The sequence below is a fragment of the Oreochromis aureus genome, linkage group 20, assembly GCF_013358895.1.
Source record: "Oreochromis aureus strain Israel breed Guangdong linkage group 20, ZZ_aureus, whole genome shotgun sequence".
NCBI classification, from domain to species: Eukaryota; Metazoa; Chordata; class Actinopteri; order Cichliformes; family Cichlidae; genus Oreochromis; species Oreochromis aureus.
The window spans coordinates 5,088,638-5,231,887 of record NC_052961.1 but is presented as its reverse complement, the minus strand read 5'-3'; the positions used below and the strand labels follow the sequence as shown (position 1 = coordinate 5,231,887).

General features: G+C 42.1%; 7 protein-coding genes across 16 annotated transcripts in view; 3 read left to right on the top strand and 4 right to left on the bottom strand.

Annotated features, from left to right (window-relative positions):
- LOC116335419 (XK-related protein 7) overlaps positions 1-9,956 on the bottom strand; it is a 107,437-nt gene extending 97,481 nt beyond the window's left edge. Inside the window, exon 1 of the mRNA XM_039603911.1 lies at positions 9,329-9,956. Within this exon, the coding sequence (XP_039459845.1) occupies positions 9,329-9,927 (599 nt within the window). The 5' untranslated portion in view covers positions 9,928-9,956. The remainder of the gene's footprint in view (positions 1-9,328) is intronic.
- Positions 9,957-54,763: 44,807 nt separating this feature from the next.
- On the bottom strand, positions 54,764-70,643 carry cdk16 (cyclin-dependent kinase 16). 8 transcript variants are annotated; one of them, XM_031759120.2, is made up of 17 exons: positions 70,402-70,641; positions 69,245-69,439; positions 66,900-67,052; positions 64,872-64,990; positions 63,143-63,271; positions 61,810-61,866; positions 61,397-61,511; positions 61,174-61,268; positions 61,035-61,097; positions 60,644-60,767; positions 59,324-59,444; positions 59,048-59,145; positions 58,730-58,835; positions 58,448-58,490; positions 58,211-58,301; positions 58,044-58,124; positions 54,764-57,947 (listed from the first exon to the last, which is right to left on the bottom strand). In XM_031759120.2, the coding sequence occupies exons 2-17, from the start codon at positions 69,366-69,368 to the stop codon at positions 57,910-57,912; spliced, it is 1,557 nt and encodes a 518-aa protein (XP_031614980.1). In that variant the 5' UTR covers positions 69,369-69,439; positions 70,402-70,641; the 3' UTR covers positions 54,764-57,909. The 8 variants fall into 8 exon arrangements, with proteins under 8 accessions (XP_031614980.1, XP_039460651.1, XP_039460650.1 ...); XM_039604717.1 differs by lacking the exon at positions 70,402-70,641 and adding an exon at positions 70,344-70,365; XM_039604716.1 differs by lacking the exon at positions 70,402-70,641 and adding an exon at positions 70,082-70,294.
- An 884-nt stretch (positions 70,644-71,527) lies between these two features.
- Positions 71,528-75,065, bottom strand: abt1 (activator of basal transcription 1). Its single transcript, XM_031759195.2, has 5 exons — positions 75,042-75,065; positions 74,512-74,874; positions 72,757-72,932; positions 72,452-72,637; positions 71,528-72,361 (listed from the first exon to the last, which is right to left on the bottom strand). Exons 2-5 carry the CDS (start codon positions 74,870-74,872, stop codon positions 72,179-72,181), a joined length of 906 nt encoding a protein of 301 aa, XP_031615055.1. The 5' UTR covers positions 74,873-74,874; positions 75,042-75,065; the 3' UTR covers positions 71,528-72,178.
- Positions 75,066-75,931: 866 nt separating this feature from the next.
- On the top strand, positions 75,932-79,992 carry rad51c (RAD51 paralog C). The gene is made up of 4 exons (XM_031759103.2): positions 75,932-76,113; positions 76,494-76,734; positions 76,877-77,093; positions 77,182-79,992. The coding sequence occupies exons 1-4, from the start codon at positions 75,996-75,998 to the stop codon at positions 77,680-77,682; spliced, it is 1,077 nt and encodes a 358-aa protein (XP_031614963.1). The 5' UTR covers positions 75,932-75,995; the 3' UTR covers positions 77,683-79,992.
- A 401-nt stretch (positions 79,993-80,393) lies between these two features.
- grm6a (glutamate receptor, metabotropic 6a) lies at positions 80,394-107,008 on the top strand. Its single transcript, XM_031759136.2, has 16 exons — positions 80,394-80,526; positions 82,642-83,271; positions 87,673-87,889; positions 87,968-88,103; positions 89,420-89,574; positions 89,696-89,836; positions 89,920-90,120; positions 96,906-97,045; positions 97,145-97,267; positions 97,420-97,684; positions 97,780-98,015; positions 98,106-98,267; positions 98,373-98,522; positions 102,589-102,729; positions 102,816-102,931; positions 106,914-107,008. Exons 2-15 carry the CDS (start codon positions 82,687-82,689, stop codon positions 102,903-102,905), a joined length of 2,742 nt encoding a protein of 913 aa, XP_031614996.1. The 5' UTR covers positions 80,394-80,526; positions 82,642-82,686; the 3' UTR covers positions 102,906-102,931; positions 106,914-107,008.
- Positions 107,009-119,464: 12,456 nt separating this feature from the next.
- Positions 119,465-124,699, top strand: tsr2 (TSR2 ribosome maturation factor). Of its 2 annotated transcripts, XM_031759150.2 has the most exons (5): positions 119,474-119,630; positions 121,049-121,139; positions 122,006-122,097; positions 123,354-123,512; positions 124,332-124,699. In XM_031759150.2, exons 1-5 carry the CDS (start codon positions 119,553-119,555, stop codon positions 124,443-124,445), a joined length of 534 nt encoding a protein of 177 aa, XP_031615010.1. In that variant the 5' UTR covers positions 119,474-119,552; the 3' UTR covers positions 124,446-124,699. The 2 variants fall into 2 exon arrangements, with proteins under 2 accessions (XP_039459887.1, XP_031615010.1); XM_039603953.1 differs by lacking the exon at positions 123,354-123,512 and having other exon boundaries at positions 119,465-119,630.
- Positions 124,700-126,093: 1,394 nt separating this feature from the next.
- On the bottom strand, positions 126,094-141,833 carry srpk3 (SRSF protein kinase 3). Of its 2 annotated transcripts, none has more exons than XM_031759158.2 (17): positions 141,352-141,833; positions 140,264-140,360; positions 134,578-135,770; positions 134,352-134,460; positions 134,176-134,263; positions 133,994-134,081; positions 133,353-133,459; positions 133,101-133,266; positions 132,695-132,720; positions 130,791-130,883; positions 130,649-130,700; positions 130,351-130,569; positions 129,288-129,385; positions 129,078-129,185; positions 128,364-128,433; positions 128,133-128,225; positions 126,094-127,960 (listed from the first exon to the last, which is right to left on the bottom strand). In XM_031759158.2, the coding sequence occupies exons 1-17, from the start codon at positions 141,359-141,361 to the stop codon at positions 127,776-127,778; spliced, it is 2,802 nt and encodes a 933-aa protein (XP_031615018.1). In that variant the 5' UTR covers positions 141,362-141,833; the 3' UTR covers positions 126,094-127,775. The 2 variants fall into 2 exon arrangements, with proteins under 2 accessions (XP_031615018.1, XP_031615019.1); XM_031759159.2 differs by having other exon boundaries at positions 140,264-140,357.
- Positions 141,834-143,250: the final 1,417 nt, after the last annotated feature.

Genomic DNA, 143,250 nt, shown 5'->3' with positions numbered 1-143,250 from the left:
AGTTAGTCACTCGGGCTGATTATCAGCCGTGTTCGTCCAGCCGTGGCCAACAGTCACCTGAGCTGAGTGTCCATTTGGAACTGATTCAGTCACTTCTCTCTAGGATTGATTGATCCGGTCTGGCACAGACAGGAACCGATTGGATCGTCCTAAAAAACTGCAAGGCTTGCTGACCACTGAAATCAAAGCTGGACCGGAGCTGATGCTTCGTCAGTCTGTCCACAAATGTCGAGGCTCTTCATGGCTGATGGTACCTTTTGAAACCGTCAACACTTAAAACATGTCCTGCACTTTTCTTGATGACAGGTGCATAAGATCAGAAAGAAAATCGCAAATTCCCTTTGAGGACAAAACATTAAGGACCTCAGACATTCAACAAGCAAACTGCATATGAACAAACAGCAAATAACACTCATCACATATTTATATATCTGTCATCTGCAGCTGTCCAGCTAAATTCGATCAGGAGACGTTAGAAACATCTCCTAATATGCATAAAAACTCATAATGACACTGGGTTCCTACAGTGCAACAAGACTTGAAACTCTCATGTTTGTCAACATAATATAAAGATAGTTTCTAATGTACAACAGACACATGTGACATAATATAGCCCATAACTGAATATAAATGAGCAACCTCTGGGACTGAAAGTGTCAATAACTGCAATTTCTTGAATGGCCACTTGGGGCAGGCTCCCCGAGGGAGTCGATCTGTTTAACTTGTTTAAAAACATCTGGAACTAATTTTCATCTTCATGGCAACTGTGAATGTGTTTGTTTTACAGCTCAATCACTTCTGTTATATAAAAGCTTAAATATATCCAAAGGGGTGTTTGGGGTTTTCAGCCCTGCATCTTGAGTTTTGGACTTTCTACATCTATTTGTTGTTGAATCTTTATTTTTGGTTGTGTTATTGTTTATAGTATTTGGACTTTGTTTCCTTGCTGGTACTCTCTTGTTACTTTCTCTATGTTTCTCAATTGTTCTTAGTTTTAGTTTCGCCTTCCTGCAGTCTTGTTTCTCTTCGTTCCGTATTTTGGAGTTTCAGCGTATCCCGGCCTTCCCTGTGTCTCCCGTTAACTCTCTGTCCCTGTTTCAGGCGTTCTTTTGTAAGTTACTTCCTGTTTTCTTTTTGTAGTTCTGGTCGCCTGTGCCCTATATTGAGTTTAACTTGTCTCATTACCCCTGATTTGTACTCTGTGTGTTTCCCACCTGTTTTCCTGGCCTCGCTGCCTTGTGTATTTATTGTCAGCGTCTCTCTTTGCCATGTGATCCCACTTTGCTGTGTGCTCCCCTGCTCTGTGTTCCTTGAATCCATGATTCCTAGTATTTGGTTTTCCTGGTCTCATTCCCGTGTGGGGGGGGGGTTTGGACAGCAATGAAGCTGCATTTTGAGTTTATGCCGTCTGCACGCTGCCTGCCACACAGCCCTCTGAGGGACAGGCAGCTACTTTTTCATCAGTCTTCAGGCATTGTGAAATCTACCAAAAGGAGTCAGATGTTAGGTTTTAGCAGGAAGTACCACTGACTGCAGTTATCAGGAAGATGACCGTTTCAATCCTCTCGTAGTGTTCATGATCAACTCCAAACATAAACATACAAAATCCGAGTAAATTGTTGCAAAAGTGTTTCATGTCTTTCCAGCTTCAGTAGGAAATCCCCTGCAGTTCTCAGGAAGCCTTTTTAACAAACCCCCAGATAAAGAAATGTGACCTTGCTGCCTTCATCTGGATTTTAAATGTAGATGAGGGGAAAAGATAAACAGCCGAGTCTCCACTTTAGAAAAGGTGAGTCGACCTTGATTCCAAACCTGACGTGTCTTTCTACTGAAAGGCATTGTGGGTTCTGGTCCGGCACTTGTAGCTGTCAATAGCGGTCGGTATCTCTTAAGAAGGATTTTCCCCCACACAGTTGTTGAACACCACGGGTAAATGACAGCCTGACCTACACCTCATGTTTTAGGTCAATAAAAGCCTCTGCTTTCACTGTGCTGCTGCAAACATCTGCACAGTGAGATCAGGGACATTCAGGAAGATGTCTAAAACTGGCTTCTGTCTTTCTATCGGTGTTTACGCACATTTACATGGATTCATCCTCTAATGACTGACAGTTAAACACAAAATGATACCAGTAAAGATAAAGGTCAGCAAAGCTGGGGATTGTTCTTTGATTGGGCTTCATAAAATAAAATCATAAGAACCAGGTAGATGTTTGCTCATAACTTCTCACAGAAGTTTCACTAAACGGCAGTTAAAATTAAATTAAACCAACTTGTGCAAAGAGTCCATACGGCGCTCGCTATCAACAGGCAGAATTTAAAACTATACACAGAAGCACACCTCAAAGTGTTGAGGGTTAAATAGAGATTAGTGATGCATTTGATACTTCTGACCGTCTGTCAACTTTACTAAATCTAATTTACGCAGCAGGGACTGACAAAAGCTTTGGTACCAAGATAATGATGAACTCTTGGATGGCTGTGATTGTTAGGGCAGCTTTTCCTCGAGACATGGAGCAGGTTTTCCACTAATTGGGATGTCGGCTGTTCGATTTGCAGCTCCTGCAGGCAAAGTGACTTTGGGGAAGATACTGAACCCCCCCCAAAAAACCCTGGGGTGTTGAGCACGTGTGAAATTTAACGTGCTACGACAAAAAGTGCTCATAGTAGTCGTATAATGACATAAATACACCATTTTTATCTGACAGTTTCTCAACCACTAGTTTGTTTAGCCTTTAATGGGACCCTGTTATCTTTATCCTTATATGCTGTCATTGTGATGTGTAGTGAGAGTAGGGACCAGGAACAAGAGAGCCTGGAGAGGTGGAGGTGTGGACTGGAAAAAAGAGGAAGGGTGTTAACAAGGCCCGCTGTGACGTACGGGTCAGAGAAGGTGGTGCTTAAAAAAAGACCGCATTCAGGACTGACAGTGTTAAGATTTTCACTCAGAGTGATGAAGATAGAGAAGATTACAGATGATTATATAACAGAGTATGGAGACAGTTAGAAAACCAATAATCAAACTGAGATGGTTTGGACACATGCAGAGGAGAGATGGATGATATATTGGGAAAAGGATGTTGAATATGGAGCTCCCTGGCAGGAGGAAAAGAGGAAGATCACAGGGAAGAGGATGCTGGGATAGCATGAGATGGTCTACTGTGGCAAGCCCTAAAGAGAGCAGCCAGAAAATATATATGTGCATGTGGACACACCCTTTGGTGTCATCAATTATATATGTGCCACATAATCAAGCAGTTTCCTAGTGATGTCCCCCTTAAACTGCTAATGCTGTGTTCCAGTGTGCTGCACACTCAGTAACTTGCCTTTCCAGAGATTTGTATAAGTGGTCTAAAATGGGCAAATGTACAGACTGTCATCAAGGTTATGAGTGTAGCTAACAGGATGTCAGACACTTTGCACATTCAGCCATCCAAACAAACCTACTCTAACATCTTTTTTCCGAGACTGCTACAATAATATCACAACAATATCACGATCCATTAAAACCTGACCATGACTATGAAAACAATAAACAAATATTTTTCACCTGAGTGTTTTTTTAATCTTTTGTTTTCACAGAAAGAGATAAAAGTTTCAATTCTGCAGTGAAGGAAATCATAATGAGCAGTGAAAAGGCAAACTGGTGTAAATGTCCCAAATACCTGCGAGCTCCTGTGTGTTGTTTGGACAGTGAATGTTACTTGCGGCCTGTTATATGCTGCCAAAGCCAAACTTCAGCCTGCCTCTGTAATTTCATCAGTTTCCCCCCAGAATGCCTGCGATGTTGACTTTCATTCTATCAAAATGCATTTCGCAGGCGTACATTAGGTTTCATACTGCAATAATCAAATCCTAATAATCACACTGGAGGGAAAACATCTTGAATTCACTTCCGCCTTAGCTGAGAAATCTCAGCTTCTCAAATGTAAACCTGCAGTCGAGTCATCGACACTCTGAGCCCAGCCCGACTCTCCCGGCAGCAACTACCCCATTAAAACCAACTCATTCTCATTCTCCAGCTCTCAGCATCTTATTGTTGTTCATTAATGCAGTTCATTACGGAGTCTGCATGTAATTATACTCATATGAATTCCCGCATGCTTTTGTTTTTTTCCTGAATTAGTTGATGAGGAGGAACAATGCGGTTTTCGTCCTGGTCGCGGAACACTGGACCAGCTCTTTATCCTCTTTATCCTCTCTTTATCCTCTTTATCCTCTCGAGGATACTTGAGGGTGCATGGGAGTTTGCCCAACCAGTCTACATGTGTTTTGTGGACTTGGAGAAGGCATTCGACCGTGTCCCTCGGGGTGTCCTGTGGGAGGTGTTGCGGGAGTATGGGGTGTCTGGCCCACTGTTACGGGCCATTCGATCCCTATACAACCGTTGCAAGAGTTTGGTTCGCATTGCCGGCATTAAGTCGGACTTGTTTCCGGTGGGTGATGGGCTCCGCCAGGGCTGCCCTTTGTCACCGATTCTGTTCATAATTTTTATGGACAGGATTTCTAGGCGCAGCCAAGTGGCGGAGGGCTTTCACTTCGGTGGCCTCAGAATCTCGTCTCTGCTTTTTGCGGATGATGTGGTTCTGATGGCTTCATCGGTGTGGGGGCCTCCAGCTCGCACTGGAACGGTTCGCAGCCGAGTGTGAAGCAGCGGGAATGAGGATCAGCACCTCCAAATCTGAGGCCATGGTTCTCAGCCGGAAAAGGGTGGAGTGCCCACTCCGGGTCGGGGATGAGTTCCTGCCCCAAGTGGAGGAGTTCAAGTATCTCGGGGTCTTGTTCGCGAGTGATGGGAGAAGGGAGCCGAGATCGACAGGCGGATTGGTGCTGCGGCTGCAGTGATGCGGACGCTGCACCGGTCCGTCGTGGTGAAGAGGGAGCTGAGTGTAAAAGCGAAGCTCTCAATTTACCGGTCGATCTACGTCCCCGACCCTCACCTATGGCCACGAGCTGTGGGTAGTGACCGAAAGAACGAGATCGCGGGTACAAGCGGCAGAAATGAGCTTCCTCCGAAGGTGGCTGGCCTCTCCCTTAGAGATAGGGTGAGAAGTTCGGCCATCCGGGAGGGGCTCAGAGTAGAGCCGCTGCTCCTCCACATCGAAAGGAGCCAGTTGAGGTGGTTCGGGCATCTGACAAGGATGCCCCTGGGCGCCTCCTGGGTGAGGTGTTCGGGCATGTCCCACCGGGAGGAGGCCCAGGGCAGACCCAGGACGCTGGAGAGATTATATCTCTCGGCTGGCCTGGGAACGCCTTGGTGTTCCCCGGATGAGCTGGAGGAGGTGGCTGGGGAGAGGGAGGTCTGGGCTTCTCTGCTTAGGCTGCTGCCCCCGCGACCCGACTTCGGATAAAGCGGATGAGGATGGATGGATGGATGGATAGTTGATGTTCTGTGAATCTTCATTTAATCTCGTGTTTTTCCGTGTTTGTCTACGGAGGTTCGGAGGCGAGCTGCCGCCCCGCGCCCTCGCCTAAAGGATGATTCAGTCGGCCCGTCTGAGTTAGCGGACCTGTCTGCTCAGTGAAAATCTAAGAAGCTATTTTCGATCTTTTTGGAACTTATACAGTCACAATAAAATGTGTCTTTGAATAAGACACTGGTCCGGTTCTTCAAAGCGTCAGATTTTTGTTATATGGGAGTAAATCAAAGGCACAGACCGCTCGTCGTGTACAAATTTCAGTTTGTTTTCCTGAAAGCTGAAATAAATTATGCAACAAGAACAAGCGAAAAGTTGCTCTGTTGAACTGGCAGCCTTATTGTTGCTGGAAAATATCATTTTTCATTGTTGCACAACTGAGACGTTTTTCTGTAGAACAATGCAGCGAGTGTTTGTGCGCTTCTTTTAAATCTTTCTTTGTTACAGACAAATGTTTTTTGCTTTTTTTACTACACTATTCAAGTCTTGGGTCTGACTTCAGGATATTTTTTCTATCATCTCAGTCACGTCTCGATCCAGCTGGTGTTTTGACTGTAACTTGCTTCACCCTCAGGTCTTTGCTTTCGCTTCAGTCTCTCCTTTTTTTTCGCCTTGATTTATCTGGCCAGCGTTACTTACTGCTCTTGGAACAGATGATACGAGTTGCTCTGCAGTCAGTAAACAGGTTCTACTATAAAAAAAAAAAAGATCCCACTGGTAACCGGTTAAGCGGGTTATTATAACCCATAATTACTTCCTAGTGTGACTGGCGTCTCTAATGGCTGCAGTAATTATGAGGGAAGCATGCGGGTTAGGACTGCTGGTATTTCAAGGCAATTTCTGCAGGATTTTTGTTTCACTTTGCCAGTTTAGTGCACTTCCTTCTTAAGAATTAACGTGGTAAACAATTAACTTGTGATAATGGTGCTGGCTTCATGTTTTTGTGTTGACCTGGAGCTGAGAGTTGTACACTGATACGGGCTTACTGCTCAGACGGACCCTCAAAGCACTGAGAATAATTGTGCTGCATGCTCACATAGCTCTGGGTCTGTTGGTCTGACAGTGGAAACATATATTTTAAAAAAAAAAACAGAAGGAGAGCAATTCAGAAACCTCTATGATGAGTAAAATTACAAAGGGACCAAGGTACCAGGAGAGGTTTACCGAGGTAGCCACGCCTGGGGGGAGGTGTTTGAGGGAGAGTGCCTGGTAGCCGGGGCTTAGCACGTGGGGTCCAGCCGGGCACAGCCCAAAAAAGCAACATGGGCTCTCCCTCCTGTGGGCGCACTACCTGCAGGAGGCACCGTAGAGCTTCAGAGCCATATGGATTTGGTGGTGGAGCAGATGCCCTGGTGGTCTGACCACTATAAAAGAACTGACTTCAGGGAGATTTCTTTGGCTCCTGTATTTTATACTTAGATACTTTTGTGTTTTGTGGTGTGCTGCATTGAGTAAAGGATTATGCTATATTTAAAAAGCTGTTTGAGAGTCATGCACCTCAAATGAGACACACGGTAAATGGACTGGAGCTTATCTACTGCTTTTCTACTCTACTTGAGCACTCAAAGTACTTTTAGCAGCATGTCTCATTCACACAAGTGCTTTTTCACAACAGCCACACACATTCACACTCCAGCGATCGCATCTAAAGGAACCTGGGTTCAGTATCTTGCCCAGGGACCTTACAATACCTTACCTTACAAAATGCAGTGCCTGGAGGTGACTGCGATTACATAAGTGTAGTCGAATTGAATTCAATTGAACTGAATTAAAATGTTATAGTAAAAAAGTTCCTTCTACTTTACCAACTGGTAATGTTTGAGCAGGTTGTGGCAGAGCTACAGGAAGGTGCTTTAGTCCAGTTATCACCAGCTTAGAGGTTTGAAGCGTCCAGAGTTTAATCTGTGATGTTTTATGATTATCTGTAAAACAGTAAAGAAGGAAAATGTATTTTTTGTTGTTTTTTCAGACTTTTCTCTACACATTTATTTGTAATTCTAATTGTTTTTTGCATTTTCGTCTGTTTGTCACTGTTTTTATTTATTGTACTTTGTCTCCATTGCAAAATTGGTCCCGTGTGTACTTTGCCTGACTTGATAAATATGTGGTAATACAACTGGGTTACTTGATTACAGCACTTTGTAATTGTCACCATACATAAATTTGTAAACACCTAAATGTCTTATGTTGTAATTAGAATTTATTTTATTTATTTAAAAGCTCATTTGAGATATTTTGTTTGTTTTTTCACATTTGAAATGAACACACAACTTCATCTGTGTGAGTCTGATGTATTATATACAAAGTGCTTCACGTCGTCTAACAAAAAAAAGTCTTTAATTTCTAGAGATTTCGGTTATGTGAAACTTCCATATTCGAGTCAACCCTTTTGCACCCAGCAAAAACTTCTTGAAAAGACGACTTTGTCAGATGTCTCGAGTACGTCGACATTTGAAGAGCGAGAGGTGAAAAGACGTCTTTTCGGGTCCGTGAAAAGAAACGCCTTCACTTCTAAATTTAGTTAAAAGTGAAAAGACATCTCTTCTTTCTCAACACATCAGCAGACTCCTCAGCCAACCATCAGACTGTAACCCGGAGCGTCCTGTGAGGCAGTGTGACTCCATGTTTCAGGTTTTGACTGTCCACAGGCACGTGCAAATAAGCTCACCATTCAAAGAGACGCAACCCCATAAGATACTTGATTTACATGCAGATATATGAACATTTATAAATACATTTTTTTAGAGTTTAAAAAATGCTGCTTTGTAAAACTAGTCTGTGTAGCCACAGTGAAAAAAACTGTAGCTGTCTGATTGGTCGAAAAAAGGAGTTTACAAAGAAGGCAACTCGACGACTTTAGGTTTGGTGAAGGTGTTTAACCTCCCATCCAAGAGGCGTCTTCAGTTGTAAAACTAATAACATGCAGACTCCCAGGTATTTAAACCCTGGTGGATGCTGTGCCAACTATTAAAGCTCCAAAGCTAATAAGACTACCATGGGCTGGATGACTGAGAAGCTACACAGTCAATCAAATGTTGTGTTTAAAATATATAAATTCTACAACAAGGCTGGATGTGATGTGTACTGAACATTCATCTTTTTAGACTTCTTTCTGGTGTAATATCTATGTTTCATCTTTCACTTTTACTTTCAAACTTCTTTTGACTGGTTAACCAGATTTTTCAACATAAATGGACTTTTGGTGCATGATGGGTAAAGTCTAACAGAGTTAATGTAACAGGAAAGGAAATCAGTTTGAAATGTGTTGTGGGAATGCTCGTTTAAAGATTCAGCCCGTACATTTTAACCATCCCAAACTACTCTGCTTGTAAAAGAAGGGGAAAAAATCCAGTGTGGAAATCACTAACATGACAAGCAGCCAGAGGAGAGCAGCAGCGAGGTCTAAACCACAGCGCCTTGATAATGTTCCTGTCAACATATCAGGACCATGACAGACGGAGGTATCGGGGGGGCAGAAACTACATGTTGGAGCTGTATGCAGCCGTGCAGCTGCTGTCACAGGCGGGACTGGAGTGGCAGGTGGACCAAAAGGTTCAGTTCAGGGGAGCTCTTCGCATTTTTACGACTGTTTAAAGTTGTGCGTGGACGTGGATACTACACGGCAGCTTTAGAGGAAGGAGACGCGCTGTCTTCGTTTATTTCTGCACATGGAAGAGAGAGGGAACATTTCGGACACATGCACATGCGATGACGCGCGCGCACACACATCTAGAGCCTAAACACACAGACACACTTTCTGGCACACACGGAGATCTCCGTGCAGGATAGCGTTGAGAACGCATTGCCAGCGCACATATTACGCACACAGAAGTGCGCTTTGCACACACACGCGCGCGCACATGCACGCAAGCACGCCCCTCTCGCTCCCCACGCCACTCCAGCGGTCCTACCTCCACACTTGCCCCAGGTGCAGGACGTGAAGCACGGTCTGAAAGACCCACATGCAGACGGTGCAGCACCTCCGGGGCGTCCCGACTCTCCCCGCCGTCGCTGGCGGGGCAGAGGACGCGTACACCGGGGTAACATTCGCGGCGTTCACTGCCACCGCGCTCCCGCCGCGCTGGTCGCTGTCCTTGGTGCTTAGAGTGCCGTCTCCCGCCGCGGCTGCTCCGCCTGCCGCTGCTCCGCTCCCGCTGCAGCTCGCTGCTCCTCCTTCCCCGCCGCTCAGCTCCGCGTAGTCGTACACGAACCACCTGAAACTCAGCACCTGCACGACAGCCGAGGGCACCACGACAAAGACGAGCGTCAAGCCGAACCACCAGTTTTCGCCTCTCAGGTAGTAGTCGGCAGCCAGCCACAGGTCGGTCGCGCCGTCGGAGAAAAAGACGAGCAGGGCGCAGAGCACCCAGCAGCAGTCCAGCAGGGTGTAGGGCTTCCCGCCGGCGGCGGTGCAGCGGGGCCGGGCGGTGGGGTTCCCCGGCTCCGAGAGGCTCCTGGGCGTGTTGTCATCTTCCACAGACACCGCTGCTCCATCCGACTTAGCGGCCATGTTGGTTAGGATAGGAGAGAAAGACAGAGAAAGAGGTGGGGAAACGGGAGAGAGAGTGAGAGAAAGCCAGGGAGAGGGAGAAGGGAGGGGGCTGGCTGTTTGCAGGAGAGAGTGTGAGAGATTACATCATAACTAGCCTCATCATCAGCCAATTAATTGCGAGGCATCATTACTAAGAGCGCTTTTAACACCGTGACACCAGCGCGATGTTTTCGGGACATCCAGCGTGCAGGCAGACAGTCCCGCAAATAATTACGACCTGCGGGGTTGTGCTTTTAAACCTATTATCGAATCTGCCCTACCTTCTGCCCTACCTCCGCAGCACCAGCGCACATGTTACACTCACATTAAGGTAATTTTGCATGCACCATATGAGTTAACGACTTAGCTGGCTACTGTCAGTGAAGGACTCGGCGTTTTTATGCACATTCAATCTGCCTTCAGGCAGTAAATGTTAAATGTCCTGTGCTTTCACTCAAAAACCACGACCCCATGATCATTAAGACACTGGGTGGCTTCGCATTCAGCGGTCTTTACGGCAGTAGTTCGACTGACATCATTTGGGTTTATCATCGAGAGAAAGCAGAGCAGAGGAAGCTGCTTCACATTCAGACAGATGTATAGGAGCTCTTAAGTAAAACTACAGTCTTGGCACAGTCTGGGACGGAAAGGTTAAAGGGTTACGCTCAGTTTTTTAAATCATTTTTGTCTGGGTTCTTCTCTGCATACACTCAGCAGCAGTTTCACAGGCTCGTTTTATCCTTTCAGAGTAACAAGCCACAGTCTGCATGATGATTTTTATTTGTATGAGGGACACAGTGAAACACGTGTCATGACAATATGACAGACAATAGCAAGACGTGTTTTTGATCCCTTTAAAATAAGGTATCAGTGTAACTAATTGTGCATTTGCTGGCTGAAAACTTGATTTTGGTACAAGAGTTGTTGATATTATACATAAAAACACAGAAGCATGGTGGACTAAAGGAAATAGCCAAGGTTGGATTCAGTGCCTTCATTGCATGTGTTACATCTAATCTGTAATATGGTAATTAGGCTGCTGTCAACATAGAAGAACCATAGACTGTATATAAAAGATGCACCTGTTTGGCTCGCAACAACTCAGTGCATTTATGTACGCAGACACGGCTGACCTGCTGACGTTCAAACTGAGCATCAGTGACTTTGAACGTGATGTGGTCGTTGGTGCCAGACGGGCTGGTCTGAGTATTTCAGAAACTGCTGATCTGCTGGGATTTTCTCACACAAGGATCTCTAAGGTTTACAGAGAACTGTCCAGAAAAGAGAAAAATATCCAGTGAGCAGCAGTTCGTTGGGTGAAAATGCCTTATTAATGCCAGAGATCAGAGGAGAAGGGCTAGACTGCTTTGAGCTGATAGAAAGGGTAACAGTGAATCATTACAGCCAACGTATGCAGCAGAGCATCTCTGGACACACAACATGTTGAACCTCAAAGCAGATGGGTTACAGCAACAGAGCACCGCACTGGGTCCCACTCCTGTCTCCTCCTTCAGCTCACACACGCTCAACAAAACGGGAAATAGAAGATAAAAATGTTGCCTGGTCGGATGAGTCTCAATTTCTACTACAGCATTTGGATGATAGGGTCAGAATTTGGTGTAAACATGAAAGCATGAATCTATCTTGCTTTGTATCAACGGTTCAGGCTGCTGGTGGTGGAGTGGGATATCTTCCTGACACACTTAAGTGCCACAGCCTACCCGAGTACTGTTGCTGCACATGTTATGATCAGAGTGTCTGCAGGTAAATCGTGTCCAACCAGGTACTAGCAAGCTTTGATCTATTGCTACAGATCATGTGAGTGTTCATCCTGATTAACTTTTGTGATTATTTTCATGTTTCAAATCTTACTGAATACAACATGCTCTTTATTTTGTAAGTTATGGTTCTAGTTAGAGTCAAAAGGGAGAATAAACCTAGCGTGCTGCAGGGTGGGCTTACTGCAGCCGTATGGATGTGCAATCAGTCGCAGCATGTCCATCTTTGAAACACAGATACGTCAGTGGCGAAAAAGTCTTATTTGGTTTTGTTTGCAGACTATGAAATTAAAAAGAAGACTCGGGCAGCAGAGTATTAGCTACGCCAGCTATGTCAGCTTTAAACTGCACACCGACGAGCAGCCAGAAAGGGTGCACTACTTTGTATCTTTACATGCAAGGGAAATGGAGCGTCTTCACCTTTTCTGGACCAGTGAGCCCGCTCGTTCCTACTGAAGAAGCCAGTGTAATCCAATTTTTAATGTTTCTAATATATGAAATATGTGTTAGATTGTAGAAAGTGTGCCTGTTTTAGTATTGTTTCTGATTTTAGCTGCTTGTAAAGAATCAGAGTAAAAAGAAGCTGTGTGTGTGATGTGTGATCAAATCAAAATACAAGATATTGACGGGTAATGAAAGAACGTGTCACCTGCTGCAACGACGTCTCCGTGATATGTGATGTTGATGGGTTTTTGGACAACAATGGAGCTCTAGGGCACAGTGCAATGACACATATCGGGATTTGGATATGCTGACAGTATGAGTCGGTGGGATTAACTCACTTTTGGTTTTCTAATTGGATTTTTTGGCACCAAGAAAGGAAATGGAAAAAAACGTGAGACTCATCCCAGAAGATTTCATTATCATCAGTTGTTGAAGGAGGTGTATTTATTTGGCAGCAATTCAGCCGTATCCATTTCCTAATATCCTCAGCTGGTCCCGGAGCAGCCACTCTCCAACCTCACAGGCAGCCTCTGTTTTAGCATCAGGGTCTTTAAAGTGCATTTGTCTGATTGTAATGAGGCAGTGATGCATAGAGCTGACAAGACACAGAGCAACTGGTCTGTTTACAGCAGTGACCATACTAATTGAAAAGATCCCATAAACTCTGAGCAGAATAGGCAATAAAACTCTTTGGTGAATTACTTCTCTGTGCTTCACTGCCCTCAATAAACTAATCAGCTGCCATGTTTCCACATCAGGGCAGAGGAGGACTTAAAGAGCCAAATTCAATCCAAAATGTCTGCAAATCCAGTCAAGTTCATTTGAAGCTTCCTTTCTGCAAATGCACTGCCTCTGTTTTCTTTTCTTTTTTTAAAGATTCATTCAGACTCCAAACTCAGCTCATAAGGATGACTGTCACAACCACACAGCAGAAGATTCACACAGTTCACACTATAATTCATCATGTTGATGGCTGAGGAACTAAAACGTCTGACAGATCACACTGGACCTCCTACTTTCACCCTGGGACTTTCACCTGGGGATTCAGTTATGAGGACTATTTTTTCACGTAGCTGAGTTGTTCGAATTTTTTGTGTCAATATTTTAGTTCCAGTTACTCTTTGCTTGGTTTTAGGGAACTAAACTACTTGGACAGGCTTAGGCATGATTGGTTTTTTATCTTGGGTTTTGGAAAAAGTCCAAATTTAGGCTGAAACACACCCGTTTACCACCTTTTGGTAACTCCATATGTGCCATATAGAGTGGAGGTGTCCCAGGTACTGGTCCAGATAGGGACTGACTGACTCAGTCAAGACTGATCTCAAGACTGCACCGTAGCCCAGATTCTACAGTCTTCTATAGGTAAAACAGAAGCTTCTCCCAGCTGTCATAGTGCGAGAGGTAAAGCAGACCCTGGACAGGTCAATGGTCCACTGCCGGGATCACACGGTGAGTGAGACGACCACACAATCACCAGTTAACTTAACATAAATGCTTATGGATTTTCAGTCCTAGACGACACCCACGCAGGCACTACGAGGACACGCAAACTCACCACAGAAAGGCCCCAGCTGACCACTGCACCACTGTGCCATCATTTACCTTAAGACAGGGGTCTCAAACTCCAGGCCTCGAGGGCCGGTGTCCTGCAGGTTTTAGAGCTCACCCTGGGTCAACACACCTGAATCACATGATTAGTTCATTACCAGCCCTCTGGAGAAGACATGTTGAGGAGGTCATTTAGCCATTTAAATCAGCTGTGATGGATCAAGGACACATCTAAAACCTGCAGGACACCGGCCCTCGAGGCCTTGAGTTTGACACCCCTGCCTTAAGAAAGAAATGGATGCAGACGTTCCCTTGTTTCATGGTTGACTCATAAATTCCCAGATCCACCACAAGTTATTACATGCCAATGAAAAGATCCAAAGAAGGTCCAACAATTGTCAAACTAAGACAGTCATTGAGGATGTAGAGAAAAAGAAACGTGTTTTATTTGTCAATCTCAGTTTTGAGGGAAGAAAACACTGAAAAAAAACTCTCAGCTTGGAATTTCAGAGAAAGGCAAAACACAAGTTCACACAAGGACATCAGACGATTTGGCGAGACTTTTTATTATAGCACAGAAAAAATCATCATCATCATCAATTTGCTTATTTAACTTACTCATGGTTGAAAATATGAATGCGAGCCACATATCTTCCTTTGTAAATGTCAGTTTTTGTGTGGGGAAAGACATACACAGCTGGTATTTGGTGTTTAAGAACTTCTAGAAGTTTAAAGATGATGCTGTAGCTGTTGCCAGTGGCGCAGAGATAATCCGCAGAATCCAAACTATTTCAAAAATGTTCTAATTAAGTAGCCTCAATTTATTAGAAAATGTCCTTAAATGTTCTGTAAGCCCACATATTTCACACATTTAAATACTCGGATCAACAGAGAATAAAAAAGATTTCCTAAATGAAGTTTCACAATCCCAAATGGTTTTTAATGGCTCGGTGCTGTATAATTCAAAGCTCGGAGTGTTCTGGTTTTTGTTTCACAGCATATTAGACATACACAGATTTGTCTGAATATTTTTTTTGATAAATGATGCCCATTATGAGTTTGAGACTAAGGGGAGCTAATTAGAGATCCCAGATCATCACAGCTAGTCTCTGACAGCCTTTAAAATACAGCTTCTGAGTTTCTGCAGTGAGGACAAAACTCTCATCATACTTTCTTATCACAATTAACATAAATAAAAGTTGTGTGCAAAGTTTTCCACAAAATGTAAAACACAGAGAAATGGAATATTTTAGTCTGGTCTGACTTTAAGAGCGAATAAAAAGAAGGTGGACACCCGCTTTCATTTTTGACCTTTAGTAGTGTAATTATAGCAGTTTAATGAAAGGTCAGGTTTCCAGATGTGATGTCTCGTAGGTCTGACTGAGAAGTAACTGCAGTGAAAAGACAAAGCCTGCTTTACTTTTTTAAAATTTAGATAGACTGTATATAAAAGATGGGTGTGGTCAGTGACTTCACCCATTAGTTAGTGAATCCCCACTGTGAAGTCTAAAGATGAGCATTTTCTTCTTTTTTTTTCTTCTTTTTTTTTTTGTTCCAACCAACAACATCGCAGCTGTTTTATTTTCTGAGGGAAACGAGACACCAGTGGAACATGTCCATATAACCATAGAGGAAGGATTTCTACTGTGAAGGACACATTGTTCATTCAAAAAACACTTCTACTGTGAAGAACAAACTGTTCCCCAAGGGTTATATGTGATGACATCACCTCATTATAAGGCCACTGAAATACAAGCGCCTATGCATGTGTGGAAATATGCAAACACAGGTTAACAAAACACAACGATCTTGTCACTGTCTGTCTCTGCTCTGTCCATCTCTCCCTTACATTCTCACATAGTAAAGATGAGCATTTTCACTGTCGCCTGTTTAACCCTTTAAGACCTACCATAGAACCAAGTCCGCCAGAGCTTATCTTTATATTTTTACTTGCTGTAGTCTCATTTTTGAGAGCATTTATATTTATATAGCCCAAATTTTAATAATATGTATGCATTAAGTCCATAGTAACTACATAAATTGCAAAAAAGTGCAATAAACTACAAAAAAAATTGAAAATCGTTTTTGGTTTTTTTTACATATATTTCTTGTTAGAGAAATTTAAGAGGTTTATCCCTCAAAACTTTAAATACAAAAAAGTTGCACAAAATAGTTTCCAACCACAAGAAATTTATTTTGAGTGTCTTTATAGTTTTATTTTTGAGATACGCTCATTTTTATGTACTGCAGGAAAGGCGAAAATAAATATTATAATGCAAATTTGCCAAAAAAAAAAAACAGCATGTGCATCAAAATAAACTATTTCCAGCAGCGCAATTTGAGTTCCAAGCATCCCAGAAACTATACAGAAAAGCATAAAGTTGAACATGACTTTTATCAAACTTACTAAATATCATGTTGTGTTGAACAGCCCAACAAACTGATCAGGAAACTGTTTGATTACGGGAGTCAACCAGGAGTTGTCCACCTGCACCAGCTTCACTTTTCAGGCCCAGAAGCTCCAATCAAGTCAAGTCAAGTCAAGTGGCACAGTGAAGCAAGACAATGTTCCTCCAAGACCATGGTGCTGCATATAACACGCAACTGACAATCTACACACAACTACATAAAGTGCAAGTGTGCAAAAGTTGCACAACAAAAAAAAACAAAGACAGAACAGAATGATACAGACCCAAATCAGTGCAATAGAAAAGTGCAACAATGACAGTGGGTTGTGCAAAGATTGAGCATTGTGCAAAACTTGAATCAACTTTTATGTACCATTTTCTGACCTTTGCTGGAAGTCTACAGTGGCACGTGAGGTAACAGTCCTAGAAATCCACAAACCTCAAATCAGAATTGCTTCAGCTAAGCAACAAATAGTTTGATTACAATATTAAAACAGTACAGAAAAGGAAAGCACTGATCCCAGCAACTAAACAATACAGTGGCCAAATGGCAAAGAAGCCATTAGCTGAGGCATTCAGGTGCAGTAGACCTGAAGAGCAAAGAGGTCATGTTCTTTTAACTAGAGGCCAAAAGGTGAGCAGTTGTAACACACCTCCTATGGGATAGACCTGTTTGAATGGAAAAAATGAATTTGCAAGTGGGAGCTGGTCAAATTTCTTAAAAAATGTGCAATAATAAATCGTGAAAAACCAAACGACACAGTAAATCTTCTGTGATCTTTTGGGTTCGGAGGCCCCCCGGACCCTTTTTATCCTGATTAAAATCCAGCTTTGACGGACATGGTCAATAATAGATAGTGTGCAGCCTTCCAGACGTGATTCATTGTTATTAGAGGATCAGAGTTTGCCAAGAAAATATTTCCACATCATACATTATCAGCTGCAGCCCAGACTGTTGACACAAGACAGTTTGAAACCATTAATTTGTGCTTCGGTCACCAAATTCTGAGGCTAACGTCTGCAGCCTCGGCACAAATTGGAAATAATCTGACCAGGATACAATATTTAGTTTCTGCACCTACTGCAGCTACAGATTTCTGCTCCTGGCTGTCAGGAGTGGAACCAAAGGTGGTCTTATAGGTGCTCTGCCTCAAGGTTGGACATGTTGTGAATCCTGAGAAGCCTTTCTGATCACTTTTAAAGACTGGTTCTCTGAGTCGCCACAGCCTTTCTGTCAGCTCTAACCTCTGTAGTCTCTTCAATTTGGCATTTCCATCTTGAGAACTCCCGCTCACTTGATATTTATTTTTAATGCACCAGTGTGTGTAAGCCGGACAGACTGTCGTGGTGAAAAGCTCGGGAAACCAGCTGGTCTGGCACCAACAGTCATGCTACCGTCAAACTCACTGATACGGATATTTCCAACATGAGGAAAAAAACAAAAATCGTTTAAACTGCCTCTTCGTACATCACCATCAATAAAGCCGGTGTGAGCCGCGTCTCCAAACCAGCAGCAGACTATCCAGAATGAATTGTAATAAAACAAACAAATTATCATAAACAATTACCAGTGCATACATGGCTGAGGAGGCAAAGCAGATGGTCTATTAGTCACAGGTGGTTGATCCTCAGCTTCTCCTGCACGCATGACAAAGTGTCCATGGGCAGGACCTCCAAACTGACGGATTGATGGATTGCATCTTGCATGGCAGGTGTCACTTAGCTGCCCGTGAAATGGTGAGTGAGAGTGAAACAGCAAAGCATGCTTTGGATACAAATGCATGCATTTACCATTCACCCCCAGCAAAGACCATTTACAGACAGAGGACAGGAGACATTAACCAAACAATCATCCTATATGCAAAATAATTTACTCGTGAAGGTGGAACCCGTCAGATTTGTCTCATGCAAAATAATATTCATTTAGTGCTTAGAGTTATGCAAAGCGTTTACCATATGGCTTATCTATTATCCCCACATGGGATAAAGCTTTCATGTACCTTAAACTTGTGCTTCACAGCATGTGCAATTCCAGCACTGCTGCAAACATCTCTGCTTTTATTCAGTCGTTCAGTTCTTTCTGTGATAATCGGCATTTTTTAAAGATGAATATGGCAGCTCCAGCTACTTCTCGCTGTTTGTATTTCTGTAGTTGAGGCACATTTCACACAAACATTTTAGAACATCAACACGATGCAAAGTCTTTTTCTTTTTTCATAAACATTCTTTATTTTCCAAAAAAAAAAGTCTTTTTCAGGTTTCCTTAATTTGCAAACAATACTCGCTTTCTCTCTTCCTGCTCAGCTCCATCCACCAGTTATCTGGATGATTATCTGAACATTTCTTTTATGCAAGATACAGGAAGTGAAAGAAACCATCAGTGGAGTAAAAGGAAGGTGACATGGCTCTGGAAATCTGCAACAACAAGGTTCTGTTCTTGAAAGTATTGTTTACCGGAGAACCCATGCAGACACAGGGAGAACATGCCAATGGATTCAAACCCAGAACCTTTTTGCTAAATGTGAGCATGTGCTGGTCTGTGTCTGTGTTATTCTTGCCATAGACTGGTGGCCTGCTCACCAGACTAATAATACTTTATTAATCCCTAAGGAAATTATGTTATTATTGCAATTATTGTTGCCTACTTTTTAATACTCTATAATGATTTTACTCAACAGTAACATAAAACATAAAGTCTATCTTGTCAGTACCTTAAAATAAAACCTTCCAATGCAAAAGATATTGTTTTCTAGAAAAATAGAAAATGTATTAAAATTATAGAAGTCAAATTTGGTAAATGCCTTTTATGTGAGGGGAAAAGTGTATTCCTGCAAACTTTAAAAAAAAAACTAGTGCTGTGTCATGGCTAAAAACTGTAATATTTTTAAAAATACAGTAGATGAAGCTTCAGTTCTGAAATGCAAAGCAAGAGCAGTTTGCTTTAAAGCTACATTCTTCCTAACGGCCAGCAGGGGGAGACTGTTCTGGATGAAAAAAGACGTGTAGTTATGTAGACGTCATGTGGTGTGTTTACAGCAAACTTAAAGTGAAGTTTCTCCTTGTGCTACTCATATTAATGCATTCACTCCACAAATATTTACCTTCAGAAGCTAACAGGAGAAGAAGTACAACCACCATAAACAGCTGGAATCAAATAGCGATCCAGTTTCACCTCTGCTCGTGACGCCCATTTAAAGTCACATCAGTGTGTTTCTTTGAGCCTTCAGCTGCCTTGTCTCTGATCTCAGCAAACACTTACTGAACTCTTAACTCTTGCTGAATATGACATAATGTTTATTTTATACGTTAAAAGTCCCTTCATAGTCAAAAAAGGATGCTAAAGGAGGCCATGCCTTTGGTACAGCCTTGGTTTCTCATTCAGTCACCCTAAAATCTAGTTTTAAAAGACCAAAATCAAAATAGTGACAGTGGAAACACCCGGCTTGAGGCTTCATAATGGGTTTTCACTAACGAGTGGGTGGCTAGCATCCATTTTTCATATACAGGCCACTCCAGTTGCTCCTCAGTAAGACCTGTCTGAGATATCATGTCCAAATTAAATTTTGATCTTTTCAGTGTAAAAGGGAGAGTGCGGGCATCAAAATGCTCCCCTTCAGAGTCTGCTTCACCTTAAATCACATTCTGCCCGTGCATCACTCACAAGCTGCGCATTTCCTGACAAATGAGGGTCATTATGAGTTTGAGAGCGCAGGGAGCTAATTAGAGGTCTCAGATCAGTGGTGCCACTGCTGTGATACACTTTGGTGAATGCACACAGACTTCAAGCTTCAGAGGGACTTTTAAAACATCTGTGCCAGTCCACTGTTTTTAGGATAATGATTTTTTACATTTCAGATTGCTTGTCAGTGAAGAGTGACAGGAAGGATGGAAGCGAGATAATGAAGGAAAGCAAACAACCTAATTCTCCCATTGTCCTCTATGCCTGGTGATGCTAATGGCAGATATAATGTATTAGACAGAGAGTTTGACCAAGATTATTTTAACTATAAAAGCAATGTGTGGGTGTTATCTATCAGTTTTTACCATTTGAATTAGTTTGCAGATGCAAAGTGAACATTATGAGAATCTGCTCGGCTCTTAACATCGGACAAGTCCCTGGCAACCTGTTAAGGTCAAGGCTAGAGCTCAGTTAACATTTACCCTCTTTGTGGAATTGTTGTCTATTTGGCATAGCCAGATGGAAAAGTTTGTGACGGAAAAACTACACATTTAGGACTTCATTTGGAAAGAAAAAAAAACTAGAGTCTCTGAAAATGTGCTTGTTTAGCAACACAAACGAAGCCCTAACCCTAAATGGGTCATCGGGGGGCGGCTTTGTAACAAGAACTGGCAAAGTTAACAAAAAGAAAGCAGAACACAGACGAGGCTCTGGGGTTTTTGACGGAGTTGAAGAATGTGCCAGGTGTTTCTCAAAGAGTCGTGAGTAAGGAAAGTGATAGCAGAGAGGAAGAGGTTTTTTTTGAGTGACTGAACAAGTAGGTTGTGTTTGGCTGGAGAATCTGGAGTGCACAAAGAATTGCAGGTTAGTAGAAGGAATACCAACGAGGGCCAAAGCCAGAAACCATCAGCAGGGCCTGAATGTTGCTACCACAACTGTTGCTGTGACAATCTGTCAGAGAGTTGGTAAAAAAGAGCCAGTCTTAGTGCAGGTGCCTGATTAAAAGATGATGTCTGAGTGTGCCGGCTAGGTGTCTAGCGGGAAGACAAGAAGCTACGCCTGTGAAGTGACACAGAAACACGGAAATATAAATACACAGGGAGGAAAGAAAGTGAGAAAAAGAAAAGCCTGCAAGCTGGTGCTGGAGGCTATGCCCTGCACTGCTCACGCGTGATTAGGCGATTGGATAATCACGTAAATAAGCAGGTGCACAGGTGTTTCAAATACAGCTTGGCAAAAACACTCGTTCTCATTTAGCACAGCAGCCGAATTGCCAACAGATGAGTTTCTGAGGTCAGATGAGCATGCCGTAGAGCGTGCACAACTCACTTTCAACATCAGTCAGAGGATTAAGACAAAATAGAAAGTGCCTCAGAGTCATTAAAGGAAAGGACGTCCACAAAACTCACTTCTTCAAAGTGATTTATTACATGGAGAATTACATGAAGCCTGCAGAGTATTCACTGATCTGAGAAATCCTCCAATACCCCAAAATGTCAAGCTTTTCACAAAAATCACTTCATTTTATATTTTAAACCACGGATGTTAAAAATCCCATCATCAGTTTGGTGTGTTTAAATGCCTGTAGGGTCTGTGGGAACCATTTCAAACCAATCGCATCAAATCAAATCACGCTTTAAAGGAATGAGAGAGAAAACATCGCTGAATTGTCTGGAGGCACATGCAGATTTCCTGAGATTTTCCAGATAAGCACTGACGGTGAAGTTACCCGTGTGTCCTTTTACACTTCATGGTTGTACTGTGATGGGACAGATCAGCCTCTACTGCCTTTTTTCAAGTATAGAAGAAGTCGCTTCTCAGCTGGTGAGAGATAGAAACCTCTCACTAGCCGATGCTTCTCCCACTAATAATCATCTCCAGCTTCAAGAGGCATAAGCTGAGGTGAGCAGATGCAGATCCTGGTTCATTGTTTTATTAATATTAATACATTCATTGTTGTTTCAGTTCAGTAAATAATTAACAGGTTAATAGTGCCACACACACTGCAGAGAACTTGTAACGCCTGTATGCTAAAGATCACCTGTGTTGACACTGGAAACACTGACCACAGAGAGATAATGGGCACCTATTTGGAGGCACAACACTGTATACCCACAATATTAGGCACGGCTGCGTCTTACTCTAGTATGATTATCCCCACTTCCTGCGCTCACCTGCGCTTACGCTGACATTAACCATCCAGGTCTCAGTGGGCGTCAGTATCTCAAATCTCCTCTCTCGTCTTTGTTCGCTCTCTTTGAGGCATTTTTATGCAGTGAATTTTGTTGTTTGGAGACGGAGTTTATAGCTTTCAGGTTGGGGATTTCTTCACTTTTGTAATCATAGAACACTTATGGTTTAAGGATTATGTTTTTGTGTTTCTTTGTGCTTTAGCCTCAGTTTGATTCCCCATTATTTCCTGTTTTCATGCTCATACCACAGTTTTAAGTCTCTTTGAGTATGTGGCAGGGACTAAACACGATCACAGACTTTAGAGGGAAAACCAGCACACCGCAGACCACGGCCTCTCTGTGTGAGGATCTAAACGTATTCTACGCTAGATTCAACACAGCGAACACCATGAGACCGACAGTGTGCGCACCGCTGGATGACGCCAGTGCGCACACTGTGTCTGAGGAGGATGTGCGGAGGTACTTCAGGAGAGTGAACCCACGCAAAGCTACTGGTCTGGACGGGATTCCCGGCCGCGTCCTCAAGTCATGCGCGGCTCAGCTGGCTGGAGTGTTTACACACATCTTCAACCTTTCCTCTCTCTGTCTGTAGTCCCAGCCTGCTTCAAAATGGCCACCATCGTCCCTGTACCCAAATCCTCCACCATCTCCTCATTGAACGACTGGCGACCTGTAGCCCTGACCCCATCGTGAGCAAATGCTTGAGAAGCTGGTCAGGGACTTCATCTGCTCCGCACTACCCGACTCACTGGACCCTCTACAGTTCGCATACCGTCACAACAGGTCCACTGATGATGCCATAGCCCTGACACTCCATGCTGCCCTGTCACACCTGGAGAAGAGAGACACGTATGTGAGAATGCTGTTTGTAGATTACAGCTCAGCATTCAACACCATCGTTCCCTCAAAACTGGACAGGAAACTGCAGGATCTAGGACTGAGCAGCTCCCTCTGCAGCTGGATCCTTAACTTCCTGTCTGACAGACGCCAAGTGGTCAGACTGGGCAGCATCACCTCATCCCCCATCACACTGAACACTGGTGCTCCACAGGGGTGTGTACTGAGCCCTCTCCTGTACTCACTCTACACCTACGACTGCACGGCCACTAACAACTCCAACATCATTGTGAAGTTTGCGGACGACACTACAGTGGTGGGTCTTATCACCAACGGTGATGAGACGCCTACAGGGAGGAGGTCAGCGCCTGACCCACTGGTGTCAAGACAACCATCTCACCCTCAACGTCGCAAAGACAAAGGAGCTGATAGTGGACTTCCGGAGGTGCAGAGGAGTACACACCCCATCACCATCAACGGCGCCGCTGTGGAGAGAGTGAGCAGCTTCCGCTTCCTTGGTGTACATCTGGCTGAGGATCTTACGTGGTCAGTACACATAAACAAGACAGTGAAGAAGGCGCAGCAGCGCCTCTTCTTTCTCAGGAGACTGAAAAGATTCGGCATGAGCCCCGCATCCTCAGGACCTTCTATCGCTGTGCCATTGAGAGCATCCTCACTGGATGCATCACCACCTGGTACGGCAACACCACCGCTTACAACCGCAAAGCTCTCCAGAGAGTAGTGCGGTGTGCTGAACGGATAATTGGAGGTGAGCTTCCCTCCTCCAAGACATCTCCAGGAAGCGGTGCCTGAGGAAAGCGGGAGGATCATCAAGGACTCCAGTCACCCCAGCCATAAACTCTTCAGACTACTTCCATCAGGAAGGAGGTTCTGCAGCATCCGGTCCCGAACCAGCAGACTGAGAGACAGCTTTTTCCACCAGGCCATCAGACTGCTGAACACGTCCATAGACACCTCACCCTCACTACTGGAACTTCAACATTATGCACTCCATACTGTACATTAATGCCACTGTTTTGCACATACCTACCTCTGTATATTTTATATTTTATATATCTTATTTTATTGTTTACTCTATTTCATTTGTAAAACATGTATATACACACTCACACACACACACACACACGTAGAAAACATATTTAGTACACACATTCAGTAATGTATATACCTTTATATATGGTACATATATTTATTACTTTTAGATTAGCCATTTTATATTTTGCTTGTTGCACGTTATTGTATTTTGCACAACTCTGTTGCTTGTGAAGCTTGCACACAAGAATTTCACTCGCATGTACTGTACCAGTGTACCTGCACATGTGACGTGACAATAAAGGTGATTTGATTTGATTTTTAATATGATCTTTAATTTATTAAATAATTATTATTTCTTGTTAGTTTCATTCTCTCTATGTTCTCACTTTATTCTTTAATGATCTTTAGTCTTAGTTATTGCAGTTGTGAAATCTAATTTCTCTGTGTTTTTTTTCTATATATCTGATTCCTTGTATTTTGCTTTATTTTACTATCCTCGCAGTATGGCTCCATGTCAGGTGTGTTAGTACTTTGCTTCTGTGGGGTTTTTTGGTCTGTTTTACTTTATTTTATGACTCTTGTGTCTTTCCTTCAGTTTTACGTCTTGTGTGTCATTACCCTGATTGTGTTCAGCCATGCCTTGTTTCCCTCCTGTTTCCACTTTCCCTGATTACCTCGGGTGTATAAATAGTCCTGTCTTCCTTGTAGTCTTTGTCCTCCTTGTGTGCTACCTGCCTGCTGTTTGTGGTTTCCCTGTGGAGTTTGTACACTACACTTTTTTGCTTGACCTGAATAAAAATATGTTATTTATTTTTCAGGACTGTCTCTGAGTCCTGCATCTAGGTCTGCTCTCTGCTGAACATGGATCTGCAGATAAATGCGCTCCAGAAAAACATTCCTGCAGAGCACAAGTAACATGATTCTAAGTATTTTGCGATCTAGCTAGGGAAGCGTTGACACACTATCATCTTAGATATTTAATTGAGAAGACTTTTTGCTCAGGCAGTGTTGAGGAAGCATTGGACACCCATGGGGGTTAGAGTGCATGTACACAGTATACAGAGACCACATAACAAATAAACTGGACTTTATGGTTAAGTGCACTCAGGCACAGCGTGGACAGCCTAGTGTGAATCCACCCTTAAAGATTTGCAGGTCTGCAGTCAGGAAACGGTGGCTTGTGGCACATTTGGACTTTTTTTACAGACAGGTTTATATTTATATTTTTTTTGTTACTTTTGCTTTTTCGTTAGGTCAATAAAAACTACTTACAGACAGGAAAATATTGTGGTTTTGGAAGTATGCTAACAAATATAAAACCCTGCCTTCAACAGGAGCTATTAAACACAACTGACTACAGTGAAGAAACAAAGTAACAATGAGTTCACTTTAAATAGTCTAAACTCTACATAGGCCCTGGGTGAATGTGGGGCACAGAGTGAGGCTGAACGTTAGCTGTCCATTTACAGATTCCTGGTGGTTTTTTGAGTGTTGTATTATTTGAACTACTTGTTAGATCACCAACTACATACCAAGTCTGTTCTGAGGATTAAGTCAGTGGTAATTGGCCTGCATATATTAAACCTAACTTTTTTTCCTTCTTCTCTACTGGTTGCTATTTTGTGCAGCGCTGCTCCTGAGTGTGAATATCACAGGTAACCATTGGCAACACTGGGAGGCACAGCTGAACATAGTAGAACTAACTTTCAAAGTAAAACTAGAAGTAACTCTGGAAGTAAGACATTTTAAACTGAACCACATCTATAGTTTACTGTAAACACTGAAATGCTGGTGAACTGATGTGAAGATTCATGCACGCACAGGCTGATGATGTACACATCTGGTAGTTCTGTTTTTTGTTTTCTAAAAAATGATTGTAGAAGATAAATCCTCTATATTAACTCATGACATAATTTGGTTCTTTAATTTTGGGGATAAAAAAAGGGTTGAATCTTTACTGTAGTAATAAGGAAACGATGCTATTTCATGCAAAGCCAGCAGCAACAACCAGTTTTAGAGCTGCATGATGTCCAGCTAGCAGCAGTCTGTGAATGGTGTATAAACTGCTGAGTGGAGAGCTGTCCATTAACTTGGCCCCATCAGCTTGCTTAGCTCTTTCGCTCTCATAAATCCTTTGCTTGGACTTTTCTGCCTCCTCATCAGTGAGCATCCAGTCTGAGAGAGCTGATGGCTTCAGGCTCCTCTACTTAAACACAGATGCCTATTTATTATTCTCATAATATTAGCTTTTGTCTGACAAACACAACAGGTACTCACTTGTAGAATTCTTGCTGCTAAGAATAATGTCCCGTTTGGTTAATTTACTTCTTTCCTTTCTTTCCGAGTATCTTTTATGTTCGTAGGTAGATGGAAAAAAGTAGCTTTTTTTCCCAATTTGTAGATTCTCAAGTAGATTGAATTTTTTGTTATGTAATTAAAATCTCAATTAAGAAACTCCTGGATAAAGAAATGGTCTCTTGTTGCAAATTACATAAAACCTGTTACATTTTTGCCAAGAGTAAACACACTGTGGAGCAATTGAATAAAATAAACTGGGTTTGGAGTCAAACTGAGAAAAATAATGAAGCCTATTTGTAGCAGCCAATGTTTACCAACACTAAACCATAACCTTTGCATTGGATGTGAATAGTCTATATTATATAGTCTGTGTTCTACTACTTGTTTCCTGTCACTTTATTATGAAGGACTGCTTACATAGCACCTTTCTACTCAGTTTGGCCACTCAAGGAATGTGTCTGTGATTTTCCCAGTCACATACACATTCATGCTGTACCTTTACCTATACATAAGCATTTTTTTTCAATCTAATATTCACACACATCGAGAGACTCACACTCCCAAGGATTCATCAGGGGCAACTCAGCGTTGAGTATTTTGTGGTCTCTGGCACAAGGATCGACCGACGTTCTGACTTTTAGACGACACAATGACATCTACCACCTGAGCCACAGCTGCTGGTTAATCTGGAAAATGTGGGAATTATAAAATGTTAGAATTGGCTACACCTACTTTTTTGCTCAGGTAGACTGGCTATTTTAAATCTGACTTTTTACTTTTTACTGCATGTAACACAGCAAAAAGAAGTTGCAGAGATACAGCAGCATCCCATTTCCCTGACTGCTGTATCTCACATCCAGACATGAAGGTTCTGATTTTGATTGATGTTTAGAAATCATTGCAATTTGTTTCATTTTAGTAAAAGAGTGTGTGGGGAAAACCAAACCAGTTAAAAACTGTAACAATAATAAATCTGTACTACATATTAGCTAGACAGAAACTGTGTTAATTAAATGAATGTTTCTAAGTTTTGAATGCACACAACTGCAACTTTTAGATCGCGCAAGGAAAAGTACAACTACACTGCTTTCATCTGAGTATAAACAGCTTTTAAAGGCTGTGAAAATTATACTGTAAATACTGATGCATAATTTAAATAAATTCTACATATCATGTCTACTGGGACCCACACTGAGGGTTAACCTCTGTGACTTAATGTGACTGGAAAAACAATCACTATTGTACTTGACTCGACTGTCCAAGAGGCAATGCTGTTTAATTTTTAACAGATTTATAAATATGATTTCTCACAGCAGAGGGCCGTAGGTGGATGAAACAACACAGGAAGATAGCAAACAACAGAGTGTGAAGACTGTCTGCAAGACTCGGAGGACAACTAGAAGATGGATGGAGGGAGGGAGGGATGGATGGAGGGAGGGAGGGAGGGAGGGATGGAGGGATGGATGTGTGTAAATCTGTGATTGATTTCTCTGAAACTGGGGGATTCAGATGGATTTCAGAAATCTGTTCACTCCCCACAAATGAATGTTCTTTCCCTCCTGTCACTGGTAAATACTCAATTCCAGCAGAACAGAATCCATTCAGCAAAATGAAAACTGAGAGTCCTGCTGCTTACTGCTTTTTCTGTCTTGTTATTGTACAGTTTCAGCGATAAGGTGGAAAAAACAGAACTACAGAGGATTCTTTGGCTCACCTATCACTCCTAAATATAATTCATACAATATATATGTAGCAAGTAACTTTTATAAATCATGCTGGGAAAATAGGAAGTTACTTAAGCTGACTGTATAAGAAATATGGCCATTTTTCATGGCTATGGGGGAGTTCTTCATCAGCAGGAAACCCAATAAACTTTAAAAAATTACAGTTAAGTTCAAAAATGTAACATTTTCCAAAGTCATCCAGTCTTTGGAGTCTTTGCTGGGGCGATACTGGGCCACGGGCCTTATGTTTACCACCCCTAGTCATAGGCCTGCTTTGTGTCTTACCATCCATCCATTCTCCTGTATCATTAAACATCATCTAATAATTTTTAATGCTGTGGAGCTTGCTGTTAAACAAAAGTAAAATAATAGCAGAACACGAACACTAATAAAAAAAATTAAGCCCGGACTTTCAATACTGTGTCATGCTTAACGACAGTGTTGCATTTTAATGCTGTGTTAATGTATTGTTCCCCCATACAGCTGTTATGATAAGGTAAAGCAGATATAGAGAACAAAGCCCTGTTTGCACAAGGCTGTAAATGTATTTCATTGGATTCACTTGATTTTGGAGCCAGCCTCAAGTGGCCCTTTAAGGACCTGCAGATTCTCAAACTTCTGCATTGACTACATTAAATGCTGGATGATGAGGAAACAATTAAATCTAAGTTCAGATGGCAAAGTGTTGGGCTATGGTCAGGGAACTAAAGTGAGTAAAGTTAAAACAGCAACTTATTAATGTTAGTAGACCTCGGTCATCACTGTTATTAAGCAGCTGCGGTCATGCTAAAAGCCTGTCATGGTTTATTGACCCCATTCATTCACTCCATGCTCTTCACTTCATATTCCTTGATTACTACAGCTGCTAGAGAACTTAAGTATATGATTCTGAGGCACTGGCTAAAACCACCAATACTGTTTTACTTCCTGTGTCTCACTTTTTCCCACTAATATTTTTTTACTGTGTTTATTACATCTAGAAATTGCAAAAATTTCCCTTGATAGAAAAATCAGCCCACTGAAAATAATCTCTGTGTTTGTTCACCGTTTACCTCAGATGGGATTCTTCTTTCACCACAAAGTTACTTTTCAATAAAATCACGGCTGTGAAGATATTCGTCACCATAACAGGGAGGATGCCTGGAGCAGGGATGGCACTCTACATTTCTGTTTTCTGTGAAGTGACAGCTGCAGTCTTTCAATGCTCATTATGGTCGGCTGGAGATGGAAGGAGAACCGAAAGCCTGGTAAAGCAGTGTTTATGTTAAGGTTAGAGGAGCTGAATGTACAGCATGGGCGTGTCCTCACAAGGATGCATTTTGCTCTAAGGGCAGAATGATTGTTGGTTATGGGTAATCAAACCAGCTGAGACGTACCAAATCTTAACAAACAGCTGACTGGTTGATTCAGCTCCTGTTACGCTGAATGTCTGAACAATTAAAACATGAGTAAAAGTGTGACATATAAGTATAGAGGAAACAACCATGTGACGATGGCGCAACGCTTTTAGATGGCGTTGTGGGAGGCTTCCTGTTCATTGACGTCACCTGGATTATTGTACTTAAGGACCGGCTATGGCAATGCTTCTCTGCCTGATCTTCCTATTTACTTGCTAACCTGGGTTGTCAGAGCTATATGTCAACATACTTACCTGCCATCCTGCCTGGAGTGCAAGAGCCACTGCTGGATCAATGTTGGGATCATTACTCAAGAAAAATAATAAAGGTGTGTTGCAATACTTATATTATTTTCTGTAAGTAATATGGCCTCAAACACATTGTCACATAATGACAACCTACCAGTATAAACCTATAGTCCCACAAAACCAGCCCAGAGAGACTTTGAAGCAATGGCCACAGTGATTTTACTTTAGTAACATGAAAAGGTAGAAACGGAGGTTGTAGCCTGACTGCTCATCACCACCTTTGTGGGATTCACTCAGCTTCAAAATCACTTTGGGGTTTCCGCCTCTTTCTACATTTCCTCGCATCAGTTCTGAAAAAGTAGCTTGAAATGCACAGGAGCTAACAGTGACAATACTGAACAGGCCCCTTGCAATAGCTGTGGCTCCATCGATGCCACGTGTTGTTCCGTTTCTTGGGAGTTACCCGTCAGGTTGCACCGTATGTTATCCTGAAGAGTTTCAGGGAAGTTTATGGTTGTAGATTTCCAGCTGAAGCATAACTCCACAAATCGTGACAGAACATTTTAGAATAATTTTCATTCACACACCTCTTTGTACACTAGATTTAGTCAAGTCCACTGCAAACCAGTTTGTCGACAAGTTTTTGCCTGGATTTTGTTGGTTTTTTGCTAATGTGACAGCCTGGCTCATCTAAAATTTAACTAGGTAGACATGCATTCGCTAAACAGGCAGAGATTCTCCCTCACACACATCTGCAAATATTCAACTGCAGACTGCTGATTGGTGGCCAATTTTAACATATTACAGAGGTGTGGTAGTGATAGTGATGGTCTGCTGGAGATGCAAATTTTTCTGATTTAAAATCTGAACAGTACCTCGCTCCCATATTGGCAGAACCCATCCAGAAAAATCACTTAGAACTGCTTTGATAGATCTGTTGGTAAAATGTTTTTATGGTCCTGGCTCTGTTTACAGAGTGAGTTTGATTTTTTTCTATTTAAATCTGTGGTTCTTGCTTTGCTTAGTGTTTATATCCTGATCTTCAACAGGTAACAAAAGAAGTAATGAGCAGTGACATTGAAGTCTCTTTGTGTTTTTGGCTTTGTGTTCAAACTTAAACAGTAAAAGAAGCTCATCAACCAACTAATCTTATAAACAGAACTAAGCTAACTAAGCTAGCCTGCTAGCAAAGGTTTGGGGTTTTTTTGTTTCTTTGTTTTTTTGCTCAAGTAATTTATATTTATACATATTTATCTAAAAAATGTAAATATAAAGTGGACCTATTCTTATTTTCTGCTCTGAATTTGTATCCTTGGACTTTGCTAGAGTAGCTTTGCATGATTCACAGTTCAAAATAATCCTTACCTTAGACTGGGCCTTGGTGCAGCTCGAACTGAGCCATTTAGGACCCTTCTATCTAACCTGCTCTATTCTCAGTGGCACCCCATCTGTAGGCGGGGCTTCTGTGCTTGCAGGTATTGCTGTCCTGAGATGACCATATTAGAGCCAAGAGACCTCACTATTTGAACCTTCTTTAAATATAAACATCCAATCTACATGAGAGAAAATATAAAACGCATAAGAGGTCCACTTCAAGGCCATTTAACAGTTTTGCACGATTCATGTCCGGAGCAATTAGTTAATTATAAAAATCCATTGCGACCATTTTACTATCAGTCCACTCACTGATTATTTGACCTGTCATTTGAGAACTTGTAATAGTTACATTCATCTTAAGGGTAATGGGGCCGGGGCTGTATTATGTCAGAGACGGTCCTCACAATATTAGAAGTACACGCATGCGAGAGTGTTTGTGTATGGTTCGTCTAAGGAGTGGGAGTTTGTGCAGCATGGCAGCTGCCATGTTCACTTTCTGTTGTTTAGTCGCATGCTGCTCCGAGTGCGTGCGTACGCACGCACGCACGCACGCACGCACGCACGCACGCACGGCACACACACACACACACACACACACACACACACACACACACACACACACACACACACACACACAATAAGCTCTTCAGCAGCACATACAATCACAGCGAACGCAGAGAGAAACGTTCAAATACGATCACCTACTGTACAATCTGTACGTGCACTGTCTGGTAAAGGCATGCACACACACACACACGTGTATATATATTTAAATACATCGTCTAGCTGACTGGCCCTCAAGAGCTCAATGTCTCAGCAACAGCGTGAAATAAGCCCAAAAACGAGATAAAGTGAGGTAGAGAAGACATGCAAGGACAGAGAGAGAGAGAGAGAGACTTCCAGGGCAAGCTACAACTCTGAGTCCAGAGGGGGAGAAATGAAGGGAGGATGTGGGATCATTTTAATCTCATTATAACATTTATATTAAGAGGAGTAATTACTCAACCCTTCATTAGGATTTTTTTCTTCCTGAAACTCGCTGGAGGGCTGAGAGGACTAAAGAGCACAGCCACCGAGAGCCACTGAGAGGCTACAGCGATCCACTCAGACGAAACAACGCCTGTGTTTACACACTCAGGGAATTATAGATTTCTAAGCCTGGGTTTGTTTTACATTACACAGCTTGGGCTCAGTGGTATTAATGCAAATGCTATACATTGTGCATGAAAACAAGTAATTCCACAGCAAAGAGGGGATTAGGGGGAAGAGACAAAGAAACTGGCAGCCTCATTACGATACATAATCACGTTTTTCCTCATTGCTGCATGTCCCTGTGTTACCAACAACACATGACGTCTAAAGTCACACTGGACCATTGGATTGACCATTTGCACTGTTGTTACTCACAGTGACCATGAACACAGACTCCTGGTCTGTTGAAAGCTCCATTAAAAACACATTTGATATTATAAGAGAGAGACGTGGCACTCAAAAGAGTAGATAAACATTAATTCAGCACAACTGGTCAGAAACTTTTATTTCTTTTAAATAAGGTGTAATTCTACACATACAATTCTTATATCTTAATGGCAACTAAAGTTAATTTAGATACGACTTATAAGTGTCCAGAAACATTACACGATGTCTTTGGAGTGCAAATAAATCCATCTAATATGGAAACCAGATTGATGATTATTCTGCAACTAATCAGGTAAAGTGGAGTCCCCACCGCCACCGCAACTGCATTAACTTATTATCAGCTCATGAAGTATGAAAGCAAGGGGTCTTGGATTGTTCAAGCATGTAAAATGTTTAACTTTCAATGTCACACTGTAATAGTAAAAATGTAGTGGCTCATTTGCAGTGGACCCTTCTGTTTAATGGGGCCTCAGGTGAGGTCAGACTTTCTGCTAGCCATCTTCAGCGCTGTCTGCGCGTTTGTTTGCTAGTATGGGAGATTTTTAAGCTCAGTATGAGAGGAAAGAGTAAATGTAAAAAGAGGTATAAAGAAAACCCTCATACATCCTGTGAGTCGTGCTCGTACTTGATATCAAGTGTTTTTATATCCATGTTATATAACATTCTCACAATAATTCATCTTTATGTACTTCACATCTCGTGTCTTGTGAAAGAAGTTTTCATGCATGAGGAAAACCTGGTCTCATAAAATTTCCATAACGCATAACAGTCTTAAAATTCCATCTTTAGTGACATACCTGAGGTCCTCGGGTGTTTCAGGCACTAAGGGCATGCAGGTGAGTCACGCTTGCCCCAGATTTGCTGGGACAAGTAGAATGTCACAGACTGCTTAGACCAAGACCTTGATCCTCAGGGGTTGACTGAAGAAATCACTCTGTGTAAAATGAAAGGATTACTTGCGGTGTTGCTTATATTTTACAGTCTTTCTGTTCATTGTTTCAGCTGCTGAGCTCACAGAATCATTTTCAGACTCCATATGTCGAATGAAAAACTATTGTTTTTGCAAACAATCAAAATGATCTAACAAGTCAGAAATTCTAACTTTACTGCTGAATACTTCCTGCAAACAAACATCTGACCTCACAGATGAAGCATCATTTAAACACTCTGAAAATGCTTAATCTTACATTAAAACCTCACTGCTCACATTTATATATGTCTGACAAGCTGACTAAGACCAGACATTCAGAGACTGATTGTTCATTACAAACAGAGAACAATGCTCAATGTTCAATCTGAGCTATAATAACAATGAATATTTAAATTATATTTAGTTATTAAACATAATACTGTTTTATAAACCACATCAACACTAAATGCTGATGTTGTCTTATTTCTATTTTCTATCTGTGACACCTGAGCAGCTTTCTAACTCGTCTCTAAGCTGTGACCATGTAGAAAACAAATCTATAAACACGACATTGCATTTGTTTACTAATTTGTAATTATGTGAGTTATCTCTGGCTTCTGATCTGCTCATTTATTGGTTACTAATGATGAATGCTAGAAATCATTGCATTGCAGTGCTCGGAGACTACAACTTAAACTCATATTTGTCTTTTTAAACTGTGTCTTGCCGCTCGTTGTTTACCATACAGTGTGGGGAATAAATATTTGATGCTGAATTTGAAAGTTTGCTCACTTACAAAGAAACAAACAGTCTCTAATTGTTATGGTAGTTTTATTTTAATGGAGAGCTACAGAAAATAAACCCAAAATCCAGAAAAAAAAAACAAATTTGATAACATTGTGTAAGTTATAAGTCACTGAGTTAAAAATTTGGTCCCCAAGCAAAACATGTGGAGACCCTTGTTAGCAAGCCCAGTGCTAAGATGTTTCCTGTAGCTGGTCACACCTCAGGAGGGATTTTAGCCCTCTCCTCTTTACCTAAACTTTCTAAATCCTTTAGATTTCTTGGCTGCAACTTGGCAACTCAACATTTTCTATTTATTTTCCATTTTCTATAGGATTGAAGTCTGGACACTGGCAAGGCCACTCCATAACCTTAATGTGCTTCTTCTTTAGCCATCCCTTTGTTACCTTGGTGGTTTTGGGTCACTGCCATGCTGAAAGACTCATCCGTGACTCATCTTTAGTGTTCTGGCTGAAGGAAAGAGGTTCTCTCAATAGATTTTATGTTACATCCCCCTGTGCATTGGCCACTCAATGTGGTGAAGCCATCGTGTGAGCTTGTCACAAGCCGTGTGGTGTGTGGAAATTAGGACCCAAGATGCAAGCACGGCTGAGATGTGACTGAGCTTTATTTAAGGTTGGTGAAACAAGCAGCAATGGAGATGGCAACCGGAACTAAGCAAAAACCTAAACTGGGAAAACTAACAGCACAGAACTGAAACTGGAATACACAGGAAGGCACGAAGGAAGCACAGGGTGATGCAGGGAGGTAACACAGACGGACCGACAACGAGCACAGGTAAGCACACACTATATATACATACGGAGGGAAAGCAAGGAATGCAAAACAGGAGGGAGGCACAGCTGATTCCAATTGACATGACGAGACAAGGGACACGGACCTTCAAAGTAAAACAGGAAACATAGAAAACAGGGGAGCCACATAACAAAACCTAGAACTAGAACTCAAGAAATACTAAAAGACTAAGGAACTAGACACCGTGAGAAAGAAACCAAAACACTGGGTCACTGACCCAAGACCATGACAAACCTTAGCTGAAAAAAGGCCAAAGAGCATAATGTTTCCACCTCAGTGCTTCACAGTAGAGATGGTCTTCTCTTTCTTCAAACATGGCAGGTCAAGTTGATGCCATAGAGCTCAGTTTGGGTTTCATGACCACAGCACTTTCCCCCAAACTTTCTCTGAATCATTCAGATGTTCTCTGACAAACACTGAACAGCACATGTGCCTTTTTGAGCAGGGGGGCCTTGCAGCCATTCCAAGACCATCATGGCGTAGTGTGTTATCAATGGTGTACTCTGTGAATGTGGTCCCAATTGCCTTCAGATTATTAACAAACTCTTTCTGTGAAGGGCTGTTCCGCCTCACTCCGTGAGGAGCGCCACACCAGGGGCAACTGATGGTTATTTTATATTTCTTCCATTTCCAAATAATCACAGCAACAATTGTCACCTTCTTACTAACCTTCATGCTGATGGTCTTTCAGCCTTGTGCAGGTCCACAGTTTCTGACGTCTTTGACAGCTCTTTGGTCTTGGCCATGGTATTGGAAAGGGTGAAATGGAAGAAACGGAATATGTGAACAGGTGTGTAAATGGGATCCACTGTGTGTGAGAAGTTACACAACACAGCATTATGTGTGGATCTGCACAGATGATTTACAGGAAAGTCTTCTTTCTTCTTGGGATGAGGAGAAATCAGGGTTGAGAGAGGCAGCAGGGATGTAGAAGAGAAACTAAGCAGGGGAATAGTTGTACCCGTCAAAGACAAGATTAACTCACATTGTTCATAATGTTTTAAACTGAAACAAAAGAAGATCAAATCTAGAGTGTTTTTCTCACCTTGGTTTACATTCATGCTCTCACACATTCAAACTTAGAAGCCTCCCATAACAATGCTTGATATCACACCTGACTTGCCAAAATATCTGTAGGTATGCATAGATGTAGGTGTCAATACAAGATGATATCAGATAAAACTGGAAGGAACACATTGCTTTTTAATTAATAGCAAGACTTATTTGATCGATTTTAAGCAACGATTAGAATTATTTAACAATGCAGGGAATAAAATCTTTGAACCTTTTTTATTGTATGCCTAAATCTTTGACCCACCTGTGAAAGCCACTCTAATAAATCATAGTCTGTTCAAAATGATAGCCCCAAAAACCAGTGAGTGGCAGCACGGGGGATATGTCTACTTCTTTTATACTGTCTGCGACCAAGACCAATATTCTGTGTGATACCTTCATTCAGCTGAAGTGAAATGAGAGATTTGGGCATATATTCCCCAAACTTTTTGTCATAGCATCAATAAATCAAGGCCTGACTTGTCTGTCTAAACAGTCTAAGCTCTGAGTAAATCCATCATTCACTGTCTAAAGGCTGATTGATGTTTCCACCGGGGAACAATGTGATTGAGAGCCACCACTGGCTCACAGCACTGATCCCATATTAAGCTCTGCAGACTAGTTGTACTGCACCATAAATAATTTAAGTCCTGCTCCTTTATCTGCAGCACTTTGTTACCCCTTAAAATGAAATGAGATGTACGAAAAGATAGAGAATGATGAGACGGGCCAAAACACAACACTGATATAAACATGAGAGGCTTCTTAGTTGAAGCCAACATGAGGGTCCTTTGTGGACCTGCCAAGCACAAAATAGTCATCAAAATCAGGGAAAACAGGCTAAATCTGTACTGATTATTTCCTCTTTTAGGCATTGTGGATACGGTTGGTACTAGTTTGGCTGACTGGCTCGTGGCAGCGTCTAACACAGTGAGATAGAGAGCAGACGACAGCAGCAAAAAGCATTAGAGGTTCGCATCATTAGGGTGGGCTCAACATCAATTGACTCGTGGTATATCTTAGTCTTTGCCAATGTATTTTACAATGCTAGTGTCATTGTCACTGTTTTGACAGACCAACTGTGGTTTATGTGCTAGCCTTTTTGTGTTTGGCATGTTGTTTAGCTCTTTTTACACTTACTGATTGCTCATTATTTATAATTTTATTTCATGGTGAGGTTTAAGCACTAAAACTACTTGATTACAACCAGGAAAAAGTTGTATTGGTTATTCTGATTCAGTAAAAGGACTAGATGGTACAATCCCTGATAATCCATTGCTTTAAATGGAGAGAATCTTGACGGATGGCTGTTATGAGGAAAGGCAGCCCAGAAACTACCAGCGGCACACTTCGTTGTGTGCCTCAACTTTCGGTCTTTTACCCAAGCTAATCTGCCATTTTTTTCTTCCTTTATTAGGTTTAGGGATTAGAGATAAAACACACCGCAAAGGTGATTCTGCTTATTGCACAAGACAAATGCTATAACCCAGTGCATCAGGGCCAGACAGCAACATAAGAATAAAAGAACATGCCAGTATTTCTGGTTCTAAATTAAGTGAGAAGCGAGCCATAGGCCATGTCCACACTAACACGTTTTTGTTTGAAAACGCATCCTTTTCTCTCCGTTTTGGCTTTCCGTCCACACTAAGACGGCGTTTTTGGTCAAGGAAAACTGAGCTTTTTTAAAACGATCTCCAAAATGGATACATTCGAAAAATCTGTTTTCGCGTTGTAGTGTAAAATGCGTAAATGGAGGCTTTCAGAAAACGATGTTCCATTTTAGTCATATGATGCAGTCATGTGACCAATTAATTGGAGATTATGTATTGAAATTTCAGGAGCGGGACCACGCCTCCAAACACTCTCCTTCCGGCTCTCATCTATATAAGTTCCCCCAGTTCTGCAAGCTGTCATTCTCATTTACGTGCCCCACCGTCCCTCCCCTTTTCAATCCTTTAACTTCTTCACTTCTATTTAGTACATGGGGATCTGCCAGGCCCGGGAGCCGTCGCCAGTCTCCTTCGAGGCCTTCCCCAAACCGCAGCTCAATTCATGTCCAAGCCATTCACCTTTACCTACTAAAACACTGTCAAGCCTAAAATGAGGACGTGGGCCCAGCTAGTGAAACTAAGATGGCAGAGGGCATTGTATGGCAGTTGCTTTGTTTGCTCTCAATTTTGACAGCCCTATTAAAGATTAATATCAGTTTGTACGTGCTTCAGATAGCTTTACTTCAAATTCTTTTGCAACTTTGTACTCTTGTGTTACTTGCAGCAACAACTCCACCTTATTGTCAGTCCATTTAAAAAAAGTCGGTGCTTTTCCTCAACGTTTGGCCACGACGTTTCAAAGAGCCGGAAATTAAATAAACGGCAGACAGAAATGAGGCATTTTGAATCGTCCTACGTTTCACGCATGCGCAGTACTGGAAGCCTTTTCAGTTGTTTCAGTGTGGATGAACAACTGTTCGGAAACGATTGAAAACGATAGTGTGGACATGGAGCGTTTTTAGAGGAAAACGCTGTTTTCAAATTTATCGGGATTATTGTAGACGTAACTATAGTTGCTATGCCTCATTGTTTTGGTTTGGGATGCTGGTGCTCTTGTGTGACGTGTTGAATTTTGCACCTTCAAGGTAAGAATTGCATTTTGATTACATGGTTGGTTTTCTAAACCACAGATTTCCCTTGTTTCCTGTGTTACTGAACATCGCCTCATTCTAGAGCATCAAAAACTGTCATCCTATCAGATGATCCTGGCAAAAGATAAACACAATTGTCAGTGTTTTGGTGCTTTGACACATCGGCCAGAGATCTAAAAATGGAAGGAACACGTTGCTGACATGTCAGTCGTCTTTGTGTTTTGTGTTATGCATTCTGTCCTGCTTTGTTTTTACTCACTGATCAGTTCACTTTAGTTTTACTCACTTTTTATTTTCACTTTTACTGGTTAGTTGAGGCACCTGTAGTGCTCACAGATCATCATCTCTCTTTTCAACCTAGCCTAGCTTCAAAAACTCTTTCCCATTTCTTTATGTTATCCCTCATCAGCTTTATCCCTCTAATGTTAAAGTCAATAAAGGGCCCACAACACTGGACACTATAGGCAAGAATAGCAAACCAAAAGGTCTTTTTAATTTCAATTAAATTTGCAATTAAATGGTGCTGGGTGCAAAACACCAGGGGACTGGAGAATCAAGGACAAAAAAAGTAATCAAGGGTCCCAAAAAGAAAATCTCAAAAGTACAAAGAGGACACAGTGAGGGTTTAGGCCAAGCACACAGGGAATCAGGCAAGTAAAAGGACAAACCAACAATTAACAAAGGGCACACACTGTAGATGCATTTGGACTGTTATACCTTGCACAAAAGGTGCAACCAGTGAGGGTGGGGCAGACCATCAGGATGGAGGGAAACAGACAAAGGCACGATGTAAAACCAGCCAAAACACCCAGAGAAAGTGACTACATTAATAAAACAGCAAATGCCTAAAACAGAGACATGAACACAAACATGGAGAAACTGGGAAATGATAGGCGCAAAAAGAAAACTGTACAGAGAACAAGCTCGGAGTTCTACCAAGACAAAACCTTAGCTAGCCACTGGTTAACTCTTTGATGTCTCTTTAGTGTTATCGGCCTGATTAATTTCTAAATACTCAGATTGGATACTGAGCACTGATTCAGTTCAGGAGCACAAGCGATTGGATTTACAATGATCTTCCTTTAAGTAGATCATCTCCACACCATGTGGAAGACCGCTGCAGGGTAAACACAGGTATCACGTGCACGTCACTTGTGATTAACTGCCAAGTGGATTTTATCAAGCCTTTTCTAAGAAATGCATTTATTCTAAACCTTTGATCTTTCTCAGTAGCTGAATCTTCTTCCTTTAGTCTTCCGTTTATATTTTAAGGATTAACTGACATCTATATTGCACTGCAGAGTAAAATTTGATCACCTTATCATCATTTCAACCTGGATATGAACACAATAACCATGTTGAAGTCTGTAACTGCTGTGATTAGTTTTCAATGGATTGCACCGTTCTTTATTCCGTATAACTCCCTTCCAAACCTTTAGCAGTTATTGTTCATTTTGTGAAACTCCTCACACACGGGCTAAAACTTTGGCTACTAACAGATTGTGATTCAAAAATAAGTGTCTGTGATGAATAACAATGACTTTACTCACCAAACTTCAGTAGCCTCTATCTCCCAAAGCCTTAGCTGCTTCAATTATTTAGCTTCAGCAATGAGGATGAATTACTTTTCCGATCTCGCTCTCCAAAAATGGCAACAGTCTCATTAGGATTTTAATGGGCCCCCTACAAGAAGGATGGGAGAAGAGAGGCAGATGATCGAGAGCTGGATGGGTGGAAGGCAATTTTTACTGCCACACATTCTTCGCTATTTTAGGTGGAAGATATTTTTAGGTCTTTGGAGGATTTCTCATCAGTAGTTTTCTTTAAATTCACAGCGTTTTAAGTATTTAAGGAAAAAATTTGCATTTAATTTTTTTTCAAATACAACCAGGAGTTTTATTTTTCAGGTGTCAGGTTCCAAGTGAACCATGATATTTTAGTGTTGGTTTTACTTGTTACAGGTCTGCTGCTGCTGAGCCCACAGTAAAAAAAAAAGAGAGAGAGAGAGAGAATAACACTGTGTTATGGCATTAACTGGAACAACTGGGGAAATTCTGTGTGATGATAATGTGACGTCAGTTCAAATGTTATTTCTTGATTTTTATTTATTAGTTATGTAAAATATATTCTCTGGCTGCAATGAAGCTATCTTGGAATTATTCAGCTGATTCTACATGATTAATTATCGGGGCCATCAGTTGTTAATTTGTGTGTACCATGTTGTAAAAAGTTAGTCACTGATTACCACAAAGCCAGGATACAAAGCAGCTACACCCACCTTTACTCCCGGCTTCTTTCTGTCTGTATGTTTGCTCTCACTGCTCTACCTTTCCTTGTATCCTTTCCTCTGCATTGGTCAGTGCTCTCTTCCTCCCTAGAAGGTTGGCTTTACATTTGCACCCTGGCTAACACACCTACTGCCTTATTTCTTTTTAAGTTTTGAATACTTACCTTCTCACTCTCAAGCACCGATCACTCTGAAATCTCTGACTTCTCTTTTACTGTTTTTTTCACAACCACAGGGTAATTACATATATTTTGCACTAGCACAACTATAAATGACAGCAACAACGTCAACCGCTTACGTCGTAGGCTCTACAGAGATTCCCTGTTGAACTCTAAATCAGGCCTTAGCAAGGCTGTCCGCTTGGTGGTGGTCCTGAGGGTCACTGATCCACTACTGATCATGTGAGTGAGTCACATGGGGAGGAGCTGCTTGCCACCAAGTGGGGCAGGCAACTGCTTGGTGTCCAGAGTGGGGTCTCAACGCGCACTGACAACTTTAAACTACAGCTGTGGCAATGTGTAAAAACAGAAGAAAAAAGAGGAAGAGGGGGAAAAGGTAGACAGTCATGAGTAGATAATAATAACTGTGGGGGATCACATTGTTTCTTTTGTTTACACACGGACACCTGGAGACCCAGTGGTTGAGTAGTCAGTCCTGTTATACCTTGTCAGCTCTAAGTTTGCTGTGGTATGTGTAGTCATTTGGACCAGAGCAGACCTTGGCAGACTCATGGATGCAGAAAGTATAACTGAGGCTTAGGTCAACTTAATTGGCTGTGCTGGTCATTATGACACTTGATCAAATGTGCACGGCCAAGAGTCAGACTCATGAACGTGAGGCCCCAAAGGACTCTAGAATCACTACTGATCACATGGACCAAGGTGTGAAAGAAACTTTGGGTTATCATCATCACAGGAGCCAAGCTGTGAATCCTCTGTGAGACCACCTGTCATCATGTGAGCTATTGAGTTCACATGGGTCAAGGCGGGAGCTGAATTGCCTGGGAAAGGATATCAAGCCTGCAGTGTAAGTGACTGAAAGCCGATGTCATCTGTCCTCTCAGTCAAAAAAGTGAGCATCCTCAAAAGAGTGTCCTTTTTGCTTTAAGTGCAGATGCATCTACACTCACCTTGATGTATCACTCGCTTAGCTAACCAACTCATTCATTTCACCCCCATCTTACAATGTTCTACTAATAACAATGTATTTCTGCATGATTGGCGCTCTTGAAAACACTGGAATTCCTGAGGAGGAAAATTAAAGTTACGGTAGCTTGTTTTAGGTATCACATTGTCTTTTGTTATTTGGGGTTTTTTGTGAAAACAGCCTGATTTTGAGGGTTCTAGATCTTAAAAAGATTATTCGAGTAGTATTAAATCAAAAAAAGAAATTCTTAAAAAAAAACTGTGGTGCATTTTAAACAAGGCTTTGGCCTGAGCATCACTGGCTATGAAAAGGGTTTCCTAACACTGTCATTTTCTGAATTTGTGGGGTCAGAAGTGCTGCTCAGCCAGCGTCGGTTTAAAAACTCCTGACGACGTCTTTCCTCCTGCCAGCGCTCTGCCTGATAGTTTAATATCACTTACAGTTGTTTATTTACGATCCAGATCCCCATCTGTGTTCTTAGCTTAATTACTTCAGGGTTATGTGTAATCACTGATGGAAGGTCTGGAGACAGAGGGGGGAGATGAAGTGAGAGAAAATTAAGGTGAAGGAGAAAAGAAACTGGGAATAAATGTGAGAGGTGCATCTGGGTGGGTGAGAAGGAAATGAAGGAGAGACATAAATGTACATGAGGGTGAAAGAAACTCTGATTCAGCTATAAGAAGAACAAAAATGAAGTGCAGAGGAAAATGAAGAGGTATTAAAAGGCTTTTTTTAAGTGCAGCACAATCACATGGTCAGTGGATTATGATCATCATAATCACAGCATCATAACTGACACAATGATTTAAAAATAGTGGTGGATTTGAGACTGTACAGCTGGTAGACAAGCATGATACTAACACTGGGTGTTTGATTAGGTTTCTTTGTGATACTGTGCAAGCTGTTTGTCTTCTTCAGATGGCCTAGAAAGGATTCATCATCATACATTTAAAATAACATTTTTATAACAAAAATCTCCCATTTGAAATGAACTGGAATGTAATGCTAACTTTGTAGCAGTCCATGCATTTTCCCATTTATTTTTATTCCCATTTATAGGGAGTGAAATACTAGTATTTACCGTATTTTTCGGACCATAAGGCGCACCAGATTATAAAGCGCATTAAGCGAAACAAAACAGTCAAATAAGTCAAACTTTATTCAACTCATTCTTCTTGCTTCCTCCACTTCCGTACCATTGATTCATTAATGCTGTATTCTATCACAGCTGCTCTATTCCCATGTTGTTGCAGTATATCCCTTTAAGACCTACCATAGAACCAAGTCCGCCAGAGCTTATATTATATTTTTATATGCTGTAGTGCCAATTTTGGGAGCATTTCAAGTTGCTATACATCAATACAACCATTATAGCCCACATTTTAATAATATGTATGCATTAAGTGCATTGTAATTACATAAATTGCAAAAAAGTGCAATAAACTACAAAAAAATTGAAAATCGTTTTTGTTTTTTTAACATATATTTCTAGTTAGAGAAATTTAAGAGGCTTATCCCTCAAAACTGTAAATACAAAAAAGTTGCACAAAATAGTTTCCCACCACAGGAAATTTATTTTGAGTGTCTTCATAGTTTTATTTTTGAAATACACCAATTTTTATATACTGCAGAAAAAACGAAAATAAATATTATAATGCAAATTTGCAAAAAAGCAGCATATGCATCAAAATAAACTATTTCCAGCAGTGCACTTTGAGTTCTAAGCATCCCAGAAACGACAGAGAAAGTCATAAAGTCAAAGATAACTTTTAAAAACACCAGTATAGGCTCATGAGGTCCTGATAGTAAAAAAACTACATTTCCGCGAAAATGACATCACTTCCGGTTTCTGGCAGGTAATGGCGGACATGCGAAAGTTCGCGCTGATGTCTATTCCAAGGTAGGAAGTGTTTTGCGAACAGCTGATCGGATCGGCAAAGCGTGTTTCTGGAATATTATGTTTTTGTTGCTGCAAGCGCTTTTTATGCAGTTTTTGCAAAGCTATTTGTGGAAGGAAACCGTGACCTAGGACAAGCTAATGGCACAAGATGTAAGTACAACTCCTCCAGTTTCATAAGCAAAAAAAATTATTGCTCTAGCTTGCGTGGTTGCAGAGCTACCGGGATTTAAAAATAGTTACGCAAAACTGAGCGTGCCCGCTCCGACCGGTTTTAAAGGGATATTAATGACTAACCTCGTATTGTGGATGGATTATCTCAGTTGTTCTCCTGACTGAAGTTTGGTCCGTTTACAGCATCCTGCCATGCAATTGCATTTGTCCCTAACCATCGGGAACCCTCACGTTAACTTTTATTGAGTGAAAAAAAGTTAGCGTTCATCCTCCAGCTTCACTGTGTTTATGTTATGCTAACATAGCTGCGTTGCTAGCGATCACACAACACATCATTATATACCAGCTAGCCCAACTTCGGTAACCCTACAAACATCACTGCTGTTTAATTTTCTGTCTTCATTTATGTTGAAGTGATAGCAGAGCTGTATGTTTTAATTTTTCAGAAATCTTTCAGTCAGAACATGGCATATCATGTTTAGGTGGAAGCTAGCAAGCTAACTTCCTGCTAACTTCTAACTCCGTTAAATTTAATAAATTCTGTTTTCATGGATGCCTGGATGTTAAACTTAATTGTTAGACCTGGTAAAGCAGCAACGCTGATCATTTTATTAAAGATGAAACAATTTGGACAGTTTTTAACTCTCAGTGATGCCGCAGTGTTCGTTTGACTTTGGGACCTGAAACAGACAGAGTTTAGGACCCAGATTACTCTGCGAGGCTCCTGACTACCGTAGCTGTAATGCTCCGCCAATCCATTAAGCAGTGCAGCTTCGTAACTTACCAAAGTCATACTAAAACATTTTTTGACAGATTTTTGAGCACCGTGTACCACATAAAATCGGTTCAAGCACAACCAGAATTCATACATAAGGCGCACCGGATTATAAGGCGCACTGTCAATTTTTGAGAAAACTACAGGATTTTAAGTGCGCCTTATAGTCCGAAAGATACAGTGCAGCATTAATTAGCAGTGCCTGTATCTATGCAAAGCACTCATGCAATCTAGCTTGGCTAGCATTAGCAGATAACTTAGCACTCCACCCTCCTATCCCAATTTGGTCACTTCTGGTTCTAAAAACGAAGCTATCAGGGGTGGGAACACTAATGTAAAGGCTTCTAAATGCAAACTCTGGAAATCAACATATGGTGGCTCCATCTATCTTGTAAACAAAGCGAAATTAAGGCAACCTTCCACTGTGCTGCTACAAGTGGAAGGTTTTTCTTTTTTCAAGCAGAGCCTGTGGCTACAACAGACAGCGGCCATTCAGAGCGAGAGGACAGAGTGTTATGGTTTCCCTGTTCAGGCATTGTTTTCAGCTTTGACCTAAACTGGGTTCAGTGGTGTCTTACAGAAATACAGATGGCTGTGTACCTCTGGTGCAGAAGCAGCTTGGACCTCCATACTCCAGCAATAAGCAGGTGCCGCTTCATCCCACCAAAGCAATAAGCTAAACGCATCTCCCCTCAGAGCCTCATGCCTTAAAAGCAATAAACCAAAAGCAAAGCATAATGAAATGGGTGATTCAGGGATAGCATAAGCCAGCGTCCACAATCAATACAGAGGAGAGATGGTTTTTCTCCTGACTTAAGTATTTGAAGTCAGGGACTCTAAACTTTGGAAGAGCCTTTAAGAGGAAAAGTGACTGGGAAGAAGTGCACCTGCTTTTATAACTGCTTTTATTTGCATTTAAAGTAGTACTGTCACTTCTTGGTGATATTTTTCATTTTGTTTGCAGTTTTGCCACAGTGAGGGGGGGGTGGGGTTGTGAGATGGGGTGCTTCCAGTCATTGCTTCTTCTGCACTGAACCCTCTGGGGAATATTTCGCATACTGTGGCTACGTCTCATGTCTTTTTTCTTTTGGCTTTTCAGACGATGTAGTTTTTGGTTAAGTAATTTGAGGGGGTTTTTCTACAGTATGTTTTTTTTTAGGGCCTTACATGGAGAACTTGCACTATCATAGAATTTAACCCTTTGAGGTCTAAATCATCATCTGTGAGGATCCTATTCTATCAGAATATGTCATTTTTGTTCTTTTTAAAAATGTTCTCGCAAGTCTATTCTGATTGGCAAAATCTGTTAACTTTTTCTCTTTTTTTAACGAAAAAGTACTACAGCTGGACACCAATGACAACTAAGACCTCAGTGTAGTAGTAGCTTTTTTAAAAGTCTGACAAATAATTCAGTGTAATTTAAAACACAAATAAGCACAAAAGTGTGAAACATGAGTTGGTATACAATACAAATATCTTACTGTAGCTTTAAATTTGTCTCAAAACTATGGATGAATTAATTTTCTCTGTTGTTATTATACAAACAAATTGTGAAGAACAGGTCACTCAAGAGCTCAGTGAATTCCAGTCTGGTGCCAACAAGTCCAGTCATGAAATACTAAATACTCCACAGTCAGCTGTTAGCAGTATAATAACAGTGGAAGCAGTTAGAAACGACAGTAACTCAGACAGAATGAAATATGGGGATAAGAAATGAGAAACTTTCACTTCTGCAATTGAGTATTTTTGCATTGTGTTAAAGTAAAGTTATTCAGTAAATAACCCGAATACTTAATTCGCAGCTGGATGTCGGTGATCTGCCAAATTAAATCTAGCCTTAAAACAGCTTGGTAGGTTATGTTTTTAGGCTAAATATTTTCTTTTATTACACTACAAAATGAAACCTGTTCTGTGGATTATAGTGCAGAAACATCAGCATTACACACACACTAAAATGTGCAAATAAAACACAATGAGGCAGAGAGATTAAACCTTCAGGTGGCCCGACAGTCATCCAACATCAGGTAGACTCTTTTTATCCAACTGTCTGAGTGAGAGCGAACATACAAACAGGCACACAGCTGAACTGCACGAGCACGATACTTACTATTATGTTCAGCTGCATGAAGTCAGTCATAGAGACGATGAAAGTGCAATGATGCTGAAAGAGGTATCTCTAATTCCCAACGGCAGGTTTCTTTGTTATTTTCTGTTTATATAAGATTTCTTTTTTAAAATACCATTAGCAACAAGTTGGACTGTGTTTAGATAGACAGTCTCTGCTGAAAACACAACTACAGGGAGCTGGATCCCCCAAACCCCCTCCAATAAAACACCACACACACGTTTTCATCACCATTATGTTCAGAGCATTCTCATTCCCAACGCGTAACATACCCACGATTTGTCATGGCCTGAGGCGTCTCATAAGGAAGCGAAAGGTACCCTTCAACGTCCTTATCAGACACTCCGGGTTTTCAGTTGAATGCAACAGAATTCACATGCGTCGGTATGTTACGCGTTGGGATTAGAACGTGTTGTTATGTTATAAATAATCAGACACCAACAACACCAGTCCTATAAAAAGAACCATAAAACATGACTCTAGAAATGGCAGAAATCATGTGTATTTTGTTAGCCAAGACTATGTTGACTGTAACTAGCTTACTTTAATACAGCTAGCTACTCTAACAAGCTAACGGCTAGTGACATGACTCAAACTCAAACTCCCAGGTGTGCAAAGTCGACTCATGATGCAGAGATGGACAGACATGTCTTTACTTCTAGCTAAGCTAACTCAGCTAACTTCCACAAACTAAGCTAACTAATGTCAAAGTAAACAAATGAAATAATAGCTGTGTCCCAATTCCTAGGCCACATCCTTCAAAGGACCCGGCCTTCGCGCTCTACGTGGGGCGGGTCCTCTGAAGACAGAGAAGAGGCTGTGGAATGGGACGGTCTAGGCTTCAGATTTGCGTCACCAGCTGTCTGTGTGGAATTTAATAAACGCAGCCGTCTGCTCCTTACTACCTAATATATAACAGGACATTGGAGTAAATTCTACCATCTCACACTTGACGTTTATTCAGCTGTGTGAAAACTATAACCTTAATCTCAGCCAAACCGATTTACTCAGGAACAAATAATACTGATAAAGCCAAACAATAACATTTTTAAGTTATCTAAGTGACTTATTTATCATATTTAAGTAGCGAAAGACCGCGGAGGGTCTGAAAATGATGTGCCGGGAGTTCGCTGTCCTTGCCGGATCTAGTGAGCCTTGAACCCGGGCTAGCTATCGAGCTGGGGGTAACACATGTCTCCGAAAACGTCGCAGCACTTTTGCAAATATGTGATGTCTTGATAAACCGAGCAGATATTTGAAGTTTACACAGCTACATTCTTAGCTGAAAATATGTTAAACGTTTATTTTGTGACCCAGAAAGAGTAATAAGAGTAATATTAAAACTAACTAGCTTCTGCCATTGTTGGAAACTGAAATTGGCTGGGCCACGCTATGAATTCTGGGATAGGTTGGGCCACGATGGATGCACCCGACCCATCCCGCATTTGTCGGCCGCATTTGGAGCAGCCTTCAAATTGGGACAGCCTTCGTCGCCTGACTGTGATGTAATAGGCCTTCAAATGCGGCCTTGGAATTGGGACACTGCTAATTTGTTGCTAGTGGAAGTTAGCCAAGCTAACTTAGCTAACTTCTACTAGTTCAGCTAACTAATATCAAAGTAAACAAATGAAATAATTTGTTGCTGGTGGAAGTTGCCTCATTCACGTGTCTTCCCCCACATTCACAGCTAGACTAGCAACATTTAATTATATATAATTACATTTACTTGTTATTATCTCCTCCAGTCACCACTGTCATTCTTTTTCTTTCCTCTTTTTTGTTTTTTCTTTTTTGTCATTCTTAGAAAGATGACTTCTCTTTGATTTATGTTTTATCATCATTGATTTTGATGTTCACTTAATACAAGGCTTATTTTATCTTGTTCCGCCTGCTTGATGTCCTGCATTTGAGTCCAGACGTAAGATTTCCTCTCTGCACATCATAACAATTTGTCAGATATCTGTATGCCAGTATAAGTGTGCTGTGGATGAGCAGGATACCATTGTACCAGGCCCCACTCCTCTTCTAAACCTACCTATGAAACAAACTGATGTGCAAAACACCGATTCTGAAGCCAACCACAGTTTCCTGGCTGACAAACATGCAATTTATGTCAACATCACTGCTCCAGTAACCACCTAATGTGAACTTTGTAGATCTCTAAAAGTAGAACGTTATATCCAGGCAGCCACTCTGTCAGGGCGCTGATGCCACAGCGGGAAGATGCAGAAAGCATCTGACAAAGCAGTTGCACTTGATGCCTTGGGAAAGGAACAAGTTGTGTTGTTTTGAATAGTAGGCTATCCATTCAAGATGACACTGTCAGTGGTGAAGACTATTAGTTCAATTGTCTTTCCCAGTTTCCATGGCGGACCCCTGAGCTGAAATGAAAAGGAAGACTTTTCTTGTCCGTGCGCGTGTGTTTGCGTGTGTACAAATGCTGCATTTATCTAAATATAAACAGGCTTTAAAGCACAGATTTGAAAATATATCAGAGTCTCTGCTGCAGGACTGTAACCAATGGAAGAGAGAAACGAATAAAAAGACGACAGGCAGAGGAAGAAAAGAAGACAGATGAAGGAGATGCAGAGGAGAGTACAGGGAGGAAACAGAGGGAAAAGACGACAGCGTCTGAGGGAGAGGGAGAGAGATGCAGTGACATCACAGCAGAACAGTGAGGTAACGTCTGTGACACAGAAGCTGAACCCATAGAGCAGACTGTCATTTTTCACATCGATTAGAGCTGTTGATGCTGCAGCTCATGAATACTTAAAATGTTTTTATAAATATATTTAAAAATCTGACACTGGAATAAATTTTTTAAAGGAGCTGTTTACCAACTGAGAGTACTAGACTGTAATTTTGCAAGCCTGGGTTTTTCAAGGTCGATGCACTTTAAGGCTGCAGTAAGTAGAAGGGAATGAGGAGGAGGCAGAGGAAGTCACATACCGGGACATTTTTTCAAACACCTAAGATCTGAGTAAGAAGGTTAGAAGTGTTGTTGCTAGTTTGCTAGACAGTGTTGCTTGACCTGTGGTTTTCAGTCAGCCTCAGTGATACAGCTGAGCTGTGCATGCTCCTAAGAAGCAACCTAAAACACAGATTGTGTGTCATGTTGTGTAATGTGCAGGAAATCTTGGACGGAAATCATTCTGACACACTTCTGAACTTTTAAGGTGGAGACAGTAGCCTGAAAACACAAATTTAAAAGCTTATACCCTAACTCTTATGTCTGCACCCAGGCACAAAAGGACAGCAGAGTAGTCACTTTTGCACGAATAGTATGACTTCTGTCTTTGTTTGTATCTAAAAACAGCCTCCCTTTCAGTTGGCACAACACACAGAGTGTGGAATATCACAACCCCACATGTCATCCCATACACTGTATCTCAGTCCCACCTTCAGGGAACAGAAGTTATAGACATAACTGTTTGCCTTATATTGTTCTTTCGGTTAGCTCTAATGTTGCATGTACTTTTAGTTAACTGTAATAACCTCGTACCAGCCTCACTTTCTGAAACATTTTCTTTGTGAGATACCTCTCTGCTCTCTCGTTATCCTTAAACGTGTCGCATAAACACAGAACTTCAAATGTCTTCACAGTCCCTGCTTCACTTTTTAACCCAGCCATCCTCTGCCTTCCACATCTGATACCAAGCTTCTGGCACAATCTTTGTCCCTGTCACTCCATCAGGATAGAAAAGCCTCTTAACAGCTTTGACACAGAAGCTGTGTTCACAGCCCGCGTTTGGAAGAAACCATCTGAAAGCAGAGAGGGTTATGCTGACAGCTATAGTGTTAAAGTAATGTACTGGTGTGTCGGATCTATCAGCTTTACTTCTGTGTTCAGGGTGCCTACGCTGGCTTGATGGGAGACTGATGCTGTCTTGCTGCCATCTGCTGATTACAGTCTGTAATGACATCACGATCAGAGAAGATGAACCGATGCACTGAAAATCTAAAAAAAGATCAACTGTAACTGTATCAAACTCATCTTCTTTAACAGTAACTAATAATAGTTACTGTTACTTAATTAGTATTAATTAGTGACTGCACTGGCTAATTATTATTAACCACTGATTGCTCATATTTGCTCAGATGTTGCAAGTTACAATGTTTCAAAATCATAGAGCTAAACTTTCTGAAAGAGAATATGTATAATATAACATATAATTTAAAATACCACCAAATATTACACATGAGAATCCACTATTGTGAAAAAGTACATATATATATGAAAGAAAATAAAGGAAGGTGTAATAGGTCCACTCTAACTTTGCTCTGCCCCTCTCTGCCTGCCTGTGTCTGTCAACTCTGAATTAGGACTAATATAGTCCTAGCATAGAGGCAATTTAAGATCCATCCATCCATCCATCCATCCATCCATCCATCCATCCATCCATCCACTTATCCATCCTTTTCCACTTATCCACTTCAGGGAACCTGTCCCAGCAGTCACAGGACAAAGAGCAGGGTACACCCTGGACAGGTTGCCAGTTTTGCCCGGTTAACATAGAAAGACTGACCACCTCGTACAGTCACATTCACACCTGTGACCAATTAAGAATTTCTAATTAGCCTAACCCCTGGGTACTCGAGAAAACTCATGCAAGCATAGGAAGACATCTATGCTCACAGTTTACGAGAGACCCTGAGCTCTCACAGAAAAAGACTTCAGCAGGTCATTCTGAAGTGTTTATCAAGGATGATGGTTTTCTTCCTTCTTCTTCTGCTTGTCCATGCAATAACAAACTCACAGCCAGACAACATAAATCAAAACCTGCACCAGATCAACTGGAAAACTTTCACAGACACACAAAAAATAGTTTTGAGAGGATTTTTTAAAGGAAAACAAAAACCTAAAAAAACAAAAAAAAAAATATAAATCTGTGTTCAAAAAGAATAAAAATGTGAAACGGCCAAACTAAAACAAAGAACTTTATAAATTAGGCAGGAAAACCATAAAAATACAATCTTCAAATGAAGGTAAGTCAGGCTGAACTTTTGCCTGCACTGAATCAGGAAGCCGCGGGTTTAATGTGAATTTGTTGAATCCCAAACCGACTTCGTCAGAAACACTAAAAGAAAGAAAAGAAGACTAAGCACTCTCCACCAGCCTATAAAAACAAAATCACTTTAGAAAAGAAGAGTGTGCTCAGACAGATAGCGCTGAATGTTCAGTCTCTCACATCGGCAGCCCGCTCTTACACGTTTTATGTTTATGGAGAGAGAAGCTCAAATCTGCGGCAGCTTTTTGACTCCATTCTGGCAAAAAGCACCAATATCTTCATTTGTCTCTGCACAAAATTAATTCTGACATATCAGCCCATTGTATGCAGTTTATCGGTTATCACTCTCACAAATGTTGCCTGTAGGAAGCCTCAACATGCAGACTCAGCAGGCTCAGAAAGACAGACAGGGGAAATGAAGAGGACGTGGAGATAAAGAACGAGTGCAGTGGGCGGAAAAATGGCAAAGATAAGAACTATATAACTTGTAAATGACTTTAGTTTGATATGCTGAGGGATGTCCTAGTTTCCTGTGGTTAGTATTCCACACCTAAGTTAGTAAAAGTGACTGACGCAGTATCTGTCTTTAAAATCATTCTCTAATTACATGTATCGATTACACCGACTTTACTGTGGAGTAAATTTGTACATTAAACAAATCGATACTGTATGTAAGCGCTGTGTGAAGTTTCCTCACAAGTCAGATTCACTTATCTTCCATCCATCCTTCTAACAGCCGATCTGCCTGAGACTCACCTGGCAGCTGAAGCCTATCCCAGCTGTCACACAGTAAGGTCCAGCCTGTACATGTCAGACAGGGTCTATACTTTTTATAACTGCCTTTATTCTCAGTTTCATTTGGTTTACAGATTAGGTTTGCTTGAGTCACTGCAGTCTTTACTGTTTAAGAATATTTCATTGAACAAATCTGCCAAAGTTGTCTTTTTGTGACAGGCTTTTTTTTTGTACAAGGTCATTTAAGTTACTTTTCTTTCCGTTTTAGTTTTAGTTGCATTTTTATTTTTTCAAACTTACCCCTCTCTGTCTGCACCTTATCCACGATTTCCACTTTACTCAGTCCTCCAAACAAACCTGTTTTAGCAGTTACTCTATATTTCCAAAGGATGTGCTTCTCTGCCTTCACACACATATGAACTTATCTCATTGTTAATCCACAGGTCTAATATTACGGCGGTCCATCCTTTGGGGCTATAACTGCTTCAGCCTTCCTGGGAAGACTTCCCACAAGGTTTAGCAGTTGTTTATGGGAATTTTTCCAGAAGCACATTTGTGAGGTCACACACTGATGTTGGTCAAGGAGGCCTGGCTCGCGGTCTCCACTCTAACTGATCCCAAAGGTGCTTTATCGGGCTCGAAGTCTGGACTCTGTGCAGGCCAAACTCACTCATCCATGTCTTTATGGACTATCAGGTTGGAACCAGAAGGGCCCATCCCCAAACTGTTCCCACAAAGTTGGGAACATGGAATTGTCCAAAATGTCTTGGTGTGCTGAAGCATTAAGAGTTTCTTTTACCTGAACTAAGGGGACAACACCACACCATAATCCGCCCTCCGGCACAATGCAGTCAGACATGTACTGTTGTCCTGGCAACACGGCCATGGAAGTGATGGAAACACCAGAATTCAATGATTTGGATGGACGAGTGAATACTACAGTACAGCGTACCTGTTATTGTAAGGTTAACATCGAAGTAGAAACACTAATAAACTCTAATAAACAAACAGCCAACACTGATAATAAATAAAGAATTTTAATATTTATGTACTTTAAATATATCCAGAATACATGAAGTAAACATAATTGTACACAATAACAGGATATACTTTCTTTTTCATACTTGGACTCATATTTCAAGTATGCAGATCCATTATAGCATCAGATATGTCGCAGTGCTTTCTTGGCAAATGGAAGATTATTCAAATGAACAGCATAGAAGTTATCTGGAAGAATCCCATCATGCAGTGCAGTATATTGCAGATAACTTTGGTATGGTGTCGACCAAAACAAAGCATGTTAGTTCATTTACAAAAGCAGAGAAAACAGCATTTGCATCTATGTGGACCAGAAACATGCATGTTTCTCCATAGGTCGCTAAAATGTTCCTAAACGTGACAAACATACCAGACATGAACCCTGCTGCTGCCTCACTTTGCATGATTTTGAATGATTCTTGTTTTGTGTCCTGTTTTGTTTAGTAATTCATGTAAAAGCAAAATGTCCAAATCTGATAAAAGGTGTTAATACAACAACAAAAATCCCCTTAGCAACAGCGGATTTGAAGTTTAGCATCAGGACATCAGGACATCAACTTCCCTCTAAAAGGCATCAAGAGTGTTTTTGTTGTATGAAATAGAGGCAAACTGAAGATTTCATACACCAGGATGTACTGCTCCCATCACAGAGCCGTGCAAACTGGATCTAAGCAAGAGGACACATATGTACAAGTACAGTCTCCCTACTTCCACAAAGCAGCGCAATATGGGCACATTTAACAAAGCTGCCAGTTCAGGGTCTGTGAAACGTTTGGTTTGTGGTGGGAGCATTACACACCGATGCATGAAATGATGATCCAGCTTTGGATTTTAATGACGTCTTTTTGTTGTTATAAATGGAGGCTATTTAAAGAAGGGAAACTAATGGTTTGATACATCACAATGTACTGTTCCCTTCCCTGAGCTTCATAAACTGGATATTATTAGAATGGAAAAGAGAGAGAAGACAAGTACGTGTGAAAATACAGCGTTTTTAGTTTGAGAACCAGCCCAGTCTGGCTTACGTGCACCTTTTAATAAAGTAGTACACACCATTGTATGATGATCTGTTAACTTTGCATTAGGCAACACATTGTATGTGGAAAACTCAAGTGATGAATGCTGAAAACGGACCTGTAAAATCCTGTCCTGAAGGATTTCTGACCATTTTGCTTTAATCTGACATTAAAACAAAAAGCTTTTCTTTCAACGACTGGGACGTAGTGTGCTCCTGAAATGTTTTACATTATTTCATATTCCTAAAACCAAAAATGCAGATCAATCAGTGACCTCTGAAGAAACATGCGCTCTGAACTTTCACATCTATATGCAGTTTCCTGTGCAATTGAGCAGCAGCTGAGGAACAACAACACTGCAGCGTGCAGATTAAAACCTGTGATTATCTCTAATAATCAGTAACTCTGTACACATTATTACTGTAAACCCAGTCAACATTAAACTACTGACCACATCAACAGTTTAGAGTTACATTCAACAGTCATTTGTTTTAACCCAGCATTAGCACGGCTGACAGAAGCTTCACTTTTAGTCTGACTCCCCGCAGTCACATCACTTTGAACACATTTAAGTCCTAAAAGAAAAACACACAGGTTGCAGTCAAATAGTCGGTTTTCCTCAGGAAAGGTAAGCAGCTAATACCCATCCCTAATTTGCAACAATTATATGTAATTAGGTCAAATAAAACAGCCACAGGGAAGGTTGTAGTATACCTCAGTTTGCATGGATATGTTCTCTTTTTGTGCATTGCTGTGTTGCCAGCTTTGAGGATTATTACTTTTCCTTCAGTCACAGATACTGAAAGCGTTAGACAAAGGTTGGTGAGGAAGTCTGTATTTATACTCTTCCTGAAACAGTTATTTTGTCCCATGTGTTCTAAGACGAGATTTTTGCATCACTGGAGACAGAAACACCAAAGCATCTGCTGCCAGTTTAGTGTGTGAGCAGTCTGACTCTGAGCACTGTGGCTCTCTTTGAAGTCCTTATAAATCATCCTTTTGTAACATGTTTCATATAAGTTAAAGAAAAGTGATTAGAAAATTACACAGGTGAGTGTTTTTTTTGACCATTTGACTGCAGCCAGTGTCCAATTTTATTCACAGGAACACAGTAAACACCCTCATTACTACCTATAACGCCAACTCACCTCCACAATGTTTTATTGTTTCATTTGAATGATTCATGCGGAGAAAAAGTCTGAATATTTTCAGTCTGATATCCTTTTCTGGTATTTAAAAAAAATGTACACCTTTAGAATCCATTCTAACTTTTAAGACTTCAGACTTCTGCTGCCGTTCAATAAAACAATAAAACATAAACGAGGTGTGTTTGTTTACCTCCCACAAACATACAGTTGTATGCGACATTTTTACAGCAGATTGAAAAGTCAGCTTCCTCTGAGTCAAACACCTTGTTCAATGGTTATTATTGTCTTATTATTTCTCTATTGCTAAGATTTCTTCACAGCTAAAAAATAAAGATTCACATCAAGAACAGCTTATCTCTTAAAAATATGAACACTCTTAAAACTGATAAAAATACAAAAAAATGAAATTAAAATAAAAACTGGCTTTTTGAAATTACATCTGTTTTTGAAGGGATGAAATCTGAAAACTACCTGAAGGTTATTTGAATCCCATCCAGCCACACCTGGACTCTGTGCAGGGGAAGATTAGCTCTTAAAAAGGATGTGAATCTCTTTAAAATGTTCTTTTGCAGTCTGTTTCCACACAGGCTAAAAACTACCAGCTGCAAAAAGTTCTTTATGAAAGAGAACGAGATGTCGCGTTTGCCATCAAAAATCGGGAATTTCCTATGAAATGCACAACAGACAGTGAGCTGACTGCTGGTTGAGTCTGTGCAGAAACAGACTTGTTTGCTGATGTTTAAACAGAATTAGCCAATCAGAGCCCTGCATTTTCCTCTGACATGTCATGGGGTCCAATGAGGCAAAGGCATCACACTTTCCAACAGTCTCAATGACAAAAAAAGAAAAAAAGAAAAAAAAAAAAAACCTACTTACTGATCTCCAATAAACACAAAAAAGCAATAAATAAAACTCCAGTTGAAATAAATTCTCTGTGATAAGCTATATACGGCAGATTTATGGTGTTACCGTCTCTTAGTATTAATATATATATTAACAGTATTACAGTATAAAGTTCGAGTGTACGACACACACATGCAGAACAGCAGAAATCAGGTTCACCCTTTCAAAATAAAAGCAAAGGTTTAAATTTCCACAGATGTGTGTTTGGCTTCTCCTGCAGGCTGTTTAATAGTAACACTGAAGTGTAAAATGTAATACTGTAAACCGAAACACAATCGGCAGCTCGACACAGATAAGGACAGCGCTGAAGTCTGAAGAGCGGCGGTTTTAAAACAGAGAACATTCGTGAAAACAGCGCCTGACCTCTCCTCTCGCTGCAGGGTCGACGTTACTCTGACGGTTTCATCTCATGTTTGGGAACACGTTAAAAAAAATATTAAAATAAATCAAGCTGCAATTTAGGGAAAACTTTGGAGTCAAAATTACTGAATGTTCATTTTTTATGTGTTTAACAAACTGAATTTTTATTCTGTGTTTCATCAGGTGTTATTAAAGTTTTAAACAGGTGTACAGTTCAGCACGCTGGGACTGGATCGTGGCTTCAGTTTAACGCTGACTTTGCTGCCGCAGATGTTCACACGGGTGATATGACGTATACGGCTGTTTCCAGGGGTTTCCATGACAGCAGAGCTGAATTCCAGGTTTTCCAGGACTTTCACAAACTTGATATTTATGCGTTTAATCTGTGCAGTGAAAATGGAAGACAGAACCTCCTGGAGAAGCTTTTACTACTATTCACCCGTTCATCTCTCCGTGTACCGAGGTGAAGCTCTGAGGCCCGTTTCCGTTAGTCACAATATCCTGTGCTGTGATTGGTCGGGTAGCTGCAGCGAATCATAATTTTCTGTCAGTGTAAACAACGGGCTTCATCTTCTCATCATAAATAATAGTGACTTCTGTTTTCTTCTACTCTACTGACTAACAGCAAGTGCACCAAAGTAACTTGCAGTAAATCCTCTAGGAAAAAAGCATCATCATCACTTCCTGTCCTGTCAGTTTCCCTTTGTTTGTCCAGCAGCAGACTCCGCCTCTCCGCGATGTCAGAAAAGCATACTCCGCCTCCTGTTTGGACTGTTTGCTGGACAGAACGACAAAAGCAGACAACGTCAGTGTCAGACTAACCCAGCAGGGAGCCACGCGGGCTCTGCCTCCTTCCCCACACACACACTGTTACCTGGATCAGGTGCTGCTGCTGCTGTTGGTCTCATCGTTTCCTTTTCCAGCTGAATCTCTGGCAGGGTGAAGATGGACGTCGCTGAAACAAAAACAACCACAGCGCCTCTGTGACGTTACCGTAACGACAGGGACCAAGGATGGGACCGGTGTGAACTTTAAACTTACTGTCAGGAAGTAGCTTCACTCTCTTTCCAAGGTTACTGAAGTAAGCGTGGTTCATCGACTCGTCTGCAGAGATCCTCTTCTTCCCCTCAAACTAAAATTTAAATAAAGTTTAAACTTAAAATTTTAATTTTCCCCATCATATAAATGAACACCAAAAAAACCCAACCAAAATGTTATTTATTCGTTATGATTCAGAAAGAAAAGGAGACGCAGAAACACTGTGAGACGTTAACTGACCTGTAGGAATTCTGACAACAGCTCCACTCCTTCAGTGCTGAGCCTGAACAAAAAACACAAACTTCATTATCTGGTGCACTGAGCCTTTAAGATTAATGCACATCTGTGTGCAGCTGCAGATCTGGTGACTTAAAGTAAAAGTAAAGAGGAAGCTCTCTGAATCACATGGATCCTGGTGGGTCAGCAGCCACAGGCGGGACACACGGATGAGGAGGCTTAGTGTTTGAACCTCCGGCTACAAAACCGTGTGTAGTTACAGTGTACATGTGTGCAGCTGTGCACCTGGGAGTGTGGTTACTCAGTCTCTCTGCTCTGTATTGAGGATAGTTAAACGCCACAAACTCCTCATTAGAAGTGATCCCAGGCCAGGTCTGCTCTGTGGGAGTACCTGCACACAGAATACATATAACAAGGCTTTTTATAAATATAAAGTCAAAAGCTTAACAGCTACTATTTTTTTGAAACATACATTTAAAAAACAGCAGCATGACGAGGTCTGGTGACAAGTCCCTCCCACGTCCAACCTAAGGCATGCTTTTAATCAACACAGGTCGATGGTGTCCTCAAAAGATTATGAAATAGAAGACGATTGGTTCTCACCCAGCAATTTAAAGATAAAGTGAAGCTCCTCCTCGACTGTGGAACCAGGAAACAGAGGTCGGCCTGTCGCCATCTCGTAAAAAATGCAGCCAACACCCCTAAAAACAGACAAGCACAAAGAGACACACAGACGCACGAAAAGAGGTTCGTCTGATCAGATGGTTTAACCGTAGTTGATCATTTCACCACAGAAGAATCGATTTTTTAAAATGTAATTTATCAAATTTTCTAGTAGCAGTACGACTATATAGTAGTACAGTGTACTGCATCACTGACCACATGTCGATGTGAGTGGAGTAGTCGGTGCTGCCCAGCAGGATGTCAGGTGGTCGGTACCACAGCGTCACCACCTCGTTGGAGTACGTCTTTGTTGGGATCGACTTTGCTCGAGCCAAACCTGAAACACACACACACACACGTCATTAAAGCCTCATCATCACTGTCTTTACATTACACCGATTCAGATTACATTTGTATCCTAACAGCTAAAATAAATGTGTTCATCCTCCATAAGGACCACGACTCACACTGCCTCAAAAGGCACTTTAAATACTTTCTGCGTGTTGCATCACAAAGAGTTTGTTTTTACGATAAGCTCAGAAACTGTATTTAAGGGGGGAGAGGATGGGATGATGTGACTCTGCTGTCCTGAATTCACTGAGGAGGTCATTCTGTCTCTGGTTGTGGAGGTCAGACGTGTGTCTGTAATCCTCCTCTGCCAAACAGCACAGAGCAAATCCATGTCTCTGGCTCATCGTCAAAGTCCAGGCATAAAAAGGAATCGGTCGCCCTCTGTGTCTTTAACCGCACGGCCTGAAGCAGTTTTAATATCCAATTCTCACAGGAACCAAAAATCGACTCTCTTCCAATAAAACTGTCTCCACAGGTAATGCAGGAAGAACGGCTCTCTGCGATGCTGATGTGTTGCTGTGGGTCATAAATGAAGTGAAGGTCTGAGAGAGGTCCCTGAAGAACTTCATATCTTCATCACTAACATGACATAACTGCCAGCTGGTTGGAATGACAACAACAACAAGATGAAGAAAATCACGAGGTTTAGTGATAATCGTGGAGCTGGAAAGGCAGGGACTCAGCCGGGGGCTCCCACTGGCCAAGGGTTTGGTCTGCAATTTAATAAGTAGCACTTGTTGTGTGTGTGTGTGTGTCACAGATGGGCTTGGCAACAGCTGGGCAGCTCTTCACACACACAGTTGATTTGGTCTTTTACTTTCTTGTAATCCTCTTCCAGTGTCTTAATTTTCTCTCTACACAGCTTCTCTATGCGTGGAAGTTGAGAATAAATATAAGAGAAAATTTAATATTTTGCTTAGACAAACGAGATGTTCCAGTTCCTCCAACCAATAAATAATGGACTTGACTGTCGGTCCATTTCTTCATGTTTTGTTCCCCCTTCAGAGCCAATATTAAGTTTGTTTTTCCTTCGTTTTAGCGTGACAGGTGCCGGTACCTTACACTTACATCATCACACATTTACATCACTCAAAGGTGCGTTTTGCATAAGAGAAACCTCAGACACTAAGATTTAAATAGGTCCTAACTTTACAAAAAAAAAAAAAGACTGTCTGCAGGACTCACCAAAGTCTGCTAGCTTGAGCTCTCCTCGCTCATTGATCAGCAGATTTTGTGGTTTTAGGTCTCGATGAAGAACTTTCCTCCGGTGGCAGTACGACAAACCTCGCAGCAGCTGGAAAAGGAAGAGCTGAGGACAGAAACGCCACTGCAGTTACAGGAAAAGTCGATGAGCACAATACAAACAAAGAAAACCCTCAAAAACAGGGAAACAAAAGAAGAAGAATTCCTTCTGCTTTTTTTAAATTGATTTTTTATCATTATCATTGTTTAAAAATCAACCAAAATTACATCAGTTTGTGCTAGTCTCACACACACACACACACACACACACACACACAGTAAAATGTCATTTAATTTCATTATACTAAGATTAAAACATACAAACGTTTCTCACTTTGACGTTGTGAACATGAATGACATTTCCACAGTCGTCCAGATACTGCTTCAGATCTTTGTCCTGAAACACATGAACACACGCATTAAAACACACCAAAGAGGAAGAAGAAGAGGAGGAGTTTGTGTGCATGTCCTACCAGGTACTCAAACACCAGTGTGAGGGATTTCTGTGTGTGGATGATGTCATGAAGCGTGACGATGTTGGCGTGTTTCAAATCCTTCAACAGAGACACTGAGGAGTAAAAAGTACAAACATGCTGTCATTAGTACTTCTACTACTGTAGTACCAATAATACTTCTGGTGGTTCAGTGTCAGTGATGTGCCTCAGCACCTGTCAAACAGTATTAGTACTGCAGTACCTTCTCTGATTGCAGTACACGGAGCTCCTTCTTCATGTTCCAGTCTAATTTCCTTCAGAGCCACGAGGTTTTCAGTCAGTTTACTCCGACCTTTATACACTGTGGCATAGGTCCCCTACACACAGGTGAGACACAGACAGGAGAGAGGCGGGGCATTTGGGCCATCGGAATCTTATTTATTGATTTCTGGAGCCAAAACCAAACATACAACAAAAAGAGTGGACTGCCAGGTAAAGCTTTTTACATTTAATTTGTAGAAAAGGTCAGAAAACTTTACATGTAGTTAGTAAGTCTGTAATGACACCTTTAAGCAGTGTCACAGTGCAGCACGGAGCACTTAGATGCTGTTTGTGTTCTTTATTAAACAAATACCTTCTGACATCAACAGATAGAAGGAGATAATGTGGCCTCACCTCTCCCAGTTTGTCCAGCTTGATGTAAGTCTCCAGCTTCCCAAAACCAATCTCTGACTGCAGGCAAAGAGGCAGACAGGAGAGGGTTAAAATAACCTGCGCTGGTGCACAAGAGAAACAACACAACAAACATCCTGCATTACTCGAAACAACAAAATCAGAAACCGGTTTCACACTTGCATCCCCCCCTGCAGACACGCAGTCTGCAGCCCAGGGTATCAGACCGATTCTCCCAAAGCTGGGGCTGCCACGATTACGTCGACTATCAAAATCGTCAACGACTAATTTAATAGTCGACGCTTCATTTGAAGCTTTGTAAGGTCCCAAAAGATGCAGGAATAAGCAGCAGGATTTAAGAGTGTAATAACGGACTGAAACAGAAGATGGCAGCACTGCATGTACAAGGATGCCAGCTGCTGTTAAACGCCAAAGAAGAAGAAGAAGCAGTCGCCGGTGTCATAGCTGTGTCCAGATTCAGGGGCCGCATTTGTAGGCCGATTACGTTACAGCGACGCGACGAAGGCTTTCCAAATTCGAAGACTCCTCCAAACGCGGCAGACAAATGCATCCTTCATTTCCCCAGATTTGAAGGATGGGTCGGGGGTATCCTTCATGGCCCAACCTATCCCAGAATTCATAGCGTGCCCCAGCCAATTCCAGTTTCCAACAATGGCGGCAGCTACTTAGCTTTAATATTACTCTTATTATTCTTTCTGGGTCACAAAATAAACGTTTAACATATTTTCAGGCGAGAATGTAGCTGTGTAAACTTCAAATATCTGCTCAGTTTATCAAGACATCACATATTTGTAAAAGCGCTCCGACGTTTTCGGAGACGTCTGTTACCCACTAGCTCGATAGCTAGCCGGGGTTCAAGGCTCACTAGAGCCAGCGTGAACAGTGAACTCCCGGCACATCGTTTTCAACCCCTCCGCGGTCTTTCACACAGCTGAATAAACATCACACAGAAAACTGATTAAACAGAAGTGTGAGATGGTAGAATTTACTCCAATGTCCTGATATATTTTAGATAGCAAGGAGCAGATGCTGAGTTTATTAAACTTCACTGAGACAATCTGCAAATTTCATTAAAAGTTTAATAAATTATCATCTTGTCTTTATTTTTAGTTAGAAATGATAGTTATATAAGAGCAGACGCATGCTGGTCCAATAAGCTGTACTTTTCACATCCAATGGATGCATGATCTGATTAGTCGACTAATCACAAAAATAATCGGTGACTAGTCGACTATCAAAATCATCGTTTGTGGCAGGCCAACCCAAAACTGTCCCAAACACCTGCGTGAAAATGAAAAGAAGCAGTTAAACATACCAGAGACACTCTACGCAGCCGCCTGCTGATTGGCTGCTCGAACAGAGCTGGACCAATCACATTAAACTTCTCCAGGTAATCGTCTGGAAGACGGATGTCAGCCGGTAACGACAGACGTTTGTTGATGTCCTGAAACAGAGAAGAAACACTGCGGTCACAACAGAGTTCACATGAACGTTCACCTTCATCCTCCGCAGCACCTGACAGTTTATTTTCGTCACCTTTTACCGCTGCCGGTAAATGTTCAGTCATCGTGAAAGAAACCGTTTCATTTTAAGATGAAATGTCTGCATTTGATCTGAAGTAGCACTAAAAACAAAAAAGGGCAGACAGCACTGGAAATGCAGGCCCTGAATGCAACCTGTGACCACTGCAGCAAACGGTGATCCCACCTGATTCCTCTTAAAGATGGCTGCCTGAGCGAGATTAGAAAAAGAACCCACGAACTCCACAGCTGCTCGTTTGGCTCTCGGTCTCAGGGTGAGACCAACATGGTGAGGAATCCACCTGCACCTGTGCTTTAATGCAGCAGCAGAGGTTGGGATCTACACGAGGAGCCAAAAGAAAATACAGGTCTGATGGACCTGATCTGCCCCAGCGGTGGCTGCAGAGCCAGACACATGGAGGTGCCTCGGGGGAGAAGGCCTTTACAGACTAATGGAAGAACAATGTGAAATTATGAGCTGGATAAAATCTGTCCCCTGACCTGAATCCATCAGAACACCTTTGGAGGATTTTAAAACAGAAGGCAGAGAAACAAAACCTCCGGCCAGGAGTCAGAACATCTGTCCACAGATGTGTGACAGACTGGCATCACCCATTAGCCGCGGGGGGGTGATCACATCTGTCTGCAAAAACAAAAGCCCACATAGAAAATAAAAAGCTCACAGATGACAGAGGCCTCACTGTAAGCGCTCTCTAACCGGTTTGCTTTTAATGAGACAGCAGCTCAATCAGCCCACAGCTCAGCCCGACAGTTATTGTAGCCTGTCGGGTCATTTACAGCTTTACCAGCACTGCACAGGTAAACCCAGCTTTGTTAAGCACCAGTTCGAGTCTGGCGCTGAAACAAACACATTTTGCTCACTCGTTCCTTAAAAGCAGGACCTGGACCAGCCTGCATCACAGCTGTGCATCTGTACCCGGAGACAAGCCGAGTCTTTGAGTCGTGAAAAAGATGAAGACAAGCTCGCTGACATATTTGGGAAGCTGCAGGCTAAAGCACTCCAACGCATCTTTGCATCTGATAAATATTAATGTTAGAGAAACACACGGCACCAACTCAGTCAGAGCGGTGTGAAGGGCCTCCATCAGCAGCTACAACGCTCTGGACTGGAGGCAGCAAGAAATCTCAAACCAGACTTAGCTCTATAACACATTTGGCTGAAGATGGATGGAATGTAAGCCTGCAGAGCGTGCAAGCTGAAACACCCACATCCAAACAACTAAACAGCCAGAAAACAACGAGCAGCTGGAGAAGAAAATATCAAAAACAAAACCAACCAAGGAGGCGAAAAGCTGCACCAAACCGCTAAAAGGTCCTAAAGGCTTTGCAGAAAACAAATAGTGAGTGCTCTTTAAAAACCAGCGAATATCCCAACATCTCTGCTTTACTCTAGTAAGCTCACCGTGTGTGTGTGTGTGTGTGTGTGTGTGGGGTGTGTGTGTGTGTGTGTGTGTGTGTGTGTGTGTGTGTGTGTGTGTGTGTGTGTGTGTGTGTTTCGTGTACCTCAGTAGAGATCTTCTTATTCCTCATTCTGACTTTAACTGGACTCTGAACATCATCTGAAGAAGAAGCTGGATCACTTTCTCCATCTGAGCTCATTTTCACATCTTCATGGACGATCTCTGAAAATACACACACGAATAACAGTCACACGCATACAAAGAGTAGTCAGGCCTTAAATTCCCCATATCACCAAATGCACCAAAACAAGTGCAATCTACAGAGGCTCCTCCCTACAACTCATCTCAGAAATCCCGTGTCCAGGCAGGTCAGAGTTGTTTTGGTGGCATGACTCACAACTAATCCTCCTCTGCAGCAGCGTCAAAAACAGGAATATCCTGCCTGAGAGTGATGCTGAAAACCCACTCCGCTGTATCTGTCACTTCCAGGCTGGACTACTGTATTTCATTTTTATCAGGATGTACTCAAAGCTCTCTAAAAAGCCTCCAGCTGATAAAGAAATGCTGTAGTAAGAGTACTAACGAGGACTAGAGAAAGAGCTATTTCTCCCATATTAATTCTCTCATATTAACTTCCCTTCATTGGCCCCTTGTGAACTCTGGTATAGAGCTTAAAATCATTTTCATCACATACAAAGTCCTGAATGATCAGAGTCCATCATATCTTAAAGACGTAATAGTATTGCATCACCCCAGCAGAGCACTTCGCTCTCACAGTGCAGGCTTATTGTGGTTCCTGGAGACTGAGAGGCAGAGCCACGCTGATCTTTTCTATGGCACGCCATTATTTCCTGCGACACTCCATAGAATTGGAGGCAGAGCCTTGAGCTATCAGACGTCTCTCCTGTGGAACCAGCTCCCAGTCTGGGTTCGGGAGTCAGACACTCTCCCTGATTTTAAGCTTTTCTTTTTGAAAACACTTACAGTTAGGCCTGGATCAGGTGACTCAAACGCTTCTTGGTCATATTACACAACTTCTCATATTACGCACCTCTCCTCTGCTCTCTTTCACTTTTTATATGCTGTGATTGCATGCATTAGTTTTGTGTCGTCTATCTCCCCATACTCTCTGCTCTGCCTGTAACTGTTCTGCAGGCCAACCTGCTCAGTATTTAATCTTATATTCTTTCTATTTCTACATCACTCTGCTTTTTCCTGTCACGGCGACCGGTTGCAGCAGATGGCTGTTTAAGCCTGGGTCAGCCGGAGGCAAATTCTTATTTCTCAGTTCAGAGAGCCGATATGCAGCCTAATGCAACTATGCAGCCTAATGCAACTATGCAGCCTAATGCAACTATGCAGCCTAATGCAACTATGCAGCGCATGTTCTGCACAGTCACACTCTGCAAAAATTTGGGAAAGAAATCATCAGTTTATGGACAAAAGGCAGCGCTGTTTGTATGATGTGGCTAAGAAAACATCCACAGACTTTGTAAATTTACAAGGTGACAGAGAGCTGGCACTGAAAAACAGGCATTTCCTGCATATATGCAGTTAAAAAAAAGAAAGAAATGCAAACACCATTTCTGTGTAAAATGATCGTGCACGCGGGGTGTAAAACAGAAAGTATTTTGACTGGTGTGTTTTTATATTTATGGAGTGGATCTCTGCAGCACGTACACTCTCAAGCCCAGAGGAGCCACTTTCATTGATTAGAGCAGAAGTGTAACGTTGCAGCATTCACCCTGCCAACACATTAAGTGAAGCCACAGCGTCCGTCGGACTGTCGTTTTCTGGTGGTGCTGTACTGAATTTAAATCGAGGGAAATGCCTCTTTTACTGCTCCAGCATTCAGATTTAAACTCATCAATCATGAGTTAATTCCTGTTTCACAGCCAGCAACTGATCTATGTTTTCACTTCACAAGAGAAATTAAATTTAGTTAGTCGTTAAAATAAAACATCACCAGTTAAACTCCCCCACCTACATTTTCAAGCATACAGCAAATTCTACTTCTGTTTTTATGTGGATAGATGCGCAGTACATGATTATACTGTATATATTCAGCACGTGTATGTGTGTAGTAGTGGTACAGTACTTGTGCATGTACATGTATTCGCGGCATTAGTACCCAGTCTGGTGGCGTGGTTCAGGTAGGAGCTCAGGCTGCGTCCGAGGCCTCTGGGTTTCCTCAGTGAGGTGCTGTACGACTGAAGTAAAGACTGAACTGAAGAGGATGAAGATCGAACCTTCAAACCTCCAGAGGAACGAAGAGACACCACCTCTGAGGGGAGAGATGAAGGGGCGAAGGGAGGGAAGGATGTCGGGAGGAAAGGAGGTAACAGAAGGGCGATGGAGGGATGGGGGAGGTGTAGGAGGAGGTGAGGGGAGGAGGCGGGTAACGGTTGGTTGATTTAGAAAGGAAAAAAAAGAAGAAAGTGGGGTTAAAGGAGAAAAAAATAAATTCAAATTAAACAAGTGTTTGATTATTGATTAATTGATTGATTGACAGGTCCAAAAGGCAACCAATCAAATCACAGATCCAACCAACCAGTCAGATCAGAGGAGGGAATCAGGCAGGAAGTGTCAGGAATTAAACCAGCAAGTTTCCAGTTACTGGTCTGCTGTGTGAGCGGCAGACCAGATTATAAAACTGGTTAACAGCTGGTTAGTTCTTGACTGTTTTAACTGGGACTGATTTTAATTAGTTAGCTACATATTTAAAAAAAAAAAAAAGAGGGGAAAAATAAAATGAATAAATATATTTTATTCATGTTATTTACATAATAAAGCCTTCAGCCAATCAGGACAAAGTTCTGTCATCACAGAGGTGGTTCCCTATTGGTGAGGCCAGAGGAAAAAGTCTGCAGCTAACTGCAGTCGCCAAGCTCACGGCAGGTTATGTCACCATGTGACACAGTGACACTCTGCAGCACCAGTGGACGTCAGACAAATCTTTAACCAGCATGCATCACGGCAAGCCAGCGCTGCACAGCCGGCCATGTGGTCGCCCGGACTACAACACATGTCCAACATGCCCAGAATATCTTTGCCTTATAGGGCTTCACTTTCTCTGACATCCAGTCAGACTGAACAGTCGCACAAAGGTGGCCATCAACTCGATAAGCTTTCATTCAAGTTACCAGTGAGTTCACACGAGCTGTGACAATCTGCAGCATCATGTGACCAATTGGAAAAACACGAAGCTATAACAAACACTATACAGATGCTGTGGTTCAAATGGAAGCGTGTGATAGGAAAAGCACTGGATAAACAGCATATAAATCCAGGAACTAACAGTGGGGGCGGGATCTGTGTAATTAAAGCTGCTTTTCCTTATTTTCTGTACTATATACATACAATGTTAAAGCAGTCGATGCTAGGGCTGGGAAATTTATCAGGTGTGTAGTGGCAACATCACCGTCTTTGGAGCAAAAGGTCTGCAGTTCAAATCCCGGGTAGAGCATCCAGGCAATCCAAGCCTACCTTGGAACATGAGCGAGGTAAGCATGGAAGCAGTCCCAGCTTAACAAGCTCTGTGTCAGGTGTTGCCAGCACATACTGATGGGAAGTGGGTTACTCTTTGCACTGTGTGACATCAGAAAGCGAGGATAACCCCAACATGGTCACCAAGGAGGATAAACACATAAGCCCCAAACAAATCAGTAGCTAAACTACTGCAGTAGAACGAGAGATTAAAAACAAAATGAGCACAAGTCTCCTTTAATAGACTTGTCATGGCAGCACGAGCGGATACGACTATAATTACAACTGTGTATTGCATTAAATGAACGCGTTGCTTCGCTGTATTCTTATGATGTGTAAAACAGCATTAGCATTATTGTTTCCCTGAGGCTTTCTGACTGTCTGAGAACAAATGAAAACATAATTCTAAATGGTAAGTAGGCTGCTTTGCAAATTTCATATAACATATAAAGCATTTAACCCTAGAACACTAACGTCAGGTGATGTTCACCCACACGGTGAATAAATATCACTTGGAGGTAATTTCCAAGGGAATTTATACAGTTAGCTGGTCATTTTTCTCTCTCTCACAGATGTCAGTAATGTAGGGAAACTGGACAAAGCTCACATGTCCCAGGAACGGGTGCACCAAACAAGTTCCCACTTTCATTATTTATTTTTTTAGGACTTTTTTCGTTCCACATGTTACCTTTTTTCCTCTTTATGAGATGTCATATAGGGGGAAAAATAAGAGTACTTTAATTTCCCATTTATTGTTGTACTTTTTTATATATATCTATAGGTCTCTGTTCATCAAAGTTCACGACATCTTCTAGCAATGGTGACACTATATCCAGTGGACAGCAATTTTCTGTGCTGATCTATCATCTGGAGCACAACCTGCACCTGAGCAGCCAGGTGTGTGGCATTAATTAAAACCGCCATCATAAAAACTGAAAACCCAGCCCTATAATCTTGGGACAGGCCTCTGCTCACACCTGACAGGATTACCTGAGTCGCTGTGTGACGTTGCTTCCTGAGTGATGGTGTCACTCAGCGTCCTATCCCCTCCCCCTGACCCGCCCCTCCCCAGAGTGAGTGACAGCTGCCGTTTGATCTTCCTCATCCTCTCCATTAGCGGGGGCCGGGGGGGGAGAGGGGGACGTGACGCCAAGGGGGGCGGGGCTGCCAGCCTGGAGACCACACCTGGACAGGTAAAAATAAAAGGACAAGAATGTAATTACGCAAACAGCAGGAAACACCTGAACGCCTCAACAGCTGACTCATCATGCCTGAATTAGTAGTTATGCATATTCATCTACCATTCATTCACCTAACACATCATCACCTGCCAAACAGGTCGACCTCACAAGAATCACTCGTCTCACCTGAACATCATCACCACCTGTATTCAAGTCACCTGTAGATTCAGCTCACCTGTACATTAACCACCTGTAGTCATGTCACCTGTAGATTCAGTTTACCTGCATAGCACAGCTAAATTGGTCTACCTCAGGAGAAGGACTCTTCTCACCTGAAGATTCAGTTTACCTGACACATCATCTTCTTTATGCTCATCTCACATTGAAATCACTACATGCACTCTCATCTCGCCTGCACGTCATCACGTGACACTAAAACTAATCCCCTGAAAATGCAGACGGACACGAGTTTCCACAGGTGAATCTGACGCACACAGGTGAGTGTGATGTTACCCAGTATTGATGAAAAGACTCGGGGTCTCGGATTTGTGTAGCAGGAAGTACCTGCGCTCACTAATGAACCCAAACAGCCACTTAGATCCGCTTCATGTCACGTGCACACCTGGCTGAGTGACAGGTCATGTACCTGACAGATGCGTTACGTCATTGCCCGTGGATCTGACGGCACGGAACGGGAACTGAAGCTACGTGTGTGTCCCCGTGGCAGCTGTTGTTTGTGTTCTGCCGCTTCGGGTGTCGTGTCTCCGTGGACCTGCCTACGCCTGTGTGTTTCTGAGCTGGAGAGCCGAGGACGGGAGCCGTGTATTTCCTGCAGTAAACCGTCCTCCTCACTGTTATAAATAGCAGCGGAGGCGGAGCGGCCGCTGCTCCCTCAACGACTCACTCACCATTTGAAAAAGACGGTTTTCCGGTTACACGCGAGGCCCGGGGGTGACCGTTACTCACCGGGAGGGTTTATCCCGGTCTGTCCCGGGTTATCCGTGGCTCGGTTCAGTCTGACGGCTTCTCGGATCTTCCTGGCTCCCAGTAATCTGCAGCCATGTTGCTGCTCTGCTCAGCTCCGCTCCGCCGGTGCGTCCTGACGGAGACTCTCACGGCACCGTCGGTGACGTAACAACCCGGCACGTGTCCCCGCCCCTTTTCATTTCTTTATATATATATTTTATTAAATAATATGTAAACATGTTGATTATACAAACAGAGCTGCTAAAAGCAACAAAAAGTCTGTTCCAAAATGAAGCCTGTCATTTGTTTGCTATACAAACAATTTAGTTAATAATAAACTTGGATATGAGGTGGAATATTTTATACTTTTACTAAATAAAAAGTTAAATAATCACTTTGTTAGCAGCTTGTCACAAACACATAACTTGTTTGTTAATTTCTTTTCAATCTGTAAAAAATTACCAAACTGTTTGAGTGTTAGACCAGTTAGCTGATTCGCTGTTATAGCCATATCTTGACATAATGTGAAGAGTAACTGGACAAGTGGAGTAATGTCCAGAAACAGGAGGGGGGGGGGGAATCCAGGAAAGTCCTGACACAGGCCCTGAGACATGTCTGGGCTTTGAGTTGATCCACTGAAGCCTCATCACAAATGGTATCAGTGGAAGGAACTCGACTCAAAAATCCTGCAGCAGGTTGTACAGAGTTTGGTTTAAGTAGCCATCAATACGTATGGAGGAGGTCAGGAGAGACTTACATTAGTGAAACTAGTAAAACACGGTGGAGGCTCTGTCATCATTTGGCTTTGTATTTCAGTGTTATTGGAGATTTTGTCAAAATGGATGGAATTATGAATGCAGAAAAAGTAAAGGCGTCATATCAAATATCGAATTTCACGCTCGTTACATTTGTATAAACTCATGAACCCGTTTCCCAATTTCCTAACAAAAGAAACCAGGAATTTGTCCCCAGTGATTTTCTTCTCTCAGAAATGACCCCAGCTTCTGTCCTCAAGCCTGACGATATGTGAGCTGATCCCGAAAAGATACCCAAGCAAAACTGTCTGCTCACAAACATTAACACAAAATAACACGTAAAGAGAAAACATCCCCAGAACACAAGCTCATTGAATCTTTCCAAAATCTTTTAATATAATCCAGAACTCCCACTCCAGGTTCACAGTGGACACTCACAGGGTAGTGTGGAACATATGAGGCCCTGTGGATCTTCGACTGCAGTCAAATATCTTTCTGAAGGTTTAAGAGACTTTGCATTCTGCTTAACATCATCCAAACTTTTGATTTAGTTGTGAAGTGAGTATCAGAGAATTTCTGTCAGCAGCCCGGATCCACACATGGAAACTTCCTGCTGTGGTTTAACTAAGCTTGTAACGCCTGTTGTAGTCATCACTGGGAAACGTGGCTTTGAGGTGACAGACCAATCAGCATGTTTTAGCAGAATGCTAGCATCTTATGAGCAAATGCAACTTTGCTTTAAGAAAAACTAAATATAAATGTTGTGTATTTCAATTCAGACGTGTTAGCGGCACTGCCATTAGCTTCACTGGGCACCCACCTCTGTACCTGTAAGTTAATCACAACAATTTCTATACAATGAGCTGAAAAGGAAGTGGAATGGCTCCTCCATATTGGCTCTCCTCCACTCCCTTTGCTCCGCCCTCTCCCCTGCCAAAACTGGCCTTTGATTGGCTGGGGAAAGGAATCTACACTTTCAATGGAAACATTTGTCCAAGAGTTCATGAAGCATCTCTCTGTTGTCATTGTGACGGTTTGGAGTTGAAAATTTTGGCCAGAAGCGAGACGTTCGATTGGCTCTTCTGTTCCATGAGGCGGGCTTTGTCCAGGTGCTTCTGGGAAACAGAGTCTTTCTTCTTCTTCTTCTTCATCTGGATCTCCTCCTCCGTCTGGCGCTGAGTGAAGTCCCACGTCTTCTCTTCCACCTGACGATGACAAACAGTTTTAGAGCGAACGTGCGTCTCCGCCTGAACAGAGTTGACATTCATCGCTTCAGCTCGTCCTTCAGCGTTTACCTGCTCTCCGTCTCGCTGCCTCTTCTTTCTCAGCTTGTCCAGGCGAGCGCTCTTCTCCACGTTGTTCAGGTAGAAGTTTGTTTCTCTCTTCGCCTGCGAAACTTCAGTCCTGAGCCTCTGGTTTAGGACCGTCTGCTCGTAGGCCAGCCGCTCACTCAGGTGAATCCACTGGAACCTGTGCAGGTACTGCGGACACACAGGTAAGCAGTAGGGACAAATTATTTGACACTATGAGGACATTAAACAACTGTCTGTCTGCAGTTTCAGCGTATTCCGTGTGCATTAATAGGGAAGAAGAGACCTACCTTCATGCACCACAGGTCAGAGGAGAAGCGCTGGCGTTTCCTGGTTCCCATCGGCGTGTTGTGGAGTGACGCCGCCACCTTCTTAGCCACACGTTTATCTCTGAACTCCACCCATCCTTCTGTGAAGTCACACCTCCGCAGCCCAGCCTTCTTCTTGCGTTTCCTCACCTGTCTGTCTGCAAGATGAGCGCATCGAACATTAACAGGTGATAAATATCTGAGGGGCTATGGTGAAAGCTGCACTTTTCCTCACTTGCTGTTCATGCAGTGCTGCTGACGTGTGAGATTAAAGTAAGTGTTTAACATGGTTGAAACGTACCATCACAGGATCAGGTTAACCTCTCAGAACTTTACCTGTCTCCAAGAGGACAGCTGGACCCACAAAACTGGTAGCCAAGTTCTGCCACTGATTCAGCCTCAAAGCAGGCGACACGTATTCAGGTTTTTTCCTTTAATTTGTCACTCATTTGATCTTTACCTGTACATTTTCCCAACACAGATTAGGTCCCTTAAACGTTTTTGGTGATAAATTTAGAATATTTATCGTAAAAATTTTAAACATGTTATGTTTCCTATATTTCAATAAAAACAAACCTTTTTGAAAGCAGCTGGCTCACAGTCTTATAGACATCCAAGGTCTCAATAAATACATCCATTAAGAGCCTCATGAGGCAATGTTTAATAAAGATGTCACCAAACAGACTAGAAGTAAGGATATTTCCTCTACTTATTTTATTTCAGTTAGCTTCCCAAGGCCCTAGCATCTTTGCTAGTTAAAAAATTTTTTAGTGTTGTGTTGGGATGATCGGGTCAGTGGTAAATCAGCACACTGGAGTCGAGTTATAGAGCAGTACAGACCCGTTGCAGTTCGGGACATCTTGACATAACGTTGCCTCTTATTGATTTCTGGAGGAGTTGTTCTGTTTTCCTTTTAGGATGTTGTGGGCTGAAGTGAGATGGTCTGAAGTCTGACTCCTGCCCACATGTGACATAAAACCATTGACTGTAAAATTACAGCTTGAGTGTGTTTCGTGGAGTGTTTTATTTCAAATAAAATAACCCCTCAAGGAGAAATAGAACCAAAAAACAAGCAGAATGCAGACACTTGCTGAAAAATTCTGCTTTAAACATTTAGTATCGCTCCATAACAAAGGTGTCCACACAAGGCTTAAGACTGAGTTCAGAGCACTGCCTGTCTGTAGGATATACGGCCATAAGACTGTAAGGTGGGTTTTCCATATTTGTTGCACTCAGTTTACTCTGCAGTCTGCAGACACGATGAAGTGAGATTAATAAAAAGGAGAAACTAGAGGTAAAGTAGTATTTGAAAAGTGAAAATTCCTCATTTGGTTAGAAAATGGTGCTTTCTGACTGATGATTGTAATAAAATGTCGAGTCCACTGAAGAATAAGTTAATCAAAAAAAGGCTTTTTTGGACTGGACCCTCTCGAATTTTAATATCCAGGAGAAGCTTTTAATTGTGTATTTTTTCTCAGGACATAAACTGTGAAAAATGAAACGGTGACCCTTGTTTCATTTTTTAAATTCCATCACTCCCAGAAATTTCTGGAAACACCCGGAAAGCACAGAGAGCTGGTACTCTCGATTACACACAAAAATGAGCTGATCCTGGTACAGTTTGTTTTCGTTCATTCGTTAGTGTTGTGTGTCCATCGAAGGAGTATATCTGCACCACATACTGTCTGTGTTATACTGTGGTAGTAATATCTGTGTGTATTCTGGTAGTACTTGTACCTTCAGGCTGTAGAAATATGCGTCCGATCTCTCCGTACACTGACAGCAGGTTCCTCAGGTGTTTGGGGCGGAACCTCGGAGGAATATGACCCAGGTAGATGATTCCAGGGACGCACTTCCTGTCTTGAAAGACGTTCTTTATCTTCTTCTTCTTCTCTTTTACCTCAGCAGCGTCTTTGTCACTAACATCTTTATCCTCATCATCTCTTTTATCTGCAGCAGCTCCCTCCTCCTCCTCCTCCTCCTCCTCATCATCATCACCATCTTCCCGCTTCTCCTCCTCGTCGTCGTAGTCTTGTTCTTCCTGATCTTCACTCTGAGCAATCGCCTTCGTGTCCTCGTCTTCCTCTCTTCTCTCCATCTCTATAAAACAAAACGTGTCTGCACGTGACTCAGACTGAAGAGATAATCGCGAGAGCAGCTAAACTGGACACAGAATAACTTCCGCGTGCAAATTTTTTCACATTAAAACATTTAAAACTCACAATAAACGCTTACTTTGAGATTTCTTTAACTTCTGTCACAATTACCTTTCACGTGTGCAAACCGTCGCATGTGAATGACGAAACAGCGCGGCGCACTAACAAAGATCAGCTGACAGTCAACTTCCGGTTATGCCTTCAAAAATAAAATATTAGGTGGGAGTTGTATAATCTTTTTTCATAAAGGAACAATTTTTGCTTTCCCCAGCAGTTTATTTGTTGAAACTATTTTTTTAATACATTTTTTTATTAATTTATTTTTTGTGTAAAATGACGGCAAAGCTGGGAGAGGTGGCAAAATGTACTTTAAACTCCATAGCATTTATATTAAAGCTTTAGGTATTACTTGTTATTCTGTTACTACATTCTGCTGTATTATTATAGCCATACCTGACAGTATAGAAAAAATGAAAAACGTCTCAATGTACCATGGATATGATTCTGAATAATGAGTTATAAAGTATTTTCACGTGCTGAACTCCATGTACTGTTACTTCTGTAGATTATAATATTTACTTAAATAAAGAGCCTGAAAACGTCTTTCTTGACTTTGTACAAATTAAAAATAAAATGATGTTTGAATTCTAGTGCAGCTCCACGTTTCATTTAATTACATGTGCACATCTGGAGGACACGGGCGGTTCAAGAGTCTAAAAATCCTGCACAGTGTTTTTCTCTGCAAATTTTAATCTAAGCTGTATTTCTTCTACCTTGTTTTTTAAGTTTTATGAATCCTAGGACCGATGTTTGGCACTCAGTCATCGAACCTTCAGGAAACTTGGCGAGAAATGCTGCAACAAAGATGATCTCAGATTCAGGACCAACATTAGATGTGTTTTTCGAAAAGTGAAACAAGTGGCTTTAAAACAGCTCAAGTAAGTCAAACAGCTCTTATTTTGAAATATGAAACCGGATGTACGCTTTTGTGTTTGCGTGTAAAACCCACGCCGTGATATCGGTGACGGCGCGTTGCTTTGAAGCTGTTAGCGTTTAGCAGCGGAGATGCAGAGACCGGTGTCCAGTTTGCCTCTGAGCCAGGCTGTGAGGCTGAAACTGGGCAGTGCTGGTTTCCAGCTCACCTCGGACCTACAGGACTTCAAACCGGACAAGCTTAGCAAAGGTACCGCTACATTTCCCACCACAGTTCCCAAAACCTCCAGTCAAAATGTGTCACATTTTAGCTCGTCTGTCTTCTAAAGCCCTGCAGCAGTAAAAATCACAGCTAAAACAGTTTTACAGCGTCCTGGTAACTCATGGTTTTCTCATAGTCTTAGAAGAAGAAAGTCTTGCCATTTATAATAAGTAGCAGGGACGGCTCGAAGATCCTCCCATGCTCGACTGTTTACCTTTTATATTCCGCAGGAATGCAGACTTATGGACAGGAAGGTGCTCTAAACACTGACACTGAATTGAGTCACGTTCTTCATGACAGTAAACATCAAGCTGCTTTTTATGTGGAAGAAAACAAGGCACAAGATTTATTGAGGAGTTTCATTTCAGAGACCGGCCTGAGCGAAGAGGAGGCTGTGGAGGTGCTGAAGGCTGTGAAAGGTGGAGGAGGAGGAGGAAGTGGTGACTTCTCAGCATCTCTGACTGCTCTGGAGCTCCTGCAGAAGGAGGAGGAGTTAAGGAGCATCGTGACATTCTCCTCTCAGCTGGACGAATCTCTCGGAGGAGGAATTCCTGTTGGGAAAATAACGGAAGTCTGTGGAGTTCCAGGAATCGGAAAAACGCAGCTGTGGTAAGAAACACACACACACACACCATTATCAATAACCTTACAGATGCTTTGGAGCTGTGATGACGGAGTGAGGAAAACAGTCGAGGAATATTAGTCATCATGATGTGGATCAGTGAAGTGAGTGATGATGTCGCCCTTTCAGTCTGCAGCTGGCGGTGGATGTTCAGGTGCCTCAGTGCTTCGGGGGGGTCGAAGGTCAGGTGATGTTCATCGACACAGAGGGCAGCTTCCTGCTTCAGAGGGTAACTGATATCGCAGCAGCCGCCGTTAGACACTGCTCCTTATTGGCTGAGGACGATGAGCAACGAGCCGCCACGGAGACCTTCACCGTGGAGACCGTCCTGTCCAACATCTTCCTGGTAATGGTCTACTAGATGATGTATGCAGTGATGTCACTATGCTTCTGCAAATTTCTAAAATTCTGCCTCTCTATCTCGCCTTGCTCAGGTGCGTTGCCATGACCACGTGGAGCTGCTAGCCGAGCTCCATCTACTTCCTGACTTCCTGTCGCAGCATCCAAAGATCCGCCTTCTGGTGATCGACAGTGTGGCATTTCCTTTCCGCCTCCTCTTTGACGAACTTTCACAGAGGACACGCCTCCTTAATGGTGTCGGCCAGCAGCTAATCACCATGGCAATAAACTATAACATTGCAGTAGTAATCACCAACCAGATGACGACCCGGATCCGGGACGGCCAATCGCACATTGTCCCTGCCCTTGGGGAGTGTTGGGGCCATGCCCCTACGATCAGGCTCCTCCTACAGTGGGAGGGGTCGCGGCGTCTGGCGACCATCTTTAAATCTCCATGTCACATGGAAACCATGGTGCAATACCAGATCACCCCCGAAGGCTTCAGAGATGCCGATCAATCAGAAATGCCACAGAGTAAACAGCCTCGAATGGACACTGACCAATCAGCTGCTGATCCAAAAGAAACAAGCAGCTGATTGGTTGGAAACTGTCCGGTAAGAAGAGGCTGATTGAACGTTTACCTTATGTGGATTTAATGACACTGCTGTGTTCACACAGGAGGTTCCTGTTTAAATAAAGTTCAGTTTGAGTCCAGCAGGTGGAGACACAGAACAGGTCATCAGTCAGTGGCTCTTCCTGTCTGCGCCGTTCATCCCTGACTTTCCCGAGTAGATGCAGAATGTTTCTGCATTTAGAGAAGATGCTCTGCAGAAGAGCAGGGGTCAGAGGTTAGATGGTGGCCCTCTTGTTTGCAGATTCTTCATATTTATATATGTTGATATTTATAGAGGGATATTGGAACTACAGACACATCTGGATTCATTTAGTTTATTAAAACATCATTTCTGTTGTTTCTACTGAGACGATCTTGTCTTACCCTCAGGTGCAACACACATTACTGTTGTGTTCTAGCTTTTCTTTAAGATTGTTTCTTCTGCTGGAACTAGGCAGAAACACTGGCTCATTTGCAGTCCACCCTCACAGTCCATGAGTGTGATTCTGTTTAGAGTGCTTAGGGGTCGCGTAAATAAGGGGTGAGGTAGAAATACAGTGGCGAGCTTTAGGATGTCCTCGCTTTTCTCTGATGGAAAACAGGAGGATTGAAGTGTTTAAGCTTCTTACTGACTGATGACTATAAGCACCAAGCCACCATGGAGACCTTCATGACTGCTTGTAGAAATCGTGTCAGCAATTTTCACCTGTTGAGTTTAAATTTCATTTAGGTGAAATAAAATGGATTTATTCGTTTCTTTTATTATTGTGATTTATGACAACAACAATTAAAATAATGAACTTCATTGACCAAAGAAGCAGAATATGGTCAGATCCAGCCATTTTTGGACAGAAATGTTGTGGCCAGGGGCGCCACCAAGGGGGGGGGCAGGGCGGCCACTGGCCACCCCCAAAAATGTACAAGACTGTCCAATGTTGGTTATTATTTTAAAAATGAGCACAAGAGACAGGAAGACACCCCACAGTGAGTTGAAATATTGTATATAATGTTATAATAATTGTTTACAATTTTTTTTTTTGTCATTTTTATTCTGTCACTTTGTACGTCCTTCACGATTTCCCGTCGTCACCCCCTCCCTTCATTGCGTCCCTGCCCTGTTCTGTTTTTGGTGCGCCATCTCGATATTTTTAGTGGCCCCCATATGGCCACCCCTGTGAAAAAAATTCTGGAGGCACTCCTGGTTATGGCTTCAATATCCAGACGCCAACAGCAATGCCCTGTGTCCATCTTTTATATACAGTCTGTGTGTGGACTCTCCCATGAGAAAGACAAAGCCCGTTGGGGTTACTTCAGGGAGGATGTCTGACATAAATAAAAATCTGGCAAATTAAAACATGTCAAGCTGCCTGCTGTGCTGTTCTGAATAAGGGAGCAGCTGAAAAAAGCTTCTTCTGTGTGTGGAGAATCCACACAGAAGTAATGAGAGAAAGGGCCGATAATGAATACACAACATCTCCCATGATGCACTTCTGCTCACATGATTGGCAGCTGCAGAAATAAACTGAAATAATTTCACAGAAGTTTTTGTCATTCCGAACTTTTTTTTTTTATTATTGTTTTTGACACTGAATATTTACAGGCAGATGTTCCCTAGCAACAGATGTTGTTATCGCTACACACAGGAAGATCAAAGTGGGTTTAAACATCAGGAGGTAAACACTGAACACCTGTCCGACACCTGAGCAGGTAAACACGCTCAGAAGTGACAGAAGCCAGCAGTAGTGGCTGCCGGTAAACAAAGGGTCAGCTTGGTACATTTTGGGCACTTTTCAGGGCATTTCTTATCACTGCTGCCCTGAGATGTTTCTGAGTTACAGAAATTGCATATGCATAGGCTCTATTAAAAGTTGGGTGGTTACTGTTTTCTCCAGCTTAGTGAAGACAAAACAGAAGTCCTTCAGCACAGATTTGTGCCTAAGCTAAAGGAAACTCCAGGTCCTTTTCAGAAACCTCGGCTTTCACTACAGATGTTCACTCACTTAAAAAATGTTAATGTTTTGTTATTAATGCTTTTATTTCATCACCCCCGGATTGCTGTTATTCATTGTTCATTTGTCTTCATAAAACCTCCCTGGGACATCTTTCAGTGATGAATGAGTGCACTACCTCCTCATTAACTTCAGAGTCCACTTTAAGAATCTAGTTTTTACTCGTAGAGCTCCGTATGGACGGTGAATCATCCCCCATCTCTCAGCCTGAGATCTGTGGATTCAGTCTGTTTATAAAAATTACTAAAATTCATCCTTTTAAACTTGTTTATGGGTAACTTCTTTGTTGTGAAGCATTTTATATTTACCTTGAAATGTCCTATATAAATAAAATTTTACTGTTTGTCACACCTGACCTTCTCTGACAGAGGTCGACTCTAAAATAATCACTGGGCTAAATTAAAAGCCTAATAATAAAGTAAAAACATGTTCACATGTTCTCGCTGTGTGCTCGCAAACACCCTCATCAACATGATTCAACCTGATTTGCAGAAACCTTCAAACAGCAGCGACCAAAACGTGGTCCTCGCACTGCAGGAAAGTCCTCAGCCCAGTCCTCATAAGGATAGTAAAACCAGTGCACGCCGAGCGTTAGTGTGCATGTGTTAATTAGACAGACAGACAGGCAGGCGGAGAGACAGACGGGATATTCAGTCCGCTGATTGGAGGAGCAGCAGGAGGTGAACCGGAGTTTGACTCAGTCGCCGGGACCAGCGGAGAGTTTACCGGAGAGGAGCAGCGGCTGTCTGCGGACCTGCAGGCGGAGCGGAGCGGGTTCGGGACTGAGCTCGGACCGCGAGGAGAGGGATCCCGCTGCGGTGAGTGCAGAACCTGGTGAAGGAAAACCAGTCAGAGAAAGTGATTCCAGCAGAACCAGTGAATGAAACCAGTCCACGATACAGCAGGACTATCAGGCGAACACGGAAAACAAGCTGCTTTTATGTAATGGTCAACTGTGAGAGTTATTTTTTTAAACCCAGATAACTGTTTAACCTCCGGGGAGGGGTGAATGTGATGTGCAGCATGCTGTGTAAACATGCAATGAGCTAAACTCGTCTGATCAATATATTTGTGACTTAACTGATCAATAAATAGATACATGAAAGTGATTAATGTCTATGTTCTGATGTTCGCTCTATTATTGGTAAACTTTAGATTGCTTCTTTCAATAGTATTGAATTTTTGGAGGCTGTTGAGCTGAGAGATGCTTCTTGCCTCACACACTGCAGATCATTTTTTCAGGACTTCCATCTTCCTCTTTGAAGACTCATTCTGTTGAAAGCCCCTCTGGCTCACTGATAACGGGCTCTCGCTGCTCTTCAGTAACCACCAGGCTCACTGGATGATCCCGTTAATAAAATCTTAATTTAAGATTAAAATATGACACATATCAAACTGACTTTCTACTTCAAGAACACACTGAGCTGCTGATGGATCCAACATCCTTAATTAAAATCAGCACAGACAGAAGTTTTTGACTTTCACTCAAAAGTAAAAAGGCTAAATCTGCATTTTTTTCAGCACTCGGAAACAAATTATTTTCATGAATATAGACTTAATGCTTTAACAGAGAGTGCTTAGTGAGAATACATCATCTGATTGTTACTAGACTACTAATCTAATCAGTAAGTGTTCCTCTGGGACATTGAAGAAGGAAAGAGGAGGAAAACATCTGAGTGAAGCTGGAGTCTCGTTAACATGGCTTTTGTTTAGTTTGTGTAAAAAGCAGTTTTCCCTTTTTATGGTGAGTTTGAAACATGCAGTTAAGCTTATCTTTGGTCTTCTCTGGTGCTTTCATCTGTCACATAGATGTGTCAAACTGCTGAAGAAGCAAAAAATGAAGAGTACAGTAGAGCTTAGAGATTTGGAGCATTTTATCTGATTCAACTTTAAATTGATTAGGAATGTTTTAAATGGGAGTGATTATCATTCATCATTAGATTATTATTTCTAACGGAGGTTTGGAGACTGTGACACTGACAAAGGGATAAGAGGTGGTGCAAGGTGCAAAAGACAGCTCAGAGGGACAGGTTTGGAGGCAAAGTTAGAGACGTGAGGTTGAAAGGTTTTGGATGTGTGCAGAGGAGCAGATATATTGGATAAAGGATGCTGAATATGAAGCTGCCGGGCAGGGGGGAAAGGAGGAGCACAGAAAAGATTCATGGATGCAGTGAAAGAGGACATGCAGAGTGTTGAGGATGGTTTAACGGGTGCAGTGGAGGTAGATGATCTGCTGTGGTGACCCCAAAAGAGAGCAGGTGAAAGAAGAAGAACAGAGGCAGCTTTTCCTCTCTTCCACTGGAACATTGTGATTGCTAATAAAGTTTATCCCTTTAAAATGTTAGCACAGCTGAAAACTGCTGTGATCATCAAAGAGGAAGTAATAAATCCGGCAAACTGAATGTGTGAAGCAACTGTGGGTTTGACTGTAGCCTCAAAATGCCCCTAAAAGCTAAACTGTGTACTTGTCCTTTCACAACCTCGCACACGGTGACCATTTAATGAAGCAGCCATTTCAGGACCTGTGCCAATTTCTGTTTTTATTTTGCTTATCGCGTTTTTGTGGTGATATGTGATGGAACAGCAAACAGAAATTGTATCAAATTTATTTTATTTTGTTAATTTCCATCATGGAGGTGAAATAAAGTTCACGCCATGCTTTTGGCCGTTATCAAACCCACACAAGCTGATTCGTCTGACTCTGAACTAGACACATTTATTCCTAATGTAGTGAAATATGGAGAGTTTGCCTCTGTATGCCTTTACAGAGAATCCAGTCTAATCAATAGTGAGTTATGATTATTATGCAACAGTTCTGATCATTTTCAGGTTATATTAGATCAACACAGATCTTATTTTCTTCGCAAAAACCAGGACAACCTTTGAATCGTAGTGGAGTTACTGACACCACTGATTGTTTGTTGTCTCCTTAGGTTTCCACAGCAGGATGAAAGCTCAGTTCTGAACATCACCTCAGTATGACATCATCAGGCCCTGCCCTATCCTCTCTCCCCCTCCACCATCATCATCATCCTTATTACCTTCATATCTTCTTCTGCACTTTCTACCAACACCATCTGTGGCCCCGCCTCCTGCTATCTCTCTGCCTCTGGACTGGTGGGCAAGTGGTCCAGGTGAGCGCTTCTCACCAGCACTTCCACCCCCACTCCATAAAGATACCAGGTGACATCACTCTGGGCGGGCTGTTCCCCATCCATGCCCGCGGACCCCACGGTGTAAACTGCGGGGAGCTGAAGAAGGAAAAGGGGATCCACCGCATGGAGGCCATGCTGTACGCTCTGGACCAGATTAACAGCGACCCTGAGCTGCTGCCAAATATCACACTTGGGGCCCGGATCCTGGACACCTGCTCCAGAGACACCTACGCTCTGGAACAGTCACTCACCTTTGTTCAGGCTCTTATCCAGAAAGACACATCCGACATTCGCTGCTCCAATGGCGAGCCGCCCATCATCCGTAAGCCGGAGAGGGTGGTGGGAGTGATCGGAGCATCAGCCAGCTCTGTGTCGATCATGGTGGCCAACATCCTGCGGCTTTTTGAGGTAATACTACACCTGTCTTCATACAGCACGAATATAGAGATTATAGCGAGTTAGGCCTAAAGATGGTTAAAATAACTGCAGGTAGTGAAGTATTAAACTAAAACACTGAGAGATTACTCAGTATTTAGCCCACACAGAGCAAAATACATCAAATGTCTTGTTTTAGATTACATGGGGTTGCAAAAAGACTTCATAAACATACACTGGTGTTGGAGACTGGTGCACATATGGAGTTGCATCCCTTTAATGAACAAGAAATAGAGTGGCTGTTGGAGTATATGTATCACTGGCATCGTTTGGATGTTAAAAAGCTTCTTAAACTTGGTGGATTTTCTTGAGCAGTTTGAATTTATAGAAAATAATTTTTGAAACGCAACTGTGGAGGGGAAGGAGTTCAAACAATAAAGCTGGGCAAAATCCCAACATTGTTGGTCAGATTAAACCTGGTAAATCCAAAAATGGAGACCTTATTGTTCGTTAGATTACAATCACAAAACAGTAAGTATAATTTTCCAGTCAGATTAGACTCTGCACAGTTAACAAAGGGATATTGCCATTGCATAATGAAACAAGAACAGCAGTGTGAGTTAAATCAGGTGTAGAATGAAGGTCAGTTTATTTTATAAAAATTGTTTAGAAAGTTGAGAATTTGTTAGGTTTTTTTTATTTTACTTTATGTTATTTTATTTCTTTCATTTTTGAACGACATAAATTCTTTATGTAAATGAAATTAAAATGTTTGTTCATTCGTATGGTAGTCTGAAAAACACATACAGAAATAGATTTGTTTTTTTCAAGTTCATCTTTATTTATTATTTATACAGCACTGATCCATTCAAAGCAGTTTCTATTTCAAGATAAAAACCCTGGAACTATATAGAGAGAAAGCCAACTGTTCTCCTATTAGCAACATGAGGGAGAATAAAACACCCTTTTAACAGGAAGCTGCCTCGAGCACACTTAGAAAAGATCATAGGGAGACAACAAACAACAAACAAAATAATAATAACACACAGTTCTGATTTAGCCCAGGAGCCGATGATACCAGTACAAGGAGCGTAAGAATAGCAGTGACAAAGCACAAACTACAGGAGACGAAAAACACAAAGTTAGTGATATATAATAGTTATTAATAACACATAAATGCAGGGAGAGCAAAAGACAGCAGAGTTGAGGTGAGGTAGTTAGTGCATTATAAGAAGTCCCCCAGCAGCCTGGGCAATATTGAAGCATAACCTTATGGATGGATCTTAGTAACCTCATTCAGCCCTGACGATAAGCTTTATCAGAAAGAGAAGTTTCTGAACCCAGACTGTGACCCGTAAAGTTTAAAGTACCGACTCTATCGCAGAGCCCTGTTTGGATCATTCTTCATTAACATGAACTAAATGCAGGACTGAGATCCAGCAGGACAAATATGGAGACAAGTCCATGTGTGAGTCTTTGAGGAGATTGTTAAAGGCTTTCACCGTTAGAGGTTGGATATCAGCAAAGAGGCTCAAAGTTAAAGGTTTATATATGTAGCCCAGTGGTCCCCAACCTTTTTTGCGCCACGGACCGGTTTAATGTCAGACACGATTTTCACCACCGGCCTTTAAGGTGTTGTGGATAAATACAACAAAATAAAATGATACGACCAAGACAAAAACTGGTATTTTTTAAATATAATAATAAACACGAATTCTCTTTGTAATTGTGTAACTTTATTAGCAGCGTCCTCCTGAAATGCACCAACAACACTGAGAGTAACATCCTCCTCTCTGCCCCTTAGTGCTCTCTGGTCGCTATGGTAATGCGTAAATATTTCTTTCAAAATAAGACACAACTACAACAGGGGAAAAGACCCAGGGAAACTGAGTTAATGACAAAACCCCTCAAAACCATAAATTTCACACCCGAGCCTGGTTTGGATGGATTACTGAGGTTGGTTTAGAAGCAAGCATCTGTGCTTGGTGATGTATCTGCAGGAAGCAGCTGAAGATCAAAAATCTAACCACAGCCTTTATTTATATAGAACTTCATGAAGTATTTAATTCTGAGAACTAAAGGAATACAAGGCTCAACAGAGCTGTGACCCTTTCGTGTTTAAAAAGAAGCCTGAAGTTGTTCTTGGTTTCTTTAATGATGAATACGAGTATACCTGCCACCACCACAACTTCTACAGATTTGCATTTGTGACTTGAACAATTTCTGTGAGTTGTTTCCTTCGCTTTGCTGCATCAATGTAATCGACTTATGTAGCAGTACACTTTAGATAGCCGCTCTCTGTCATATATCAAGAGTGACTGTGTTATAATAATTAAATGTGGTGTCTGGCTTTCATTTTCAGTATCTATAGTTCAGGTTTCCCAGTTTGGGTGTGAGGCTAAGAGTAGTCAAGTGTAGGGTGATTGTACATGTGTGTTGTAGTGGTGCTTTTTGCAGATGCCCCAGACAAATTTCACCTATAGACCCATGCATTTACAATATGTACGTATCTTCTAGGTGTGGAAGGTGAAGCCACCACTATCTTAAAACTGTCCTCCTTCTAAGAGCTTTGTGGCCAGCAGGTGGTGGCTCTTGTTAGAAAAACATGTCTAAAGGAAAGGGCATTGGGTTCAAAGGTTAGTGCAAGGGTGAGAGCTAATATTGGGGCTTGGAGGAAAAGGTTTGGTGAGGATGTTGAAGGTCACACATTCTCTTTTAGAAATAGTTTTAACTCTTCTTCAGTTGGCAGTAGACTTCTGCAGGGTCTCACGGTATTAGGGCCTTTATGTTGGATGAAGCCAAGAACTTTCATTCAACCAGCGCACAAAGAACGACGGCTAGAAGAACGAACACGGTGAGGGTTAGGAACAGGGTTCGTTTTTAATCCTTTCACACTAGAAAAGAGCATACCATAGATAGAAACTGACTTTGGAGTTTTCATTTGGAGTAAAATGGATCATAAACAAGGTTTGTCATTGAAGAGTTGCTTTCAAATGGTTGTGCAGTATTGTTTGGTTTCTCAGTCAGATCCGCCCCTCTGTCATAATGACCAAGACAGCAACGGCGTTGATTTTACAACCTAGTAGTAGGTGACGTCACGATGACCACGCCCATGTTTTATATACAATCCATAGCTTCTTATGGATTGTGTATATCTAGAAGGATGGCTAATCTGGTTTAACATACACTCATAGAGACAGACAGGTACAGTAGGGCAGACAGTGAATGGATGAAGCAGTCTGGTTGGTGGATTAATGTTTTAAACAGACACTTTGTGTCTGGATGACTGACTGACTCTAATGAAAGCTTTTAATGACTCTGTTACGGTTGCTCTCTGTGTGCGTTTTTGTGAAGATGTGTGTCCTCAAATTAGGTCAGATTTTTAAAGGGTTTTTGAGAGTTCAGAGCCGCGTTTGAAGGTTCAGCCTAGAACCAGGTTTACACTCCTGACTGAGTGTCCGTGAACCACACACATGTGTCTCGGGTATATTTTCAGCAGCTGAATTTTAAAGCAAACCCCAGCAGAATACACATAATCACACATTACAAACTTCAGCTTCTGGCACATATGGAGCCCCATCTGTATTAAATAATGACTGTTATGTTTTGACTGATGAATGGAAAAGTGCACTAAAAGCCATTTTCTCCATTTACATACTTTAAGCTTATTCCTCACATGATGGATGCATTGGGGGTAATTTGGGATCGGTGTCTTGCTCAGAGACACTACTGCATGTATACTAGAACAGAAAAATGTCAAACCACCAACCTTACAGTTATAACAACCCAATTGATCTCATGAACCATAGCTACCAAATTTAGCAAACTTTAGATTAGCTGTAAGCAGTGTTTTCTGCATTAGCGCCTTCTTTTATAGAGAACCGAAAGCTGAGAGGACCCGATCACCTGCTGAGTACAGACCTGCACACCTGCTAGGTGATGTCACAGAGAGTTGGTGGGGGGTTGATGGTGCCATGCCGCGTTCCTAGGTGCTCGCTGTTGACATAAATTAAGTGCAGAGGTAAAAGTGAAGGCTGTAAAGTGAGACTCAGTTCATGTCTGTTTCGCTCCACTGAGGATTCTCCCTGATGATGATGATGGCTGTCATAACGAGGTCTGCTCTCATTAATGTGGAGACCTTCATTATTCTGCACACACACACACACATGCACACACGCACAGTGTTGTGCATTAATGTGATTGTTATTCCGTTTATTGAGGCTCTGACACACATTCTGCTCAGCTGTTACACAACATTAATCCTCTATGTGCGTGCGTGTGTGCGTATTGTGTTCCTGGCCTGTTAAACTCCAGCAGTGTCTCCAGTCTGACCAGTGTGTTTAATTTAACCTGAGCGCTCACTTTTAGGATAAAGGACGTGTCTTTGGTCAGATTCTGTTTAAACCTCTCACCTGTTGGATGATTGTCTCTCAGATCCCTCAGGTGAGCTATGCATCCACAGCTCCAGAGCTCAGTGATAACAACCGGTACGACTACTTCTCCAGGGTGGTTCCTCCGGACTCGTACCAGGCTCAGGCCATGCTGGACATCGTCAAAGCCCTGGGCTGGAACTACGTGTCCACCCTTGCCTCAGAGGGTAACTATGGAGAGAGCGGAGTTGACGCCTTCATGCAGATCTCCAGAGAGGCTGGTACACAGAGCTTTCTTTTAACTTGTGTGTTTTTCCTGATCTGTCCATCTCTTGGTAACCTCTTTCTTTTTATGTCAGGTGGGGTGTGTATCGCTCAGTCGGTGAAGATTCCTCGCGAGCCAACAGCTGGAGAGTTTGACAAGATCATCAAACGTCTGATGGAGACGAGTAATGCCAGAGGCGTGATCATTTTTGCCAATGAGGATGACATCAAGTAAACACACAAACATCACTTTGTAGAAATTCCCTTTTATTGATGTAGCAACAGTTCACAACAAGGTCCATTTCACACCTGCCTCACTGTATGGTAAAGACCATGAAATATTAAAGAGAGAACTACAATTACACAATCCCCAGTGAGAAAGCATTTGGCAACAGTGGGAAGGAAGAACTCCTTTGTAACACGAAGAGATCTCCAACAGACCAAGGGCAGCCATTTCTGGTGACATTATAGGAAGTCGTTCAACAATCCTATAGGAGCTTAAATAAGGGATGCTTCAGGATCAGCTGATTCAGCACTTACTTTAACCTTTATTAAAACCCAAACTGGGAGCTGGCTCCACTGGAGCCTGATAGCTGAAGGCTCTGCCTCCCATTCTCCTTATTGAAACTCTAAAGAACCATAAGTAAGCCTGCAGTCTAAAATCGAAGCCTTCTTTTGGTGTAATATGATACTTTGAAGACTTTGACATACAATGGGGCCTGATCATTAAACTTTGTATGTGAGGAAAATGATTTAACAGGGAGCCAATGAACAGAAGCCAATATGGGACACATATGTTCTCCATTTCTAGTCCCTTTCAGTAATCACTGCAGCTTTTTGTATCCACTGAAGGCTTTTCAGGGAGCTTTTAGAGCAACCGGATAATAAAGACTTACAAAAGTCCAGCTTAGAAACAAATGCATGAACTAGTTTTTCAGCAGCACTTTGAGACCAGATGTTGCTCATTTTGGCAATATTGCACAGATGAAAGTGGGCAGGCCTAGAAGTTTGTTTAACAACAAACCCAACCTGACCACAAATAAGTCCATTAATCCTTTTACGTTCAGTCCAGATCAGGCGTTTTGACCAGCAGTGCAGGTGATTAGACACTATGAAAAACCCGTGACCTCCAGAAACCACCAGCAGATATTTTACAACATTGTCATAATATGCAGAACTTATTGGAACTTTTCTCAGATTTAACTGATTTTTTTTTACCTCTCAACCTTTTAAGGTTGATGGAATTTGAAGTTTTAGTGAAAATCTTGTTAATGTGATAACTCAAGAAGGAAGTCAGAATTTTCAAATTAATACCATAGTTGAATCTATTAAAAACTCAGACGAGTTCCAATCTCTTTGACCTTGACCTCAAGGTCAGAGGGCAAGTTTTCTGGAGAATGAGGCAACTTTGAAATTGATACCATATGTGTGTCTGCTCAGAGGCTGAGGAGTAGCAATGGCAGCCACCAGTATTTGTTTTGTACGGACTAATCCTCATGTGTTGTCACATCACTTACTGTCTGATTCTTTCTGTCTCTTTCTGGTAGGCGTGTCCTTGAGGCAGCAAAACGTGCTAACCTGACGGGCCACTTCCTGTTTGTGGGGTCAGACAGCTGGGGTGCGAAAAGCTCACCGGTCACTGAGCTGGAGGATGTTGCCGAGGGTGCAGTCACCATCCTGCCAAAGCGGGCTTCAATTGACGGTAAAACCAAGAAAACAAAAACGCAACAGACTGGAATCCCAAAAAGTTGATTCATCTGGACGTAGCGTTTTCAGACTCTGTGCTGTTTGTGTTTTATGCGTGTTATACTTTTGTTGTGCAGGGTTTGATCAGTACTTCATGACTCGCTCCCTGGAGAACAACCGCAGGAACATCTGGTTTGCTGAGTTCTGGGAAGACGATTTCAGGTGTAAACTGACCCGGCCTGGAATCAAACTGGACCCCGATAAGAAGAAATGTACAGGTGTGGCTACACCTGAAGGGACCAGCTGTGAGTCATCTTATCGAGTAGTTTCCCATTATATGACACAGTGTGTGTTCCTGCAGGTGACGAGAGGATCGGACGGGACTCGCTCTACGAGCAGGAAGGAAAGGTTCAGTTTGTAATCGATGCGGTCTACGCCATGGCTCACGCTCTGCACAACATGCACCAGGATCTGTGTCCCGGCAGCTCCGGAGTCTGCAACAACATGGACCCTGTGGAGGGACAAGTGCTGCTCAACTACATCAGAACCGTCAACTTCAATGGTAAGAAGACACACAGACAAAACATTACACTGTTTTACGGTAACAGTGCTTTACCTGAAGTAAGGATACAAATGTGTCCCCATACTCAGACCTGGTCTTGACCCTTGACTCATGAGGCTTTGTGGTTGCTAGAGGAATGGGCAGAGAGCTTGGTTTGGTTGCTATTGTAAAACTGGTTCCATGGACATCATCTCTCTGGGGAAAAAAAGTGATGCCATCTGGGTGTAATTCGTCTCTGCACTCTGGAAACAAACTCTTGGAGAGCAGCTGGACTGCCTTTCTGGAGATATCAAGGTTAGGATTTAAGTCACACTGCATGGCAGTAGTAAGAAAAACAAGTGGCCTGAGGGGAGGATGCTGTCATATGTGGGTGGTAAACATTAAATTGGCATTTTTGAAGCACCAAAACACCTGAGGATCAGGATGTGGTCAGGTGTACATCTTGGACACTGAGGTTAAGAGGGGAGCAGAGCTTGAGGGGAGAATCAGTCCTGGCTGTTTTGAGTGAGAAGGTGATTTGCATGCACTGACCAGGCAGTGGAAAGAATCCTTTGAGGAACTCCTGAAAGTGAAGGATCTGTCCTTAATAGAGAAGATTAAGCTGGAAGACTTATAGAAAAGCTCACACAAATTCATGTAAGAGTGTGCTGATGTGAGTCTGCAGTGGATGCAGGTGTGAACAAGATTCTTCTCAAAATGCTGAAGGCTCGGGACCTGACTGTGAAGCATCACGGCAGAGAGGGAGACACAGGGAGGAGGCTCATGAATCATTTATTTTAACTAAGAACTTAACAAATGGACGATACAATGAATGTGGCAGTCAAAGGTGGGCCGTGTGGTGAAACGATGTTGGATTTCATAAATCAAACATATGCAGGGGGAGAAGAGCTACACTCAGGCTGAGGAAGAGTGAGAATTTATAGCAGGGAATGGGCTTTTCCTCCAGCTGTTGGGTCTTTAATGGACTCTTAAAGAAATTAACTAAAAGGTAGTAAAGTGAATACATATATAAACACGTCCAGGTTGTCTGTGTGTACTGCTTGTAGACTTTGTACTGCAGGATTGTGTAGTTTGCCCTCAGTGCAACACGAGGGGAAGAAGAAGCTGCACAGCTCACATTTAGCAAGCAGTAACCTCGAGGGCTGAGGTTTTTTTTAAAAAGCAACGTTATTATGCAATCTATCATGTTTAAACAGACACAACAAAAACTGAAGCTCCTGCCAAGTAACCTTCAGTGATGCCACCAAATCCCAGGAACACACCCAATTTGACCACAGAAGGACAAAAGAGTAGAAAAAATAAAAGCACAACATGAACATGAGACAGATGAATAATCTTCTGACTGAAATATTTACCGTATGACTGCAGTGTAGCCTATTTACTCTTTTAATTCATAATCAAATATGTTTCAGCCAATTCAATGAACTTTTTTCTGTTTTTTGACATCAAACATTTTGACGTTGATTAACCGTCAGCTGCTGTTCTTCTCATGACGTCCAATCATAGTTGGACTTTACCATGATGTCGGCTTGAGTTGCATCTTTGTTTCATTAGTTTCTAATAAGAATGATTCCTTATTCTAGAATTACTTTCTACAATCTCTGCATCGAATAAAATGTCAAATAAAATGATGTAAACAAATTTTTAAGCAAGTTGTTTGATAGAAAGAATAACAAGAAAAAAAATCAGCTAAAGGGTGACTCAAACTGTCAGTGCTTTCTTTTAAATCCTCCATGTTTCCTACTGGAATAATTGACTTGACATTAATCAAGGAGCATTCCTGAGTCTGTAAGTTCACCGTGCCACAAATGAAACAGAATTGAAATTTAAATAACTTACAAGTGTTGCAGCCTGTGCACGTCTGTTCAGTCATGCTGCTGTTAGTTGTCTTTAAAAAAAAAACCGATAAATGTGTTTCATTCTGATCTCTGTTTCTAACTTTGTAAGAGACGGTTTGATCTTCGATCTGTAAAGATCTCTAATCTTTGTGGATCAGTATCAACATTCACACGTCTACAGTTCAGTTTTTGTGACCAGTTTTGACCAGCGAGAAGCTACAAAAACCTCTTTCTATTATCAGAATCAGAATAATTTATTAATCCCTAAGGAAATTATGTGGTTACAGTTCCTCCAAGACAATAAGAACAGCAACAGACCGAACTAAATTAAATGATACAGTATATTACAAAGTTACTGAAAAAAGAAACAGCTCTGATACTTACAAATAGCTCAATTAAAAGTATCCATAATATTACAGAGATTAAATACATATGATTGACATTTTAATCTATTAAAATGCTGCATAAATGTATTGACGGCAACTTTAGTTAAATTTTCAAGAGGAGTTTCACATTTTTCACCGTTAGCGTTTCATAGATATTAGAGACACCACCCGGGTGGTCTGCAGGATTTCACTGTCTCAGTGAAGGAGTCTCTGTGAACCAACATCCATCCATCCATCCATCTATCCATCCATCCATCCATCCATCCATCCATCCATCCATCCAACATCCATTCTCTTCCATGGGTCGTAGAGGGGCTGGAGTCTATCCCAGCTACCACAGGGTAAGGGTACACCCTGGACAGGTCACCAATATGACGCAAGGCTCTCACTCACATTCACACCTGTAGGCAACTTAGAGTAAATCAACCAATTAATCTAACCCCATCAATTGGTTTTTTTAAAAAAAGTTTAGCATCTCTCTACATCTACACAAACTCCTCAGGACCAGGTTTTAGATTTTTTTTTCAAGCAACTGAACAAACTGTTCCTGTTAGACATCAAATCCATATTTTATAAAGATGTGAAACTGCAGCAGCTGGAAGACCGAGAGGATTTAATCTGTAACCACCGGAGCTGCATGCCACAAAGCACGCAGCTCTCTCATTCCTTCATCTCCCTCTACATAAACTTCATCTTCTTCAAATCATCAATATTTTATCATTTTTATACAACTGTGTTCTTATTTATGGTCTTTTTGATTTTTAGGAGATTGAACTTTAAGAAAGGTTGATTTTTGGTTCTGTGAGACTAGACACAAACCTGAACAGGTACAACACGACCAAAGGTGAATCCTGCAGACAGACACCTGGTGGTCAGGTGATCTCTGAGGCCCTCTCATACTAATAATTGGATTTCTCTCTATATTGAAAATATTGCGTCATAAAGAGCAACAGAATAGGAGGAGCAGTGTTTTGAGTTCATGTTCTCCCCATTTAGACTAAAAGTTGCTTTTAAAGGAGAGCCTGGTGATATATCCGGTTATTACTGTAACCTCGGTGTTATGGGCAGCCACTGCTAAAGGGAGATTGTTTGCTCTGATTTTTCAAGTTTTATTTATATAACAAAATACAAAGTGCCTTGAAATCATAATAATTCTGATTTTTAACAATAATAATCACAAAGGTACAAAATTGAGTCTTTATAACATTATCGTGAACTACACAATGATCAACAATCCCATTTGAGTAATACTTGGTAACACTAGGGAGGATAATATTATTGCATTGAAATGTATGTAGCTTTGTAACAATAGGCAAGAAACTGGGGATAATAATGTTGTAATAAATGAATGCCTTTGAAGCTAAACCTGTTTTTAATAGGACAGAAATATATTTGTAGCAATATGATAACCTGCTAGCAATAAAATGACAATATCTTTGCATAATGTGCAAATTTTTATAAAGTGACTCGTGACACTAACCTCACAAGTATAGGGTAATATTGGTAGATCCTTTCACATAATAATGTTGAAATATCCTGCATTATGTCCTCAGCATTCTTCTTTGTTTGAAGGTTACAGTACAATGTAAATATTATGGTTAATGTGCTTATTACCTGGAAACATGTCTTAGTTTTTGTGTAATAACCAGGAATCAGGACTGCAAAATGCAAAATTTCACATTTATATCTAATTCCATGTTAATAACCTATTACAGAAAACTTCAAGAAGAATGATGATTACCTGGAAACGCATGTGGTAGTTTATTTATAATCACCTGGAGTCAGGCCTATACAATGCAAAACTTCACATTTCTCCTACATTTCATATGTGGCTGGGCGATAATGCCTCAAACCCATATTACAATATTTTAAGAAAATTTGTGATCCTCATTTCTGATTATTACACAGAAACTAAACTGCTACATTATTCCAGTTAATCATCATTCTTCTTGAAATGTGTTGTAATCGGTTATTAATGTGGAATTAGACAGAAACAGGACCCCCATGCATGTTAAACACATTATTTATAATGTTAATTTCGTTTTCAATATTTTTATTGCTTTTTGCAACAGCATACAAAGGTTTGTTTTCCCCGTAATATGCTGCAGTAATAGAAACCCTTTCCCCCACCCTCACCTCCCACCCTGCTCTCTACCAAACCTACAACAAACAAAAAAAAAACAATAAAAGAAAAAACAAAACACATAGAATATATATACATTTGTACAATATGTGGTATTTATACAACTTCAAGACATGAACAATAATAAAAAAAAATAGCTTGCATATACTAAACCATTTTCTCCTCATCCACATTCCTGCAGGAGTTGTCCGATGTTTACTTCTTTTATAAAGTTTTTAAATGGCTTCCAAATTTCATCGAAATATGTTAACTTGTCTTTTAGAAAATACGTTATCCTTTCCATTACCATACACTGTGCCAAAGAATTTATCCAAGCACCAATAGCAGGAGGATCTAATTTTTTCCAATTTAATGCAATCATACGTTTTGCCTGTAATATACAATAATCCATAAACACAATTTGATGGGTTCTTAGTTTAAGATTTTTAGAATACACATGTAATAACAACATTTCTACATCTAAAACAATCTTTTTATTCAAAATTTGGTTTATTTTGTTCATCACCTCCTGCCAAAATGCACGGATAATTCTGCATTCCCATATACAGTGAAAAAAATGTTCCACGGGCTTCTCCACATTTAAAACATGTATCTGGAATTCTATTATTATATTTGTTCAATTTCACCGTGTTATATATAATTGCATGATCCAATTGTATTGTAATAACTTTAAGTTACTATTAATCGATAGTTTTTGTGATTTTAAGCAAATTAACTTCCATGTCTCCTCAGAAATATTGATATTTAGGTCCTTTCTCCAAGCTACCAACTTAGAAACTGATGTTTCTAGAGAGGCAGATACAATCCAGTTATAGAATGTTGAAATTAAACCTTTATTACCACCTTTTTTCACCATTAACTCCTCTAACTTACTTAACTGGGGAATGTTGAGAGACTGATTTTGCATGGAAGAAATGAAGCTTCTAATTTGTAAATACTTAAAAAAGTGTTTTTGGGGAATTTGAAATTTAGAAACTAAATCCTCAAATGAAACCATTACTCCATCACAAAAAAGATCACCCACTTTCTTAACACCTTTTTCTGCCCAACCCTGGAACCCTACGTCCAGGTTTCCTGGTACAAATAAGGCATTTCCCCAAATAGGACTAAACTGAGAGAGATTATTCTTAATATTCATATAATGTTAATTTCAAACAAAAAATACTACTGCAGACATAAGATAGGATTTATTCAACCAGTATTATATGGTAATAGTATCCCAATATGGTATGGCATCAATCAATATCATGTTCATACTATGAGGTTATTGCTACATGTCAATATATAGAAAATTTAAATTTTATTGCTGGCAGGTTATTATGTTGTTACCAAATTATCGCTATACTACTACAAACTGGTATCGCCTCACAGACATTCATTATTACCCCCAGTGTCTGGCCTGTTATTACCCAGTTACATACATTTCAATCTAATATAAAATCACTAAACAGCCAAAACCACTGTTGATGCAAGATAAATATTTGGATATTTACCTTGTCTTACACTGTTACCATGTTATTACCATGTTATTACCAAGCTGTAATGGAAATGACTCTACGAGGACAACACGTTGTGGATCATCTGGAGTTGTCTATCTTCTGATCGCTGCGTGGTTCAGGTGTTGGTTTAATTTCCACAGCCGGTTTTTGTTTTTATTCAGAGTCACGGAGAGATAATAAGTTAATGCACTTTGCCTGTTTCCCCTGTGGACTCGGTCTTTCTGTTGTACCGTGTGTGTGTGCGTGCGTGTGTGTTAATAATTAAAGGATGCAGCTGCTGAAAACTCTGAAGAAGCTTTCTGCTTAAAGAACTAGTGAGAGAGTTGTGAGAGTTGAGTGAATGTGCTGCAGTTACAGGCAGTAAAGGTAGTTCTGCACTCTGTGATCTGCTGAAGTATTCAGGATAAAATCTGATTTAATACAACCATGAATTTCTGATGTCTTGTCTGTATGCACAAATGCAAAAAGACCAGCAGGTTGGCTTGTGTTGGGATAGACCTCAAGAGGAGCTGCAAAGTTAAACCAACACGGAGCTTTGAAAGTCTGAGGTCTGAGGTAATCCCAGCAGGAAGTCCAGCTCTGTCAAACTGATCCTTTAAATCCCTTCACCTGAAGCTTCAGTGTTCCCTTTGGGTTCATTAATATGTTGATTCATTCTGTCCTGCTGTCAAACTGGATTATGTTCCTGCTATTTCTTTCAGCTCAGGTCCATGTCCACGTGAGAATGACCAACTTTTAGCTAAGTTACACTCTGAGTTGTTGGGTCTTTAGCTGACTTGTCCAGCCTTCTATCAGCCAAATAATGTAGTTATTGTGTAGCTGGGCGTAGCTGCTGTTTCACCTTAAAGTGGAGATGCCACATGTGGCCTCACGGAGATGATCTGTAGTTAAAAGGTGACGTGACCCATCTGTCTCGCAGGAAGTGCTGGTACAAGTGTTTTGTTCAACGAGAACGGAGACGCTCCCGGACGCTATGACATCTTCCAGTTTCAGATGACCAATCACAGCCACCCTGGCTACCATGTCATCGGCCAGTGGACCAACAATTTGAGACTCAATGTAAGAAGAGTGAACATGAAAATACGCCTGCTGGGTTTTAGTGTTCTGTCTTTCTTAGTGTGGCTGTATGGCTCTCTCTCTCTTCCTGGGTGTTTGTAGCTGGAGGAGATGCAGTGGTCTGGAGGGGATAGATCCGTTCCAGAGTCCATCTGTAGTTTTCCTTGTAAACCAGGAGAAAGGAAGAAGATGGTGAAGGGCGTTCCTTGCTGCTGGCACTGTGAGGTAAACATGCAGAATGCGTCCATCTTTTTATCTAAATTCTGGGGAATTTATAATTAATTTGCTGTTTAGATCATCTTCCTTTTGAATGTTGTGCTTCTAAAACCGATGACAGTCGTTCTTCAGTCTAAAAAGTTTCTCTCTCCTGTCTGCAGCTGTGTGATGGGTATCAGTACCAACTGGATGAGTTTAACTGTGAGACCTGTCCGTCAGACATGCGGCCGGTCCCCAACCGAACCGCCTGCCGTCCCACTCCGATCATCAAACTGGAGTGGAACTCTCCCTGGGCCCTAGTGCCTGCCTCTCTCGCTATGCTCGGTATCCTGGCAACCAGCGCTGTGGTTATCACCTTCATCCGTTTCAATGACACGCCCATTGTCAGGGCGTCAGGGAGGGAGCTCAGCTATGTACTGCTGACAGGTGTGTATTGGTAATTACATCATCAGCTGTGATGATGATGCCATCAACTCTGAGGGTGGTGTCACCTGTCTGCCCCTCTCTCTCGCTCGCTGCAGGTATCTTCCTGATCTACCTGATCACCTTCCTGATGATTGCGGAGCCAGGTGTGGTAGTTTGTGCATTCCGGCGCCTCCTGCTGGGCCTCGGCATGGCCATCACCTACTCTGCCATGCTGACCAAAACCAACCGCATCTACCGCATCTTTGAACAGGGCAAGAGATCGGTGACCCCGCCCAAATTCATCAGCCCTACGTCCCAGCTAGTCATCACCTTCATCCTCATCTCTGTCCAGGTGAGTCCACAGGCACCACATGACTTCCTGTTTCTGCCTATAGCATCTCCTCACATGATTCCCACTTTTTGTTTTCTGTGTGCGCGGCAGGTCCTCGGTGTGTTTGTGTGGTTTGGCGTCGTCCCCCCTCACACCATTATCGATTATGACGAGCTCCGCCCTCCGAACCCTGACCTGGCCCGGGGCATCCTGAAGTGTGACATGTCTGACTTGTCAATCATCTGCTGCCTCAGCTACAGCATCGTTCTCATGGTAACACACTGACCTGTAGCAGATACGTCATTGACCGTCTAATAGAGCACAGATTCATCGATGTTGCTAGGCAACCTTTATCATCCTTGCTTGTTTTGCTGTTAGGTAACATGTACGGTGTACGCTGTGAAGAGTCGCGGCGTTCCAGAGACGTTCAACGAAGCAAAACCAATTGGCTTCACTATGTACACAACCTGCATCGTCTGGCTCGCATTCGTACCCATCTTCTTTGGTACCGCACAGTCCACCGAGAAGGTAAGAACCAGGCTGAACCGAGCCAAGCTAGGACAAGCTGCAACCAGAGTCAGGTATATATAACAAGGCACGTAGAAAAACATAGATATAATCATGTGACCTCACTTACTGGTTTGCATAGAGCTGTTTTGTGGTGGAGTGCATTACATAAACAACTTAAACACAGTTAATGCTGAGTAACATCACGTTCAGATGCTGGAGTTTCACTCACCAAAACTAGACTGCAGACTTTTTAGAGTTAATCACACAGTGTTATATTATCTGTTAGATAATGGCATTAAGAATGCTCCACAAGACACCAACAGCACAAATACAGTGAAGTGACCCAGTTCACTGGCACATATTAGCTGAAGATCAGCAGAGAGTCTGAGCAGATGTGCTTCTAAAATGCATTATGTATTAGTAATATGTAGATGTTTGAATTACATAAAAATAAAGCCACCATACTGCTGTTACAGTGGGGGGAAAATAAACTAAGGATTACAAAGGGGTTTATGTACCAGGTTGTAAACATGTTTATTTATGATCTAATTTCCTGTTTGTAGAAGATGATTCACTTTTGGACGCAGCCTCAGGTGGACATTCAAAGAACTGCAGTCAACCCGGTCAGACAGGGCTGTACCAGGCTGACTGTCTTGTCAGCATATTGTCTTTAGAGTTAATCGAACGTCTCTGTCATGTTTTGGTGCTGGGTCTCTGTGAGCGTTTTTAACAGACTTATCAGACAAACGCATGTCCATGCAGGACGCCTGTGCTTTGATTGGACAAATTTGTTTTATTTTTAGTGCACTAATTACCCAAAATCATTCTAAAACACAGGGTTCAAAATGTGAAAAGTATGGCTGACATTATATTGGCTTCATCTGTTATATACATCAGTAGATCCTCAGTTTTTCTTGTGACAGACCATCAGGGAGATTAAACCCAGCAGACACACAAAGAGTCTTTTGATGCTAATATAAAAAATGCATTTCTTTATTCTCATTAACAAATAACCTGAAACGGTGAACCACGTAGGACCTCGTTACTCTAAGGAGGAAACCAGGAGTCACTGTTGAATTCTGGTGATCTGTGCTTGAACTCTGAGAAATCAGAGCAAACATTTCCAAAAAGTGAGCTGAACTCGTACTTCCTGCATGTCCGCAATAGGACCTTCATCATCATGCTGAGGAAGGTCATGTGATATAATCGCGAGCTGTGCCTAAACGCTGGGCTAATTTATTTACACGGGAAACAAAAATACATCCTCACCTGCAGAGCGACGAGCTCCTGCTTTTGTTTCCTGTGAGGGGAAAATTAAAACTGTGAATTGACCCAGAAATGTGGTGAAAGCGGGTTTTAGTGTTTGTGGTTTAGTCTGAGCTGAGGGAGGGACGAGTCTTTAATGCTGCAGATAAACCGGAGCAGAATTAGACACAAAGTGGAGGCATTTCCAGGCTGAGAGGGGAACAGCTGGATTATACAGATTATGGACAAACACAGGACATAATTATAGAATAACTTTTTTAAAACCAAAGTTACAAAGAGCTCCAGCAAACAGATAAAAGAGACAATAAAAGACTAAAATAAGAGGAAGGAAACAGCAGCGTCAGAGAGAAGCTCGTCCAGCAGATTTATCTCAGAGCGGAGAGGAAACCACAGGGGAAGAAGAAAAGAGGCTTCTGGGAAGAAGAGATTTAACACGAGTGCAAACATAAAGATACAGAGCAGACCATCCTCATGTGTTTCCACTTTAATAGCAGGGATTTAAATCTCAGTGTTTCCTCCAAAAAAACCAAATCTACTCAAACACACAGACCATGTTTGGATCCTGTAGCCTGAGGTCACCACTTAGGCCAAACTTTCATGGTAACAGCACAGTTTGCAGTCCCGCTGAATCATTTGGTGACATGTTGTCTACATGTTGTGTGAAGCTGTACAGCAGACCACAGCAGCCAGTCTGGCAGGTGTTTCATTAGACCTGCACTGAGCAGCCCTCCTTCCAGCTGAAAACCAACCAGAGCTGCCAGAAACAGCACAGAGGTGAAGCACGAGCCAGATTTCCTCCGTGTTGGAGTCGATCAGCTCACACGGGCTCCGACCTGTCACCGTCAACCTGAACGGAACAAGCTGCCGTCACCACGGAAACCGAGAAATGTTAAAACTACACTAAATGCGATTGTTTGTTTGTTTGTGTAAAATCCAGGAAAGAGTGAGATATTGTGGAGGAGCAATCACTAAAATTAGAATTAAAATCCTTCCGCCTCCTCCTCTTTTGTTCCTCCTCTGCTCCTCCTGCCTCACTCTGATAACATTCAGTCCTCCTCGCTCCTCGTCTCTCCTCCTCCTGCCTGAGAGTCGAGGAGTGACGGATGCTGGATGGAGGAGAAAATAAAAGAAGCTGTTTTTTTGTCGTCTTTTTTTTATCTGAGGACGAGAGAACAAACACACACACAGAGCTGCAGGAGGATTAACAGAGAGAGAGGGAGCGTGTGTGGTTTTACTCTTACTGTGGGGACATAAATCTGTTTACACACTGTGGCCACTCGCCTCTCTGCTGGAGACAAAAACAGGTTCCTGTAAATCACTGCGGTTCAGCAGTAAGACTTCGAGTGAAGGTCAGACCCCAGAAAGCGAATCCAGCTTAGTGTGATATCGTCTGAAGTGATGGAAACACAGCTGTGTGGTTGAGGGAATTAACATGTCTGCAGGAGTTCACACGCACTTAAATAAAGCAACACAATGGAAACTGCTGGCACTGTGCTTGTGTGCTCCTGTGCGTGCGGCAGTGTGTGTCCTGTATATATTTTATGTCCTCACATGTCACACAGCATTGTGCAAAGGTCCTGAATTGTTCTTTTCTTTATTTTTTGCTTTATTTTTTAAAACTGGTCTTGAACCATCGCTCTTCAGGCTTTCTGAAGATCTTTTAAAGTTTTTCTTTAGACATTGGCTACTTTTTCTCTCATTTTCAGTCCAGTTTCTGTACCTGATCATTTTCAAAGGAATATTTTTTTATTCGTTAAAGCTCTTAATGTTGACCAATGAATCATTCAGGCATAAAAAACTCTCTATGGAAGTGTAGTGTCTACACATAACAGACAATTTTGTTTTTGTATATTTAGGCACTGTTACTAACACACACATTTCTTTAGTTGAATCTATGAAAAATGGCAGAGATAACAAAGTTTGACTGGCATGAAATAGAGGTGATTCACAACGAGACTGTACCTGAAAACGTGGCATATCTCAGTACGGTGAACAGTTCTCTTACAAATTTGAGGAAACTGAACAAGTAGAGGACAAAAGAAGAAGTGACAGGCCTATAGAAACATCTACAGCAGATGAACAGTATCTGAAAGTCTGACACAGGACATCTGGACCTTCAGTTGATCTGTCTACTGTTCGCTGAAGCCTCAGTAGAAAAGGCGACAGGAAGAAGAGGCTGAGTTATGCCAAACTATTCCTGAAGACTACTTAAAGAAATTACAGAAAGCTGCCTCGGAGATTTCAGGATGTGTTGAAGAACAAAAGTAGTCATACCGAAATTTTATTTTCAAGCTTGTCAGACTTGTACAAATTCAGTTTTGTCTTATTTTCTGTATTTCCATCTATGTTTGTACTTGTTTTAATAAATTTCCTTTTTCACATGAAGCATAGACTGTGGTAAACTGCACAGCAACACACAGTAGGCTACTGTATTACATCTCCGTGTTTCAGTGTGTGTTTCTGCATATTTCACAGGTGCACCAGTAAAACATTCGAATAGCAAACTGGTCGTCCAGTCGTGACCTTTAGAAAGATGTCCCTTTTAGCCTGATTTGGTCACAAATTGATTGAAAGTCTTCTTTTCAGACTGTTACAAAGGCTTACCTAACTCCAGCCGTTCACCGATATCCCACTGAGCAATTTTCTGCTGATTAGAGTTCTAAAAAAAATCTGCCTCAACCATGAAAACTTTCAAAAAATCGTGACTGTTGGTGAATCTGCTGGACGTCGGGGTTCCTATAAGTCAAAGTAATGAGTTTGTACAGAGGTTACCTGTACGTGGACAAACGTTCTTCAGCATCAGCCTCTCTTTCCACAGATGTTCATCCAGACAGCCACTCTGACCGTCTCCATGTCTCTCAGTGCGTCCGTCTCTCTCGGGATGCTCTACATGCCCAAAGTTTACGTCATCATTTTCCATCCCGAGCAAAACGTCCAGAAGAGGAAGAGAAGCTTCAAGGTCTGGAAGCATCTTCGACTTCCTGTCGTTGTCGTTGCTTCCAAGTTGCTGTGTTGCCTCACGGTTGCTGTGTTGCTGTGTTGCAGGCTGTTGTCCAGGCTGCCAGATTGTCTCAAAAATCTACAAGTGACAAACAGAATGGAGAGACAAAGATCGAACCTGACAGAACGCAGTAATGCTGCAGTAATACTACAAACTAAAGGTACTGAAACTACAAACTGTACACACTGACGATCGGCCTTTGTTTGAGATGAGTCTTAAATGTGGGATAATTAGAGCTCCCCTTTATTGCTATTGGTAAACTTTTCCAATATTTATCTTCCTGTCAGCACAGTTTGTCTGGCGTACGTGGTATCTCACAGCGCCCACTGCTGGTGGCTCTTGTGTTTATCAGTGTGGTTAACCTTCAGCAACCACCCCTCTAACTCCAGTGTTGGATGAGTGGATGATGGATCAGTTCTAAAAAGCAAGCAGCCAGTAGATGAAGCTGTCCGTAGAGGCTGAGCCTTTTTTATTTACCAGGCTGTAAGCATGCTTAATAATAGGCCTCCTAACATGTGAGTTTATGATAATTCACTCAGTTTTTAGAGGCAGCTTCAAGTGGCCATTAAAGGAATTGCAGTTTTTTGCACTTCAGCCTTTGTCTGGTACTAGTGAGAGACGGGCAGGATGTGAGGAAACACAGCCCTGAAGCTGAGATGACTCCAACACTCATGTGAATTTATTCTGCTGGTTTGCTGATAGTCCAAGACTCCTGCATGGATGGCGGGTGGAGGTTTCATGTGTCTAATGAAAAGAAGGCAGACGACTCCTGGCTCGTGGAAGCCGCTGCAGATATTTCTGGAGCCTCTGATGAATATTTCAGCTGCTGGTTAAAGATTTATCTTGATGTTAACAGCTGAGGTTCTTTGTCCTCAGAAGCAAGGCACTAGCACTGACGGGTGGCGGTTCTATTCCCTGTGAGCGTAGCGTCTTATTCCTCTTCTGTATTCTCTGCTGGCTGATGCGACTGTTACCTTTCTCCTCGGGGAAAAGCACCAGACTGTTAGCCACAGGGTGAACTTAAGAGAGCAGAGGAAATCCATCTTTACACGTCCAGCGATTGCTGATAAAGAGGTTCTGCTGGCTCTGCTGGTTTCCAAATTGAGGTTTTAATGTTTTCACATTTGAACCCTAATCGATGGATACCCCACAGCTGAGCTCTCGTTCACTTCGATACAAACTGCACGTTGTCCATGTACTCAGCTCCTAAAGTACATTTCTGAAGGCAGACCGTAATACAGACACAAAACATGAATAGAAAGGGATGCCAAACAGAAGATGGATGGGTGGGTGGAGTGGAGCAGGAAGGATAAAAAGTGATTTAAAAATGCGTTTTTCTGCATTTACAAGAAGTCAGAATTACGGCACCTTTCTAGGTTTTTGTTTTATTGGCTTCAAACTTTGATATATAAGTTCATATAAGTTCAAGACATTAAGATTGAAGTTCTAGTCGGTTAAAACTGTTTTTACTATCCACATGTTGCAGAAAAAATCAAGACTCATCAGACCAGGCAACGGTTTTTGAGCCTTCTATTGTCCAATGAAATCCCTTAAATCAGTGGTCCCCAACCCCTGGGCCATGGACCGGTACTGGGCCGTGAGTTGTTTGGTACCGGGCCATGTGAGTTTAGGCTCGGGTGTGAAATTTATGGTTTTCAGGGTTTTTATCGTTAACTCTGTTTCCCTGGGTCTTTCCCGTGTTGTAGTTGTGTCTTATTTTGAAAGAAATATTTACGCGTTACCATAGCGACCAGAGAGCATTAAGGGGCAGAGAGGAGGATGTTACTCTCAATGTTGTTGGTGCATTTCAGGAGGACGCTGCTAATAAAGTTAAACAATTACACAGTCAATTCGTGTTTATTATTATATTTACAAAATACCACAGTTTTTGTCTCGGTCGTATCATTTTATTTTGTTGTATTTATCCGCGACACCTTAAAGGCCGGTCCGTGAAAATCCTGTCTGACATTAAATCGTTCCGTGGTGCAACCAAAGGTTGGGGACCGCTGCCTTAAATCTCCTATCTTCCCCATCTTGGGGCACATAGATTCTTAGGCTCAGGAACTGAATCTCTAACCAAAAATGTCAGAAGCTAAAATGACGTTACTTTTATGAAACAGGAAGTTGTGATGTTTTACAGTGTACAAGGAGTGTGAAGTGTAAAGCCCACATCAGTCAGCATTTATGTTTGTATCCTGCAATGTTCTCAAAACTGATTGGCTGATATTCAGTTTGTTCTTAATGAACAACAGCACGATGTTGCACTCCACCACCTGCCACTGTCAGAAAATAACAAATGTTGTAGCACTAAACCTTTAATAAATGCCCATGGGGATTTTTTTGTTGATTTTTTGTTTTTCTAATTTTCTCATTTTTGTTGAATAAGAGATGTGGAATAGGATTTTTTAACACTTCATTATGTGTCACTGGTAGGTCATGATCAGCTGTTTGCAGGTCGGACAGAGAATCAGAGGCTGGGTGTAATACCAAGCACACACCTGTGTGTCAGGTTGGCAGCTAGGTTTGCTCTGCCCTTTTAAGACATTCAATCTGGTAAAGTGGCGACATACTGTCAGTCAGATATGGGTCACCCTTCTGCTAATGTTTTCTACAGCTTTAGTCAGAAACAACAGTGGCAGAGAGAGAGAGAGAGAGAGAGAGAGACATGGACAGTGCATCAGCTACGTTTTCTTTAAATCATATTAATAATTTCATTGTCATTTAGAAAAAGCTTCACATTTGGAAATCCACAGATAAAAACAAGTATCAGCATACTGCGTATAATAAACACCAAGATTAAAGATTATTTATGACAAGGCTGAACTTTAAAATGTGTTTTCAGCCAAAACATCTACAGAAGGCTGTTGCACCACCTCAGTGCAGCCTGGAAACAAGGTGGTTTTGTGTGGGTAGCTCCCTAAATGCACAAAACATTCGTCCTTTGAAAGTGCTCGTATGGACCTTTCAGCACCAGTTACATCCTGTAAATCTGGAGTTTTATAATAACTGCACTGGAAAGACTACATCTAACCAGCTTCTGGTTCTTGCAGTCTGTCCAGTTTGTAATAGATGTGAAACTGCAGAGAAAAGTAAACAATGGAAAACTAAAGATAGATTACTGATGATTTTAGCTCCACCAGCTAAAGGCATGCAGGTATTACTGGGTCCAAGTTCATGTCCTTGGAGGTAAATACATGGACCATGTGCTAGTCAGTGGTACCCTGACCGCTGTTAGGTACCAGGTTAAAATCCTCACATTACTGTCAGACCTTATCCTGATGCAGTGGGTCCTCAGTTCATCCTGGTCCAGGACAATGTCATGCCCCATGTGGCCAGAGTGCGTAGACAGTTCCTGGATGATTAAGCTTCTGAGAGGACATCACATTCCCCAGATCTGCATCCAACTGAGAACCTCTGGGATGTTATGCATCCAAATAACACCACAAACTCTACACTGAACACTCACTAATCACCATCTTGTGTTGACTTCTACAGAAAAGTGAAGAGGTTGCATATTCAGATATGTTTAGTTGCCATCAGATTAATGAAACGAGTGCATGTCAGACATAAAACTTCTTTCACCTCATTGCCTGATCGACTCCTGCTTCTTTCTGTTCAGAAGTGTGTATGAGATTCAGGCGTCATGTCATTAGAGGTTTGTGTGCCCACCTGCAGCAGACTTTCAGATCCACACTGCAGAAGACAACCCATCACTTTCAGAGTGGCTCGTTGCTCCGATAAATAAATACCAACGTCTGCTGACTGTTCAGTGTGCACCACAGCAGCTGGCTGTCAGCCTCACCTGCCTGTAGTTCAAATCAATTTTATTTGCAGTCCCAAATCCAAAGTTATGTAACGCAGAGCCACTTTCTCACAGGAAGGTCAAGACCTTCTGTATTAATGCGAAAAACCCAGCCATTCTCCACTGAGCATCAGATTAGTGCCCCTGCTTTACATGAGCATTCAGGACATGTGTTGTTTTTGGTGTTGGTGAGGGAGGGTGGGCCGTCACATAGGCAGGTACTTTCACACAGTTAAGAATTAAATTAAAAAGGAAATGTGAACAACAATCAGGAGTAATGGAAACGTGTCAGGTAACACGACTCAAGCACTCACTCGTTTTTTGGGTTTTTTCCCCTTAGGTAGCTGTGGACCAATCCCCATGCAGAGCCTGATGACATCATCATGAAGATCACATGGTCTCTCTCACACACACACACACACTCAGAACAACAATACACTCAAGTGCATAATATTATGTCAAAATGAACCTATCTGCAGGAGCATCAGGAGTTCCTGTGGGGTCAGACAGAAAATCTTCATCGCTCACTTGTGAAACTTAAATACGAACAGGAAATGTTACAGAGACGTGTGCTAATTGGCTCAAATGATTGGCTGAAGCATAACATTCCTCATTATGTTGACGATGCTCTGTTGTCACTAAAGAGATAATATCAGTGAGGCCAAAAAGTCACGGTGGATCCTCTAACATCTCAGAGAGGTCACGTTGAAGCGCCTGTAGCCTCTCCCTTTGATTAAAGCCACACGGTGACCTTTCCACAGCTCTCAGATAACAAGGTAAACCTGAGAACTTCCTTTCTGAAAACAACCTACAACTTTACAAAACAAACAGAAGGTTTTTGTCTCATAGAAGAGAAAACCTGAATGGGTTAAACTGGTCTACAGTCCTGTTTGTGGCATATCCTGTGGTCAGTCTGATTGGCTCGGCTGTTCATCCCAAGGTTCACCACCCCCCCTACTTTCAGATAAAGCAACACCAGGAGCCTCATTCATAACCATTACATACGCACAAAACTAGGCCTGAAACAGGATGGCACACGTAATATTTGTGATCTAAACTCTCATTTTGGAGACGAGGGAAGATGAAACTGAAATACGACACATTTTATTTCTCACTTTCATCATTTCAACTTATTCCTAAACACTGAAATCAGTCATTTTATCATCATTTTCTCCTGCATTAAACCTTTCAACTATAAATCAACCAGCTTAAACTTCAAATCAAATTCTGTTTACCATGGTCTCACCATCACACTCACCAGCCCTGGAGTGCAGATGAGAGGCCCAGGCTGTATGCTGTGACACTCAACATCAGTTCTCGGAAAAGGTAAACCTGAGGATTTCCTGCCAGGACTGTTTCGTTTTTTTTATTCCTTTTACACTAATTATATTTGGTGATATAGCTCTGTTCTGGGACACGTCCGCTCTTAAAAGCAAATATGTGTAAAGCCTAAAGGCAGAGAACTAAACAGAGCAGCCACCAGTGACAATGATTGTTTAAGTCAGAAGGAGCATGAAATAGAGGTGCTGGGGTGGTGGTGGGTATCAAAGTGGCTTGCAGAGATTTTTCAAAAAAGGTGTGCCGAATGGCATGCACTGGAGGGAGCTGATCTGCTGGGGCTGCTGGCTGAGCTTGACTGAGTGGCAAACCAGAGCTAATGTTATGTCTAATTAGTGGAGTAGCTCAAATGAAAGGCATGATGATGCCGGGATGTAGGATGTTCTTACCTCACGTTAGCTGGCCTAAAAAAATACGATCACCGGCTATAGAAAACCAAGTCCCAGTTTTAGTGGATCACAAAGCATTTAATAGTTGTGAGATTTTTTTTATTTCAAAAAGGAATTTTCATATTTTCTATATTCGTTACACATAAAGTGAAATATTTAAAGACTTTTTTTGTTTTAATTTTGAAGAATTCCAATATCTCAAATTATTGGAATATTTCATTCTGGGTTTAAATAAATTATACTCAGATTAGTTTGTTACTGAAAAACCTGGCTGTTCAGAGTGCTGTATAGATGCATATTAATGGAAAGTCGGCTGGACGGTAAAGGTATGGCTGGAAAAAAGGTGCAGAAGCAACAGGGATGACCACAGCCTCGAAAAGATTTACAAGAAAAATCAGTTCAAGAATATAAGAGGAGTGGACTGAGGCTGGTGTCAGTGCGTCAAGAATCACCACTGATGCGTCAAGTCTCTCCTGAACCAACGACAAAACCATAAGTATCTTACCTGGTCAAAGGAGAAAAAGAGCTGGACTGTTGAGCAGTGGTCTGGTTTTAGAAGAAAGCACATTTTGTGAAAGTCCTATGATGCTAGAGAAAGTCCCAGAGTCTGGAAGAAGAGGTGAATCCAAGATGTTTGAAGTCCAGAGTGAAGTTTGAAGTGTCATATTATCTACTGTTGGTGGTCACGCACTGTCAGGTGTCATTCGGTTCATCTGGACGCAGCATTTTCAACTGGTAGAACATTTCTTTAGTCATCCAAGTGAGTTCTTCAGTTTTCAGCTGACTGCAGGTTTCCCCAGCACTATCAACAGTACAGATTCAGTTGGGTGGCTGTAGCTCAGGAAGCAGAGCAGGTCACCTGCTCCAGTCTGCATCCCAAATATCCTTGGACAAGATAATAGCACATATTAACAATCATGAAACTGAGCTTGTAGTTTGTTAAGCAACGGTGCTAGTTTGGGTTGTAAGATGGTGAGACATGTACCCTTAGGCCCCCTCTTTGGTGCAGAGATGGTCTTTCCCTTTTCATGTAAACTGCCTCCTCGACTTCCTGTTCAAACTTGTACTCCTTCCTGTCCAGGATGCGCACATCCTCATCTCTGAAAGAGTGGTTGGTTGCCTTCAGGTGTAAATAGACTACAGAGTCCTGGCCTGATGACGTATCTCTTCCGTGTTGTGCCATTCCCTTAGTCAGCGCCTGTTTGGTTTGCTCAGTTCTGGAGAATCTGATTCATGTGCCGGATCACTTTTTGGCGTGGCGTGTTTTCAGGTTTGAAAGCCACAGAGACCTGATGTTCTGTAAAATATGCACCTCACCTGTTCCAATACTTCTGACTCATAATGGCTTACCAATGGTATTCTTTGGGTATCTTCCTAGTTTTGACACATGACCAGCTGGGATAACCACATTTGATCCGGGTTTCTTTGATAGGATGTTCTTCTGCTTTTCTGCCCACTTTGTCTGTGGCACTGGTGTTCGCTCTGTGTTGCAGAGTCCTGATGACACCCAATCTTTGCTCCAGTTTGTGCTGGTTTACAGTGCACATCAACTTTTCAGTGTTCCCCAGTGGTAATTTCACAGTCTGAAAATGCACACCTGTCATTTTTATATCCTCTCTGGTGAACTTGATGTGTGTGTCCACCAAGTTAATGTGATCAGTGAACTGTGGTACATCCTGAGATTTGATTTTCACCCAGGTGTCATCCACATACCTGAACCATTAGCTCGGTGGTGTTTCAGGAATGGATATCAGAGCGCTCTTCTCAACTTTCTCCATATGCAAGTTAGTCACAATATGGTCAAGTGGAGAACCCATGGTTAGGGATGGGTATCGTTTAGGTTTTATCCGATACCGGTGCCAAACCGGTACTTTTGAAACGGTGCCGGTGCTTAAACGGTGCTCAAACCGGTGCTTAAAGAATGGAGAACACAAAATTGGTCCAAAAACCTCTCATGTTCAGCTGGTTTTTTTGTAAAAAGATAACAATGTTAGCCTTTTCTGCAGCTATAGGGCATATATGTTCTCACTCTTGGCTGGAAGCAGTGCTTAAACAATGGAAAAAACACAAACTTTGTCCAAAAACCTCTCATGTTTAACTGTTTTCCACTTTTCTTTGGTCATTTTAGCCTTTTGGCCAGGGTGAAGGGAGTATCTGCCATCAAACAAGAAGACAGCCGCATGTAACTACGACGGTGTTTGCTAGTTCACCTTACATGCATTAATGTAATAATGTGATTAGCGTACTCAACGTTAATTACACACGAACAACATGAAGCTACTCACGCAGAGAAGAACGGCTGCTGCTGCCATCATCATCCGTCATCATTTCTGCTACGCTGACAGGGCTAGGGGCCAGGACTCTACTCTTTTGGGGGGATGTTGCTAACTCCAGGTCCGCTAACAGGCACCACACCCGCAGTAGATGTGCACGGTGTGAGGTCTCGCAGCAAGCTATCAAACACGGCAAATTTCTCGGCTTTAAAAAAACCCGCTATGCGTCGCCAGGTGTTTCATCAGATTTGAGGTGTTACCTCCTTTGACAGTATCACAGTATCAGCTTAAAGCACTTGTTGCAGGCTGCTGAATTTGCACCTTTGGCTGTGAAGTACAGCCAGACTTTTGACCGCTTTGCCTTGGACGTTTTTAATCTGTAGCTCTGCTCTGAAAGAACGTACGTACCTGGCCCCGCCTACTATCCTCGGAAACGTAAAATGATTGGCTAGAATTGGCTCAGGAAAAAAAAAGCACCGAAATAAAGCACCGAAATGTGCGCTGCTTTTCGGTCTGGTTACTACCGTTTATGTCAGAACCGGTGCCATCATGGCACCGGACACCGGTACCCATCCCTACCCATGGTGCACCAGTGCGTCTGTCTGAAGTCCTGGCGCTTGTATATGAAATATGTAGCTTGAAGTAACAGTTCTCAAAAATCTAAAACCTAACATTCAGCCTTGGTTAAATAATGCCACCCAAGCACTCAGACAGGTGTGTAGGAGAGCTGAACAAAAACAGAGAAAGGATAAACTTCTGGTGTCTTTTCATGTTCTTAGAGAGTCTCTGTTAAATTATCAGACGCGTTCCAGAGCAGTAAAAACAAAGTGTTTGTCTGATATTGTTTCTCACAACTGTCACAGACAACTGTGTTTTATTCAGTATTATTAACTCTGTTGTTAATCCTCCTAATTAATTTTTCCTTATAGAGTCCAAAGCAGTAGATGAGAATTTGCTTTTGATGACAGGATTGTAAGTATTAGGTCTCATATCATCCCTCCTGGCTCTGACTCATCTTTTCACACATCCTCATCCTCTGTTGCTTTTGACACTGAGTCTGTGTCTTTGTCATTGCTGGGTGAGGTAGTTACCCCCTTAAACCCCACGAAATCTCTCCTGGACACTGTTTCATCTTGGCGACCGATGGATACTTTTGACACTATAGCAATGAGTTTACTCGCTATTATTAATGGCAGTGTGGGTGTGTTCCTGCTGATTTTAAACATACTGTGGTGGAGTCTGTTGTTTAAAAGCAAAATCTTGATCGAACAGTTTTATCCAAAAGTCCTGGAGAGTGTTGTCTTCCTTCCTCCTTTTTGGATGAAAGCAGTGTTACTGAAGAGTTTCTGTGTGGTTTTAAAGCACGCCACAGCATTGAACTCTTAAAGGTTTTGAATCAACTTTGAACCATTTTAACCAGCGCTTTTATAGATCACGGTATTCCTTTTTTCCCCTAGAGCACTTTGTCAGAATGAAAGGAACTGGAATGGTTTAAATCTTGTTTTACCAAACAATTTTGCAGCCTAGGGGTGTATCTTCCTCAAAAACTCCTCTCTTATGTGGGGTCACTCAAGAGTCCAATCTTGGTCAAGTCCTTTTTTCATTTTTAGATGCTCCCGTTGGGTTCAGTTTTTAAGAAACATGGCAAATCATTTAATTGTTATGCAGACTACTCACAGATTTACCTGCCACTGAAATGTAAAGCCAGGACTCCTCTGAAGGTCTTACTGGACTGTCTGGATGATGTTAAGACATGGATGACTCTAAATTGTCTCAATTTAAACAAACAGAAAACAGAAGTGATTGTGTTTAGAAGCCCTCACCTCCATCACCTCCATGAGAAGTAGCTGTTCCTAAACTGTTGAACAGATTGCCCATTCATATCAGGATCTCGCCAACAGTAGACACTCTAAAAACCCATTTTTACCCCTCAGCCATAAAAGGCTGATGGGGTACTCTCGTCTCCCGCTGGCTGACCGGACACTGTGGACGCCTAAGTTTGTGAACTTGAGAACGAGGCAACTTCAAATCGATATCAAAGGTGTAGCTACAAAAATCTCAGAAAAGTTCAAATCTTGGTTCAAATCCTCAACATCAAGGTCAGAGGTCAAGTTTTCTGAAAATCTTGAGAACTCAAGAAGGAAGTAAACTAGGATGTTAAAATTGATACTAGGAGGCGGAGAGAAAGCTCTGGCAGTTGACAGTATTTTTATTCTTTGGCTTTTAAACCGGACTGCGTTACGATAACTTTTTATCCATGCTGTTTTACTTATCTTCTGATATTTTTTTAGATATACAGCACTTTTTACATCTGTTGTTTTCAAATCTGCTTATAAATAAACTTGATTGGACAGAGACACTTGATTGGTGTTGAGGGTGGGCTTAAGGTTGGGCTTGCCCTGTAATCTCTTATGAACTACTTCCACTGATCCAGTAACTGTAACAAGTGAAGAAGATGGCCTCATAAGAGGCCATTGTTTCATCTGCCTCTATAATGGTGTCGTCCAACGTGATCCGAATGTTGTGTTTGGTACGGCACACGAAGCAGTTCAGGACCAACGTCAGAAACTTGGAGATATGTGACAGAAATGATCATATAAAGTTGGGAAAACCACAGTCAGCTGACATGAGTGATGAAACATTGTTCCCAGTGACAATGCTGAGTCCAGATGAACGAAATCAACTTTCTGAGATTTCCTTATCTGGATCATTGAGTCTACACCAAGACATCTACCAGGAGGTTTTAAAGTAATGTTTCCTTTCACAGAGAGCTTTATGGAGATGCCAAATTCCTTTTCCACCAGGACTTAGCACCACTCCCAATGCTAAAACTGCTACCAAATGATTTGCTAATCATGTTATTATCATGCTTAATCATACAGCCAACCTGCCTGATCTGGATCCCGCAGAGAATCTGTGGAATATTGTCAAGATGGGAAAAACCAGACCCACAGAAGGCTGCTGTCAAAGCAACCTGAGCTTCAGTAACATATCAGCAGTGCCACAAGATGATCACCTTCATGCCACACTGCATTGATGCAGTAATTCATGGTTAAAAAAAAAACCAAACCTCAAAAGAGTACTGTGTATATAAAATAATATACAGAATATATATATAGAATATATAGAATATTCAAAAGTTTTTGATTGAAATTATAACAAATTAATTTTTTGTGATATTCAATGATTTTTAGATGCACAGGTAGATTGTAGTAACACGTGATCCTGTTAGTTTTCATTTTGTTTTGTGGAAAATTACTGCAGTTAACACAACTGTCCTGTCAAATAAAAAAATAAATGATGTTCAGGTGAGAATCCAGAGGTGAAGGACACTGTAGTTGTCATAGTTTCGGAAGGTTGTGGGTCATTTCCTCTGATGTAAACGTACAAATACTGCAGATAAACTAATGCGTAATGATGGTTAAATGGTAAATGGACTAGTACTTAAATGTCACTTTAATATTCTTTTCCTCCCTGACATGCGTGTAAACATGTTTTATGAATGAGGCTCCAGGACTCCTGTTAGCGTAGCATAGCATTTATTTTATGAGGAGGGCTTTACTTTGATGGTGAGCTCATGTGAAGCAGCATCAGTTTGATGTTGGTGCGCAGACTCAGATCAGTGTGCCAGATAATGATGGTCAGAGGAGTTTGGGATGACTCACCTTATAGGTGACCAGGATTTCTGCCCTGCACACGCTCAGTAACGTTTATTCAATTCAATTTTATTTATACAGCGCTAAATCCCAACAACAGTCGCCTCAAGGCACAAATTTTATCCAGCTGCTGCACAGACTTCATGTGTTTTAAATCAGCTACCATTTGAAGACAAATATATGCATCAGAACCTAAACACAACTGAAATGAGCCAATGACCACTCAGAGTGGGCGGGGTCATAGACAGGAACCAATCACAGTGCTCAGTGTCCTGGATTAAGACCCAGAGACTCTTCTGCAGCTGCAGCTCCATCGTTGCTTTTAAACCTCCTCATTTATTCATCCCTTCATGTCAAAGTGTTTCTTTTCCCATCTCATTCAGACAGGATTTAATATTTCAGACAGAGCAGGTGATGAAATATTAGTCTGATACTCACACACCTGCAGCTGCTGGTCCAGGATCTGGTCTGGGTTCTGGAGCCATGAAGGGTTTTTTGTTTTTTGTTTTTTTCTGAGGTTTATAAATTCATATTTAGTTCTTAAACATGGGGTTCACATCCAGATCAGCCGTCACGCACTGCAGGAAACATCACATACATACAGAGGATTCACAGATAAATGTGTGGGTGCTGAAATCAGTAAAAGAAGAAACCGCACGAGAAGGAGAGAGTGCAGGAGGAGGATTAAAAGCCTGCAGTGAAATCCTGTCTGAATGAGCTTTTATTATGAAAGAAAAAGAAGACCAGCAGGATTTTCACAATAAACTGGTCGTCAGAGAGACAGAAAGCTGCAGGTCAGCAGCTGATTAATTCGACTCACTTTTCTGTCTGTCTGTGAGGAGCCCGTGATTTCATACTGTACAGCCAAAAGTACGTGGACGGCACCAGCTGGGTGTAGCCAAATATTTAGCATCTTGTTGTCTGTTAAAGAAGAAACTCCCAGTTTCCATCTGTTGTGTGCAAAGATGACGTGATGATGATATAATGAAGTGTTCATTATTTAGACGAAGGTGGTTTTTTCCAGGTTAAATGAAATATTAATGACATTTCTTATTTTATAAAGACTGAAAGTTTTATCTTGAAATAAATCACTTGTTTTACTTTATACTGATGATGTAATTACACAACTTTTTGAAATATTTTAAGGTGTTGCTGAAAGATTATTTTTGCGGTTTAAAAGTTCGTCTTGAGAAACATCATCAGTCCTTTTGGGCGTTTGTGGTGATTTTACAGTTTAGTTCCAAATAAATGTATTTTTAAGGGATTTGTCGTGTTTGTGTTTTAACACAAACAGCTGCATGTTACGCTGTCATGTGTGTACAGCTGTCCACATACTTTTGGCCATAAACTGTTTCTATATTTACTGTGTTTATAAAGTTGATGTGATCGTCATTTCTGCACTGACAATAAAGGTCTTGTTTCTGTTAAACTGATCAAGGATTTTTTATTCTTATTATTTTTTATTCTTATTTTAATAAGCTTAACTGTTTCTGCCACTTTTTTGTCTAATAATCATTTTTCTTTCTTTGAGGCGTCCACGAACTGAATTCTCAGACACATCAAGGTTTCTAAATAAGTCACAGAAACATGACAACCACCTTCCACCACTTTAACCCAGTTAATTTGCAGTTTTTATTTCCTTTTGTCAGAGGTAGCCTTCATCATATTCCAAAAAAAATTGTTGCATATGACTTTCAACTTTAGGCGGAGCACAGAAAGCAAAAGATGGTGACCAGCTCACCAGCAGGAGAGCCGTGATGAGAGCCTTTCTTCATCAACATGTATTAAAGTCCCCCTAAAGAGGGACATCTGCTCACCCTAAGCGTCACATGGGGGACTGAACAAAGCAGAAGGAACACATTGAGTGTAAAGAACTGGTGTAGAGCAGAGTGTTTTGTTTTTAGTGATCACGGGGCTCATGTGCAGCTCTGGGCCCGCCTACTGACGTACTACATGCAAAATGGCTGCACAGTTAGTTTAAACATTTCCCTTCAGTTTTATTCCTATAGTACCAAATTGAAACGGCAGTTGCTTCAGGCTCTAAAGCTCTACAGTAATTGTATGGACAAAGTTTGCATCCAAAATTTTAATAAAGCTGAAGAAGGAAGCATAACACGGAAATACTAAGCAAATATATTTGGACATCGACACAAGTTTATGTTGTTTTCATCTGTTTACTGAAGCATATTCCAATTCTAGTTATATAATGGACATGGACATAATGTGCAGACCCTCAGCTTTCATTTGAGGGTATACAAATATTTATGGACCTACTTGTACCTGACTGACAGCTCAAATGATCATTTTGGAGGATTTCTGGTTATTTTTATAAATGATATACACTGCCAATTTCCAATATATGTATTCCAAGGACACTTTAAACTGTAAGGTAAAAATAAATAGCAAATATCACAGAGAGAAAAGCATGTGGAGAGGAAGAAACTCACTTTTAAAAGGAAGAAGCTTTCACCAGAACAGACACCAAATATCTGCCTTAAAAGGTTGGAGCAACTGGAAAAGAGAAAAGATGAACACAAAGGCACAAAGGGATGACAAACAGCAAAGGAATATACTAACAGCAACTCAGCAGGTTAGTGGAGCCAAACATCAGGAATATGCAGGTCCAGTGTCAGAGATTTCTTTCTGTGGGAATTTATATTATTCCAGGAGAAAGGCACAGAGATAAAGGACAGAGCACAAACTGTTGAAGAGAGAAGACAATGACAGAGAGCGGTACATAAATAAATGCAATGAGCACGAAGGAAATTAGAGATGAAGAAAGCTCCTCTGTGCTTCAGATGTCTCCCAGCAGCCGGGCCTATAGCTACATAACTAATGCATGCTTCAGGGTCACATTTAAAAATATAATACAGACTAAAAGCAACACAGCTGCTGCTGCTGCTGCTGAAGGAAACCTGGAAAAATGTGACTGTGAACGTGTGAGTTAATATTAATAGGATCAGTAGGGAGGTGAGAAAGCATGCGTTGCATCCATTCATTAGGTGAATATTTGAAAATGTCTGGAAAAGTGAAACAGCTGCAATAACACGATCTCCACAGCTGCAGACTCTGAGGTAACGTCAGACAATGAACTAAAATTCTTCTTTGTGCTTTGATTGTGCGATTAAAGTTTAGTTATTATGCTTTTTTCTTATTCTCTGTCTTGTGTTACAATGATGGATGTTCACTTTAAACATGGCTGAAGTTTTAAATAATAAGTTTGGCTATAAAAACGATCCCGATGAGCCAAAACCTCCAACATTTTATTCAACAGGGGTGCCGCGTGGAGATCAGCTCCATTTCATTAAATGTATGAATTGTTTAATACAGTTTCAAAATGCAGTTCTGGTTGTGTTTAAAGGTCGTGGGAAGAGTGAATACACAAACAACAAGTAAATGATTTCAGGGGCTGCAGTTTAGGATCACATCCCTGTACAAACACTATAAAACACTTGGATTGCAGCTCAGCGCCGTCCCTGAGAATCTCTTTTTCACAGTGATGTTAATCAGTGAAAGGTGTCGAAAAACTCTTTAATAACTCTCACGAATGGCACACTGAGACCTTTTAATATCATATTCCTGAGAACTTATTGGTTTCATATGAGCTGAACTGATATCGAGAACTTAACCTGCTTTCACTCAGGCCTCTGGCCATCCAGAGGCAGACATTTGAGAAGCCTCAAACTGAATCAAATCCTTCCTCAGACAGCAGATGAAGACAGCACGAATGTAGAATATTTCTAAGTAAAATAATAATAAATAATATGGACAGCAGGTTTGTGTTTTTTTGTAAGACTCGCTTATGTTTAGGTGGATTTCTGTTGAGCTGCTGCCCCCTGCAGGTGGACAACAGAACCTGCACAGACTGAGACTGGACAACAGTATATATTTGATTCTGTTATGCGTAAATACATACCAGTTAATTCATCTTACATTAGTGTTGAAAAGGATGATGATGTGGTGACCCTGAGAGGAAATAGAAAAAATGCTGCAAAAGCTTTAAAAAAAAAAATCAGGAAAGAAAATGGAAATGAATCTGAGACACAACTCGACTGAACAGCTGCAAAGAACTGCACTGAGACACGTTCAAAAGAAGCAGAGGGTTCATTAGTGTTGTGAGATCTAAGGATGTAAGGCAATGAGTGATTTAATCACATGATTCGTTTAATACTCTACACACATGTTTGCTACTGTTAGCGTGTCACTTCCACCAGTGTTCCTTCACGTTTTTGTTTCCCAAGAAACTTCTGTTTTCTTTCCTGATTTTTTTCCTCAGTTTTTTGTTGCTGTTTTTTTCTATTTTCTTTGTGTTTTGTGTGCTTTTGCAGCATTTTCCTATTTGCTGGTGTGTGTTTTTTTTTAAGTTGAAGTCCATTTGACCTCCCAGGGCCACCGTACAATAACAGTTGAGCAGTCTCCTGTGTGTGTAATGTCTGGTTTAAAAAAAAACTAAGGTAAGATAACCTTTATTAAAATGGGAACAGTGGAAACCAGCAGCTACATCCATCATTTATATACAGTCTATGAGAGTTTACGTGTTTCTCATTTTCTCATTTGTTATTTAAAAGTATGTGTGGTTAGTCAATGGTCTTCCTAGTGGAAGACATTCCCTCACTTACAGAAATGGTTATATAATCTGTAAAACCTTAGCTCTTCCATGTCATGTCCATCCTTTTATGACTACAGTGTGCCCGTGTTCTGATGCCAGGCTAACATACAATGTCACAAAGCTCAAATCATCTTAAACCGGTTTCTTGAACATGACAGTGATTTCACTGTACATCTGGGTTGTGGTAGAAAAGGACATTCACATCATGGACAGTTATGGAGAGCTGGGAGTGACAAAATTGATTAATGAAATACGCCATTAAATAATTAATTAAATGTTTCATTAATTATTTAAAATTGGAATTAATTCATTACATAAATATTTCAATAATTAATTAAATGCCCATTCATTTCATTTAAAACATTTAATTATTTATTTCCAGTTGAATTTAATTGATGACAATTTGTATTAATTATATATATAATTAATTATTGACACATTCAATTAATTTTTTAATGATGTATTTATTTAATTCATTTTGGCACTCCTAGCCCCCCATAGGCAGTAATGTCAATATGGACTGAAAGTTTTCAGCACCTTTATGAATCTGAGAATTAGAGCAGTTCACAGTTTACATGCGTGTCTGTTTATTTCTTTAGCTTTGCTGTCACAGTCCCGTTTCGATTGGAAGGAGCACGCTTTTCGTGAACGATCGCTTCTGTCTGATCTGGTCTCTGTTTCTGCACTCGGCTCCTTCCGTCTGTCAGACCAAACATGGCGGCCTCCGCGGCTTCACGTGAGGTCTTCACGGAGGGAGTCCGAGCGGTTCTTCAAACCTGGCCGGTTCTTCAGGTGAGTTAGAGCCGACCCAGTGCCTCCTGATCGGCAGGCAGACGGGTCCGGCTGATACCCAGACGGGTTACTGATTCAGCGGATAACCGACATGATGCTAACATGCTAACAGCATCACAGCTTCTCACGTGAGGAGCTTTTATTCTAATAAACCAAATCACAGACCAACACAGAGCATTTTTTATGTCAACGAAACATTTTAACTGGGTAAATAAAAGATAAATATAAAAGTCACTCTGCCAAAAACTGCGGCTTCTACCTTGTGACAGGAATGTTGTTTGTGGCTCAAGATGACTTGATATCATACACGAGGGAGACATTTCACATATCACATATTATAGGCCAACATGTCTTTTTTTATGGATGTTTAAATACCGGGAATCACTTTTTGGCACACGGGCGTTGTGTTGTGACTGTTTTTATGTTGCTAAGTAGACTGCAGTCGGCAGGGTTTAGAAAGCAGTTATATATCAAATAAACAGATGACCTGTTTTGGAAGTATCTTCGTCATTCTGCGTTACTGTACCCACATCATCATCAATCCAGTCCTTCTTGGCCAAGATGAGTGTTATTTATTCAAGTGTGGAGCTCAGTCACAATCTCCTCTTCTGTTCCTGTATTATTGGGTTGAATAATGGCCAGAAAATCAGATTGTAGTGCGCATTAACTTTGGAGAAGAAGTGCGCTGGAACCGATTTTCAAGAGCAAGGGTGGAGCAGGTGGAGACAAGTGTCAGGGGTGCTTCGTGACAGAAGGATGGCATCAAGACTGAAAGGAAAGGTTCTTGAGATGGTAGTGAGACCTGCTGTGACATGTGATGAAGATGTGAAGACTTTTATTGGGAGTGACCAGAAGGGACAGGATTAGAAACAAGTCCATCACAGGCACAGCTCAGGTAGGGCCGTTAGAGAGACACGGCTGAGATGGCTCGGACGTGTTAAGATGGAGCTGCCATGCAGGAAGACAATTTGAAGACAAAGATTAGATTCAGGGATGTAGTGATGGAGCACATGCAGAGAGTTGGTGTGACTGTAGACAGATGATCTGCTGTGGCGATCCCTAAGGGGGGCAACCAAAAGAAGGCGATGAACTTTGACCTTTGGATATTTCATCTTTTTAAATGTTTCAGAAGGATTCATTACTTCAGCAGAATGCAGGTAGAGCTTGGAGTTTGGGTGTATGGATGCTCGGTGGTGGGGTGACCACAGACCGGAGCGAGAAGTGGGAAATTTAAAAAGACGTGTGGGGAGGATGTGTTTGAGTTGGGTGCCTGAACCATCTCGCAGGATTCTCTGTTTATGAGAATTTATTAATTAGCTCGTTTATTCTTAACTTAAGTCAACATTAGAAATCTGATGTTATGTATGATGTGAAGTCTCAGCGACCACTAAAATGTACTATCTCTGTGTGCCGGACAGATTGCAGTGGATAACGGGTTTGGAGGCGTCTACGGCCAGCAGAAAGCTGATTGGATGGTGGATGTGGTTCAGCAGTATTTCCATGACAACGGTGGGTATGTGTAGTTGTTACGGTGCTAATTAGAAGTGGGTGAACCCTTTAAATCGAGTTTCTGCTCTCAGTGATCATTAGATGTGATCTGGGTTGTCTCAGTTTCACCTCGTGCAGCAAACACGATGCATGAATAAAAGTGACTTTGAACCTCCAGGTGCTGCAAGTTTTCCAGAACAGTTCAGTCTATTCTTTTCATCTGACAAAGGACGGCGTGATATATTGATTTCATTTTTAAATAAATGTAGCATAAGAAAAGACAAATAATTAGGCAACGTTTCTGTCGATATCAGGTTGTGTTCTCTGTGCCTGGATCACTGTATCACACACAAAGATGTTCAGCAACGTTCTGATTAAAAGGAAACTCAGTCAGGTGTGTCTCAGAGGTTTAAAGGGCTCCTGTCGTCCTTTGCTTCTTTTCTGGTCCATGTTCATATCAAACATGACTTAAGTTTCAAATAATCAGGCCATTGTATGTAAAAGCAGCCCATGTGAGCCTAAAGGCTTCAGACTGTTCTAAATGCTCCTCAATAAGATGCCAGAGAAAGAGGATATGTTTAATATGTTCATCTGAACACGGCTCTGCCTGTAGACGCTGAAACCCCGCCCACCTGTAGTTTAAACCCTCTGTTTACAAGACGTAGCCTGTCAGAAGAAGTTTGGTTTAAAGGAAAATGATCTATAATATTTCAGACAGAGGATGAACTGAGGAGCAGTTTAAGATGTTTTCAACTGTGCGCCATGCAGCGCTTTACTAGTAGAGTCTAAGAATAGAAATAAGGAGCAGAACCACGTTTAATTAAACAGCGAAAGCCTCAGGGTCGTTTTTCATGTTGTGTTAACATCTCCGTGTCTGTGTGTGTCAGCTGACCTGCAGCAGTACGAAGTCGAGGACTTCATCGCTGAGCTGATGGATCAGGAGTTCAATACAGTGGTGGATGATGGGAGTTTACCACAGGTACACACACACAAAAAGAAAAACGTACTATTAGCGTTTTTTTTAATCCTGTATTTAGAATGAATTCATCTTCACTATATTTAAGTGTTCTGTGGAGAAAAGTAAACCCTTGGCATCAGAAGCTAACATTTCTCATTCTCTGTATGGATATGCTGTTATAATAAAAACAGCATGTTTGTGCCATGTATGCATGTAAATTCTGGTTGTCTTCATCACCTTCCTGCCTCCTGATGTCAGCGTTATATCTGCGTGGTGCAGTCTTACTAACGTCTTCATCAGTTAGTTCAGTAGGACGAGCGAGAGCGAGGCATGAGTTCATGAGTTTTTCTTCTCACCAGGAGAATATTTAGTTTAGTCTTTTTGTTGTGTTTGTGAAAAGGATGATATGCGGCAGCTCTCGTGCTCACACTGCCTCACGAACGAAGCTGCAGCTCTCAGTATGATGTGCTTAATGATGCAGAACTCATGGCTGAAAATGGGCTGTTCGCGTTTTATGGTCGAGCAGAGGTGGTGCGTTCGCTGTCCGCTCTACTCCAGAGCTGGCAGCGAGCTCTGTAGTCAGATGGAGGCGGTGCACGATGTGCTACAGCCAGTCTGTGGTTTGCAGAACATGAATACTGTTTGATGATGAGCTCCCAGATGTTTCCATAACCCCGTCCGTCCATCCTGCTGCTTCATCACTTTTCTTCTTATCTGATACTTTTGGAGCTGGCGTTGAGTCCTCAGAGATTCATGTCGGTCTCATCCTGGAAACGAGTTACACCTGCTGCTTTTCTTCAAATTTAGCATCCACCTTAACAACACCTGCTTCTCTATCACTTTGAAGTTTTGCTGCCTTTTCAGAACAAAAGCGCTGCTGATTGTGTTAAAGCGGCTCCTTTTGATCTCTTCTGCTTTGTTTGAGCCTTGTTGTTTCTTCTTTCCTGACGCTTTCCAGGACGACTCGGTTGCTCTGAGCTCTTTGTTCTTGTATAAACAATGAAGCAGCCACCTTTTTACTGTTCAAACCTCTAAGCTCTCCACACAGTTGTTTCCTCATTGACGTCAACTTGTTTGAACTAAAGCGCATCAATTAAAATAGTTTTATTATTTTATTCCACACCAAACAAAAACTGAAGGAATGAACACAGAACCGTCCACTTAGTCCTGGTCTGCAGGTGTGGATGTTTAAAGGTGACGTGACGTGACGTGACGTGACGTGTGTGTGTGTGTGTGTGTGTGTGTGTGTATGTGTGTGTGTGTGTGTGTGTGTGTAGGTGTCCGCCAATCTGCTGCAGATGTTCGGTCAGTGGCGGCAGGGGGCGCTGGAGCAGCTCAAACACACCATCGACACTCTGACACAGAATAAGAGTCAAAGGGCAAAGGTCACGGCTCAGCCCACACAGTCTGATGAAGAGAGTGACGATGAAGCGCAGGTACGGCTCACCTGACACACACACACACACAGCTGGGTCATGGTATTTCTGTAGGCTGATGATTGTCAGGTACAGTTTTGACTTCAGAATCAGGACTGTGGATTTTGACCTCCGTCACTTCCACTGAGAATCGCTGAGCGACGTTCCTGCTTTTTGAATGAGTAATCTGAATCTTTCACACCTGATTTACAACATTTTATAAGCTTTGTTAAAACCTGCAGCCAGATCAGTTGTGCGCCCACTCGAGCCGGAATCTCGACAATTCTGATAATTCTCAAGAGGAAACTTCAAATGTGCATTTTGTTTGAGTTTTGAAGGGTTGCATCCATTTTGATGCCATCTTCTAGCCCTGATTCCTTTTGTGGTTTAAAAAAAAAAAAAATGACTGTGTCACATAATTACGGAGTATTTGCCATGGACTGTCCGGTATGTGGCTTGATTTAAGCTCCAGCTCCGGATGGACGGAAGGAAATTCTCCTCTGATGCAGTTACATCCTTGTTCTGTCCGTTTGTAAAGTTGTACTGCTTCTGTGATCATATTATAATCGTAAACGGACAGAAAACATTACGATATGTGGAGTGGGTGTAAAATGGATTTGGTTGCTGTTTTAATACGCAGCTCAAATCTGTTTCATGAAGGTTTAAAATTCCTGGAAAAACCACGACCTCTAAAAAGCCAAATATCGCCCCGCCCCGCGTAGTTCGAGGGACTCATTCATAATATGAAGACACAGCTGACTGAGGGGTTCAGGTGGGAACTTTTTTTTTTTTAAGATAATGAAATCAGCCGAGTCGAGTGATGGTTGTTTGTGTGTGCAGGAGATGGAGTGTGAAGCATCTGGTCCATCGGTCAGCAGGACGCATCCTCCTCCTCCTCCCCCTCCTACTCAGGATGAAGAAGATGGCTGGACGGTGGTGAGGAAGAAGAAGTGAAGATTTTAGGATGAACTGTTAAACTGAGAGACTGAAGCAGCTGACCTTTGACCTACAGGAAGAGACTTTTTATTGAAAGCTGGGCCTCAGCCTCCACCTGGTCCAGACTGAAAGGGTCAGAAAGGCGTGCCGTTTGTCGGCCGCCTGCTGGGACGTTCAGTCTGGAACATGTGGACGAGGACGATGTCCTTAAACCGGAGTCACTCTGGTTCCTGTGGATGAATTTTTTATTATTATTAAACACTTTGACCATACTCAGTGCTGTCGCTATACTGCATATCACAACATATAGAGTTATACACTCACTGACCTCTTTATTAAATACACCTTGCTCGTACTGGGTCAGACAGACTTTAGCCTACAGAGGTTCAGCAAGGTGAGCCGTGGTGGATTCGTGCAGTTGCTTCAGGTTTGTGGAGACCACCTGAGTCCAGTGAACTCGTTTTCATGAACTATGTTGCCAAAAGTATTCACTCACCCATCCAATCATTGATCTCAGGTGTTCCAATCACTTCCATGGCTACAGGCGTATAAAATCAAGCACCCAGGTATGCAGACTGCTTCTGCAAACATTTGTGAAAGGGACCCAGGCACGTGACCGTGATTGGATGCCACCTGTGCAACAAGTCCAGTGAAGTTTCCTCATTACTCCACAGTCAGCTGTTAGTGGGATTATAACAAAGTGGAAGTGATTGGGAAGGACAGCAACTCAGCCATGAGGTGGTAAAATCACAGAGCGGGGTCAATCGCGAAAGACCTCCAAAATTCATGTGGCTTTCAGATTAGCTCAAGAACTGGTCCTCTGTGCTGTGCACCACTGCATGGATGACATCGACCTGATGAGCCTCTCTACGGGAACACACCAGGTTCACGTCCGACAGCTTTGTTCAAGCTTTCGCTCAGCAGGAATTTCAGTCTGTGGGGTCTTAATTTGAAATATAGATGGCCTCTCTGTGCCCGACTTCCTGCTCTCCTTATTTGCTCTGTGCATTAAAGGAAAAAAAATTATTTTTAGCAGCGAGCAGAGTCAACTGCAAATGCGTCTGCTCGAAATGCAAGCATTGTTTTGAGTGAACATGATCGGCTTAGTCTACAGGCACCTTGAACTACTCACAGAGTAACTTTTGGACCGTGTCTTTCTCTGCAACCAGTTGCAGTTCTCGCCAACCAGCTGGGAATACACGTTTTTCCCTAAATAGGGAGGGGGAGGGGGGGGTCACTGATCGGTCACTGGGCCTGTGTGAGCGAGGCCTTAACCAGCACACCACAGTTGTAATGTAATGCAGCTGCAATTGGTGTTTTCCCAGGATCAGTTTCTGCCACAGGCCCATCAGCAGCTAAATCCGGCTCTGACACAGAATCAGCCCCGGCTTCTTGTACGATTTATGTGTTGAAAAGCAGGCTCCCCTTAAATTTAAGCGGATACATTGAAATAAGCAGATGTCTCTCGTCATCTCAGGAGGTTATAAAGCAGTGAGAATGGCTTCAGTGAAAGGCGACGTCTTCAGTTTCAGGTTTTTCTTCTAATGACTGATTAAAAAGAAGTCAGATGAATTATTCATGAAATAATGCATATAAAGGAGGTGATAAACAGCAGTAACCCAGCATATACTGAAGGTGATCGGTAAAGCTTCAACTAAAAGTCAGGTGAGTGTTCATTCATCTTTATTTTCACAGAATAAACATTCCACACTGACATGTAGAAAAAAACAACCTTATTATATCAATGTGATGGGGAGGAGGGGGTGGGGTTATTTCAAGGCACTATTTATCATATGAACATAGAAAGAAGTGAGGGCAGGTGAACAGGGGTGGGGGTCAACTGTTGTCGGGAAGCTACAGTGTGCTCGTCTAAACAAAAGTCATCAGGGAGATTCACGAGTCCTAGAAGTCTCTGATCAGTAATCAATAATCATCTCACGGGTTCAGCAGGAAGTGACAAAGGGACAGTTAAATATGAACTCAGCAGAAATCAGAAATGCAGCCGAGTGACCGGGACAGAGACAAAGTGCAGGAAGGAAACTTAAAACTCACTCATCCAACAACGGAGCCAAAGGTCAGCAGAGGTGAGAAGACTGAGGCTGAATCCAAATGTTTCCACCATAAGGCTTCGTCAACACCGGCTAGGCTCATTTTAGCATTTCAGCATAGTTTCATATTTAATTTAAAAAAAATGAAAGCAGTGGATTGCTTATAGAAAACTGCAGGAGGAAGAACAGCAATGGCAAAAGGTTCAGAGCAGAGATATCCTTGCTTTACTGAAAGTGACAGACAAGGATGAAGCAGATTAGGACGTGAGCCCAGCTTTAATTTTCCCGTCATTTTCGTGACTAATAACAGACACAAAGGTGTAAACGCAACAAACACACAAAACAAAAACCTCTCGCTCATCAAACGCCCTCACACACTTCACTGGCATCGCCCGGGCGTTAAAATCTGCGAGTGCTCGACACAGTAGTGACGTAGCACTGAGACATATCACTGAACACTGTCGTTCGCTTACAGTGAATGAAATGTAACTAATAAATATTAAAATTTACATTTTTTTAAATTCTTAATATAAGGAACTTCGATGTGCTCTGATTCAGTTCTGCATTTCCTTCTGCCGCAAACCAACACACTAAGCGTCATTTTCCCATGCTTATTTTTAACACTAAAACTATATTTAACGTCACAACACTACGCTAATATCCTCAAGCAAAGCCTGCAAAAACGCAGACTTTAGTGAGGTGTGCATAAAGAGATAAAAACGTCTGCGACCGGCTGATAAAAGTTAGGAGCGGGACGGCCCTGATCGCTAACGTCGGACCACGGGGAGGGCAAAAAACTCACCTCCGCACAGTCAAACTTTATCAACACAGGAAGATCAAAGGAGGAAGAGCACAGCTTATTATTTCGGCTTCAGTGGACACATCAGTAAAGACTGCATGTTGGTTAAACTGGTCTTTAGAAAACAGGCTGTGTTTACTGCTGCATCGCCTGTTCGGACCCCAGTCCACCTGCCTCTTATTTAAACACAGGAAGTCCCACAAGTCAGCAGGAGACGCAGGTTTAAGTCTGATGTAGAAAAAAGAAACTTGGAAGAACTGTGGAGTTTTCTATAAGAAATTATACTGAACACATTAAAATACTCACAGATGAGACGTGAGGACTCCGATTCAGTTTGGATCCAGCCTCAGCCAATCAATCAATCATCCAGTTATTTCAGGAATCAGCGCAGACACATGATCAAGATAACAGTTTCTCACATTATGTGAAATCAACAGACGCTTCCAACCCTCCCCGACCACCGACTGTCTCTGCGTGCAGTCCCTGAGGCTGCCTGCGCATCTATGTCTGCAGCCACGGGTGCTGCAGGCACTCCGCTGCCGTCGCTCTCCGCTCAGGCTGCAGCTCCAACATGGTCAGCAGGAAGTCACTGAACTGAGCCGCCTGATCCAGCGGCCACTCGTACTTCTCCAGTAGAACCTCGAACAGACCCCACGGCTTCAGGTTGGAGATGTGACGCAGCTCACCTGAAACAGGAAGAGGAAGAGTGAGGCATCTGGCTTTAAAAACGACCAGGTTCACTGAAAAAGGAGGAGAGAAGAACGCCCAAGCTTTACCATCTGCAGCAATAAGAGTTCTGACTTTCACCCCCTTTCTCTACAGTTTAGGATCAGAGGTACTGAAGGTAAACTGTCTCACCTCTCCTGTTGAAGTACTCTCTGGAGTATCTGCCAGACAAAGCGAAGGGCAAAGGAATCGGCCCGAGCAGCTCGATGATGTGAGCGATGTGATCTGAACACACAGGGGAAAGTCACACTGAGGTAGCGTAAACACAGTCAGTCTAACACTACAGTACTGTGTGTGTCTGCGTGTGTGTGCGCGTGCGCGTGTGTAGTATAGCTGAGTGTACTGCGAGCTGTGCAGTAGTACCTTCATCTCTGGTGTAGTCTTCTCCTGAATGGGGCTCGAACAGGTAATCTCCTGTTGCCAGCTCAAACGCCTGAAACACCAAAATCAATGATTCATTTAGTCATGTGACCACTGACTGAATCACACATCAATAACTTCTCAGGAAAACACCGATGAAGGACACACAGGTGTCGCAGTACAAATCGGTCTGGGAGAGGCTTTGACCTGACACCACCACACCAAATCTGAGACCTGCAAAATCCCTGCTGAGCATCAGTTTGTGCAGTGACAGCCAACACTCCCATTACTGTGTGACCCTCAAACCACAGTCAGAATAACAGAAAAACACAGATCAGCAACTTTTATGTGTTGCCAGATTGTTTATGAAATGCAGTTTCTACCCATCTGTCAGCTCAACCTTGAAACAAACAACGATCTTCGTTAAATTATCCAGATCAGATGACTTTAAATGAAATGGGATCGTGCAGGGACCGTGTATAAAACACAGAATTTAGGCAGCCTAATGTCACCAGAGTTGTTTCACACACCACTGCTCTCATCTCGGTTATTATAGGAACTTGCTTTCGAAATAAAAGGCCTATTTATTTATACACAGGGAAAATATTTATTGGCTACACACAACAATGGTCTGATGAATATGCTGTAACAGTCAGACTGGGGAAAATCCCGCATGTAAAGCATGTGTATGTATTTTGCACCAGTGAGTACGTGTACCATGCAGGCAGTGCTCCAGATGTCAGCCGGGGGTCCGTACTCTGCTCCAATCAGAACCTCCAGAGCTCTGTACTGTCTGGTCTGAATGTCCTCTGTGAAGTGTTTGTGCTAGAAAAGAGACATAAGACGGGAAAAGAGAGAGGAGCCATCTGATTGGTCTGACGGGAAAATAAACGAGAGGAAGAGATGAGCGTGAAAAAGGATTCTCACCACCCAGCATGCATTTCCCAGATCAGCGATCTTCACTCTGATCTTGTCTGCGTTCCGGGGATCCAGAGGACTGAGGACAAAGTCGGAGGCGCTAAATGCTGAAATTTAAAAAAAAAGAAAGAAAAATCAGTTAAACCTGATTAGTTTAACTGATTTTATTGCTGTTTGTGTTAATGCAGCAGTTAGGATGATCTGGCTAATGTACAGACACTGAGTGAGGTGCTGGAAGAACTTCTGGGTGGCTTCAGTGTTCACGTGGCGAATGATGGAGAAACTTGGAGGGCCGAGGGGTGGTGTTCTATTATTGGACTTGCAGTTTGCTCATAACACCGTGTTTGAGCATTAGCATGTTCACGAGTCCAGTTAGCAACAGGACATCCTAGGCCGCCACTCAATTATAGATTTTCTGACTGCATCATAACTCTTTCAGCTGTTTGGGTGAAGAGGAGCCAAACTGTCAAAGGATCACCACTCAGCGGCGAGTAGGATCAGGAGGTGAGGAAGCATGTCTGGCATACTAAAACATATAGTGAGGGTGGAGTGGGAGCGTTTGGCAGAGGTCCCAGTCCAGGAAATTTAAACTTCCATTTGGCAGAGTACAAATGAGCCACGTTCCACCTCTAGTTCAGAGTTCCCTAACCAACAATTGAGCTGAAGAAGTCCCATCAAGTGTGGTTAGCTTATGTTGTGTACAAAACATTTTTTGGATAGGGTTAGGGTTAATTGTTGAGTCTGAGGATCACTTTGATACAAGGAGCACAAATCAGCTTCCTCTGAAAGATCTGTGGGAGGAGCTCAGAGTAGAGCAACTCCTTTGCTTCATCATCATATCATTGCATGGGATGCCTCCTAGGGCTGGTCCTCAGTCCCCTGACCAGAACCTCTTTATCCTAAAATCTGTAGAATAACTTAGAGCAGTGTGATAAAGATAACACTGGAATATCATAAAACTGGAAGTCTTTCTAGGGAGAATGGGCCAAAAATCTCTCAGTTGCTACAAAAATAGACTACAAACAATGATTAAAGGCGAAGTATTAAATTGAAACGTGTGAGCGTGTCCAACCTTCTCGTCCACTCGAGTATCCAGACTGAGTAGAAAGTGCCGATTCAGACGTTGCTGACATCACTGAGCTGGAGAACCCTGATAGGCCAGAAGCGGGACTGGAGAACCGTCCGGGGGCGTGGCCGTTACACCCATCCTCAAACCAAGAGCAGTTGGACTCTGGGCTGGTTTTGCTATTGGCTATAGAGCAGGAAGTGTTGCCATTGACAACCAGAGAGCCTAAGAACAAAGAAACAGCATATTTATACTGTGTTAGACAACAAATTCTACTTCAGCCTTTACTAACGGTCACACTCACCGATACTGTCTGCATCCTCAGCTTGCAGCACACCATCCTCTTCCTCCATCCTCTGAACACAAACAGAAAAGTAAACCCTGCAGTACTGCTGGAGGAGTAGTGCAGCATGTTTCACAGTACTATTACTGCAGTACTACTGTACCTGTATATCAAACAGTCTCTCCTCTAACAACTTCTGCTGTCGCTTTGCTTTTCTTTTCAACTTCTTCTTCTTGTTTTTAGACAGTTTTCCAATCTGCGCGCACACAGGGCGAGACAGGCAGCGGGACAGTGAAGCTTCAACAACGACAGTAACAATTTTATGTTTCTGTAATCAAGATGCTCAAACACACGCCTGTTGTTACTGACAACACACATCCATGCACACAGTTCCTTTACTCGACTTTCATCCAATCAGCTTGCAGTAGTTTACTACAGCTATAACATATCTGATACCTGTACTACAAGGCAGGATCTGAGGCTGAGTGAGGCAACTAGTCAAAAGTCAAAGTCAAAGTCAGTTTTATTTGTCAATTTCTTCAGATGTACTTGCCATACAAAGGAATTGAAATTATGTTTCACACTGTCCCATGCGTAGACATAGGCAACAATAAAGTGCAGATGCACAACATTTAGGTAACATACAGGATATAACAAGACACGACCTACACATAACATATAATAAAGTGTTCCACAGTGCGCCCTGGAAAGTAGTGTACTAGTCTACTTGACGTAGTCCCAGGTTGTGGTTGGTAAGTGTTTTTGTTTTAATGCAGCATAAGACTGTAGCAGCAGTAATAGTAATATAAATAATATAAATAGTGCTAAAGAAAATACTAAAAATACTAAAAATATATAGCAGCAGGTGTGTGCAATTGTAATTGTAATTGTAATTGTAACTACAGGTTTGACCTCAGTTTTTCAGTGTCACAAAGCAGTTCAGTTCTTATGGGAGAACAACGCCAGGATAACTTATCCTGTTTGAGATACCTTAGAGCAGGGGTGGGGAACTCCAGGCCTCGAGGGCCGGTGCCCTGCAGGTTTTAGATATATCCCTGATCCAACACAGCTGATTTAAATGGCTAAATTACCTCCTCAAAATGTCTTGAAGTTCTCCAGAGGCCTGGTAATGAACTAATCATTTGATTCAGGTGTGTTGACCCAGGGTGAGAACTAAAACCTGCAGAACACCGGCCCTCGAGGCCTGGAGTTCCCAACCCCTTCTCTGCAGGTATGCAGCACATATAATGCTGGCAGAAGGAGTTTCTCCAGTTTTTTGAGACATAAATAATTAATTAATTAATAATTTTTCCTTCCTGATTAGCATCAGTGAGAGATACAGACTCAGCAGAAGTGAAAACACAATTCCTGCCTAAATTTCTGTCCAACGGGCTGCAAGTAATCTTAGAGCCATTTTGCTTCATATAAAAACAGCAAACCCTTTTAGTTGCACACCAGCGTATTACCAGGTTGATTGTGAACTTTTTACCTACTTGTGGCTCCATAGTGTAACATGCAGAAGGTCCCTGGTGTGAAGCTACCTGCTGTGGCGACCTCTCGTGAATAAGGGAGCTTCTACATTTATTACTTTTGTATTTACCTGCTCTCACATTTCAACACCAGCTGAAAAATAATTATTTTAAAATGATCTATCACACGAGTCTGATCTTGCTGTGCTTCAGTGTTGGGACGGTGATACTGATCAGTCCAATAATTCACACAGTCTGATTTTTTTCTGGTTTTAACAGGACTGGTTCCAGGACTTTCCAGTTTTACTGGCCACTCACACTGTTTTACGCTCACACATTAATACAGTGCTTTTTTACACTATAGCTACACCTGCATATAAAAATATGCTAGTAGACCTTTCCATGTTTCCAGTCGACTATATACTGTGAGCAATTGCCACTGGAGTTTGTGGTGATTCTAACTAAACGTATCAAGCCGATAATCTCCACGTGACTGCTTAGCCTGATTGATCATTTTAGGGTATTTGAAGCCAGATAAGGAAAAGAGGTGTTTAGAGGTTGCACTTGAACACAGTAGGCATCACATCTGGACACTTACCTCTAGATCCCTGGGAGCCGTGCTAACTAGAGAGAGAGACACACAGGGACAGACAAACAGGGAGGAAACGGCAGAAACAGGAAGAAGAAAAGGAGGAAAACAGAGAGACAGGAGAAACAGTGCAGTTAGAACTGTGTAAGAAAGGAGAAGGAGGCAGCTCAGAAAGCAGACAGACAGGCAGGTAGATGTCTCTCTGGATGGAGTGGAAACCACAGCTCCCAGTAACTGTGTGGACTCACGTCTTAGCATTAAACATTTCTGTTTCTAATCTGACAGAGCTCACTGATCTATTTCTCACTTCGATTGGAAACACTTGGCAAAAGCTTCATTAGCAGGTTCATTTCAAACACCTACTAACAGACACTAACACTTCCTAGTTCCGACCAATCACATAGCAGCTGATCACCTGATGATCCAGAAGGGGGTGGGGCTCCAGCTCTCTGCCAGATAGTAGCTTCAGCTGCCAATCTCCTGATATAAACCTCATCAACCTCCAGCAGGATGTTCTCTGGTTTGATGTCAGTGTGGATGATCTTACACTTGGTGTGGAGGTAATCCAGACCCTGCAGCACCTGCAAGCACACAGCCGAGTCCGTGCCAGTCAGCATGTCCAAGTCACTGTACATATACCGTATAGATCTCTGTTTGCATGTGCTACCTGTCTGATGATGGTCTTGACGCAGGCCAGAGGAAGTCCCATGTAGTTTGACTTGATGATCCACTTTAAGAGCTGGTGGCCCAAAACCTCCAGAACCATACAGACATCTGAGAACGGCTGAGGAAACTGACAGCCCATCATTAAACAGTGCCACACAAGTACCAAGTCTACTTGGTAAAAAGTAATGGAAAAACATAATCAGCTTCCTCTCCAGCAAGTCTCCTTCACGGATGAACCTGTCCTGCTTGCTAACTGGGTCTTCATGTGCTGGCGAATCTCCAGAACAGAACCAGCAGATTTGCTTTGATATGATGTTTCCAGCCCGAGTAGATTTACACAACACCACCTTAAAATACCTCACCAAAGTATAGCACAGGTTGTCTGTCCCACTGCAGGACCAGACTGTGGCACAGCCGCTGAATGATTCAATGAATCACAACAACAGCGACTGGTCAGCTTTCCAGTATGAAAAAGCTACAGGGGAAATGCTGGAGCTAGCTCCACAGCAGCGACTGAACTTTCAAATTATAAGCAAGGGGGTCATTTTTTATATTGTCCACTAATTAGCACTGGGCGTCATTCTCAGAGATGGAAAAATACATCTTTAAAAAAAGAAATTAGAAAACTTGGTTAAAGGATACGCACTCCATTGACTCCAGAGATCTTGAAGTCGTCAATGAGCTGGACGATGGTTTCCCTGTAGGGGTCAGAGGGGTCGCTGTCTCTCACCTGGAGGGACAGACAGACACTCAGACTGGTTACCTGAGCCACAGGCTAGGTTGTTGTCGTTGTTTAGAGAAAGCATGAGAGACCAAACACTCACACATCGCAGCAGTTTGATCTCGTCCAGAGCCGTCTCAGTGTAATGAGGAGCGCTCTTCACCACTTTCAGCGCCACAAAACGCTTCTTCCTGAATCAGACACACATTCAGATCATGTGACAACAGAAACCGTGCAAAAAGCCAACGAACTGTCTTCAAAACATCATGTGTGCCGTACTGCAGATCCCAGCAGAGCCAGACGGTGGAAAAGTGTCCCCAGCCCAGTTTCCTGACCACGTGGTACCTCCCGTTAAACAGATCACCAATATCCACAGGGTAGTATCCACCTGGAACACAGAAAGAGAAGAAACAGGATCTCTTATTTTATTTTTAAACCCACACCAGAGCTTTACTCTTGCAGGGATCCAGTATGGACTCCTGAGGTTTCTCTGATAAATGCTCACCTTTACAGTAATCTGACGGGTCCTCCTGCTCCTCATCATCAGAGCCCAGCAGCTGGGCTGGGGGTGGGGTTAACTCTGGAGGGGGCGGGGTCATAGCTGGAGGAGGTGAGGTCAGTTGATGGGTTGCCGTTGGAATCATGGGAGGCAGGCTAATGGGAGGTCCCAGAGAGTCGAGAGAGCGCATGAAAGAGGGGGAGGAGGAGCAGAGGGGGGAGTACAGGTGGGAGGAGACACTGGACGTAAAGGTCACTGAGGTAAGCAGGTAAGGATCGGGTTGGGAGGGGCTTAACGGAGGAGTGGGAGGAGCTTTGGCAGGATGCGTAGCAGACACTGACGGGGACTTAAAGGCATTGTGGGTAACCGTGTGTGGTGAGGTAGGAGGCGATTTGTAGAGCTCTGTTTGGCCGTCTGCTGTGACGGACTGAAGAGTTCTGTGAGGCGATCTGGAGGAATCCTGGGTATTATTACTCTGAGTAACAGTTGGCAGTGGTTGGCTGGGACTGTGAGGAGAATGTGGAGAAGCTGCAGGAGGTGACCGGTTGCAAAACTTGTAGCTGCTGAGGGTAGTTTGAGGAGGTACCAGGGGTTCCTCGGGGGAAATTATTGTGCCTAGAAATGGTGATGAGATCTGGAGGGGAGGTGGTGACGGTGTACGGGGAGCATTCAGCGCTGTGATTTCAGTGGTTAACGGGGGTGTTCGTATGGGCTCCTGTGGAGGTTCTTGGTGGGGTGCCGTGGTGGTTTCATAGGGATCTTCTGAACATGCTGAGGTGTTTTCATGTGGCATGGTTACTTCTGGAGTGCTTCTAGGATCATCTGGAGATGTTGACATGTTTTCATGTAGTGCAGTTGTGTCTGAAGTGCTTCTGGGATATTCTGGAGATTTTGACGCGCTTTTGTGCGGTGTGGTTACTTCTGGAGTGCTTCGGGGATCTTCTGGAGATGTTGACATGTTTTCGTGTAGTGCAGTTGTGTCTGAAGCGCTTCTGGGATATTCTGGAGATTTTGACGCGCTTTTGTGCGGTGTGGTTACTTCTGGAGTGCTTCTGGGATCTTCTGGACATGCTAACGCATTTCCATGCGGCGTGGTTGTGTCTGGAGTGCTTTCATGGGGTGGCAGAGCGGTCTGTGGGGGTGCTGTGGGTACCCTGCTGTCAGCATCCAGAGCCTGAAGGTTACAGAGGTCATCAGACCTAATGGTAAAAGAAAGTAGAGTATATTGAGTGGCCTGAGAATACAGGTCAGTAAACTCCCAGTAAAAAAAAATAAATAGAAAATTCATAATCGGCAAGAATTATGGGGACATTTTTTAGATACTTAGTTTGCTAACAAAAGTATTAAAGGTAATTCACCTGTGAATCTTAGACGTGGGTTACAGGGGAAAGCTACAAACCCACACGAGTGGCAGCTACGTGAGCCTGATCAGGGTTTCTCTTATGTATAAAAATGTTTCATCCACCAAAAGTCAAAAATGGACAGTGACAAAAAACCTACTTTTTAATTAGATTTTAAATTAAATGCCTTTGTGTCTCTCAAAGGGCCAAAAATACCAATAAATGCAGAGATTTCAGTTGAATAAAGTAACAGTGACACTGTGCCTCATCATTATGCAGCTTTTATATACGACCAGGGGACCAGTCGTGCTTATGTGCAATCAAAAGGCACATTTTTAGCCAGGAAAAACCCCAGTTGATAATAACAATGATAACAATAATAATAATAATAATAATTTCACAGTGTTCAATCATGTGGAAAGATTAAAAGACTTCGAGAACGGAGTAACTCATGTGTAAGAAGACTATTTCAAAGAAATTTGAAAAGCTCATTTAAATCGTGGAGAAAACAAACCAACGAGGATGAACCTCAGTCGCTGAAATGTCAAAAAGTTGCTGGAAGCGTTTCAGGAATATAAACTCTCAGACCACACGTAACACCCTGATAAAGACAAGTCACGTGAAACCTCATACACACAGAAAAAATGCGTACAGTAAAATATGAAGGTTGAAGGACTCATTTTGACATTTGGATGAAGATTTGGAGAAGTTGTTTATTTTGTGCTTTCTGAATTGAAGCAGCTGTGTGTGTGTGTGTGTGTGTGTGTGTGTGTGTGTGTGTGTGTGTGTGTGTGTGTGTGTGTGTGTGTGTGTGTGTGTTTTGTTTGCTGGTGTACGAACTGCTGTGGGTGGAATCAGAGAAGCAGTTTGTTTGTTTGTTTTGTTTGTTTATGTAAAAATAATTTTAAAAAACTTTTAAAAACAAAAACAAACAAACAAAAACACTAACCTTTAGCTCTGTGGACTGACAAGCTCAGTGATTATCTCATTCTGGACACAGATAACCCGCAGAGATCAAATAACACACACACAGACACAGACAGACACAGACACACACACACACAGAGCTGCTTTCCGTCACATCTGAGTCATGGACATTGTTGAAGTTTGCCTGAGCTGTACTGAAATAGACTGAAGTGCGCACGTGTGTGTGTGTGTGTGTGTGTGTGTGTGTGTGTGTGTGTGTGTGTGTGTGTGTGTGTGTGTGTGTGTGTGTGTTGTGGGATCATAATTCAGTCTCCGGTTCTATTATTGGATCTGAGTGTCTTCAGGCTGAGACCAAACCTGTTTCTGTCAGCGGGACAGCAGCTAGCTTAGCAGGAAGCCTGCAGCAGGCTAGCTGTTTCGCTGACATGTTGTATGTCGTTATCTGACGAGCTGTTTATCGACAAGACTCACAGCTCAAAACTTTCACTGGAAATCTGTCAGTCATCATTCATGCGCTGTTAAACTCAGTAAATACCCAGTCTGATTGAATTAACTGTCACAGGTGTTGATGCCCTCACTTCGGTCTGGCAGGCAGCTCTTCAGTCATGGAAAATTAAAGGTCATTACTCAGCCAGTGCAATGCCAGCCATGAACCATGAAAGGAGACCTCCGCTTCGTCTTAACGTCTGTATTACTGTTTCTTCAGTTACCTGAAAAACCAAAGCTACCAGCAAACTTTGAAAAACTTCAGCCTAAAGCTGTTCTCCATCACTCCAAATACTTCCATGGAAATCAGCACCTACCAATTAACTCATTTTCAATCAGACCCAGGTAGCGGATAGCAGACAGCAGGCTGGATGGCTCCACAGAGACTTTCCCCTTCTGTGCACAAATAAAGACCGTGTTTGTCCCTGTCAAATATTTAAAATACTGCCAACCGCCAGTGCTGCCCCTCAGCCTCGGAGTAGACACACCTATGGTATCAATTTCAAAACCTTGTTATAGAGTTATTACATTCACAAAATATTCAGAAAACTTGACCTCGAGGTCAAAGTCACTGAGATTTGAACTCGTTCGAGATTTTTAGCAGATACACCTAAGGTGCTACTACGTCACCTCGTTTTTGAGTTATCACATTCACAAACGTGGATATCAACACCGGCTGCCTGTCCCGGTCGGTGACAACAACACCCCGTCAGCATTTTACGGCTCAGGAGTAAAAATACTAAACGTTTGACATGGTAGCTGTTCTTGAGTTTAAACCTGCAGAGGCATAAAGTCAAAGGTAAATGGTTGGGAGGCCATGTGAACGAGGCTCTGTGTAGCGTCCAAAACAGCCAGTGACTCGATAGCCTCAGTGTAAAAAGGTAAAGTACTTTCACCTACATTCTTTCTAATGACCAGCAGGGGTCGACTCATCAGAAGTCTCACCAAACACAACCTGATGTCCAGTTTGTAACGTACGGTTCCATGGTCAATGACAATGACTACCATATGCCCATACAGTGCGAGTTATCAGTGAGCACCCCTGATAACTACGAGTACTGCCTCTCAGCAGACTTCCTGGAGATGGCCAATCAGAAGAAAGTGGGCTTTTGGGAAAAGTGGTCTTAAAGAGACAGGAGCTAAAAGACCACATTTAGACATGAGGACTGAGGGGCTTCTTAAACTGCATAAACATACACAGCTGGATATTAGCAGAACAGAAACACTCTCAGGTGCAGATGTTGCACTCGTTCTGTTAGGGTCCGTGTCCACAGCCAGAGAGATTGTTGTTGCTAGGTTACAAAAACCATCTTCTTTAAATTTTTCTTCTCTATCATTAACTTCAGTGTTGATACCTTAAGTCTCGACCTTTCTTGAATTTAAGTGGTCGTGAGAGAGAAGTGCCAGTGAAGAGCACAGAAGTGTTCCCAGAGATGGACTGAGAGCACTGCGAGAGCAGAGCAGAAGAAAGAAAAGAAAAACTGTGTGCAGAGGCTGTTTTTGTGATGGATTTCAAATACCATCAACGGCAAGATTCAAAAGATTATTTTTCTGTAAAAAAAAAGAAAAAAGAACAAAAACAAAGCTGTCTGTGCACTTAGAGCTTTACTCTGGTACAGCTGAGGGATCTGCAGTTTTCTATATTTCTGCACAAAGATGTCATAGAGGTAGAAATAAGAACCATATTAACCAAACTCAATATAAATATTGGTCTTAGCTGTTGATTAATTTACATAACCATAAAAGGGAAACAATATAAACCTGTGCTTCAGTAACTGGTGCAAACCCATCGATGCTGCGATAACTACTAAACATAACTCTTGATTAGTCCTGCACACCGGCTTGCAGGAGTTATTCTCTGATGATTCTTTGCACGAACAGTGTGTATGCTGATGCTTATTTTCTTGGTGCATGATCGACTTTCTCCTATTTCAAGTTTCCTGAAATTATCCTTCAAAGTTTGCTGGCATGATTCAGAATTCAGAAAACAAGCCCAAACCACGATACTACTACCACCATGTTTCACAGATGGGATTAGGTTCTTATGCTGAAATGCAGTGTTTTCCTTTTTCTACAGATGATGCTCCAAAGTTAAACCTACACAGTTCTGTAACAGGCTCATCCACTTACAAAGCACTGCTCAAAAAGCCGTCTGCTTTCTCTACATAATATGTGGAGAATGTGCACCGACGTTGCACAGTGATGACACACTTATGAACATTAACATGGGTTCTGATAACCACACTTTGATAGATCTATGACCTGCAAGGAAAAAGCGAGCTCACTCACACCTGATTGCAATCCCATTGAATAAAAAACATCTGATAAGTTCATCTTCAAATCTACGGCTAATCCTTCACACACTTTCACCTCCCCCCACAGATAAGTACTACTGAGTCATTTTCTGAAAATAAATCAACAAATTACAATATTTGCATTTTACCCATTTAGTTACGTTATTTTTGTCTAGTTTTAGGACTTGTGTAACGTCACTTTTATGGAGAAACAAAGAAAATCTAAAAAGGTTTCCCCACAGCTGAAGATGCTGGTTAAGTTCAGACAAGGGGAAAAATAAACAGGTTGGTTCGAATGTGTTTCTGTGATATTAAAGCATAAATAGGACATGAGGCAATCTTGAACTTTAAAGTTACACAAATTAGAAAAAGTGAAAGCTCATTAAGACACCAGAGATGGTTCTTCGATAAGATAAATGAGCTCAAACTTTTCAGAACTTGCTAATATGATGCAATCAGGAAATCAGATTAAGGACTAAAAATCAATGCTCTAAATGAATGGAGGTGACACACAGGAAGTTAAAACCAATTTTCTTGGAGTGCGCCCACATGCACTCACATTAAGACACTCCTCTAAATTTAGCCTGTGAGTTTGTGTATGGGGTAAGCAGCTGATCCAGTCCACAGTCTCTGCTGGTTTCTTACCGGTTCTCTTCGGCTCGGATTCTCCGGTGTTTCTTGCCTCTGCGACGGTGTTTCTTGCCCGTGCCGGCGGGGTTTCCGGATCCGGCACCGACAGCTGCTGAGAGGAGGAACAACGTCTTTAAAATACATCATTAACACAAGGTTCAATCACATAACAAACCCCATTAAAAATGTGAAAATCCAGTGATGTGAGCCTTCCTGTTAAGAAATCATCATAAATAAATAATCAAAATGCTTTAAAACAACACTATCATAACTCTGATCTGTTCGATAAATATTAGATAATTTAGATAAGCATTATGTTATCTGCATTTTACAAAAAGTAATCTTTTGTATATTCTATAGTTTCATTTGCATAAAGTAAGATGTAAAACTGCCAATTACATGTTACTGTTTATTCTGATGTCTGATACTAATTAATAAAATACAAGAAAACAGTACTTAGTACACACACATCACTGCTACAAATATCCAACACATTATAACCAGCTGTCATGCATATATTCCCTAGATTCGCGACAAAACAGTAGAACAGGAACCAAACACCATTCATAAAATTCCTAAATTTGGGGGGGTTTTCACAGTGGAGCACCTACACAACTATTACAAGAGAAAACAGCACCAGATGATGGTAACCTGACACAACCCTACAGTACGGCGTGAAAACACACAACACAAGGTTGCACGTTTATGACCGAAAACCATAACTCCAAAGATCCTGTTCTCCATAACCCTGAACCCGGGATGGGGTGGTGTAGAGGCGACAATCATGAAATACATTTCAGATTTGAGTTAATGAAGTGTCACCTGGAGGCTCAATCGTGTGCCGAATTTATCAGCAGACGTTTTTATTTAAATTGAGACTTAAATCAGGCCGGTGAATTCGACAGTTATCTGATAGAGAGGCAAAACCCTTTGAGTCCAACATTTTTCGAATGGAGTCTGGCAATGAAGTTGGCGGAACCCGAAGCCCCAGTCCGTGTGTGTCACAGCCTGGTACCTCAAGCTGATGCGAGCTAGCTTAGCTTGTTAGCGTTGACTCCAACTGTACCGAGCCGGAACACCGAACCAAATCCAGTCTACTTTACCTATCAGCATCTCGGCTCCCGGTCCTCAGTCCGAACCGGTCAGAGAGCGTCTGTCCCGTCCGGGCTGACGTGCTCTGACTGCTCTCGAGCCTCCTCGACCCGGTCGAGCTTCACAAAAAAACAGCCGCTGGACCCCGTAGACAATGCGGCTGCAGGAGGTTCCGAAGGTCCAAAAATTAGATCGGGTCGAGGTGGATCCGCACGGTGCAGCGTGGTTACCACGAGCCGCTGGCCTGTCCGTTAGCCCGTTAGATAACAGCTGTCGGTCCGCTGTCAGTTAGCCTGTTAGCTCCGTTAGCTCCAGCTGCAGATCACCAGCTGGTCCTGCTGAATCCGCCCCGACTTGTTCGTCTCTGAGCTGGTCCAGAACCTGGTCCGCACGCTTTATTTGGGTGTGTTTAATTTGCTGTCTCGGTCTTGCCGTTCATGGACTCAACAGCTGCTGACAGCCTGACACCGGACACCGGGCTTTACGCATGCGCAGTGACCGGCCACGAGCTAAACTGGGAGCAGTGGCGCATCTAGAAGGTAATTTAGGGTGTCTGTGATAACAAAACAGCAGCAACCCAGTGCAGCTTCTTATTGTTGATGTGCAAAGATGACGTCAGAGAAGTCAGAGGAAGTAAGCTGAATCTGCTAATGATGCTGATGTTGGTTAATACTGGGAGACCAGGATAGGATGCATGTGCACATAGTTACTATTTCTATTTATTTATTAGTGTCTAAGTGTCCTTGAGCATGATGCTGCTTTCTCATGACACGCCTGTCATTGAGTGAATGAGAGACACATTGTTAAGCACTTTGCAGGACTGCTGAGATTAAACAGTGGAATATATGCACAGCATTCACCGTTTAGGTTTAAGCCACGAAACTCCTTGGCTGTGGTTTCTGTTAAAATAGACCCTGTCACAATGTTAGCCAGGCTTAGAAAGAATATCTGTCAGAAAGCTTTTCTTCTTCTTCTTGCTGTCATAAAGTGCTGAAGGCAAACTTCTCCCATGTGTGCTGGGATGTGGTTAATTCACTATCTGTAATCACAGCGGGATGGCAGGCTTCATTTTCCTCCAGCATCTGCTGCAGCAGAGCTGATGCTGAGGCAGATTCCAGTTGCATTCAGCTCAAGAACTTGTATATTGCGGGTTTTGTGCACACAGAATGCTTACATTCATCAAAGGGCTTTTGTCATTTCTCACATTTTTGTCTCATCTCCGCCCATGATGAGAAATTGATCTCTGTGAGCCATGCTGAAGTTCAAAAAGTGCATCTGGAGGTCAGAGGTGGTTTGCCAGGGGAGCTGTAATCCAGGATGAAAATATAAGAGCCAACACACACACAGCTGGAATATTAGTATTAGTATTTTTCTCTAGAAGTAGTTTCAAATATTTTTGATCAGTAAGAATGGTCACACATTCTTACTGCCCTTTGTTTACCTGAAAGTTATGCTATCTTGTCACATTGCCTTATTATGAATTTAAATAAAGGTTCAATATGAAATATTGTAACATATGTTATCATAATCTCTGAGATGAGATCATAAAAACAGCTGTAATTAGGCAATAATATAACAGTAAAGGATGCACACTGCAGCTGTGCCAGATATTTCAATAAGGAGAGATCATTTGGAAGAACTGAACAAAATCTATTGAGACAGAGAAATTAATTCATCTATTTGGCCACTGGACTCTGATGACCCATCATGGCAGAATGGAATCCCAGCAGTGACAGGATTTAGGAAAGGACCCCCGGAGTTTAGGCCCTGATGGTGGTGAAGATTAAGATGAAGGCTTGGATGGACTGAGTACCTCCGGTGAGGTGAAGATGGGAAGGAGAGTCTGAAAGGGAGAATGTATCTCAGTGCACTTCATCCACACATGCAGAGTGGAGGCTGATGAACTTCAT

What these genes read in the sequence shown, in the direction of transcription:
- cdk16 (XM_031759120.2), bottom strand. Translation starts at nt 69,368, where the DNA reads ATGGAGAGGATGAGGAAGATCAAACGGCAGCTGTCACTCACTCTGGGG. An exon ending in CACTGGTGTTTGAGTACCTG is followed by an intron (nt 61,098 to 61,173) that starts GTAGGACATGCA and finishes CATGTGTTTCAG; the next exon opens with GACAAAGATCTGAAGCAGTA. An exon ending in TTCATGTTCACAACGTCAAA is followed by an intron (nt 60,768 to 61,034) that starts GTGAGAAACGTT and finishes TTCTGTCCTCAG; the next exon opens with CTCTTCCTTTTCCAGCTGCT.
- abt1 (XM_031759195.2), bottom strand. Translation starts at nt 74,872, where the DNA reads ATGGAGAGAAGAGAGGAAGACGAGGACACGAAGGCGATTGCTCAGAGT. An exon ending in CATATTTCTACAGCCTGAAG is followed by an intron (nt 72,933 to 74,511) that starts GTACAAGTACTA and finishes CTCATCTTGCAG; the next exon opens with ACAGACAGGTGAGGAAACGC. An exon ending in CTGACCTGTGGTGCATGAAG is followed by an intron (nt 72,638 to 72,756) that starts GTAGGTCTCTTC and finishes GTGTGTCCGCAG; the next exon opens with TACCTGCACAGGTTCCAGTG.
- rad51c (XM_031759103.2), top strand. Translation starts at nt 75,996, where the DNA reads ATGCAGAGACCGGTGTCCAGTTTGCCTCTGAGCCAGGCTGTGAGGCTG. An exon ending in ACCGGACAAGCTTAGCAAAG is followed by an intron (nt 76,114 to 76,493) that starts GTACCGCTACAT and finishes GTTTCATTTCAG; the next exon opens with AGACCGGCCTGAGCGAAGAG. An exon ending in ATCGGAAAAACGCAGCTGTG is followed by an intron (nt 76,735 to 76,876) that starts GTAAGAAACACA and finishes TCGCCCTTTCAG; the next exon opens with TCTGCAGCTGGCGGTGGATG.
- grm6a (XM_031759136.2), top strand. Translation starts at nt 82,687, where the DNA reads ATGACATCATCAGGCCCTGCCCTATCCTCTCTCCCCCTCCACCATCAT. An exon ending in GCCAATGAGGATGACATCAA is followed by an intron (nt 88,104 to 89,419) that starts GTAAACACACAA and finishes TCTTTCTGGTAG; the next exon opens with GCGTGTCCTTGAGGCAGCAA. An exon ending in CCGCACAGTCCACCGAGAAG is followed by an intron (nt 98,523 to 102,588) that starts GTAAGAACCAGG and finishes CTCTTTCCACAG; the next exon opens with ATGTTCATCCAGACAGCCAC.
- tsr2 (XM_031759150.2), top strand. Translation starts at nt 119,553, where the DNA reads ATGGCGGCCTCCGCGGCTTCACGTGAGGTCTTCACGGAGGGAGTCCGA. An exon ending in GCAGTATTTCCATGACAACG is followed by an intron (nt 121,140 to 122,005) that starts GTGGGTATGTGT and finishes TGTGTGTGTCAG; the next exon opens with CTGACCTGCAGCAGTACGAA. An exon ending in ATGATGGGAGTTTACCACAG is followed by an intron (nt 122,098 to 123,353) that starts GTACACACACAC and finishes GTGTGTGTGTAG; the next exon opens with GTGTCCGCCAATCTGCTGCA.
- srpk3 (XM_031759158.2), bottom strand. An exon ending in ATCCGAGCCGAAGAGAACCG is followed by an intron (nt 135,771 to 140,263) that starts GTAAGAAACCAG and finishes TTTTACCATTAG; the next exon opens with GTCTGATGACCTCTGTAACC. An exon ending in ATACTCGAGTGGACGAGAAG is followed by an intron (nt 129,386 to 130,350) that starts GTTGGACACGCT and finishes TTTAAATTTCAG; the next exon opens with CATTTAGCGCCTCCGACTTT.